Genomic DNA, 144,179 nt, shown 5'->3' with positions numbered 1-144,179 from the left:
TCAATTTTGAAAATCGAAGTGAATTGGATCAAAACGGAAAAATTGAAATTAAAAAATAACCCAATCAAATTGAAGAAAATCAAAATCAAAATCAAAATTAATTTAATGCATGAGTTTTTCATTATATATATATATATATATATATATATATATATATATATATATATATATATATAGATAGTTATAGTTGATCACTATATATATATATATGTGTGTGAATGTGATGGGACACATTTAAATTTAAGATGATTAAAATAATTTTATCATAAATTTTTTGTGATTTATATCAAAAACTTAGGAGTAAATATTGTATTGTCAAAAGTAATAAATTTCACAATATGATAGTTTTTTTTATTTTATAAGAAAATGATTCAATCACGTTATTTTTTTTAAATAATAATCATACAAATTTTAATTATTACCTAAGAAACAAAATTTTAGACTATATTGTGACAAATTGAAGTTTTCTAGGAAAACATAAAGGAATAAAACTTTATGTAAATTATATTTTATTGATATGATGGCTCTTAAAATTTATTAATTCTGTCAATCTAACACATTATATTTTTAGTAATTCGGATTTTCAAATAGCCAACGAGTCTAATCATACTTAATGGTTCATAATGAGATTCTTTTAGTCAATTCAACTACTATAATACCGACTCAATAAAAAGAAAAAAAATCTTGATTAAAAATCAGTAATTTTGGCAGGATTGTTAAACATAACAATCCCTATAATTATGCACTATAAATAGAAATATAATTTTATAATTATATTAACTAATAATATCCATATAATTACATAGTTGATTTACCATAAATAATTATTAACTATGTCTTATATAAAGAGATTCGATTATCTATGAAAGTATGTTCTTCTCCCTAATCAATATGATACATTATTTTCTCTTATCAGCTCTAACTTGAGCATCAAAGAGTCCTTACCGAGTTTATATCCACTAAAATAGTGACCCATTTATTTTCTATTTTGCAGATACATACTCCAAGAAATTTTCATTGACCTAAAATAAATAAATAAATTTAAAATATATTAACAATTTAAATACAAAATTCAGATGAAAGGACTATTTTGTCAACAAAATAAAATCTCACATGTACTTAATTATTTTAAAAAGAAAAATGAAGTTGAGTATATTATAATTATTTTTGCTATGCAGTTATCGGTAAATTGGTCAAATTTAGACAGAATTATAAATTCATTAATTGAAAATTTCTAAAAAGCTAAATTATTTTAAATTAAAAATAAATAAATTAAATTATAAATTTTGATAAACTTCATGGATTAATTTCTTTTTCTTCAATTATATTTCCTTTATAAAAAAAAATTCCTTCTTTTTCGTCTATCCTTGCTTGTTCACATGCATCATCCTCAATTTTCAATATCATAATATCAAAAGTCAAATTCCTACCATTCTTTATTTTTCGAACTACTTTGGTAAACTTTGTTCTCAAATATTCATTATTGGTACAATCTTATTATTCAAATCCGTGTCCCCCGCAATTAATTCATGATTTAATGCCTCTCCGAATTCTTTCTTTTTTTTTTTTTTCGGTAAATACATTTTAAATCTATGTATATAATTTATAAATTCCATAAAATAAAAATGGGTATGATAAACATATATATCTAAAATTAAAATGATTAAAATAAGTTATCATAATTTGTTCATGATTTATAGCAAAAACTTACGATTAAATATTATATTGACTAAATTAATAAATTTCACAATTTGATGATTTTTCTTTATATAATTTTATTATAAAATATCCAATTACATTAAATTTTTTTTCGTAATGCCAATCACACTAATTTTAATTACTACTTCAGAAATAAAATTTTAGGCTATGTAGTGATTAATTAAAGTTTTATAGAAAATATAAAGGAAAAGAAATCATGTCACTATATATCTTTTATTTACATGATAACTCATTTTTATATTATACAATTTATTAATTCAGTCAATGGAATACATAAAATATAATATACATATATAAATAAAAAATTATCAAATTCATTAATGTGTTTAACATAATGTTAACCTGTAAAATTTTACTATAAATGATGGAAAAATAAAATAAAATAATTTTAGCACTTTGAATTTTAAATGTTTCTTACACACTAACACATCTTTAATAGGTTTATAAATTATAAATATAGATGCAAAATATGTTTATATTACAATAAAATGTTTTAGCAAATTATTCTAAATAACTTAACACACTAAATATAAATGATATCTTAATAAGAAAATCATATTTATTATATTCTAGACACAATATATTTATATAATATATATAATTATTTAAATAAAATATTTAATAGTTTTCATATATAAAAATTATTAACTATTTAAATATAAAATTTAACTAGATGGAATTTTTTTTTTTAATCAAACAAAATCTTAGGAACTTATAAATTGTTTCGAATTAAAATTAAAGTTAACAGTATTTTGATATTTTTACTATAATAAACAATAAATTAGCAAAAAATTTTCACAATTAATTTGATTGCAGAACGAAACCTAATGCATTAAATTATTTAAAATTGAAATAAATAAATCAAGTGATGGATTTTGACAAACTTTATGGACTAACTTTTTTTTTTTTTTTTTCTTCATTTAGCTTTCCTTCTTTCTCTTCTAACCTTGCTATGTCACATTTATCTTCATCAATTTTCAATGTCAATAACATCAAAAATCAAATTCCTACCATTCTTTATTTTTTGAACTAGTTTCTTTGGTAAATTTTTCTTTCAAAGATTGATACAATTTATGTCCCCTACAATTTATTCATGATGATAATGACTCTATGATTTCTAGCCCTTCCTATTTCATCCAAGAACAAATCGACTGTTTTGTGTCTCTCTTAATGTGATAAAATATTTGTATCATATTGTAGATGCATTTTTCAAATCCATGTTTAAAATTTATAAACCCTATTAAATATATGTGGCTATAATGGCATACAATTACAATTAAGATGACTAAAATAATACTACCATAATTTTTTTCATGATTTATGACAAAAATTTACGATTAAATATTATATTGACTAAATTATTTCCTAATATGATATTTTTTTCATATTTCACTTTAGACTAGCTTCATTTTTCTTGATTTTGCTTGTTTTCATTCTCTTCTATTGTAGGCATGCCACATGTATCTTCCTCAATTTCAAAGTCAATATATAATCTAAAAAATCAAATTCTACCATTCTTTATTTTTTGAACAACTTTATTTGGTAAACTTTGTTTCCCAATATTCTTTATTGCTATTAATGTTGTTGTCATAAAGATAATTCAAATCTGGTCCCCACAATTTGTTCTTGACTGCACCTAAACCATTACCCACCTATTTTTGGTCAAATTATTTTGCGATATTATTATGATAGATAAAAAATTTTCAGCTTAATCATAAAATTTTTATAAATTTATATTGTAACTTTTTAATATGTTATATAATTAAATTAAAATAAAATATAACGGGAATAAAAATACATATTTTAATTTATATTTACTTTATAATATAATAATAAGTATAAAAAATTGTTAAAAAGTAATTATTATTAAAGGTGTTGTGCACCGCGGAAGCATGTAAACTGCAAAGAAATAAAGTAAATACACAAAATACCAATATTTACGTGGTTCACCATTTCAATGTAGGGCTACATTCACGGGTATGCCATCTTCCACTATCATTAATAAATAAATCATCATTACAAGCTCATAACTAAACTACCCATCAACCCAATTACACCCAAGAGATCCCACAGTACATAAAACTACTCATAGTAAATATATTAGTTAGTCCCTCTCAGTCTCCTCTAGACATAACCCAATATATTTACTATTACAACACTATACCACAAAGGGTGCCTTCAACTATATGGGCAAGAGCCCTCTCACCAATAGACAAGAATTCCTTCCTCTTGAATTCTATGTCCTTAATCCACCTTAGGCCGAAGCCTCTCTCCACTGCAATGGGTAAATGCCCCTCATTAATGGGCAGAGCCAAATTCTCAGCAATTGGTAAAGCCCTTCTTTACAATGGGTGACAGTCTTACTTCATGGGCTGAAAGCCACTCTCTTCAATGGGCAAAAGCTAAATAACCGTCTGCATCATTCTCCTATTTATAGTGTTAATTCCCTCAATCCTTATCTGATTAGGAGTCCTACTCAATTTAAGAATAATACTAAAATAAGAGTTCTACTCATTATAGGAAATATTCCTCCATCCTATTGAGAAATATTTCTCCCACTCAAATTAGGAAAAGATCTCTCTCCAAATCCCATTAGGATTTTGAGTCATAATTCTAACAATCTTTAGATTGACTCAAAATCCATCAACCATTGCATACCTCAAATTCTTGGATATCATCAAATCATCAAATCTCCATGCTTGAGCTTGAACCCTTCAAATCATCAATTCTTTAATCTTCATATTGGGTGTAACTTGCTTCTTTCTTTAAAAAATTTTCACATCATCTTCTTGATTTTGCATCAAGAGCTCCACCTCAATTTCAACTCTCCACCACCACCATTATTGCATGTGTGAATTTCTACATGTTGCAGCAGCTCCACCTTCAACCAAACTCATCAAGATCATCTCGTGCTCTGATACCAATTTGTTGTGTACTGTAGAAGCGTGTAAACTGTAAAGAAATAAAGTAAACACACAAAACACCAATATTTATGTGGTTCACCCTCTCAACATAGCACTACATTCACGGGCATGCCATCTTCCACTATCATCAATAAATAAATCATCATTATAAACTCATAGCTATACTACCCATCAATCCAATTACACCCAAGAGATTCCACAGTACATCAAACTGCTCATAGTAAATATATTAGTTAGTCCCTCTCAGTCTCCTTTAGACATAACCCAATATATTTACTATTATAACGCTGCACCACAAAGGGTGCCTTCAACTATATGGGCAAGAGCCCTCTCACCAATAGACAAGAATTCCTTCCTCTTGAATTCTATGTCCTTACTCCACCTTAGGCCGAAGCCTCTCTCCACTGCAATGGGTCAGCAATTGGCAAAGCCCTTCTTTACAATGGGTGACAGTCTCACTTCATGGGCTGAAAGCCACTCTCTTCAATGGGCAAAAGCTAAATAACCTTTTGCATCATTCTCCTTTTATAGTGTTAATTCTCTCAATCCTTATCTGATTAGGAGTCCTACTCAATTTAGGAATAATACTAAAATAAGAGTTCTACTCATTATAGGAAATATTCCTCTATCCTATTGAGAAATATTTCTCCCACTCAAATTAGGAAAAGATCTCTCTCCAAATCCCATTAGGATTTTGAGTCATAATTCTAACAATCTTTAGATTGACTCAAAATCCATCAACCATTGCATACCTCAAATTCTTGGATATCATCAAATCATCAAATCTCCATGCTTGAGCTTGAACCTTTCAAATCATCAATTCTTTAATCTTCATCTTGGGTGTAACTTGCTTCTTTCTTTAAAAAATTTTCACATCATCTTCTTGATTTTGCATCAAGAGCTCCACCTCAATTTCAACTCTCCACCACCACCATTATTGCATGTGCGAATTTCTACATGTTGCAGCAGCTCCACCTTCAACCAAACTCATCAAGTTCATCTCGTGCTCTGATACCAATTTGTTGTGTATCGCGGAAGCGTGTAAACTGCAAAGAAATAAAGTAAATACACAAAACACCAATATTTACGTGGTTCACCCTCTCAACATAACACTACATTCACGGGCATGCCATCTTCCACTATCATCAATAAATAAATCATCATTACAAACTCATAGCTATACTACCCACCAATTGAATTACACCCAAGAGATCCACAGTACATCAAACTGCTCATAGTAAATATATTAGTTAGTCCCTCTCAGTCTCCTCTATACATAACCCAATATATTTACTATTACAACGCTACACCACAAAGAGTGCCTTCAACTATATGGGCAAGAGCCGTCTCACCAATAGACAAGAATTCCTTCCTGCATGCAAACTACACAGAAAGCATCAATATTTACGTGGTTCACCCTCTCAACATAGGGCTACATCCATGGGCATGCCATCTTACACTATCATCAAATAAATCATCATTACAAGCTCATAGCTATATTACCCATCAACCCAATTACACCCAAGAGATCCCACAGTACATCAAACTGCTCATAATAAATATATTAGTTAGTCCCTTTCAGTCTCCTCTAGATATAACCCAATATATTTACTATTACAACACTACACCACAAAGAGTGCCTTCAACTATATTTGCAAGAGCCCTCTCACCAATAGATTAGAATTCCTTCCTCTTGAATTCTATGTTCTTACTCCACCTTAAGCCGAAGCCTCTATCCACTGCAAAAAGCAAATGCCCCTCATTAATGGGCAGAGCCAAATCCTCAGCAATTGGCAAAGCCCTTCTCTATAATGTGTGACAGCCTCACTTCATGGGCTGAAAGCCACTCTCTTCAATGGGCAAAAACAAAATAACCTTTTGCATCGTTCTCCTATTATAGTGTTAATTCCCTCAATTCTAATCTGATTAAGAGTCTTACTCAATTTAGGAATAACCCTAAAATAAGAGTTCTACTCATTATAAAAAATATTCCTCCATCCTATTGAGAAATATTTCTCCCACTCAAATTAGGAAAAGATTTCTCTCCAAATCTCATTAGGATTTTGAGTCATAATTCTAAGAAAATGTTTTCTAGTAAAATATTAATTTAAATTGATTAATATAAATTATATTAAATTTATTAAATAGAAATCTAGTTACCTTTTTCAAAAGAGGAAGAAAGTAAATAAGGGCTCATTTCTAGTTGCCTTTGTCAAAAGAGGAGGAAAGTAAATAAAGGCTCGTTTACTATTGAAAATAAATTTTTATTTTTTATTTTTCATTAAAGATAAGGAAAAACATGTTTACCTGGAACTAATAGAAAATAGTTTTTTAATTCAAAAATTAAAATTTATTAATATCTTTCATAATTAGAAAAGAGATTATTAGTTAAATATATTTAAATCTTATTTTATTTTTAATTTTTTTAATTTGTGTGATTCATTTATTTTATTATAATAATTAATTTTTTTTATCATTATAAATAAATATTTTAAATGATTATTTTATTTTATTTTATTTTATGGTGTATTTAGATGTAATAAAATTAGAGAAATTTATTACAATTTTTCAGAAATTTAAAATTTGAGTTTGCATTTTTATGGAATTTTATTTCGATAATTTATTTTAAATTATTTTAATATATGGCAAATTTTAAATAATTTTATGCTTTAAAATTATTTCAGATCTTTGAAAATTCTTTAAGCATTTTTGAGATTCAGTTTAGGTCCTGAGATAGAGTGAGAAAGTTTAAAAAAAAGGTCTAAAAATAATTGAAAAACAAGAGCGTGGACAGTGATTTGAAAAATCATGGATCAAACAGGCAGGTTGAAGAATTTGGAAACAATCATGCTAATGCAATTTTGATTGAGGAAATTGACAAATTTCTATTCTGACAAAAAAAGAAAAAAAGAAAAAGCCTTAATTAAGCTTGGACATATTCGCAATAGTAGCTTTGGTTTCAGTTCACGAAGAGGCTCTTGCCATATTTTTAATCCTTGTGGGGAATACTTCCCTGAACAGAATTTCTTAGGCTTCCACCTTAAATAGAGGTGTGAAAATAAGAACGATCAATTATTTACAGTTGCACAAGTTATTGTTTCCAGCAATAGCACTCTGCAAGAATCTTTGCTGAATATTAAATCATTTTCGCAATAAGAAATACCAATGTATCTATTTTCCCTCATCCCCAATAGATCACTACAAATGCTGACACAGGATTGTAAATCAAGATCATGTTATCGATCTTGAGGTATGTCATTCCCACCCTAGCTATACCAGAGCAAATTATCATCCTCAGCTGAGAAGAACCACTAACTACCGGACATTCCATTTGTATGTAGGAATTTATGTCAAACATTCCACATTGTAACACTATATTTTATCTAGGCAAGGCATAAGATTGCTTCAGATCCTTTGTAGTGACAATGTGAAGTAATCAAAAAGTACCTACGTCATCAAAGTTTCAATAGCAGCAAGAATAGAACTTGTACGAGCATAAACTTCACGCTGAACCAGTGAGTGAGGTCCACACCAGACAGACTTATGGTTGTTAGGGAAGAGAGTTCTGCAAAGACTGAGAAGCAATGGATTTTCAGAATGAAACTTCTCAAACATTATAGCCTTCTGCGTCTTTCTTGTGATTCCTGTAACCATGTAAAATTATGGATTCAGTATACCAAACGAGAAGTTATGCTATGCCTGCTGTAAAATTGGGGGAAAAGAATATCAAATTATCAATTTTAGCTAATACTTTTAATTTTATCAATTTTACACATGCCTCGTACGCCCAACCTATAGTAAACAATTTCTATACCAACACCGCTGGTGAAAAAACCCCTAAAATTACAACATAAAATGCAGCCATTGTGTCAACCTAAACAGTCCCAACAAAACAGACCTTATCAAGTGTAGCCAATCTTTCCACTAGATCCAAGTGTAAGTTTGAGTTCTTTCTCCAGAATGATTGCACCAAAATTTTCAATGCTTATTATTGAAATTTGATGTCCATATTTGCAATTATTCATGCTTGAATTTGCATCCCTCTGTAATAGGAAATTGAATCCAACTGTAGGAAACTCATCTTTAAAATAAAATGTAAATTAACTGCAAGCTTGGAAAAGATAAAAATGAGAGAATGGCGAATTACTGATTTGGGAATTTCACACAGCCTAAGCCTAATTTTGCAGGGAGACCAAAATGCACGTACGTACTGCTTCTATGAAAATTAAAGCAGGACTTGTCAGGGCACCAGGCATCTAATGCCAATTGACCGCCATTACATACTTAAGACACTTGAGGGAATCTACCTGTGGTTTTCTTTTTTTTTCTTATTTAAGGAATAGATCTAAATGCAGCAGAAATATTATGTCACAAAAATGCGAGTGAGAATCAATAAATGAAAGGAGAATATCCACTATATATATATTATATATCAAATAAGTTGGTCAAGCAACAAATATCTATCAATATGAACAGATTAATTAGAGGAAATTGAGGTTCAATTTGATAAAATTTAGGCTTTATAAATACAACTAGTCATTTTATCGTGCATTACGCAACTTATTTATTTTTTATTTTAATATATAATTTAATATTTATTTTTATAAAATTTATATTTTACAACCATGCTATAAATTTTTGTTAATGATAGCATTTTTAATTAATTATTAAATACAACTAAAATTTTTATTAAAATATTAAATAATTATATCCTATTAAAATTAAATTAAATTTTTATTTTTAAAATAATTATCAATTTTTTTTAAATATTCTTTCAAAAAAATGTAACAATACAATATTTTTAGAGTATAATTGCATTTAAAAAAAAACCATATATATATTATTAAAAATAGTTTGTCCATAATAACTATAATAATAAATATGCTCAAAAACTTTTTAAATATTATAGTAATATCCAAGAAATAATAATAATAATAATAATAATAATAATAATAATAATAATAATAATAATAATAATAATAATAATAATATGCCAAATAATTTTTTAATTTATGATTTGTATTTTTTTTTTTTTTGAGGTCTTAAGTTTGTCCTTTTAAAATTGAATTTTTTACACTTACCAACATTGCAAATGTTCATTGCTTAATTTTTCCTATATAATATTTTGTATTTTTTAAAAAAAACAATATTTGCTTTTTTATATAAATCATTGGAAAGTTATACAATTAATTGTATATCTCTTTATTCTAATCATCTGATTTTAAATTCTATATCTTTTATAAATATATATATATATATATATATTTTTAAATATATTCTATAATTATGCATGCAACGAAAAAGATTTGATTTGAAAAATAAAATATAATAAATAATTTTAAAATAATTACACATATTTAAAAAAAAATAAAACAATTAAAGTATCGATAGAAACAAGTAAAAAGGTGAGAGATTTTAATAAGATAGATACTCAATATTCAAAGAAAAAGGAATGAGGAATGAATTTATTTTCTAGTATTAATAAATAAATTATTTAATTGTAATCGATATAAATACTATTTAATTTTAAATTTTAAATTTTGATAAATGATTTGTATTATATTTTAAATTAATTTATGTATACCAATCAAAAGATAAAAACAAAATAAGGAAAAAAGCAAAAATAAAAATGTTACAACTTTAAAGGAAGTAAAATATATAAAAATAAAAAGGAAAATGAGGATTTAAATTTTAAAATTAAATAGGATAAATTAAATTTTAAAATAATCAATATTTATACCAGATAAATATTATGATAAATCATTAAGCCATGTGGATTACAAAATATGATACATGGTAAGTTTTCAAATGAATAGTTTTTAAGTACATTAATAAGCCAAATGACTTAATTTTATAAGGCCATTTTTCTGCTTTAGCTTTAATATATATACATATATATTGATATGGGGGCAGCATATTGTGTAATGTCTAACCTTGGAGCAGTTAAGAAACAAGTGTGCTAACAGAGAATATAGAAATTAAGAATGCTAAAATAGCATATAAGAAATAGATTTACCTGTTGTCATTTTGAGTTTGGTTAGCATAGGCAACAAGGAAGAGATAGAGATTTTGAATTTGATAGAGGAGGTGTGGTTCCTCTCCCTTATGATTCAAAAAGTCATTTTGGTCTTCATCCACATCATTTTGTTCCAATCTTTGAACGCCTTCCTCATTAATCTTAAGTTGTTATATTGGATGGACCGCACGCTTAATTTTCCCCTCCTTGTCATGGTCAGTAGAGAAGTGAAATAAGGCATTTTGGTCCTCATCCTCCTCAAAGTGAACTAGACAATCAATAGGTATCTAGTTCTGACCATATTTCTTAAAATATAAATGAGATTATGTATACGCAGATCAGACTGGCTTTCGCAACAGAAACATCAGAATACAATTGAGTTTGAAAGAAAAGGAGATACCTCTTGAGTGTCTCTGCCCAACCATCTCAACAAATTGTCCACTTCCATTAACCTGAAGTTATGATTAAGGGAAAATGATGACTTCCACAAAGCATTTAATGTTAGAAATGTTAAGAAACGAAGATTAAGGCACTTTCAACAGAAGATAGAAGACTGTGCTAGTTCTACCTGATCTTCTACCTGATCTTCGCTCTGCATCACGGAATGCTGCACCTAGCTTATTATTGCCATTTGGAGTGCTTGCCCATACATCATATTTAATGCTCTTATGATTGTCATCTTCAATTGTAAGATTTGATAACACAGAACTTTGCGTTTGCGAACTCATTTTCAAAATCTGGTAGGTTATACTGATCCCTTTGCATAGTAATTCCCAATTCTTCCTTGACAGAGCAGCCATATTCCATGTTTGATCTACTAACTTTAGTTATGCTCTAAAGAAGCAGCGACAAAACATATAAAAAATAAATAAATAATACAACATTCATATTAGAAAAACGTAGAGAGGACTCAGAAAGAGTTAGCCAAAATAAAATATATATATATAAAAAAATAATACAACAATCATAATATCTCCTTTTATGGAGTGGCAAAACAAATATTACAAACATGGCATCATATCTATCCAGGAGTATCAACATAAACATTAGCATATTGAAGGCATGCTTGTTTGAGAGAGAGAGAGCTAAACTCAGGCAAAGAGCGGCCAATAATATATCCTTAGTCACAAAGCAACATAGCCTTACTAGCTAACTCAAAGACTCTTAACATCTATATCTATATATATTTATCTATATCTATATCTATATAAATGTATAATAGCGAAGAAAAATCCTAATTTCCTACTTCTACGTGATAATAATAATTTTTATGAATTGTAAATATATATTTTTTATTTTTTAGAAATTTTTAGTTTTTTTATTTTTTATTTTTCTGTATTTTGATTGGATCAATTAGCATATATTTTTTAATTTAAAAATTTTATATTTATTTATAATTAATTATAATATTGAATATCTAACCATATTAATTATATCATTAAATATTGAAAGTTCATTGTATATGATTATTTTTCTATTTTGTGTTTTTAATATTTAAAATTAAATATTATTTTAAGAAAATATTTGATATTACATTAATTAATTATGATGAATTGTACAGTAGCAAATTTAACTTCGAATTATTAATATACAGATACATATATATCACAAATTGAATTATTGATTATAATTGGAAATTTGTTAGCCTTTCTAAAAATCTTTGAACTTTTTTTAATTGTCAAAAAATAAATCGATTAATTTTATTCAATTTACACATAAAACTATATCATTTTGATAATTTTAATAAGTTTAGTAAAAAGAATGTGGTAATATATATTATGGACTTAAACCCACATAGGTATTTGAAGAATCAAATTAATTCAATAAATCAAATTTCACCAAGACTTTTTTTAGAAGAAATTTCACTAGGATTTTAATGATAAAATTTTGTACCAAAATTAATTATTGTGTGGAAGCAAACCAACTATTTCTCGTCACACTAAATTTCCCTAATTAAGACATGTATAACTTAAATACAAACTGTTAGAGCTTTTGCCAGACAATTTACTAGCGGAACATAAAGTCCTGTCATGGAATATATAGATTTTTCAAACACTTAAACTCAACTAAACTTTTATCTCAAAAATTTTGGATCGATTATATGGATTCTCTTTCTCCACTCTAAACGATTTTGGGTTAAATCATATAAAAATATCATATTGTACTACTCTCCTCTAAGTCAATTTAGGTCTACTCCTTCTTTTCTTTCTATTATCTAACTTAATATACTTTACTTGTCTAACTGGAGCCTCCGTATATCTACTGACCAAACTACCTCAATCTCTCTTCTCTCAACTTATCCTCAATTGGCACCACACCTACTTTTTCTCTAATACTCACATTATCGATTTTATCTAATCTAATATGACTACTCATCCACCTTAAACATTCTCATCTATAGATTTCTCAAACACTTAATTAAAAAAAAAAATTAGATAAATCAATCAATAAATAAATTAATCAACCTATGTTAATACACTTAACAAGTCAGAACAATCAAAATACACAAATAAACATATAATTATCATATAATATACATATAATTTAAAAGAAAAGAAAAAAAATGATAGTTCTTCACAGAAGAGGCAGAGAAAGTGCTAAAATTAGAAAAAAAAAAAAAAAGAAAAAAAAAAACTAGGCGTTGACTAGCTATGCTTCTCAATCTTCTGCTTCAAAGAAAGATCTGAAATTGTACCAAAAAAGGGAATGCAGCTAAAGGGAGACTCATTGAAAAGGTGAAGGAGAAAAGGGTCAATGAGGTAAAAGCGAGAAGGGGTCACCATTGAATTTTATAATTTTTTTTCATTTATTTATAAAAAAGACAAATTTAAAATTTTATATAAATTTCAAAAATTTATTATCACATTAAATCTATAGATGCCTAATTTATTTTGTTTATAAAATTAACTTTATTTAAAAAAAAAACAAACTTTTAATTATAATCGGTATAAAGTCAATAAAAAAGGCAATTAAGATTAGAAAAGATCTTATGTAGATTAAAGTATGAATCTATACCCATAATTAAATAAATATTAATTATATCCTGTATAATTAATAATGCCTTAAAAATAATAATAATAATGTATTGTTACAATCATCAAAATATATATACATACACTAAAGTTGATTACAAACCATTTATGCATTACATGGTCCTATGTTCAAATCTCCTAGCACACTATTTTCGATTTTTTTTTTTAATTTTAAACGAGTTAATTAAATCATTTAAAACCCGAATGCGTAACCAATGAACCCTAATTTTCTAACATTTCAGATTTATTATCTAAATCAAATTGATTATTAGTTCTTTACCTAATTAAACCCATCCGATTCTTACAACAATAATGTTAACTAGAGTAATTATTTTTTTTATTATATATATACCAATTTATAAAAATTAAAAAAATAAATTATAAACTAAAAATTAAAATGAATAAAATACGCACGCATATCATCAAATTTCAAAATAATATGAATTAGTTGTATGGTAGAATTCACATGGAGCATCCCTTATGTAGGTATGAACTATTTTCTCAACAATAAATTAATATTTCATAGAAGAAATTCATTCCATGTAAATATTTTCTTATTTATATAAAAATATTAGTGATTATATTTACATTATCTTTTTAAGCCATAGACATTTTAATTAATGAATTATATTAAAAAAAACTTTTAATATATCATAAAATATATAAATATAGTCATGTCATTATAAAACTAATATAAATTATAATTTATATATTTTGTACATTTTTAATTATATTTTTAACCAATCAAATTGACATATTTTTTTTTTCAAATCAATAACAAAACAACACTAAATATCGAACCTACCTAGATAAGTTGTGAATTATATCAAAATTAAAATCTGAAATTGGCTCAAATTAATAATTTAAGGGTTTGAATCGGAATCAAACTGATTATAATTTATAGAGTGATGGGTTTTAATTTATAGAGTGATTATAATTTCTTCTTCTCAAACCAGGAACTCATCTCACCTGTCCGATCTTTCCATAATTAGACCCTTTTGTTTCCCTTCTTCTCCTTCCCGACCTTCACTTCACTGCTTTCTTTTCTTTCCTTCTCTGGAAAACCACTTTTCTACTCTACTGAAAAGCAGTTTTCCGGACCCATCAGATCGGGTCTCTCGGTTTCGTATCGGCCTCGATCCGTCGCTTCTAGGTCCGCTTCCGATTTCCCATTTTTCTTCGTTTTTAGTCCTCTGTTACTTCCTCTGTAGCATATGCGTATCAAAGGAAATGAAAAGTTTTAATTTTTTTTGCTCTCTATGAGCAGTTTGATTCGGTGACTTCTGTTTCTAATTTTCTATTTTGTAAATTGATTTCTATTTTATGTGGTTGAAGTTGCTAACGTGTGCCTGGTGGAGACTGGAGAGCGTGCAACCAGCGTTTTTGCTTTTGAAGATGAGATTTTTTTTTTGAATTTTATTATTAAAAGGAAAACAATAAAATTCAATTTTTATAAGAATAAATATTTTGTTTTATCGACAGTGGTTGAGTTTGGTTGTATTGATATTGTTATTAAAATTATTATTAAAAAAATTATTTTTTTAAATATATTAATTATAAAATATTAAAAAATAATTAAAAATTAAATTAAATTTATTTTAATTATAAAATAATAAATTAAATTTTTTAAATTATTTTTTTAATAATATTTAAAATAATATTTTTATTCAAAAAAAATAATTTCACCCATCAAAATACAATGCTAAATCGTAAGACTTTTGGTATAAAAGTACTAGTGCTTTAACTTTGACTAACACTTTTGCTATTTATTTTGTCTCTCTGTTTGCAGGTGTTAACTTGGGCTTTTATCGATCGACGATTGCCGCTGGAACAGAACTTGCTCTCTTATTGGGTTTCTTTTCCCCTTTCCCCCTCCTCCTCTTCTTCGCCCTCCTTCCCCACCCCCCCGCCCCCCCCCCCAAAACTTTTTAAATATAAAGCTATTATGGGTTCTATTTTTAATTTCATTTGTGTTACTTTTTTTTAACTGAAAATGGGAAAAAAAAAATCTGGGTTGTTCATTTTATATTGAAGATGGGTAATAATTATCATGGATGATCAAGATTTTCATTTTATGGAAAGTAAATTGTTTGGCTTGTTTGATTTATGCCCTTTTCGCCCCTTTCAGTCCTTCCTCTTGCTGCTAAAATTGCGTATTGGCTTTGTCCTGTGGAAAAAAAAAAAAAGAAAAATTCTGTATTGACTATTTAATGGTGTAGATATTGTTCGCAACTCCATGATTTGTGGGCTAATTGAATAAGTATTGTATTCTTAACTATATAATGCAGCTGAATCTCTTCCTACAGGATTGAAGTCGGAGTCCATTAGGAAATTGGCTAGGCGTGATGTGGTATGTCATATTAATCTATGTTGCTTTTGTTTTCTTCCTTGTGGATAATTGCTTGGAAAAATGGCGTTATGAAGGTGAAAAGGCTTGGTTTTAATTTATTGTGGATTCCTATCTTTCTTGTAGTTGTGCCAACTTTCACTTTGCGGTTTGGTGTATGGTATGCATTGGATTACTGAGAATTATAAAACACTAAAAGGTCAAGGAAATATGTTTTTGGTCATTATAACATAAGTTCAAGAATATGATCTATTTGTGTGAGTACCATGAGATCCATTCTTCTTGTTTAAAAGGATTGCTAGTGTTTTATTTAAATTTTTTGGATCTTAGATTTTTGTGGCTCTGTATGTGTATCTCTAGGCATCCACATTGCACAAATTTATTCTGTGCATGGTAGATGGTTATTTTAACAACAAACTTAATGCTTAGTAGAACAAGATTAGATGGTTATTTTAAGAACAGACTTACTTAATGCTTAGTTGAACAAGATTATCTTTTTATTATCTTATTTTCCTTTTTATGTCTTTGTTTTCAGGCTTCTGGAAAAGATGGATTACCATGTGGCTCAACATCATTCAGTTGCTTTTCACGGGATGCTACTTCTAATACCAAAGGTGAAGTAGATGGTAATTCTGGTATCAAAGGGGAGACTGACCAAGAGTCTGTTGGAGACCTTGGTATTTACAATCCACCGACTAGTAGTTACAATTATTACTACCCAGGTGGGATATTGAGATGGTTATATATTCTTCTTATATATAATCTTTTGGAGTTGTGATAAAGTCAATTAAATGGAATGCCATAATCTTAGTTAAAAGTACTCATATAATAGGTTTTCAGTAAAGTTGAGACTTGAGATGTCTGGTAATATATGTTGCATAGGATGATGTTAATCGGCCTTGTGATTAACTACTCATATTTCTTAGTTGACTTCCATATAGTCAGAATCATTTTTTAGGCTAATGGTGCAATCATTTGAAAAATGAAAAGATAATACTTTAGCACGTCTTCAAGCATGATAATTTTGAAAATATTAAGTTACTTTACTTTGCTTCAATTAAAGATTTTTTTTTTCAGTTTGATTTGCAGCTCTGAAGTTTATAATTTGAGAATTAGATTAATTTATGGTATATTATTTCTTAAACTTACTCTTTGTTGCAGAGTATAATGGATCCTTCACACAATTGGATGATCATGGTTATTTTCAAGCACATGGATCTCATATGGTATGTTCTTCTGACGTATACTTTCATTTCTATTTGCAAAAATTAGGCAAAACTATGTCTCGTTCTGCTTGGCTGATAAGGGTAGTTTTGTATAATTGTGTCTTGTTGATAATTGATACTAGTGTATCGGTTGATCACATCAGGGATGCAATCAGACAATGGATCACTAGTCTATTATTTACCTGGCTATAATCCATATGCTTCTGGGGCAGTGGTTGGGGTAGATGGGCAAAGTGTTGGTCAACAAGCATATTTTTCTTCACCTGGATACCTTCCACATCCTGTTTTCTATGGATCAGAAGCCATGCCTTGCTATTCATGGGATTCAGCATATTTTAGTGATGTCTCAAATGGCAATACTGGTTCTCAAAATGGAAAATATGGATCAGCTTCTACTTTTGCCAAGTCCAGTGGTTTTAACTATATGAAGTCTAACGACAATACTGCTGGCAAATCCTCTAAGTCTACTAATACACAAGCAATCAGACCTTTAAACAAGGTATGAAATATTCTTACTTTTTATGTCTATATCTTTAAACTTTCCCAAAAAGAATTGATTTTGAAGTTTGTTGTGCTTGTTGGTCATCACTAGTCTTCAGTTTTGAGTGTTTTTGCTGATTTAACTTTTTTTGTTACAGGTGTCTGCATTGGGTTCTGATTTCTCAGCAGGCCTCTCGAAAGGATACCATTCTGTAGGAAATTTGCCTCCTTTTTCTATCCAAAAACATGGTCCATTCCCGCATAATTGTCCTATGAACTATAGACAGAACGGAAGGATATGGAATGGAAATGATAGAAATAAATCTGGAGACAGATTCTATAAAAACAGTGATTTTGAAACCTCAAATGAACTAACTTCTGGTCCTAGGGGCTCTAACAAATTTCCTTCTCTGGAGACTGCTGTCAAGGAAGACTTGGGAATCACTGTACAAAGAGATCAGTATAACAAACCAGATTTTGAAACTAAGTACGCAGATGCTAAGTTCTATGTTATCAAATCTTACAATGAAGATGACATTCATAAGAGCATTAAATATGATGTATGGGCAAGCACTCCAAATGGAAATAAGAAGTTAGATGCAGCATTCCGTGAAGCAGAACAGAGATCTTGAAAATAATGGTAGGCGGCCTGTAACTTATAGCAGAGACACTCAAGAGGTATCTCCTTTGCTTTAGAACTCAATTGTCTTCTGATGTTTCTGTTGTGAAAGCCAGTCTGCTCTACATTTACATCTTCTAATTTGTTATATTATATTTTAAGAAATATGGCTAGAACTAAATACATATTGATTGTCGAAAATTGTGTTTACTTCATGGTAGTGCTGCTTTACAATGAATATTTGTTATACCTGACCTTGTCATGTTGGGAATGGAGCAGAAATATTTTTAAGTTCATGTTAACCTCAAAAAAAAAAAAAAAAAAAAAACAACTCTCTATTTTTGAAGTTCGTGGTTTTGAGAAAAGACCTGTTCTCTTACACAGCAGCTTCTATTTGTGGAAGTCTTCTGCAATATGCTGTGCATATGGTTCCCCTGCATTAAAAACTCAACTTAGCAGAGTATGTTGCCATTTTTCTGTTATTTTCAGTGGTTGTACCATACAATTTAGGCTTGATATTTCAATATATCTGGCAAAAGATGCTGCTAGAATAGAAACTTGTGCATGGTGGCCTCTGTTCTTGTTGAATATATTAAAGGTTGGATTGACACGATTTGTTATAATAATTTGCAGATTGGACTTTAGCAAGGTTTGGAAATGCTGAATATATTTGAGAGTTATTCAGCTAAGACCTCATAATGTTAGATGACTTCAATTTCTATGAAAATCGAGAGAAATCTCTACACACTAAAAAGAACAATAAGCCTGCAACTTTGCAAATGGAGATACAAGAAAATGGTGAGTTTCTGCAAGTTCACTCTCGAAAACTAGCCTTATAGTTTTGTCAACAATTCAGGTTTGACCATTGCATCTTCTGAGAAGATGCATTTATTCCCTAAAATTTGCTATTGTTAAAATCATGATCTTATTGTTATCAGTTTGGACTAGTAGCTGAATTCTATGAATTTTGCTGTGCAATGTTAGGGATCTTGCCTAGATACAACAACAACTAAACCTTAAGTCTTGCCTAGATACTTTAACTAAAATTGAATGACTATTTATATGTTCACATAACAACATATTATATTGTAATATTGTTCACATTACATATAACGAAGATACTATTTATCATTTCACCTGTTGTTTTTCCCCTGATTTGAGCTTAATTATTCTCCTGTATAGTCTTCCCTCTCTCAAATGGCAATAGAGCGGTAGATGATAGAGCTGCAAAAGATTGCAGTTATTTGTAAGAGTAAAGCAATTAAGAATGCTAAAAAGTAACGGCAAACTAGAAATGAGTTATACCTGTTGTGAAAGTGAGTGGGGTTTGGTTAAGAGGAAGCAGGAAGGGATAGAGAGAGATTTAGATCGAGTGAAGAAGAAGAAGAAGCTTCCTCCTCATTATTTATTCTTCTTCTCTTCGATTCGTCTTCCAATATTTGAAGAAGTGATTGGCATTCCTCGTCATCTTGATGCTTTTCATTTCTGCTTCTCCTTTTATCTCTACTATATATAGGATGGACCCCAGACTCCATAATTTTCTCCTCTTGCCAGTAAGGCATGCAGCAAAATGAGGCCTTAACCAAACACTCTTCATCAAAACGTGTCCTCAATCCATTGAATGAAAGCAACACGTGTGATGAGTCCGAAAGATACGGAGCTGCATAATAACCATTCCAATTCGCAACGTCCTTATTGCTAAATAAGTTGAACGCATTACGTTCCCGCCTATTTCCAGATTCACATATGAAATCCACTTCAAATCTAGGAAAATAAAAACCACCTCTGGGACGAAGAACAACGCAGAAAGAGAAGGCAATTACGTGACGAAGGTCAAGTTTGAAGGAAAGCGAGGTTCCTTTATTCTTATACCTCATCCTTTCTGGCACTTCACCTCCTGCCATCAATAATGTAACTTTCTGACCCAACAGGTGCGCTTCAAAAACATCCTCCATTACTTTCTTATTCAATTTGACGCAATTACTAAAATCAAGAAATTTGCAATCTTTAGATTCACTTTTATGTGCTTCTTCATTTTCATGTTCACTTCTATCTGCTTCTTCATTTTCATCTTCATGTTCTAAGAAATTGAAAGAAATTGATGCAGATTCCAGAGAGCGACAATCAGTTGCATTTAATAATTTTAAGCATGATGGAAGCCCTGGTAAACTTTTAAGTCTCTTGCAATCTTCTAAATTAAGCTCTTTCAACTTCGAAAGTTGTTTGATGCTTTCAGGAAGACTTTCTAAATTTGAGCAATTCTCGAGAAATAAATATTCAAGACATTTCAACTCGCCTATGCTGCTTGGAATAGTCACGAGACTTGGACATTCAGATAGATGAAGTTCTTCAAGACGTTTCAAATTGCCAATGCTGCTTGGAAGACTCTCGAGTGCTGTACACTCACCCAAGGACAATATGACAAGTTGAGACAGATGCTTAATTGATGAGGGCAGTTGTTCTATTCCAGTTCCGTCTAATTTTAGAATCCTTATATTACACGGAATCTCTGGACAATCTTTGACTTCATCGCAGTAAGTTAGATCAAGTTCAGTAAGCTTGGTCAGATTTTGAAGAGAGGGAATTTCAACCAAACTCGAACATTCTTCCAAATATAAAAACTCAAGATTTGGGGCAATACTAGACAGGTTCGGAATCCTGATCAGGTCATCAGAGTAGTTGAGGTCCATTATTTTCAAATTTCCAAGAGGCTGTAATTAAATAGAAAAATATCAATAAATTAGAAGATACAAATTAACTTCTATAAATGTATCTAAAATTTATAAACTGTACCTTATCTCCTCCATTCCACAGTTGTATGAGTTTGCTCTCACGCATACGAAGTTCTACAAGATTCTTTGGCCAAAAATTTAACGGCAAAGATTCCAGAGGATAATAATCCCAGTAAAGACATCTTAGTGCTTGTGCACAAAATTCAAAGTTCTTAGGAAGGAGCACTCTGTTCGACTTTGCATATACTTCGATGAATCTAAGATTGCACATCTTCGCAAAGGCCGTGGCACTTAGCTTCAAAATACCTCTCCCACTTGGACGAAATGATATGGCCTCAACATTTTCGGTTCCCTAGTAAAATAACAGCAAAAAGGATTATTGATTAATACTTAATTCGTCACGAGATCTACAATTCTTACAAAATTCAAATATGATAATGATCAAAGCTTCAGTGATTAATTTGGTCCTCACCGTTTCTGTTATCAATACATGATTAATATCTTCATAATTCCACAACCTGCTGCGCCTTCCAAGCTGTTTGCATTCCTCATTAACAATATCCTTGCCCATTTGCTCTAACAAGTCATGCATATCTACCGCACCGTTTGAAATAGTTATAAGAGATTTCTCAATTAGACGAGGTATTCCACTTTCTGGATAGAAACCACATGCTTTTAATTTTCTCTCAACCTCATCTTTATCTTCCCCTTTGAAGAAACATGCAATATCAAGAAATATTTCCTGTTCACTCTTTTCTAGCCCATCATAACTTGTTTTCAAAACATCTTGAATTTTCTTAAGAGATTTGCCTTCCAATTTTTCCAATTCACTTTCCCATTCTTTTATCGTCCTGCGAAATAAATGAGATCCCAAAACTTTAAGAGCAAGTGGATTGCCTCTAGCATAGATTGTCACCTTCTTTGATAGCTCCAAATATTTTTCCTTAGGAAGATTTTGGTTGAAGGCATGCAAGCTAAAGAGTTCCATACTTTGAGAATCAATTAACTTCTCAACCTCATATACGCCTTTCTCTGAAAAATCAGAATTAAGTACATGTGAATCTCTACTAGTTATGATGATTCTACTTCCCTCACCATACAAATCACACTCTCCTGCTAAATCTTTTAAATGGTTTCGATCCTCTACATCATCAAAAACAATCAACACCTTCTTACTCTTAAGCCTTCTCCTAGTAGAATCATTCAAACTGTCTACATGTTTGTCCCTTAATAATTGTGGAATGATTTTGACTCGCACTGAATTTGATGATTGCTTTGTCATTGTTTCCCTAACATTTTCAACGAAACAATGACCATCAAATTTATTCTTGTTTCGATGAAATACTTCTTGTGCAATAGTTGTTTTACCAATGCCTCCCATCCCCCAAATTCCTACAATCTGCTTCTCATTTAACAACTGTTCCACTTCTTCCACACGCAGTTTAATTCCAATCAAGTTGAGATCATAAGAATCATCACCTTTAGACATATCACTAAATTTGTTCAAAACATCATTGACAATTCCCTCAACTAATTTGGCCTCATATCTAGTCACATGTGAACAACAAACACTAGTAAGTAATGGTAGACTTACACTTCTAAGTAAACAGTAATATATAATTACTATGTTTTCCGTATAAGTCTGTCTATGTTTGAATTGGTGCTTTGTGTTAAGATTAATGTACTCGATTAAAAATTTCTAAATTTTGATTCCCTTCCCTTAAATTGAAAACTAGAAAAACTACAGAAAGAGTAATTAAAAAGTAATATACTTACTTGATTTCCTGTAAATCCCATCCGCAAAGTTGCTTATTTCCATCAAAGCACGCTTCCAGTATCCACCTTCTGTGAATTGCCTTTTCTCCATGCATAGCAAGTGCCTTCCGAAATTCCTGTCAGTCTTGAACCTCAGTGGGATCTACTTTGTAAAAAGCGGTAGGACTATTTGTCCTGATTCTTCCCTGCATTTAAGTATCTCAACAAGCTCATCCAAGCACCATGCAGAATGCATAATTTTCAGAGAAAATGACTATTGAGACACTGGATTCTTGGATTATTTTCAAGAGAGCTGGTGAGATCTCTTCTCCTTTACGAAGTTCTTCATCCAAGAAGGCATTGATTTGCTTTCCCTGCAAAGCTTCAAAGAGATGGGAGAGAATACCATAACGGGTATCTTTGCCTCTAAAACTAATAAAAACATTGTACTTGCAGGGAGGGGCTGATGAAGATGTAGAAGCCATGATAACTGAGTTTGAAGAAGGTAGAGAAAGCAAAATACTAGAGATGAATATTTGGGTAATCTAGTCTGATACAAGAAATTTGTGAACAAATGAAGAAGTAAAGGAAGAACTAAAAAAGAAAGAAGATGAAGATGACCAAAAACACCATAATATTCTTCTAGGAAGGAACATATTACTAATGGACAAAAAGGAATGACTAGCATTTAGTCAACGAAGTATGTGATAATTATGTAGAATCATTTCGTCAACATCAGAATCGCCTTCCAGGAAGGATCGTATAGCTTTATTTAGTCCACACAAAGTAAATGCAAAACAGTAGAGTAGAGTGGGTCTAATAATTCGTTGGGATTGAATTCCAAACTTACTCTTAGCGTGTGGGGTTTAGTAATAGGAACTATCAAAAGCTTTGCCCTTTATTTTCTTTTCTTCCTTGTAGAAAAATTTGGGGCCTGTTTTGTTGTTAGTGAAAGGAAAGGGAGAAGAAAATGGTTGCGGAAGATAAAAGGCAATTACCTTATTTTGTTGGAACAAAAATGCTTAAAGAGTATTTTGTGTTATTTTGTTTTCATTTAAATTAGCTAGAAAAGAGAGGAAAATAAGATTAATTTTTTTTTTAATTTTTTTCCTTTAATAATTATTTTTATTATAATTTATTTATTTATTTAATATGAGTATAATAATAAAAATAAAATAATTTTCTTTCTTTATTTATATTTTAAATAAGGAAAATAAACATACCACTTTTTTTCATTTCATTTTCCTATGAAAAAAATTTATAGTAATTTTAAAAGAAATTTATGAAGCGACAAAATTTACTTTTTCTGATATTTCTAAGTTTCAACAATCCATTTCTTTTATTTTAAGATACTGAAATAAAAAATCCACCCAAAAGAAAATAAAGAAATAATTTTTTTTATTTATATATAAATTTATTTAATAATTAAATAATAAAAATAAAAACAAAAATGAATGTCCAAATTATTTAGATACGCATGTTTTATATTACGCCCCAATTGTACCCTGATTTTATACTAAAAAAGTTTTATATCTTGATGTTAAAAATTAAATTTTAATTTCTTACCCAATAATAATAATAATAATAATCATAAATTCACACTTTACCCGAGTCTTCATGAATAATTTGATTTTAAAATTATAATTAGAATTAAAATAATAATAAAATTTTAATTTGAATATATTTTTTTAATATCAATGTATTCTATAAGAATTAAACTTCAATAGTAAAATTGCACAGCTTTTAGAATATAAAATATTAAATTTTTTTTCCCTAGAATGCCATGCATATAAATGCTTAAAATACAAAGCATTACAGGTCGAATTGCAGGGAAAGGTTGATGAAGGAACATATTATTTACTAACGAACAATTAAAGGAACGGCTAGCATTTTGTCAGCAAAGTAAATCCACAAAGCTGCAAACAAAGTCCTCATAAATTTGAATTCCAAACTTAATGTGGAAGGCAACGTTTAAGGGGTAATTTTTATAGTTGTATTTGAATTTTGCCCCATATTTTATTTTTGTTTTTTAATTTTAAATTTTTTATTAAAAAATTCTTAAATTTTAATTTTGTTTAAGAAAATTCCTCTAATATGTAATAGTGAATTTTTAAATTAAAATTTTACTCTAAACTATAGTATGATATCTATAAATATAGTTTCAGTACTTTTAATTGATGGATAAATTCTCTTATTTTAAAGAAAATAAATCATTATGATGGTATTGATATTTTTATAATAAAGTCCAAGTAATTTTTGAAATGGCTGATTTTTTTTTTTTTTTTTAGTTGAATGTGAAAGGATAAGGTGTAAAAAGATAATTTCATTTTTTCCATTTTAAAAAGCTACTATCTCAGGTTTATATAGCAAGTTAAAGGAATTTTAGTGAAACAAAATTAATCTTTAAGGATTTTTTATTAATAAATTAAAATTAAGAGACGAAAGTGAAATATAGAATAAAATTTAAGATGAATTATAAAAATTATCCAAGAAGGGTCTTGTGCAAGTGACTTAGAACAAGCTACAGAGAGCAAAATAATATTAGAGATGAATATTTGGGTAAACTAAATAGTCTGATGCAAGAAATTTATGAACAAATGAAGAAGTAAAGGAAGAATGAAAAAAAGAAAGAGAATGAAGATGGCCAGAAACACCATAATATTCTTCTAGGAAGGAACATATTTCTAATGGACAAACTCATGTGAATTGGAATTATATATTAACAAAATTACATGGAAAAAGGTGCAATTCTCGATTATTCGCCTTCCAGGAAGGATCGCTTAGGCACTGCTCTATTTAGTCAACACAAAGTAAATGGAAAGCAATAGCGCAGAGTGGGCCCCCCCCATATGGAGTCTTCACCAACTCCATATTTTATTAAGGTCAATTATTTTATTTTATTTTAAATTTCTGCCATTTGTTTTAGGTTTTAAAATTTAAATTTTAGGCTTTTAAAAAAATTAAAATTTTAAATTTCTTAATTTTAATATAATTAAAGAATTTAATTCAAATTTTCAGACAAAATATCATAAGACATATATAGCCTTAATAAAATTATATTTCTGACACAAAAATACTTACATATGCCTTCACTAAAGAATATGATGAAGACTATTAATTAATTTTGATTTCACACATTACAAAGAAAATATATAGTGATACCTATTATATAATCATTTAAATATAAAATATATTAACTATTTAAAAATAAAATTTAGTAGAAGGATTATTTTCTTAATAAAATAAAATATTAAAAATTTAGTTATTTTAAATTGAAAATAGATAGACTGATTTATAAAATTTAGCAAATTTCTTAAGGACTTTTTTTTTTATCAATTAATTAGTTTTCTTTCTTTCTCTTTTAAGTTCTATCCTTGCTTTGTCACATGTATCCTCCGCGACTGCACAGTTGTAAACCATATTTAATAAAATATTAACTTAAATTGAATAATATTAATTACATTAATTATATTAATTAGCAGTCTAATTATTTTTGTCAAAAGAAGGTGCATGTCTACTTGTAGAAAATTATTTTCTATATTTTATTTTCTTTTTTAAGAAAATTTAGATTTTTATTTTCCGTTTATTTAATTTTAGTTATGAAAGTTAGAGTATAAATTTAGTTAACAGTTAAAAATAATTTAAAGTTATTTTTTAAATCTTAATTAAATTTTTAAAAATTAAAAAAATATTTTTAGTTCTCTATTTAAAAAATTAGCAATAAATAATTAGTGGAGTATGTTGCCATTTTTCTGTTATTTAATATACAACTCAGATTTTATATTTTTATCCAATATATCTGGCAACAGATATATGCTGCTAGAATAGAAATTTTTGCCTAGAAGACTCTGTTCTAAATGTTGGACTGACACAATTGTTATAAAACACTAAAAGGTCAAGGAAATATGTTTTTGGTCATTATAACATAAGTTCAAGAATATGATCTATTTGTGTGAGTACCATGAGATCCATTCTTCTTGTTTAAAAGGATTGCTAGTGTTTTATTTAAATTTTTTGGATCTTAGATTTTTGTGGCTCTGTATGTGTATCTCTAGGCATCCACATTGCACAAATTTATTCTGTGCATGGTAGATGGTTATTTTAACAACAAACTTAATGCTTAGTAGAACAAGATTAGATGGTTATTTTAAGAACAAACTTACTTAATGCTTAGTAGAACAAGATTATCTTTTTATTATCTTATTTTCCTTTGTATGTCTTTGTTTTCAGGCTTCTGGAAAAGATGGATTACCATGTGGCTCAACATCATTCAGTTGCTTTTCACGGGATGCTACTTCTAATACCAAAGGTGAAGTGGATGGTAATTCTGGTATCAAAGGGGAGACTGACCAAGAGTCTGTTGGAGACCTCGGTATTTACAATCCACCAACTAGTAGTTACAATTATTACTACCCAGGTGGGATATTGAGACGGTTATATATTCTTCTTATATATAATCTTTTGGAGTTGTGATAAAGTCAATTAAATGGAATGCCATAATCTTAGTTAAAAGTACTCATATAATAGGTTTTCAGTAAAGTTGAGACTTGAGATGTCTGGTAATATACTCCTCAATGTATTGCATAGGATGATGTTAATCGGCCTTGTGATTAAGTACTCATATTTCTTAGTTGACTTCCATATAGTCAGAATCATTTTTTAGGCTAATGGTGCAATCATTTGAAAAATGAAAAGATAATACTTTAGTATGTCTTCAAGCATGATAATTTTGAAAATATTAAGTTACTTTACTTTGCTTCAATTAAAGATTTTTTTTTTTCAGTTTGATTTGCAGCTCTGAAGTTTATAATTTGAGAATTAGATTAATTTATTATCTCAATTTGTAATGGAGTTGTGAGGTAAAGAATCAAGCCAATCCAATGCTCTATCTTTCAAAGAGAATGGGAATAGCTTCAATCTTGCGGCATCATCAGACACTCCAGGTTGTTTTTGCATATCACAAATCATAGCAAACTTCTTCAGATGTGTGTGTGGATTTTCAGAAGGATGTCCCCCAAATTGAGAATTTTGAATCATTTGAAGAACTCCAAAATCCATCTTGTAACTATTTGCATCAATTCTTGGTCTTGCTATGCTCTCTCTCAAGTCATCAAAATGAGGAAAAGCATGATCCATCATACTTCCCCTAGGCACATTAGCATTTACAACTTCTTCACCTTGGGCTGCATTTTCATTGTTTCGATCATTTCCAGCATTACCACCACCAATTCTGATTCTTTCGTCAGCCATGTTTGCTTCTAATTCAGTTTCTCTCAAAGCTTCTTTTCTTCTTCTGGTTTCTTTCTTGTTGGCTTTACAAAACTTCTCAATTTCAGGATCAAACAATAAGGATGTGTCACTTGTGCTTCTAGCTCTTCTCATAAAAGATTAAAAGTACCTGAAAAAGAACAAACAAACACAAAAATGAAAAGATAACAAAGATAAAACTATAAACAACTAAAATAATCAAGAATTCAATCTTAAACAAACAACTCCCCGGCAATGGCGCCAAAAACTTGATGTGGCCCAACCGCAAGTGCACGGGTCGTACAAGTAATATAGAAAAGATATCGTTCCCACGAGTAGTTGTGTTAATGATTGAATTTTTGATATAAAAAGTTGACTAAATTGAACTATTTTTGAAATTAAAGTAATAAATTGATGGGTATTTGAGTATGAAATCTATATGTGCAAAATTAATTCTCTAATCAACTATGTAATGATTTAACTAAATTTGCATCAAATTAAAATAAGAAAATTCAAATATGGCAATATTCAAAATGGCAAGTAATTAAATTCGATTAGAAATTGACAATGATAAAAAGGTGATTCCGGAGTTCGGGATTTCATATTCAAGCTATTTCGGGATTTTTAAATTGGTTATCCAATCTTGTGGAACTTACGAGTTTTAAGGAGATTAATTCTTAAATCCTTTGAATACCCTTTCGAGTGAGACAAAGAGTGCCTTAATTAATCTAATCCTACTTTCGTGGAGTTAGAGTTAATTAAGACCCATTAGGTTCTTTAATTAATCTGTGAATCCTCTTAATCCTTAGCCTATTTCTAGGTCTAAGTTAATTAAGTCCAGTTTCTTGATTATCTATCACAAGGCCTTCTCCTTTCGGTGCCTCAACCATGGATTAAGAACATCACTTAAAGGGATCCTACACTAAGCATGTCATTAAGCACACAAGAAATGAATAAAACTCATTAAGACCACAAAATATGGATTACCCAATCAAAATCCACAAAATATCTCAAATATTACAACCCTTACTCTAGAATCAAAGTAAAACTACTCACTATCCATAATGTTTACAAGAAATTCTGAGTTTATATGAAAATTAAGCTTTAATCTAAGCTAAGAAACAAGAAACTAAACACTAGAAATGTAGGAAAAATGTAAGAAAGGAAAGGAATCTCCAAATCTGATTGGAAATGGTGTGGGAGGTGATTGTGACCCTTCAGCTACTGCCTCTCTTTTCCCTTTTTGTTCCTCTTCTTTTCCTCCTCCCCCTCTAAAATGGGAAATGGGGCTATTTATAGCATTTTTCTGACATGGAGCCCTAAAATGGTGTTTTTTAGGAGAATTTTCTGAGGGAATCTTCTGCCAGGTCATTAATGAAACCTTTGTGGGACTGCATAAGTGGACTGCATAAGTTATGCAGTCCCTTATGCAGTTTTCGGCTATTTCTGGTTCACTTATGCGAAACTGCATAACTTGGCGCATGGCTTATGCACATTTCCGTGAGATTGTGTCACACCCCGGCTTAGGGGGCCCCAGCTCAAGCCCCTCTATGGGTGGCCTTCTTGCCAGCGTACCCTTCTAGAGGCCGGACCTGCGACTCACAAGGTACTGTCTGCTTTGTGGAATTAATCCCTTCACCCTGCAGAGCTAGGATTCGAACCCTTATCACTCACGGATTTGCTTCGCCTCTCACCAATTGAGCTGCTCAATTGGTGAGGAGGCGGTGGTGATAAGTGATAAGGGTTCTATCCTAATCAGGTGAAGGTGTGATGTGACAGATTGCATAAGGGAGGCGTGAATATGCATAAGCTATGCACTCTCCTTATGCACAATTCGGCAGGTGTTGGAACAGTGTTTCCTCTCGTCATGCGGATCTGCATAGCTTATGCAGCAAGTTATGCGCAATTTGGTCAATGCATATTTCAACTTGAAAACTTGTTTTTGACATCTTTGGCTGTAGAAGTCACTCCTCAATGGCAAAATTTCTTTTCAGTCCTTTAAAAACACCATTTTTCCTACAAAAAAAAGTAAAAATTACAAATTAATCCAAAATTGACAATTATGAAAAACTAACTAAATAACTAATGAAATTAGCTAAAAGAGACTAATAATCAAATAAAATGGATATGAAATTAAACCTAAATGAATATGCAAAATGTATGCATCAAATACCCCCAAACTCAAGCTTTTGCTTGTCCTCAAGCAAACTTTAAAATGTGATGCAAAATTTTTAGGGGTGCCTTATCCAAAGAGCTATGAAAATTACCTATTAAAGTAACTTAACGCACCTTTAGCCATACCAGCAATCCATATACCCATCCTTCAAAATGCAAAGAATCTAATGCTTATCCAAGCTTTCACCGCTTAGCCATCAAGTCAATTATCAATCAAAATTCCCAAACCAACCAATCAAAAGAGAGAGTCATGCTCAAAAGGAATTCCAGGACAATCAATGGTCAAAGTGTCTCTATATAGAATGATGGAATTAAATGAATGAGTGGATAATTTTCCAATCCCATAGGCAAATTCCCTACTCCTATCTCCACTAATGTAGCAAATACTATCAAGAGATCAAAGGTCTTTTTAGGGATGTAATGGGGCCATGGGGTTCAAAATGAGGCTAAGAAGAAAGATGGGTAAAAAGGATTCAAAGCATGAGAATATTTTCAATCTTGACAACATAAGGTACACTTCTTATTTTATTATATTTTTTTCTTTTTCTCTTTTTTTTTTATATATATATATGGAGGAGAGAAACACACAATGAGAATTGTCAAGTGCTAGCATAATTTACAAAACACATAAAAATGGAGGGACATTTTGATACTTTAAACTTGTATCTTGCATTTTCTTTTGATGATTGACCCTAAAAATGCCACCCCCAAACTCATTTCTTTTAATACTTTGGGTGGATTTCTTTCATTTTGAATGACAATAGTGAAAAGCACATATACTAGCACTTTTACAAGATGAAAAGCACTTCTTCTCCCTTTTAATGTATATATTTTTTTTTTCTTTTTTTTTTATATATATATATTTTTTATCTCTCTATAAAGTGTACCTAATATTCAATTATCCTCATGAAAAGGGTTGGAGTGCTTGGTTTATTGGCTAGGTAGTAATAAGGATTTCAAGAAAAATTAGGGATAAAAAGGCTCAAAGGGGTTTGCAAGGGTCAATTTTAATTAGGAAAAAGGGCCAAAGGTTTAAAATGAGAAGGTTTAAATCAAAGAATGCCTAATCATCTCTCTTTTCAAGCACAAGCTGGTATTTCACCTTGAAAGGTTTAGAAAATTTATTCTAGGATTGGTGAGACATCATTTAACTACCTTATATCCAATAACTCCCTCTAAACACTCCAATCTCTAAAGGACTAGTTGGGTGGCTTTTTGGCTAAGAAGATATAGGCAAGGGATAGACACTTTAAAACCTTGCACCTCTTAGGAAACTTTCAATCCACAAACCCAACTAAAGGTAAGTCAAATCACTCTCATAGGCAACTTTTCAATACTCAAGGGATTTGGCAAAAGATTTTAATGCATGATGCATGATTCCTAAAAATGAGCAATGCATTAACTAAATGGAGAAAATCTAATTGTGTGCAATGTGTACAATTCTAAGTGGTGTATAATGTGTGTGTAAATGTGTAATGTGTGTATGTATGGATGTATATGTAGAATATTTACAATATATGTAAATGGAATGGGATGAGATGCTCCTATACTCAAAATGTGAAAAATGAAGCAAAAATCAAAATGTGCACCCCCAAACTCAAAATTAGACATTGTCCTCAATGTCTCAAGTAGTGTATTATCAAAAGTCAAATAGTAATTACCAGGAATTGTGAAATTTAAGAGCAAAAAGAAAGAGTTACCTGGTATAGAGCATATGAGAATTCAAGATATAAAGGGATGCATAAGAAGCTGCACAGGTTATGCAGAGTAAAGTGCTGTCCAGAACATGTGCATAAGTAGGGTGCATAAGCCGTGCGGTTCTGCATTAGTGGCAATAAGGGCATGTGCTATGCAGACATTTGCATAAGGGATGACACAGTGCGATTCTGCATAAGTGGCATAAAGGGCTGCACAGGCTATGCAAAATAATTGCAAAAGGGAATTCACAGCCTGTGCAGTATATTCAAAAGCTGCTGCATGATGATTAGCAAGGAAAAATGTGCAACCACCAGTAGAAGCATGCAAAAATATACAATGTATGGACAATTATGCACAAAAGGGCAGTAAAGGCAAGGAAAATCAATGAAAAACTAATGTAATGGCCATCCAATAGAACTTTAAGAAAAACAGAATTCAAAACAAACTAATTCAAAACAAACAAACAGAATTCAAAACATAATTGTTTCAACATATCTACAAAGAAAAATCCCTACAAGGTTGAACAAAAGTAAAACAGAAACTAATCTAATTCTATTGTTTTGCCCTTGTCCATAGATGTTGCTAGGGGGCTGGTTGCAACTGGCTGCTGTTGAAATGATGGTGCTAGAGGAGGTGATGGAGGTGGAGGTGGCATGCCCAGAAAGATCATGAACTGCTTCATCATCTCCTTTAATTCTTTCTGCTTATCCCTGGTTTCCATGACAAGGTCAAATAGTTGATCATGACGATCCTTGAGGGTATCAAGACCAGTGTCAAGCTTCCTATCCAGAAAGTATATATCATCACTAAGCCTTTTAAGATAGGTGAATAAGGCTTTAGTGTTAAAGGCAGGAGGGGCTGTGGATGAAGAAGGTTCAGCTGCAGGAGGTGTAGGTTGTGCAGAAGGCTTTGGGTGTCTGTGCGGGGTGAGAGGATGGGCGGGTTCAGTGAGAATCTTTGTTGGGACCGTGGGACAGATGGTCTCTCTGGTTGTGTAGTGGGTTCAGTTTCTGTTGCTGGTTGTGGAGTGTCAGAAGGTGGCAGGCTGAATCCTGTTTTGGATAGGTGTGTAGCATCAAAATATAAGGTGTCTACAAGTGCTGGTATTGGATGCTCTTCAGGATTAAAACCAAAATGCTTGGCTATGACAGTTATGAGCCCACCCAAGACAATGTCACCTATGGATTTGGTGGCAATATGCAACACATGCTCACAAAAGAAATAACCAGGAGAAACCTTGACCTTGTGAAAAGCACACCATAACATGAATAATTCAGATTTCCCAACGATTGTAACTAGTCCCTCTGCCCAAGATAGTGCTAGCAATCAGCCTATGAATAAACCTAAGTGCAGGGTCTAGTATTTGAAAGGTTTTTGATCTGCCAGCAGAAAAAGTCTGAGGTTGGTTTGTGATAATTCTCCAAAATTGAGCAGCATTCCAAATACCTTTGTTTGCTACCTCTACCCCTGTATATGGCACTCTAAATAGCCCATCAATTGCAAAACCAAGAATGCTATGAAATTGATCCAATGATAACTCTCTATTTTGCCCCAAACATCTAAATTTCATAGTTGGCTTAAAATCTACATCATGTAATTTCAGGGTGGCAGAGAATGAGGAAATAAATTCCAAAACTAAAGCTGGATAAACAATTTCTTGCTTGTGCACAAATTCCATCCAACCCATACCATCAAGATAGGCAACCACATTGTCAAATAAACCAAGTGATTAGAGAGAGTCTGCAGAAATATACCTAGTGGGTTGCACCCTCCTTTCCTTAAGTCTCTTAAAGGTTGCCTTGTGAGTTGTATCCTAAAGGGGCCAAGGTAATTTTGATACCTGGGATGCTACTGATGTTTGCTTTTTGCTGTAAGAGGGTGATTTGGCTTGTGTGGAGGCTGAAGTTTTTGGATTTTTGGGTGGAGGTTCTGACATTGGGGTGGTGGGTGGTTCTTTACGCTTTGAGAGAGGAGGTGCAGAAGCAATGGGTCGCGTAGATTTCGACCTAATTTTCCGCTTGTAGGTGGCTATGGAAGGTGGTGGAGGTGTTTCTTGTGAAGGGGAATCAGGGTTAGGAGGTCGCATTGACAGGGGCAAAACTTGGAGAGGGGAAGTTTGAGGGGAATGAGGAGGCGACTCCATTGGTTCCCGATGGTGAGGATGGAGGAGGTGAGGGAAGTAAGTGAAAAATGCAAGAAGAGATTAGGGTATATACGGCGAAAATAGGAGTGAAGAAGAAAGGGAGAGGAAAGGTTATGCCGGAATAAAGGTCGTGGGGGAGAAGGGAATGAACAGGGATATCGGGAAGTGGAGGTGGGAAAATAGTGCCGAAAACAAATTTTGATTTGAACAGGGCATGTGTTAAGGCTGCATAAGTGAAAAGTGAGTGTGCATAACTTATGCACTCTCTTATGCATGTTTCGGTGAGTGATAAAAATGTGTGAAAAACTGATTATGCAAGAGTGCATAGCTTATGCGCTAACTTATGCAAGTTTCGGCCTGTTTTGGATTTCAAAGAAATAGGTTATGCAGAAGTGCATAAGTCATGCACTCTCCTTATGCAGGTCTCGGCAAGATTTGGAATTCGGAAAATGTGGTCATGCAGTTGTGCATAAGTTATGCACTCTGCTTATGCACCTCTCGGCAAGTTTTGGTATTCAGAGTTTTTGGTCATGCGGAAGTGCATAAGCTATGCGCTCTCCTTATGCACCTCTCGGCAGGTTTTGGTTTTTGGGGAGTGTGGTCATGCAGAAGTGCATAAGTCATGCACTCTGCTTATGCACCTCTCGGCAGGTTTTGGGTTTTAGAGTTTTTGGTCATGCGGAAGTGCATAAGCTATGTGCTCTCCTTATGCAGATTTCGGCAGAGAGAGAAAATGCAGGATTTGAAGTCATGCAAAAGTGCATAAGTCATGCACACACTTATGCAAGTCTCGGCAAGTTTGAAATTTGACAAAAATGTGGCTATGCAGAGTTGCATAAGCTATGCACTCTCCTTATGCAGTTTGCAACAGGGATGAAAATGGCAAGAATTGTGGTTATGCAGGATTGCATAAGCTATGCAGTTGCTTATGCACAATTCAACAAGATTGAGATTACAATGGAAAATGATTTGCAAGTGTGAAAAATACCCTAGAATGAAGAAATATAATTCTATGAAGCATAAATCATGAGAAATTGTCATCAAAAACACATCAGTATATACAAAGTCCATCAAAATTGCATCACACAAGCTTGTAGAAGTAAATCCTGCATAAAAGGCCTTTGTGAACCATGCCATTTCAACTCAAATTCTGCAAATCAACCTTTAGCACATAAAACTCAATAAAATCTGCATAAAGTTGCATCTATCCACAAATGATGAACTCCCCAAGTTATGCCAAGAAAATGCAGTATGTCCACCTTGAATCCCACAACCCAAATAGGCTCAAAACTGCAAAAATGACTCCCTTACCACCATATTAACATTATAAGCACAAAAACTTAAAAGTTACACACCTAACCTCACCAAGAACATAAGTCATCTGCTGCAGACCCTTCCTTGCTGCAAAATGTCATTTTTTCTCTGCATAAACCAGATAGCAACCCTACACAGGTTATGCAGTAAAAATCAATCAATTTTGGGAGAGTTTGAAGGACAAAATTTTCAGGTTAAGAATCACTCCCTAGCAGTTCACCAACCTTCCTCCATTGAAATACATCTACAAGGGACAAGATTCAACAATGTCAAAAATTGAATTTGGGGAGATTTAAGATAAAAACAAAAGCAATGTAAATAAAAGTAAATCAGCAAAAGCAAAATAAAAGGAACTTGGGATGCCTCCCAAGAGGGCTAATTTATAGTCCTTAGCTGGACTCTTCATGAATTTCACTAAAAAGAGGTGAGGGATTGGAGAGCTTGTAACAGCTTGCTCCTTTTATTGGGTCTCCGGTTATGTAATGTTTCAATCTATGCCCATTGACCTTAAAATTCCCAGATTTTTCACTCCAAATTTCAATTGCTCCATAAGGGAAAACCTTAGAAACTCTATATGGACCAGTCCACCTTGATTTAAGTTTTCCAGGGAACAATTTCAATCTTGAGTTGAACAACAAAACTGAATCACCCTCTTTGAATTCCTTTTTCCTAAGATGCTTATCATGCCAAACTTTAGTTCTTTCTTTGTAAATGCGGGCACTTTCATAAGCATCCATCCTCAATTCTTCAAGCTCATTAAGTTGCAATAACCTTTTCTCACTAGCTTGCTTAAGATCAAAATTCAAGGTCTGAATGGCCCAATATGCTCTATGTTCTAGTTCCACAGGTAAATGACAAGACTTACCATACACCAACCTAAAGGGAGTAGTTCCTATAGGGGTTTTGTAAGCAGTCCTATATGCTCATAGAGCATCATCTAGTTTGACAGACCAATCTTTCTGAGAATTGCTCACTGTTTTCTCCAAAATATGCTTGAGCTCTCTGTTAGAAATTTCAACTTGTCCTGAAGTTTGAGGGTGGTATGGGGTAGCTATCTTGTGCACTACACCATACTTCCTCATTAAGCTCTCAAATTGCTTATTACAAAAATGTGAACCACCATCACTAATTATAGCCCTAGGAGCTCCAAATCTACTCAAGACAAATTTCTTTAAGAATTTCACTACCACTCTAGCATCATTAGTTGGAGTTGCAATAGCTTCCACCCACTTTGACACATAGTCAACCCCAACTAGGATGTATCTATTACCATATGAAGGAGGAAATGGCCCCATAAAATCTATTCCCCAAACATCGAATAATTCTACTTCAAGAATATCATTTAGGGGCATTTGATCTCTTTTTGACAAATTTCCACTCCTTTGACATTTATCACATTCTAACACAAATTTCCTCACATCCTTAAAAAGATTTGGCCAAAAGAAACCAGCTTGCAAAATTTTACTAGCTGTTTTGGAGATTCCAAAATGTCCTCCATAATCAGAAGCATGGCAATGATGCATAACACTCTGTGTCTCTTCATCAGGAATACATCTTCTTATTAAACCATCACAACATCTCCTAAAGAGTAAAGGATCATCCCATCTATAAAATTTTGCCTCATGCAAAAACTTTTTCTTTTGTTGCCATGTCATACCTAGAGGTAAAACTCCACAAGATAGATAATTCACAAAGTCTGCATACCATGGTAGTTTAGCAACAAGAGAGAAAAGTTGTTCATCCAAGAAAAACTCATCAATAGGGATTTCATCCATTTCTTCATCATCCAATTTCAACCTACTAAGATTATCAGCAACTACATTTTCAGCTCCCTTTTTATCTCTAATCTCCAAATCAAACTCTTGTAGCATCAGAATCCACCTAATGAGCCTAGGTTTAGCCTCCTTTTTACGGAGCAAATACCTGATGGCTGCATGATCTGAAAATATAACCACCTTTGAGTCAATAATGTAAGGTTTGAACTTTTCCAATGCAAAGACAATTGCTAAGAATTCCTTTTCAGTTGTTGCATAATTTGTTTGAGCCTCATCCAGTGTTCTACTAGCATAATAAATAGCATAAGCCTTTTTGTCCTTTCTTTGACCAAGAACAGCTCCAATTGCATAGTTGCTAGCATCACACATAATTTCAAAAGGTAGGCTCCAATCAGGAGGTTGCATGATTGGTGCAGTGATAAGAGCTTGCTTCAACCTGCAAAAGGCATCCAAACACTCTTGGTCAAATACAAATGGTATGTCATGACTTAGCAAATTAGACAAAGGTTTGGCTATTTTAGAAAAATCCTTGATAAAGCGTCTGTAGAACCCGGCATGTCCTAGAAAACTTCGAATTCCCTTGACATTGGTAGGAGGAGCCATCTTCTCTATCACTTCAACTTTGGCTTTATCAACCTCTATTCCTCTGTTAGACACCAAATGTCCAAGCACTATCCCTTCCTGAACCATGAAATGACACTTTTCCCAGTTTAACACAAGGTCAGTATCCGCACATCGCTGCAAAACTTTAGAAAGGTTAGCCAAGCATATGTCAAATGAAGATCCATACACAGAAAAGTCATCCATAAAAACCTCCATTATGTCTTCAATAAAATCTGAGAAGATTTCCATCATGCACCTTTGAAAAGTGGCTGGTGCATTACACAACCCAAATGGCATCCTCCTATAAGCAAAGGTTCCATATGGACAAGTAAAAGTGGTTTTCTCTTGATCATTTAGATGGATAGGGATTTGAAAAAAACCTGAGTATCGATCTAAATAGAAAAAATAAGAATGCCTAGCTAGTCTTTCTAACATCTGATCAATGAAGGGAAGTGGAAAATGATCTTTTCTAGTGGCAATATTTAATTTTCTGTAATCTATGCACATTCGCCAACTAGTCACTGTTCTGGTGGGAATTAATTCATTATTTTCATTTTTGACCACTGTCATTCCACCCTTTTTTGGGACAACATATACTGGGCTCACCCAAGTACTGTCTGAGATAGGATATATGATCCCTGCATCAAGCAACTTCAAAATTTCCTTTTTAACAACTTCTTTCATATTTGGGTTCAACCTCCTCTGATGTTCAATAGATGGCTTACAATTTTCTTCCAAACTGATTCTGTGCATGCAAAAGTGTGGGCTTATTCCCTTGATGTCATCTATGGTATATCCTAAAACTTTCCTAAATTGCCTTAACACTCTTAACAACTTATCAGCCTCTAAGGTACTTAAGTTTGCATTTACAATGACTGGATAACTGTTATTGGTGCCAAGAAATTCATACCTGAGCTGAGAAGGAAGTTGCTTAAGTTCTACCTTAGGTGCATCTTCTTCCTTGAATGATGGTTGCTTAGATTCTGCTTTTTCCTTTTGTGTGAGTTGAAAAACTGGAGCAGAAATGAATGGTGGACTTCCCTCTAAAAGTTGAGCATATGCAGCCACATGAGGGTTGTCATAGTCTATGCCTCCTCCATGAACCAAACAATTTTCAAGTGGATCTTCTGGATATTTCTTTCTGAAGTGTTCTTCAACCAGCTCATCAATGATATCAACTCTCAAACAAGTATCAGCTTCAATAGTGTTATTAATATTGAAAACCAATTGATCTTCACCAACTCTAAGAGTCAATTTTTCTCCCTTAACATCAATCAATGCTCCTGCTATAGCTAGAAAGGGTCTTCCCAAGATAATTGGGATATTAGATTCCTCTTCCATGTCCAAGATGACAAAATCAACAGGTATGTAGAACTTTCCAACCTTCAGAGGCACATTCTCCAAAATCCCTTTAGGATACTTAATTGATCTGTCAGCTAACTGAAGAGAAATGTGGGTTGGCTTAAGATCTCCCATATTGAGCTTCTCATAAATGGAGAGGGGCATAAGGCTAACACTAGCCCCTAAATCACATAAAGCTTTTGTAGAACATGATTCCCCAATGTGGCATGGAATTGAGAAACTCCCTGGATCCTTGAGCTTTGGAGGAAGTTTCCTTTGGAGGATAGCACTACATTCTTCTGTCAAAGCTACAGTTTCATGATCTTCAAGTTTCCTCTTGTTTGAGAGAATTTCTTTTAAGAATTTTGCATAAGAGGGCATTTGTGAAAGAGCATCAATAAAAGGCACATTTATGTATAGCTTCTTCAAAACCTCTAAGAACTTCCCGAATTGCTTATCAAGCTTGGCTTTGTGAAATCTTTGTGGAAAGGGAAGTTGTGGCTTGTAAGGCTCTGGAGGTATATACTTCTCTTCATTCTCTTCAATTTTCTCTTTACATTTTTCTGCACTCTCTTGTTTTTCACTCTCATCAGTTTCTTTCTCATTTTCTCTCTTCTCACTATTTTCACTCTTCTCATTTTTTTCACTCTTCTCATTATTTACAACTTTCCCACTTCTTAAAGTGATAGCTTGACACTGCTCTCTTGGGTTTTCTGGTTGACTTGGAAGTTTTCCAAAAGACTTGGTACCTGAGGAAGATGCTTGTTGTGCAATCTGATTTTCCAGCATTCTGTTATGTGTTTGCATCTGCTCTAGCCTTGCTTTCATCTCTCTCATCTCTTCATCATGCTTAGTTTGGTTAGCAAGAATCTGTTGTAATAAAGCTTCTGTAGTGGAACCTTGTTCTTGCTGTTTTGGTGGAGGATTCATATTTTTCTGCTGAAAATTAAGCAATGGTTGCCTATTTTGCTGATATGGGATTCCTTGTTGCTGTTGTGGTTGAAAATTCTGATTTGGAGCTTGATTTTGCTGATTTCCCCATGAAAAGTTGGGATGATTCCTCCAATTTGGATTATAAGTTTGAGAGTAAGAATTCCCCATTTGTTTGTTTCCATAATTACCAACATATGCTGCTTGCTCTCCATAGTCTACTCCACAGCTGGTAGTTCCCTCTGCATAAGCAACTTGTTGTGAACTTCCAGATGATGAAGATGAACTAACCAACATACTTAAGTCTTCCATCTTCTTAGCCAAGACATTTGTAAGTGCATCAAATTTTTCATTAATCATATTGAATGGATCAAGGTCATACATTCCAGCAGCTTGCCTTTTTTGAGTTGGAGCTGGTCCTCTTGGACTACTCCAAAGATGAGTATTCTTTGCAATATTCTCCAATAACTCATAAGCTTCTTCTTCATGCTTCATAATAAATTCTCCTCCTGTTTGAGCATCAATAATCCCTCTGATTGCAGGAGTAACATTGGTGTAAAAATTCTGGTTTATCATCCATTTTGGAATGGCATAATGTGGGCATTGTCTCTCTAATTCCTTCCATCTCATCCAGGATTCATAAAGAGTTTCATCTTCTCTTGGTCTGAAAGCTGTCATTTGATTTCTCAATTCTTGAGTTTTTCTAGGTGGAAAATATTGTGCAAGAAATGCATCAGTGAGTTGCTCCCAATTTGTAATGGAGTTGTGAGGTAAAGAATCAAGCCAATCCAATGCTCTATCTTTCAAAGAGAATGGGAATAGCTTCAATCTTGCTGCATCATCAGACACTCCAGGTTGTTTTTGCATATCACAAATCATAGCAAACTTCTTCAGATGTGTGTGTGGATTTTCAGAAGGATTTCCCCCAAATTGAGAATTTTGAATCATTTGAAGAACTCCAAAATCCATCTTGTAACTATTTGCATCAATTCTTGGTCTTGCTATGCTCTCTCTCAAGTCATCAAAACGAGGAAAAGCATGATCCATCATACTTCCCCTAGGTACATTAGCATTTACAACTTCTTCACCTTGGGCTGCATTTTCATTGTTTCGATCATTTCCAGCATTACCACCACCAATTCTGATTCTTTCACACCATGTTTGCTTCTAATTCAGTTTCTCTCAAAGCTTCTTTTCTTCTTCTGGTTTCTTTCTTGTTGGCTTTACAAAATTTCTCAATTTCAGGATCAAACAATAAGGATGTGTCACTTGTGCTTCTAGCTCTTCTCATAAAAGATTAAAAGTACCTGAAAAAGAACAAACAAACACAAAAATAAAAAGATAACAAAGATAAAACTATAAACAACTAAAATAATCAAGAATTCAATCTTAAACAAACAACTCCCCGGCAACGGCGCCAAAAACTTGATGTGGCCCAACCGCAAGTGCACGGGTCATACAAGTAATATAGAAAAGATATCGTTCCCACGAGGAGTTGTGTTAATGATTGAATTTTTGATATAAAAAGTTGACTAAATTGAACTATTTTTGAAATTAAAGTAATAAATTGATGGGTATTTGAGTATGAAATCTATATGTGCAAAATTAATTCTCTAATCAACTATGTAATGATTTAACTAAATTTGCATCAAATTAAAATAAGAAAATTCAAATATGGAAATATTCAAAATGGCAAGTAATTAAATTCGATTAGAAATTAACAATGATAAAAAGGTGATTCCGGAGTTCGGGATTTCATATTCAAGCTATTTCGGGATTTTTAAATTGGTTATCCAATCTTGTGGAACTTACGGGTTTTAAGGAGATTAATTCTTAAATCCTTTGAATACCCTTTCGAGTGAGACAAAGAGTGCCTTAATTAATCTAATCCTACTTTCGTGGAGTTAGAGTTAATTAAGACCCATTAGGTTCTTTAATTAATCTGTGAATCCTCTTAATCCTTAGCCTATTTCTATGTCTACGTTAATTAAGTCCAGTTTCTTGATTATCTATCACAAGGCCTTCTCCTTTCGGTGCCTCAACCATGGATTATGAACATCACTTAATGGGATCCTACACTAAGCATGTCATTAAGCACACAAGAAATGAATAAAACTCATTAAGACCACAAAATATGGATTACCCAATCAAAATTCACAAAATATCTCAAATATTACAACCCTTACTCCAGAATCAAAGTAAAACTACTCACTATCCATAATGTTTACAAGAAATTCTGAGTTTATATGAAAATTAAGCTTTAATCTAAGCTAAGAAACAAGAAACTAAACACTAGAAATGTAGGAAAAATGTAAGAAAGGAAAGGAATCTCCAAATCTGATTGGAAATGGTGTGGGAGGTGATTGTGACCCTTCAGCTACTGCCTCTCTTTTCCCTTTTTGTTCCTCTTCTTTTCCTCCTCCCCCTCTAAAATGGGAAATGGGGCTATTTATAGCATTTTTCTGACATGGAGCCCTAAAATGGTGTGTTTTAGGAGGAATTTTCTGAGGGAATCTTCTGCCAGCTCATTAATAAAACCTTTGTGGGACTGCATAAGTGGACTGCATAAGTTATGCAGTCCCTTATGCAGTTTTCGACTATTTCTGGTTCACTTATGCGAAACTGCATGACTTGGCGCATGGGTTATGCACATTTCCGTGAGATTGCATAAGGGAGGCGCGAATCTGCATAAGCTATGCACTCTCCTTATGCACAATTCGGCAGGTATTGGAACAGTGTTTCCTCTCCTCATGCGGATCTGCATAGCTTATGCGGCAAGTTATGCGCAATTTGGTCAATGCATATTTCAACTTGAAAACTTGTTTTTGACATCTTTGGCTGTAGAAGTCACTCCTCAATGGCAAAATTTCTTTTCAGTCCTTTAAAAACACCATTTTTCCTACAAAACAAAGTAAAAATTACAAATTAATCCAAAATTGACAATTATGAAAAACTAACTAAATAACTAATGAAATTAGCTAAAAGAGACTAATAATCAAATAGAATGGATATGAAATTAAACCTAAATGAATATGCAAAATGTATGCATCACTTATCCTCAGGTTTGTCTTCATCATCTTCCTCATGTTTTTTTTTTTTTTTTTTTTTTTTTTTTCAGTGCTTATAAATGAATTTTGATGTCCAATTTTGCTCCTGTAACAGGAAATTTAATCCAATGGTAGGAAGCTCATCTTTAAAATAAAATGTATATTAACTACTGATTTGGAAACGTCACACAACCTAATTCTTCGGAAAGGCCAAAATGCATGTATTTCTTCTATGAAAGTTTATTGTAGATTGAGAATGAATATTGTCCTGCTTCTCAGGGCACAAAGCATCCAATGGCAATTGATTGCCATCACATACTTAAGATACTTGAGTGAATCTAACTGCTTTTTTTTTTTTATAGAAAAAAGAAATTGAATATTTCTAAATGCAGCAGAAATATTATGTCACAAAAATGAGAGTGAAAATCAATGAATGAAAGGATAATATCCATCTAACATATGGCATGCATAAGTGGGGAAGTAAAATGAGGCCCCCTCTGCTTCTCTTTTTATTTCTACTATATAACGGATGGACCCCACACTCCACAATTTTCGCAAACACAGTGGGGAAGTAAAATGAGGCCCTAACGAAACACTCTTCATCAAAACGTGTCCTCAATCCATTCATACATGAATGTACGACGTCCCTGCCTATTTCCAGATTCATACATGAAATCCACTCTACATTCAATTCTTTTAATGAAAAAATTACAAAATGTGGTATCAGCAACAACGCAGAAAGAGAAGGCAATTAAGTGATGAAGGTCAAGTTTGAATGAAAGCGAGGACCCTTTACTCTTATATCTCATCCTTTCTGGCACTGCACCTCCTGCCATACATAATCTAACTTTCTGACCCAACAAATGCGTTTCAAAAACATCCTCGATTACTTTCTTATTCAAATTGACGCAATTACTAAAATCAAGAAATTTGCAATCTTCCAATTCAATTTCATATGCTTCTTCACTTTTATCTGCTTCTTCATTAAAATTAAAATTGTTTCGAATTAAAATTAAAGTTAACAGTATTTTGATATTTTTACTATAATAAACAATAAATTAGCAAAAAATTTTCACAATTAATTTGATTGCAGAACGAAACCTAATGCATTAAATTATTTAAAATTGAAATAAATAAATCAAGTGATGGATTTTGACAAACTTTATGGACTAACTTTTTTTTTTTTTTCTTCATTTAGCTTTCCTTCTTTCTCTTCTAACCTTGCTATGTCACATTTATCTTCATCAATTTTCAATGTCAATAACATCAAAAATCAAATTCCTACCATTCTTTATTTTTTGAACTAGTTTCTTTGGTAAATTTTGCTTTCAAAGATTGATACAATTTATGTCCCCTACAATTTATTCATGATGATAATGACTCTATGATTTCTAGCCCTTCCTATTTCATCCAAGAACAAATCGACTGTTTTGGTGTCTCTCTTAATGTGATAAAATATTTGTATCATATTGTAGATGCATTTTTCAAATCCATGTTTAAAATTTATGAACCCTATTAAATATATGTGGCTATTAGGGCTGAGCAGAATTCGGTTCAAACCGAAAAACCGAACCGAGTCAATTCGATTCAATCGGTTCGGTTTTAAAATTTAATCAGTTCGGTTCGGTTTTAATTTATAAAAATTTCAGTTATTTCGGTTCGGTTCGTTTTTGAAGAGAAAAAAATCGGTTAAACCGAACCGAACCGAATAGTGATTTATATAGTCAAATCGAACCGAATCGATTTTTGAATTAATTTATTTTTATGGAAAATTTATGAATTATATTTAATTTTATATATATTAATTGTTTAATTTCATTGATTAATGGTTATTAGGTTCAAACCAAAGTTAAAATTAGACCAAATAACTTGAAAATCAAGTCTAAATTAAAAAATCAATAAAAAATCAAACTGATCGGTTTAAACCGAACCGAACCGAAATAAAGCGGTTGGTTCAATTCGGTTTTTCAACAATTTCGGTTCGGTTCGGTTTCTAAGATTGACGGTTCGGTTTTTATAATTTAATTCGGTTCGGTTCGGTTTGAACCGATTGCTCACCCCTAGTGGTTATAATGGCATACAATTACAATTAAGATGACTAAAATAATACTATCATAATTTTTTTCATGATTTCTGACAAAAATTTACGATTAAATATTATGTTGACTAAATTATTTCCTAATATGATAATTTTTTCATATTTCACTTTAGACTAGCTTCTTTTTTCTTGATTTTGCTTGTCTTCATTCTCTTCTATTGTAGGCATGCCACATGTATCTTCCTCAATTTCAAAGTCAATATATAATCCAAAAAATCAAATTCCTACCATTCTTTATTTTTTGAACAACTTTATTTGGTAAACTTTGTTTTCCAATATTCTTTATTGCTATTAATGTTGTTGTCATAAAGATAATTCAAATCTGGGGAAGATAATTCAAATCTGGTCCCCTACAATTTATTCATGATGATAATGACTCTATGATTTCTAACCCTTCCTATTTCATCCAAGAACAAATCGACTGTTTTGGTGTCTCTCTTAATGTGATAAAATATTTGTATCATATTGTAGATGCATTTTTCAAATCCATGTTTAAAATTTATAAACCCTATTAAATATATGTGGCTATAATGGCATACAATTACAATTAAGATGACTAAAATAATACTATCATAATTTTTTTCATGATTTATGACAAAAATTTACGATTAAATATTATATTGACTAAATTATTTCCTAATATGATAATTTTTTTCATATTTCACTTTAGACTAGCTTCTTTTTTCTTGATTTTGCTTGTCTTCATTCTCTTCTATTGTAGGCATGCCACATGTATCTTCCTCAATTTCAAAGTCAATATATAATCTAAAAAATCAAATTCCTACCATTCTTTATTTTTTGAACAACTTTATTTGGTAAACTTTGTTTTCCAATATTCTTTATTGCTATTAATGTTGTTGTCATAAAGATAATTCAAATCTGGGGAAGATAATTCAAATCTGGTCCCCACAATTTATTCTTGACTGCACCCAAACCATTACCCACCTATTTTTGGTGAAATTATTTTGCGATATTATTATGACAGATAAAAAATTTTCAGCTTAATCATAAAATTTTTATAAATTTATATTGTAACTTTTTAATATGTTATATAATTAAATTAAATAAAATATAACGGGAATAAAAATACATATTTTAATTTATATTTACTTTATAATATAATAATAAGTATAAAAAATTGTTAAAATGTAATTATTATTAAAGGTGTTGTACACCACGGAAGCATGTAAACTGCAAAAAAATAAAGTAAACACACAAAATACCAATATTTACGTGGTTCACCCTTTCAACAAAGGGCTACATCCACGGACATGCCATCTTCCAATATCATTAATAAATAAATTATCATTACAAGCTCATAACTATACTACCCATCAACCCAATTACACCCAAGAGATCCCACAGTACATCAAACTACTCATAGTAAATATATTAGTTAGTCCCTCTCAGTCTCCTCTAGACATAACCCAATATATTTACTATTACAACACTACACCACAAAAGGGTGCCTTCAACTATATGGGCAAGAGCCCTCTCACCAATAGACAAGAATTCTTTCCTTTTGAATTCTATGTCCTTACTCCACCTTAGGCCGAAGCCTCTCTCCACTGCAATGGGTAAATGCCCCTCATTAATGGACAGAGCCAAATCCTCAGCAATTGGCAAATCCCTTCTTTACAATGGGTGACAGTCTCACTTCATGGGCTGAAAGCCACTCTCTTCAATGGGCAAAAGCTAAATAACCTTTTGCATCATTTTCCTATTTATAGTATTAATTTCCTCAATTCTTATCTGATTAGGAGTCCTACTCAATTTAGGAATAATACTAAAATAAGAGTTCTACTCATTATAGGAAATATTCCTCCATCCTATTGAGAAATATTTCTCCCACTCAAACTAGGAAAAGATCTCTCTCCAAATCCTATTAGGATTTCGAGTCATAATTCTAATAATCTTTAGATTGACTCAAAATCCATCAACCATTGCATACCTCAAATTCTTGGGTATCATCAAATCATCAAATCTCCATGCTTGAGCTTGAACCCTTCAAATCATCAATTCTTTAATCTTTATCTTGGGTGTAACTTGCTTCTTTCTTTAAAAAATTTTCACATCATCTTCTTGATTTTGCATCAAGAGCTCCACCTCAATTTTAACTCTCCACCACCACCATTATTGCATGTGCGAATTTCTACATGTTGTAGCATCTCCACCTTCAAGCAAACTCATCAAGATCATCTCGTGCTCTGATACCAATTTGTTGTGTACTGCAGAAGCGTGTAAACTGCAAAGAAATAAAGTAAACACACAAAACACCAATATTTACGTGATTCACCCTCTCAACATAGCACTACATTTATGGGCATGCCATCTTCCACTATCATCAATAAATAAATCATCATTACAAACTCATAGCTATACTACCCATCAATCCAATTACACCCAAGAGATCCCATAGTACATCAAACTGCTCATAGTAAATATATTAGTTAGTCCCTCTCAGTCTCCTCTATACATAACCAAATATATTTACTATTACAATGCTACACCACAAAGGGTGCCTTCAACTGTATGGGCAAGAACCCTCTCACCAATAGACAAGAATTCCTTCCTGCATGCAAACTATATAGAAAAACACCAATATTTACGTGGTTCACCCTCTCAACATAGGGCTACATCTATGGGCATGCTATCTTACTCTATCATTAATAAAAAAATCATCATTACAAGCTCATAGCTATATTACCCATCAACCCAATTACACCCAAGAGATCCTACAGTACATCAAACTGCTCATAATAAATATATTAATTAGTCCCTCTCAGTCTCCTCTAGATAAAACCCAATATATTTACTATTACAACACTACACCACAAAGAGTGCCTTCAACTATATTTGCAAGAGCCCTCTCACCAATAGATAAAAATTTCTTCCTCTTGAATTCTATGTTCTTACTCCACCTTAGGCTAAAGCCTCTATCCACTGCAAAAAGCAAATGCCCTTCATTAATGGGCAGAGCCAAATCCTCAGCAATTGGCAAAGCCGTTTTCTATAATGTGTGACAGCCTCACTTCATGGGCTGAAAGCCACTCTCTTCAATGGGCAAAAGCAAAATAACCTTTTACATCATTCTCCTATTTATAGTGTTAATTCCCTCAATTCTTATCTGATTAAAAGTCTTACTCAATTTAGGAATAACCCTAAAATAAGAGTTTTACTCATTATAGAAAATATTCCTCCATCCTATTGAGAAATATTTCTCCCATTCAAATTAGGAAAAGATTTCTCTCCAAATCCCATTAGCATTTTGAGTCATAATTCTAAGAAAATGTTTTCTAGTAAAATATTAATATAAATTATATTAAATTTATTAAATAGAAATCTAGTTACCTTTTTCAAAAGAGGAAGAAAGTAAATAAGGGCTCGTTTCTAGTTGCCTTTTTCAAAAGAGGAAGAAAGTAAATAAAGGCTCGTTTACTATTGAAAATATATTTTTGTTTTTTATTTTTCATTAAAGATAAGGAAAAACATGTTTACCTGGAACTAATAGAAAATAGTTTTTTAATTCAAAAATTAAAATTTATTAATATCTTTCATATTTAGAAAAGAGATTACTAGTTAAATATATTTAAATCTTATTTTATTTTTAATTTTTTTAATTTGTGTGATTCATTTATTTTATTATAATAATTAATTTTTTATCATTATAAATAAAAATTTGAAATGATTATTTAATATTAATTATAAAAAAGCTATAATATAATTTTAGCTAACAGTTGAAAAACAATTTAAAATTATTTTTTAAATCTTAAATAAATTTTAAAAAATGAGATAACTAACTTTATTTCTTTATTTTAAAAATTAGCAATAAATAATTAATAGTAAATAAGTAGTACATAACTTTTAATTTAGACTATGGTCTTATTAATTATGTGATAGACTCATCTAAGATTTTAGGTCCTTTATTTATTTATTTTTTAAATTTAATGGACATGTTTAGTATATAAAAGGCTCATATTTGAAATCTCTTTAATAATTTATTTTCAATTTCCTAAATTCGTTGGCTATTCTGTGGAGGGAACCAAAGCTGAGTAGATCCAAAGTAACCCTCTCCTCGGTGCCATTAGATCTACATCCGAAATACACCCATAAAAGCCTATTTGTAATCTTGCTCGAAGGCGGGAAGGGACAATCCACTCTCCGGGCAAGGGGAAAATTCCTTCCCTGCTCGAAAAGAGAGAGAAATGAAGGAGAGCTGTGAAAAACCAGTAAAGAAAAGTGAAGGGTCACTAGAAGACGGTACCTCAAGAGAAGAAGTGGAATTCCTCTTTCAGTTATTATAATTCATTGAGTATATCATTAAATGACTTAAATATAAAATGAGCTCATACACTTAATAAAAGAGTTAAATGCAGGTTGAATTCGAATGTTTTTTTTTTTTTTTTTTTTTTAATTTTATGTTGTATTTAGATGTAATAAAATTAGAGAAATTTATTACAATTTTTCAGAAATTTAAATTTTGAGTTTGCATTTTTATGGAATTTTAATTCGATAATTTATTTTAAATTATTTTAATATATGGCAAATTTTAAATAATTTTATGCTTTAAAATTATTTCAGATCTTTGAAAATTCTTTGAGCATTTTTGAGATTCAGTTTACGTCCTGAGATAGATTGAGAAAGTTAAAAAAAAAGGTCTAAAAATAATTGAAAAACAAGAGCGTGGACAGTGATTTGAAAAATCATGGATCAAACAGGCAGGTTGAAGAATTTTGAAACAATAATGCTAATGCAATTTTGATTGAGGAAGTTGACAAATGTCTATTCTGACAAAAAAAAAAAAAAAAAAAAAAAAAAGAAAAAGCCTTAATTAATCCTTGTGGGGAATACTTCCCTGAACAGAATTTCTTAGGCTTCCACCTTAAAATAGAGGTGTGAAAATAAGAAGGATCAATTATTTACAGTTGCACAAGTTATTGTTTCCAGAAATAGCACTCTGCAAGAATCTTTGCTCAATATTAAATCATTTTCGCAATAAGAAATACCAATGTATCTATTTTCCCTCATCCCCAATAGATCACTACAAATGCTGACACAGGATTGTCAATCAAGATCATGTTATCGATCTTGAGGTATGTCATTCCCACCCTAGCTACACCAGAGCAAATTATCATCCTCAGCTGAGAAGAACCACTAACTACCGGACATTCCATTTGTATGTAGGAATTTATGTCAAACATTCCACATTGTAACACTATATTTGATCTAGGCAAAGCATAAGATTGCTTCAGATCCTTTGTAGTGACAATGTGAAGTAATCAAAAACGTCATCAAAGTTTCAATAGCAGCAAGAATAGAACTTGTACGAGCATAAACTTCACGCTGAACCAGTGAGTGAGGTCCACACCAGACAGACTTATGGTTGTTAGGGAAGAGAGTTCTGCAAAGACTGAGAAGCAATGGATTTTCAGAATGAAACTTCTCAAACATTATAGCCTTCTGCGTCTTTCTTGTGATTCCTGTAACCATGTAAAAGTATGGATTCAGTATACCAAACGAGAAGTTATGCTATGCCTGCTGTAAAATTGGGGGAAAAGAATATCAAATTATCAATTTTAGCTAATACTTTTAATTTTATCAATTTTACACATGCCTCGTACGCCCAACCTATAGTAAACAATTTCTATACCAACACCGCTGGTGAAAAAACCCCTAAAATTACAACATAAAATGCAGCCATTGTGTCAACCTAAACAGTCCCAACAAAACAGACCTTATCAAGTGTAACCAATCTTTCCACTAGATCCAAGTGTAAGTTTGAGTTCTTTCTCCAGAATGATTGCACCAAAATTTTCAATGCTTATTATTGAAATTTGATGTCCATATTTGCAATTATTCATGCTTGAATTTGCATCCCTCTGTAATAGGAAATTGAATCCAACTGTAGGAAACTCATCTTTAAAATAAAATGTAAATTAACTGCAAGCTTGGAAAAGATAAAAATGAGAGAATGGCGAATTACTGATTTGGGAATTTCACACAGCCTAAGCCTAATTTTGCAGGGAGACCAAAATGCACGTACGTACTGCTTCTATGAAAATTAAAGCAGGACTTGTCAGGGCACCAGGCATCTAATGCCAATTGACCGCCATTACATACTTAAGACACTTGAGGGAATCTACCTGTGGTTTTCTTTTTTTTTCTTATTTAAGGAATAGATCTAAATGCAGCAGAAATATTATGTCACAAAAATGCGAGTGAGAATCAATAAATGAAAGGAGAATATCCACTATATATATATTATATATCAAATAAGTTGGTCAAGCAACAAATATCTATCAATATGAACAGATTAATTAGAGGAAATTGAGGTTCAATTTGATAAAATTTAGGCTTTATAAATACAACTAGTCATTTTATCGTGCATTACGCAACTTATTTATTTTTTATTTTAATATATAATTTAATATTTATTTTTATAAAATTTATATTTTACAACCATGCTATAAATTTTTGTTAATGATAGCATTTTTAATTAATTATTAAATACAACTAAAATTTTTATTAAAATATTAAATAATTATATCCTATTAAAATTAAATTAAATTTTTATTTTTAAAATAATTATCAATTTTTTTTAAATATTCTTTCAAAAAAATGTAACAATACAATATTTTTAGAGTATAATTGCATTTAAAAAAAAACCATATATATATTATTAAAAATAGTTTGTCCATAATAACTATAATAATAAATATGCTCAAAAACTTTTTAAATATTATAGTAATATCCAAGAAATAATAATAATAATAATAATAATAATAATAATAATAATAATAATAATAATAATAATAATAATATGCCAAATAATTTTTTAATTTATGATTTGTATTTTTTTTTTTTGAGGTCTTAAGTTTGTCCTTTTAAAATTGAATTTTTTACACTTGCCAACATTGCAAATGTTCATTGCTTAATTTTTCCTATATAATATTTTGTATTTTTTTTAAAAACAATATTTGCTTTTTTATATAAATCATTGGAAAGTTATACAATTAATTGTATATCTCTTTATTCTAATCATCTGATTTTAAATTCTATATCTTTTATAAAAATATATATTTTTTTAAAATATATTCTATAATTATGCATGCAACGAAAAAGATTTGATTTGAAAAATAAAACATAATAAATAATTTTAAAATAATTACACATATTTAAAAAAAATAAAACAATTAAAGTATCGGTAGAAACAAGTAAAAATGTGAGAGATTTTAATAAGATAGATACTCAATATTCAAAAGAAAAAGGAATGAGGAATGAATTTATTTTCTAGTATTAATAAATAAATTATTTAATTGTAATCGATATAAATACTATTTAATTTTAAATTTTAAATTTTGATAAATGATTTGTATTATATTTTAAATTAATTTATGTATACCAATCAAAAGATAAAAACAAAATAAGGAAAAAAGCAAAAATAAAAATGTTACAACTTTAAAGGAAGTAAAATATATAAAAATAAAAAGGAAAATGAGGATTTAAATTTTAAAATTAAATAGGATAAATTAAATTTTAAAATAATCAATATTTATACCAGATAAATATTATGATAAATCATTAAGCCATGTGGATTACAAAATATGATACATGGTAAGTTTTCAAATGAATAGTTTTTAAGTACATTAATAAGCCAAATGACTTAATTTTATAAGGCCATTTTTCTGCTTTAGCTTTAATATATATACATATATATTGATATGGGGGCAGCATATTGTGTAATGTCTAACCTTGGAGCAGTTAAGAAACAAGTGTGCTAACAGAGAATATAGAAATTAAGAATGCTAAAATAGCATATAAGAAATAGATTTACCTGTTGTCATTTTGAGTTTGGTTAGCATAGGCAACAAGGAAGAGATAGAGATTTTGAATTTGATAGAGGAGGTGTGGTTCCTCTCCCTTATGATTCAAAAAGTCATTTTGGTCTTCATCCACAACATTTTGTTCCAATCTTTGAACGCCTTCCTCATTAATCTCAAGTTGTTATATTGGATGGACCGCACGCTTAATTTTCCCCTCCTTGTCATTTTTGTGCTAGTTCTACCTGATCTTCGTTCTGCATCACGGAATGCTGCACCTAGCTTATTATTGCCATTTGGAGTGCTTGCCCATACATCATATTTAATGCTCTTATGATTGTCATCTTCAATTGTAAGATTTGATAACACAGAACTTTGCGTTTGCGAACTCATTTTCAAAATCTGGTAGGTTATACTGATCCCTTTGCATAGTAATTCCCAATTCTTCCTTGACAGAGCAGCCATACTCCATGTTTGATCTACTAACTTTAGTTATGCTCTAAAGAAGCAGCGACAAAACATATAAAAAAATAAATAAATAATACAACAATCATATTAGAAAAACGTAGAGAGGACTCAGAAAGAGTTAACCAAAATATATATATGAAAAGTAATACAACAATCATAATATCTCCTTTTATGGAGTGGCAAAACAAATATTACAAACACGGCATCATATCCATCCACGAGTATCAACATAAACATTAGCATATTGAAGGCATGCCTGTTTGAGAGAGAGAGCGCGCTAAACTCAGGCAAAGAGCAGCCAAAGACATATCCTTTATCACAAAGCAACATAGTCTTACTAGCTATTGTCAATGACTCTTTAACATCTATATCTATATATTTTTATCTATATTTATATAAATATATAATAGCCAACGAAAATCTGAATTTCCTACTTCTACATGGTAATTTTTATGAATTGTAATTTTTTTTTTCTATTTTTTAGAAATTTTGAGTTTTTTTATTTATCTGTATTTTGATTGGACCAATTAGTATATATTTTTTAATTCAAAAATTTTAATATTTATTTGTAATTAATTATGACATTGAATATCTAACCATATTAATTATATCATTAAATACTGAAAGTTCATTGTATATGATTATTTTTCTATTTTGTGTTTTTAATATTTAAAATTTAATCATTGTAAATATTATTTTAAGAAAATATTTAATATTACATTAATTAATTATGATTAATTGTGCAGTAGCAAATTTAACTTCAAATTATTAATATATAGACAGATATATATCACAAGTTGAATTATTGATTATAATTGGGAATTTAATAGCCTTTTAAAAATCTTTGAACTTTTTTTTTTTAATTTGAAAAAATAAATTGATTAATTTTTTAAATTTACACATAAAACTATATCATTTTGATAACTTCACTAAGACTATTTTTTGGAAGAAATTTCACTAAGATTTTAATGATAAAATTTTGTGTCACAATTAATTATTGTGTGAAAGCAAACCAACTATTTCTCTTGTCACACTAAATTTCCCTAATTAAGACATGTATAACTTAGATACAAACTGAAAGAGCTTTTACCTGACAATTTACTAACGGAACATAAAGTCCTATTATAGAATATATAGATTTCTCAAACACTTAATTAAAACAAATAAATCAGATAAATAAATAAATAAAGCAACCTATATTAAAACAGTAACAAGTCAGGTCGTTCATAGAACAATCAAAATACACCAATAAACATATTATTAGTCGTATAATATACATATAATTTAAAAGAAAAGAGAAAAAAAATATAATAGTTCTTTACAGAAGAGGCAGAGAAAAAATATACATATCATTGGCTAGTTATGCTTCTCAATCTTCTGCCTCAAAGAAAGATCTGAAATTGTACCAAAAAAAGGGAATGCAGCTAAAGAGAGACTCGTTGAAATGGTGAAGGAGAAAAGGGTCAATAAGGTAAAAGAGAGAAGGGGTCACCGTTGAATTTTATAATTTTTTTCATTTATTTATATAAAAGACAAATTTAAAATTTTATATAAATTTGAAAATTTTATTATCACATTAAATCTATAGATGCTTAATTTGTTTTGTTTATAAAAATTACTTGAATTTTTTTTAAATAAACTTTTAATTATAATCTGTATAAAATCAATAAAAAAGGCAATTAAGATCTTCCGTAGATTAAAGTATGAATCTATTCCCATAATTAAATAAATATTAATTATATCCTGTATAATTAATAATCTCTTAAAAATAATAATAATATATTGTTACAATCATCAAAATATATATACATACACTAAAGTTGATTACAAACCATTAATGCATTATATGGTCCTATGTTCAAATCTCCTAGCACACTATTTTCAATTTTTTTTATTTTATTTTAAATGAGTTAATTAAATCATTTAAAACACGAGTGAGTAACCAATGAACCCTAATTTTCTAACATTTCATGTTTATTATCTAAATCAAATTGATTATTAGTTCTTTTCCTAATTAAACCGATCCGATTCTTATAATAATAATGTTAATTATTTTTTAATTTTATATATATCAATTTATAATAATTAAAAAAATAAATTATAAACTAAAAATTAAAATGAATAATATGAAGTAGTTGTATGGTAGAATTCACATGGAGCATCCCCTATGTAGGCATGAACTATTTTCTCAACAATTAATTAATATTTCATACTAGAAATTCATTCCATGTAAATAGTTTCTTATTTATATAAAAATATTAGTGATTATATCTACATTATCTTTTTAAGCCACAAACATTTTAATTAAGGAATTATATTAAAAAAAACTTTTAATATATCATAAAATATATAAATATAGTCATCATGATATATAACTCAACTCAACTAAGCCTTTATCCCAAAAATTTGAGGTCGGCTATATGGATTCACTTTCTCTACTCTAAACGATTTTGGGTTAAATTCTCAGAAATTTGTAATGCTTCTAGGTAATGTTGTACTACTCTCCTCCAAGTCAATTTAGGTCTACCCCTTTTTTTCTTTCTATCCTCTAACCTAATATGCTCTACTTGTCTAACTAGAGCATCCGTTTGTCTACGCTTCACATGACGAAACCACGTCAATCTCCCTTCTCTCTACTTATCCTCAATTGGTACCACTCCTACCTTTTCTCTAATACTCTCATTACGGACTTTATCTACTCTAGTATGGCCACTCATCCACCTTAATATTCTCATCTCTACAACTCTTATTTTAGACGCATACGACTCCTTCAATGCCCAATACTCACTACCATATAACATAGCCGGTCGTATGGCTGTGCGGTAAAATTTTCCTTTCAACTTATTGGGAATCTTGCGATCACATAAAACTCCTGTGGCACGTCTCCACTTTAACCATTCGGCTTTAATCCTATGACTAACATCCTCCTTACATCCCCCATCTATTTGAAGGACTGAGTCGAGATATTTAAAGTGATTACTTTGGGACAGTACCACTCCATCCAAACTAACTCCTTCCCTATCACCAGTTTGGCCTTCACTGAACTTGCAATGCATGTATTCTGTCTTCATTCTACTTAACTTAAAGCCCTTTGACTCAAGAGTACTTCTCCAAAGCTCTAGCTTTCTATTGACTCCTTCTCGCGTCTCATCTATCAGAACAATATCATCCGTAAACATCATGCACCAAAGAATACTCTCTTGTATATGTTTCGTCAATTCATCTAAAACTAATGTAAAAAGGTAAGGGCTTATAGCTGATCCTTGGTGTAATCCAATTGAGATCAGAAAATCTCTTGTGTCACCTCCCACTATGCGCACAATAGTAGTTGCTCCTTCATACATATCTTTCAACACTTGTATATACCTAATAGATACCCTTTTTTGTTCTAACACACTCCATAGGACATCTCTTGGAACACTATCATAAGCCTTCTCTAAATCAATAAAAACCATGTATAGATCTTTCTTCACATCTCTATATTTCTTCATCAAGCTTATAATAAGAAAGATCGCTTCCATAGTTGAACGACCGGGCATGAAGCCAAATTGATTGAGAGAGAGAGAAGTATCATGACGTAGTCAATGCTCCACAACTCTCTCCCACAACTTCATAGTATGGCTCATAAGTTTAATTTCCCTATAGTTTGAGTAACTCTATATGTCTCCCTTATTTTTAAAAATAGGTACTAAAATACTCCTCCTCCATTAATCAAGCATTTTCTTTGAGTTTAGAATCTTATTAAATAATTTAGTTAACCATGCCACTCCCATATCTCCTAAATACTTTCATACTTCAATTAATATTCCATCGAGTCCATAGGCTTTACCCACTTTTATTCTCTTAAGTGCTTCCTTTACTTCTAAAGATCTAATCCTTCTAGTATAATTCACATTCTTTTCTATCGTTTTATAGTCTATATTCATGCTATTACCATTTTGATTATTATTAAAGAGATCATTAAACTAATTTCTTTATCTTTCTTTAATGTCCTTATCTTTCACCAACACTTTTCCTTCTTTATCCTTAATGCACTTAACTTGATTGAGATCTTGACATTTCCTTTTTCTCCTCCTTGCTAATCTATAAATATCTTTCTCCCCTTCTTTAGTTCCAAGTTTCTTATATAACTTTTCAAAGGCCTGTGCTCTTGCTTGACTAACTGCCTTTTTTGCCTCTTTCTTTGCTATATTGTACTGTTCATATGCCTTATTATTATCGCATTTAGGTAATTTCTTATACCATTCTCTTTTTCTCTTTACTGCCTTTTGTACTTCCTCATTCCACCACCATCTCTCTTTTGAGGGTGGTCCATGTCCTTTAGACTCTCCAAGTACTTTTCTAGCTACTTCTCTAATTTTTGATGCCATCTGTATCCACATATCATTGGCCTCCATATTAAGCTTCCATGCTTCGGACTCGAGAAGCTCATTTTTGAACTTCACTTGCTTTACTCCTTTGAACTCCCACCACTTTGTTCGAGCTACATTATTTCTTCTGACCTTACTTGAATTGTTCCGAAACTTGACATCCAAGACTACTAACCGATGTTGACTTGTTAAAGCCTCTCCTAGAATGACCTTGCAATCCTTGCATAGAGCTCTATTTGTCTTCCTAGTTAAGAGAAAGTCGATTTGACTTCTATGTTGTCCACTTTTGAAAGTCACTAAATGTGACTCTCTTTTTATAAAGTAGGTATTTGCTAGTATTAGGTCGTATGCCATAGCAAAATCCATGATGCTTTTTCCTTCCTCATTTCGACTGCCAAAACCAAAACCTCCATGAACATTCTCATAGCCTTGCCTATCACTTCCTACATGTCCATTCAAATCTCCACCAATGAAAATATTCTCTTCATTTGGTGTGCTTTGCATTAAATCATCCATATCTTCCCAAAACCTTTGTTTACTCTCACTATCTAGTCCTATTTGTGGGGCATAAGTACTAACTACATTTATTATTTTTCCTTCTAGTACTAGCTTTACTAGTATAATTTTATCTTCTACTCTTTTCACAGCTATTACAGCGTCTTTCAATGTCCTGTCTATGATTATGCCCACTCCGTTCTTATTTCTCTGCTTTCCGGTAAACCACAGTTTGTACCCTGCATTATCCACTTCTTTGTTTTTCTCTCCTACCCATTTAGTCTCCTGAATGCAAGCAATGTTCACCCTTCTCCTTTCCAAGGTATCCACAAGCTCCATTAATTTTCCTGTAAGTGATCCAACATTCCAAGTACCAACCCTGATCCTCCTCCTATCCTGTTCCTTCCTAATTGGTCTCATTTTATGATATCTTCTATTGTTTTCTATGTCTATCTTGTGTTCTGTTCCACTATTTGTTCTACTATTTATCCTATGGACTAACTTGTTTACCCACACCCATCCATGATGTGGGAACCCTTGCTCACTTAACACCACACCCGGGGGCTGGCATGGCGTGTCGCTTTCGGTGAACGCTCTACACCCTTGCATATTTCTCACTACACTCGGACTCTGATGTAGCGTGTCGTTAGTAGAGGACGCCTCAACGTTTATATCATTTGAATCCATATCATAAGGTGTGACGAAATTTTTAAGCTGGTTGTCACCTACCGTAACCCTCCTCCTTTATCCGGGCTTGGGACCGGCTAAGCGCAAACTACTTGAGCGGAGTTAGTCATCATGATATATAATTAATATAAATTATAATTTACATATTTTGTACATTTTTAATTATATTTTTAACCAATCAAATTGATATATGCAATTTTTTTTTTCAAATCAATAACAAAATAACACTAAATATTAAAGAACTTACCTAGATAAGTCTTGAATTATATTAAAATTGGCTCAAATTAATGATTTAAGGGTTTGAATTGGAATCAAATTGATAATAATTTATAGAGTGACGGATTTTAATTTTTTTCTCCTATTATAAAATTAAAATTAATGGTTCAAATAGATAATTTTAATCTTATTGAAATCAGATTTAAAAAGTACAAAAAGCAGTGAAGAGAAAGAGGGAATTTTATTAGAAATTACCTAAGTGTGATAATAATGAGGCATATAAATAATACAAGATAGCAAAGAAAGAGACAAAAAAAAAAAAATAGTTAGTCAAGCAAAAGCATAGGCCTAAAAATAATATTTATAATATATTATATTTTTTTAATATGAAAATATAGTATTATATTCTATATATTCTTTTTATGTATTAAAAATATATTATAATATTAAAAATATGAAAATAACCATATGATTGAACTAATTTCAAATGATTCCAGAACTTTAATTAATATTTGAAATTTTATTAAAAAGTTTAAAAAATAAAAAATTAATCTATAAATAAATAATAAAAAAATATAAAATAATTAATAAAAAATTATTAAAATAAAAAAATATGTATAAATTAAAATTACTAATAATCATGTAAATTGGCAAAAGCTATTCCTAATTTATGCATGAAAAACTCTAAGTTAGCAATTCGGGGCTAAGTGGCTGCTAGGTTGAGCTTTTGCTCTTTGGAGATTAATGGTTAATCCGTCCAACAGTCAAAATTTGGTGTTTGGCAACTTTCAATCCAATGTACAAGCTGACGTTGGTATTTTCCATCCCCAATTTTTTAAATTTATAATTTAAAAAATAAATTTTCATTAAGACTCCATTTGATTTACGAAAAATGATTTGTATAAGGAAAATATTTTTCATAAAAAATATTTTGTATTGTTTGGTTGTAATATTAAATTAATGATATTTATTTATTTCATGTATGTATAAGTGTGCTCACATTTTAATAAGATATTCAAAGTTTAAAAAATGAAAAATGACTTCTTCTTTTAAAAAATAAGTCATTTTCTTTAAAAATGACTTAATTTTTCTTTGATCAGAAAAATATATTTTATTAATTAATTTACTTAAATATGAAAAATATTTTTTTAAAAAATATTTTTTATGAAATAAACGTAGCTTAAAAACTGAAAATTCTCAACTTTTGAAAAATAAAAGGTTAGCTTTAAATTTCTCTAAATATGTTTTTTAATTATGTATTTAATTGGTAAAGGATAAATAAAAGGTTATTTAATTGGTAAAGGATAAAAATTAAAAATTTAATATTCAACTGAAATTAAATCAATGATAAATTTAAAAATTCTTACTAATGGGGATTATATATAAACATATAAATATGTATTTTCACTTCTATATGCATTCAATTAATAAATTTAATTTTCCTAAGAAAACTAATAAGTTTATTTCAATTAATAGAATAATCCAAACTTTAATGGAATAGGAGAAAATTATTTAATAAAAGAAATTAAGTGACATCTTTGAATGTAGGGTAAATTAATACCTTTTAATATAGGATAATGTTAAAATTTTATACAAAATTATCTTTTAAAAGGAAATTTGAGGGCAGCGCCCCATTGCCCCCCTACTAAATCTATTCCTTACTTCCACTGAGATTTAGTCGGTATATTATTAAATAAATATTAATTATATCTTATATAATTAATAATATATTGTCACAATTATGTATATATAAATAATTAAAAATATATAAAATATAAACTAAAAATTAAAATGAATAAAATACAGACGCATATCATCAAATTTCAAAATAATATGAAGTAAAATCACATGGAGCATCCCTCATGTAGGTATGAACTATTTTCTCAACAATTAATTAATATTTCATACTAGAAATTCATTACATATAAATATTTTCTTATTTATATAAAAATATTAATGATTATATTTACATTATCTTTTTAAACCATAGACATTTTAATTAATGAATTATATTAAAAAAACAACTTTTAATATATCATAAAATATATAAATATAGCCTTACCATTATAAATGATATATAATTAATGTAAATTATAATTTATATATTTTGTGCATTTTTAATTATATCTTTAACCGATCAAATTAATATCTAATTTTTTTTTTTCAAATCAATAACAAAATAACATTGAACTTACCTAGATAAATCTTGAATTATATCGAAATTGAAATATGAAATTGGCTCAAATTAATAATTTAAGAGTTTGAATTAGAATCAAACTGATTATAATTTATAGTGATGGGTTTTAATTTTTTTCTCTTATTATAAAATTGAAATTGATGGTTCGAATAGATAATTTAATCTTATTGAAATCAAATAAAAAAAAATTAATTTTATAAGGTGCAATGTGAATTAAAACATTTTTGAACTTGAAACTAAAATTAGAATCAAATCAAGATTAATTTTATTACCTAATTAAATCTTGAATTGCCGATTTCAACTCAAAATCAATCTGATTTGAATCAGTAACTAGCCAAAATATACCCATAAAATATAATTTTTTTTTAATTTTATTTCGTTATTTTTTAAAACTAATTATATTTCATTATTAAACATGTTGGAAAAAAGAGGAAAAAAAAAAATAAAACAACAACAAAGAGAATTTAATTTCCTAGCAAGGTTAGCACAAAACTGGACGCACTCCCAAAATATTGGCGCTTGCACAAAGCTGGACGCACTCCCAAAATATTGCCGCTTTCCCACCCTTTTTGTCTTTAAACCCTACATCCAACGGTCACTATTTCCTCTTCTCAAACCAGGAATTCATCTGACCTGTCCAATCCTTCCATAATTAGACCCTTTTGTTTCCCTCTTCTCCTTCTCGACCTTACTTTCACTGCTTCTTCTTTTTTCCTTCTCTGGAAAACCGCTGTTCTACTCTACTGAAAAGCGGTTTTCTGGACACATCAGATCGGGTCTCTCAGTTTCGTATCGGCCTCGATCCGTCGCTTCTAGGTCTGCTTCCGATTTCTGATTTTTCTTCGTTTTTAGTCCTCTGTTGCTTCCTCTGTAGCGTATGCGTATCAAAGGAAATGAAAAGTTTTAATTTTTTTGCTCTCTATGAGTAGTTTGATTCGGTGACTTCTTTTTTAATGTTCCATTTTGCAAATTGATATTCTATTTATGCGGACTTGAAGTCATGAAATTTCATTTTCTCTCGATTTCTCTCCAACCAAGCAGATTCCCCCCCCCCCCCCTCTTTAAAAACGAAAAAATCTTTAAAAGTTGTTTGTTTTCTGTAAGATATATATTGAATTTCCCACTTTTACTCAAAAAGATCTCTTTTTTTTTAAAAAAAAAAAGTTGAGATTTTGCATTTGATTTTTCTCTCTAGGGATTTTTTTTTATAATTTATATACAAAATTCCATTTTCTGTTTGATTTTTATCTCAAAAAAAAAAAACTATCAAAAGATAATAATAAAATAGAATTTTATGCTTTCCATTAATTAATTAATTAATTAATAATAAGAGGAATCTAAATCTCTTTTTTTCCCGTTCCGTGTAAGTTGTCAACGTGTGCCTGGTGGACACTAGATAGCGTGCAACCAGTGTTCTTGCTTTTGAAGATGAGATTTTTTTTTTAAATTTTATTATTAAAAGGAAAACAATAAAATTCAATTTTTATAAGAATAAATATTTTGTTTTATCGATAGGGGTTGAATTAGGTTGGGTTGATATTGCTACTAAAATTATTATTAAAAAAGTTATTTTTAAAATATATTAATTATAAAATATTAAAAAATAATTAAAAATTAAATTAAATTTATTTTAATTATAAAAATAATAAAATAATTTTTTTAAATTATTTTTTAATAATATTTAAAATAATATTTTTATTCAAAAAAAATAATTTCACCCATCAAAATACAATGCTAAATCGTAAGACTTTTGGTATAAAAGTACTGGTGCTTTGACTTTGACTAACACTTTTGCTATTTATTTTGTCTCTCTGTTTGCAGGTGTTAACTTGGGCTTTTATCGATCGACGATTGCCGCTGGAACAGAACTTGAGAAACGCATCCTCTCTTATTGGGTTTCTTTTCCCCTTTCCCCCTCCTTCCCCACCCCCAACACCCCGCGCCCCAAAAAAACTTTTTAAATATAAAGCTATTATGGGTTCTGTTTTTAATTTCATTTGTGTTACTTTTTTTTAACTGAAAATGGGAAAAAAAAATCTGGGTTGTGCATTTTATATTGAAGATGGGTAATAATTATCGTGGATGATTAAGATTTTGATTTTATGGAAAGTAAATTGTTTGGCTTGTTTGATTTATGCCCCCTTCGCCCCTTTTATTCCTTCCTCTTGCTGCTAAAATTGCGTATTGGCTTTGTCCTGTGGAAAAAAAAAAAAAAAAGAAAAATTCTGTATTGACTGTTTAATGGTGTAGATATTGTTGGCAACTCCATGATTTGTTGTCTAATTGAATAAGTATTGTATTCTTAACTATATAATGCAGCTGAATCTGTTCCTACAGGATTGAAGTCGGAGTCCATTAGGAAATTGGCTGGGCGTGATGTGGTATTTCATATTAATCTATGTTGCTTTTGTTTTCTTCCTTGTGGATAATTGCTTGGAAAAATGGCGTTATGAAGGTGAAAAGGCTTGGTTTTAATTTATTGTGGATTCCTATCTTTCTTGTAGTTGTGCCAACTTTCACTTTGCGGTTTGGTGTATGGTATGTATTGGATTACTGAGAATTATAAAACACTAAAAGGTCAAGGAAATATGTTTTTGGTCATTATAACATAAGTTCAAGAATATGATTTATTTGTGTGAGTACCATGAGATCCATTCTTCTTGTTTAAAAGGATTGCTAGTGTTTTATTTAAATTTTTTGGATCTTAGATTTTTGTGGCTCTGTATGTGTATCTCTAGGCATCCACATTGCACAAATTTATTCTGTGCATGGTAGATGGTTATTTTAACAACAAACTTACTTAATGCTTTGTAGAACAAGATTATCTTTTTATTATCTTATTTTCCTTTGTATGTCTTTGTTTTCAGGCTTCTGGAAAAGATGGATTACCATGAGGCTTAACATCATTCAGTTGCTTTTCACGGGATGCTACTTCTAATACCAAAGGTGAAGTAGATGGTAATTCTAGTATCAAAGGGGAGACTGACCAAGAGTTTGTTGGAGACCTCGGTATTTACAATCCACCGACTAGTAGTTACAATTATTACTACCCAAGTGGGATATTGAGACGGTTATATATTCTTCTTATATATAATCTTTTGGAGTTGTGATAAAGTCAATTAAATGGAATGCCATAATCTTAGTTAAAAGTACTCATATAATAGGTTTTCAGTAAAGTTGAGACTTGAGATGTCTGGTAATATACTCCTCAAAGTATTGCATAGGATGATGTTAATCGGCCTTGTCATTAAGTACTCATATTTCTTAGTTGACTTCCATATAGTCAGAATCATTTTTTAGGCTAATGGTGCAATCATGTGAAAAATGAAAAGATAATACTTTAGCACGTCTTCAAGCATGATAATTTTGAAAATATTAAGTTACTGTACTTTGCTTCAATTAAAGTTTTTTTTTTTTTTTTTTCAGTTTGATTTGCAGCTCTGAAGATTATAATTTGAGAATTAGATTAATTTATGGTATGTTATTTCTTAAACTTACTCTTTGTTGCAGAGTATAATGGATCCTTCACACAATTGGATGATCATGGTTATTTTCAAGCACATGGATCTCATATGGTATGTTCTTCTGACGTATACTTTCATTTCTATTTGCAAAAATTAGGCAAAACTATGTCTCGTTCTGCTTGGCTGATAAGGGTAGTTTTGTATAATTGTGTCTTGTTGATAATTGATACTTGTGTATCGGTTGATCACATCAGGGATGCAATCAGACAATGGATCACTAGTCTATTATTTACCTGCTATAATCCATATGCTTCTGGGGCAGTGGTTGGGGTAGATGGGCAAAGTGTTGGTCAACAAGCATATTTTTCTTCACCTTGATACCTTCCACATCCTGTTTTCTATGGATCAGAAGCCATGCCTTGCTATTCATGGGATTCAGCATATTTTAGTGATGTCTCAAATGGCAATACTGGTTCTCAAAATGGAAAATATGGATCAGCTTCTACTTTTGCCAAGTCCAGTGGTTTTAACTCTATGAAGTCTAATGACAATACTGCTGGCAAATCCTCTAAGTCTACAAATACACAAGCAATCAGACCTTTAAACAAGGTATGAAATATTCTTACTTTTTATGTCTATATCTTTAAACTTTCCCAAAAGAATTGATTTTGAAGTTTGTTGTGCTTGTTGGTCATCACTAGTCTTCAGTTTTGAGTGTTTTTGCTGATTTAACTTTTTTTGTTACAGGTGTCTGCATTGGGTTCTGATTTCTCAGCACGTCTCTCGAAAGGATACCATCCTGTAGGAAATTTGCCTCCTTTTTCTATCCAAAAACATGGTCCATTCCCGCATAATTGTCCTATGAACTATAGACAGAACGGAAGGATATGGAATGGAAATGATAGAAATAAATCTGGAGACAGATTCTATAAAAACAGTGATTTTGAAACCTCAAATGAACTAACTTCTGGTCCTAGGGGCTCTAACAAATTTCCTTCTCTGGAGACTGCTGTCAAGGAAGACTTGGGAATCACTGTACAAAGAGATCAGTATAACAAACCAGATTTTGAAACTAAGTACGCAGATGCTAAGTTCTATGTTATCAAATCTTACAATGAAGATGACATTCATAAGAGCATTAAATATGATGTATGGGCAAGCACTCCAAATGGCAATAAGAAGTTAGATGCAGCATTCGGTGAAGCAGAACAGAGATCTTGAAAATAATGGTAGGTGGCCTGTAACTTATAGCAGAGACACTCAAGAGGTATCTCCTTTGCTTTAGAACTCAATTGTCTTCTGATGTTTCTGTTGTGAAAGCCAGTCTGCTCTACATTTACATCTTCTAATTTGTTATATTATATTTTAAGAAATATGGCTAGAACTAAATACATATTGATTGTCGAAAATTGTGTTTACTTCATGGTAGTACTGCTTTACAATGAATATTTGTTATACCTGACCTTGTAATGTTGGTATTGGTGCATAAATATTTTTAATTTAATTTTAACAAAAAAAAAAAAAAAAAAAAAAAAAAAAACTACTCTCTATTTTTGAAGTTCGTGGTTTTGAGAAAAGACCTGTTCTCTTACACAACAGCTTCTATTTGTGGAAGTCTTCTGCAATATGCTGTGCATATGGTTCCCCTGCATTAAAAACTCAACTTAGCAGTGTATGTTGCCATTTTTCTGTTATTTTCAGTGGTTGTACTATACAATATAGGCTTGATATTTCAATATATCTGGCAAAAGATGCTGCTAGAATAGAAACTTGTGCATGGTGGCCTCTGTTCTTGTTGAATATATTAAAGGTTGGATTGACACGATTTGTTATAATAATTTGCAGATTGGACTTTAGCAAGGTTTGGAAATGCTGAATATATTTAAGAGTTATTCAGCTAAGACCTCATAATGTTAGATGACTTCAATTTCTATGAAAATCGAGAGAAATCTCTACACACTAAAAAGAACAATAAGCCTGCAACTTTGCAAATGGAGATACACGAAAATGGTGAGTTTCTGCAAGTTCACTCTCGAAAACTAGCCTTATAGTTTTGTCAACAATTCAGGTTTGACCATTGCATCTTCTGAGAAGATGCATTTATTCCCTAAAATTTGCTATTGTTAAAATCATGATCTTATTGTTATCAGTTTGGACTAGCAGCTGAATTCTATGAATTTTGCTGTGCAATGTTAGGGATCTTGCCTAGATACAACAACAACTAAACCTTAAGTCTTGCCTAGATACTTAACTAAAATTGAATGACTGCTGTGAATTGTATTAGTGCTCCATTTTAAATTTGCCGACTGCTATGGAAGTTAGCTGAATTCTGCTTAATGTTTGTTCATTTTTAGTTGCTAATTTTGCAACTCTATTTTTATCGTGCAGAAGCATATAAAAGCAGGAGATAGGAAATGTGATGATGATTTGACGATCAAGAAAACTACTAATCCCATGACTCTTATCAATCTAATGAAGAATCTCTCTCTCCACGGCTACAATCCAAAGAGTAATTATGTAAAGAAGCCAACAGAAAATTCAATTCCTGTTGTTCCTCTACCATAGGCATTTTAGAGGTTTTTTAGTTATTTACAATGTTTATTCTACTCTAATGTGATGTTGTTGTTCCTCGTCCTTATTTTATCATTTCTTTAGCTTTCCATTATGAGCCTGTTATAATTATAAAGGCTATTTGTTCTTCAGGTTAGAGAGTTGTAGTTTATTTGCAATGTGTATCTTAGTTGATTTGGAAGTGAAGTGGGGTTCAGTTTCAGTCAATCGTTAGATTTGGAAGCTAATGTTGTAATGTGGATGACAGAATAGATTATATGTTCACATAACAACATATTATATTGTAATATTGTTCACATTACATATAACGAAGATACTATTTATCATTTCACCTGTTGTTTTTCCCCTGATTTGAGCTTAATTATTCTCCTGTATGGTCTTCCCTCTCTCAAATGACAATAGAGCGGCAGATGATAGAGCTGCAAAAGAGTAAAGCAATTAAGAATGCTAAAATGTAACGGGAAACTAGAAATGAGTTATACCTGTTGTGAAAGTGAGTGGGGTTTGGTTAAGAGGAAGCAGGAAGACATAGAGAGAGATTTAGATCGAGTGAAGAAGAAGAAGAAGCCTCCTCCTCATTATTTATTCTTTTATCTCTACTATATATAGGATGGACCCCACACTCCATAATTTCCGGCCGATCCATGTAATAGTCAGTGTTGAAGCAAAATGAGGCCTCAACGAAACACTCTTCATCAAAACGTGTCCTCAATCCATTGAATGAAAGCAACACGTGTGATAAGTCCGAAAGATACGGATACGGACCTCCATAATAACCATTCCAATTCGCAACGTCCTTATCGCTAAATAAGTTGAACGCATTACGTTCCCGCCTATTTCCAGATTCACATGTGAAATCCACTTCAAATCCAGGAAAATCAACTTCACCATAGGGACGAAGAACAACGCAGAAAGAGAAGGCAATTACGTGACGAAGGTCAAGTTTGAAGGAAAGCGAGGATCCTTTATTCTTATACCTCATCCTTTCTGGCACTTCACCTCCTGCCATCAATAATGTAACTTTCTGACCCAACTTGTGCGCTTCAAAAACATCCTCCATTACTTTCTTATTCAATTTGACGCAATTACAAAAATCAAGAAATTTGCAATCTTCAGATTCACTTTTATATGCTTCTTCATTTTCATCTTCATGTTCTAAGAAATTGAAAGAAATTGATGCAGATTCTAGAGAGTGGCAATTAATTGCATGTAATAATTCTAAGCATGATGGAAGCCCTGGTAAACTTTTAAGTCTCTCGCAACTTTCTAAATCAAGCAGTTTCAACTTCGAAAGACATTTCAACTCGCCTATGCTGCTTGGAATAGTCACGAGTCTTGAACATTCAGATAGATAAAGTTCTTCAAGACGTTTCAAATTGCCAATGCTGCTTGGAAGACTCTCGAGTGCTGTACACCGATCCAAGGACAATATGACAAGTTGAGACAGATGCTTAATTGATGAGGGCAGTTGTTCTATTCCAGTTCCGTCTAATTTTAGAATCCTTATATTACACGGAATCTCTGGACAATCTTTGATTTTATTGGGTCCAGTTAGATCAAGTTCAGTAAGCTTGCTCAGATTTTGAAGAGAGGGAATTTCAACCAAACTCAAACAATCTTTCAAATATAAAAACTCGAGATTTGGGGCAATACTAGACAGGTTCAGAATCCTGATCAGGTCATGAGAGTAGTTGAGGTCCATTAATTTCAAATTTTCAAGAGGCTGTAATTAAATAGAAAAATATCAATAAATTAGAAGATACAAATTAACTTTATAAAATATAGCTAAAATATATAAATTGTACCTTATCTCCTCCATTCCACAGTTGTATGAGTTTGCTAGAAGTCATGTGAAGTTCTACAAGATTCTTTGGCCAAAAATTTAACGGCAAAGATTCCAGAGGATAATAATCCCAGTAAAGACATCTTAGTGCTTGTGCACAAAATTCAAAGTTCTTAGGAAGGAGCACTCTGTTCGGTATTGGATATACTTCGATGAATCTAAGATTGCACATCTTCGCAAAGGCCGTGGCACTTAGCTTCAAAGGCTTCTGAACCCGACGAAACGATATGGCCTCAACATTTTCGGTTCCCTAGTAAAATAACAGCAAAAAGGATTATTGATTAATACTTAATTCGTCACGAGATCTACAATTCTTACAAAATTCAAATATGATAATGATAAAAGCTTCATTGATTAATTTGGTCCTTACCGTCTCTGTTGTCAATACATAACTAATATCTTCATAATTCCACAACCTGTTGCGTCCGCCAGGCTGTTTGCATTCGTCATTAACAATATTCTTGCCCATTTGCTCTAGCAAGTCATGCATATCTACCCTATTGTTTGAAATAGTTATCAGAGACTTCTCACTTAGACGAGGTATTCCACTTTCTGGATAGAAACCAAATGCTTTTAATTTTCTCTCAACATAATCTTTATGTGCACCTTTGAAGAAACATGCAATATCAAGAAATATTTCCTGTTCATTCTTTTCTAGCCCATCATAACTTCTTTTCAAAACATCTTCAATTTTTTTAAGAGATTTGCCTTTCAATTTTTCCAATTCGCTTTCCCATTCTTCTATCGTCCTATGAAATAAATGAGATCCCAAAACTTTAAGAGCTAGTGGATTGCCTCCAGCATAGATTGTCGCCTTCTTTGATAGCTCCTTATATTCTTCCTTGGGACGATTTTGCTCGAAGGCATGTAAGCTAAAGAGTTCCAGACCTTGAGAATCAATTAACTTCTCAACCTCATATATGCCTTCTTTTGATAAACCAAGTGAATTTCTACTAGTTATGATGATTCTACTTCCCTCACCATACAAATGACACTCTCCTGCTAAATCTTTTAAATGGTTTCGATCCTCTATATCATCAAAAACAATCAATACCTTCATACTCTTGAGCCTTTTGCAAACATGATCATTCAAATCATCTATATGTTTGTCCCTTAATAATTCACAAATTATTTTTTTTCGTGCTGACTTTGATGATTTCTTTATCATTGTTTCCCTGACATTTTCAACAAAGTAATGACCATTAAATTGATTTTTGTTTCGACGAAATACTTCTAGTGCAATAGTTGTTTTACCAACGCCTCCGATCCCCAAAATTCCTACAACTTGCTTATCTTTTAACAAGCATTCCACTTTTTCCACACGCGATTTAATTCCAATCAATTTGGTATCATAAGAATCATCACTTTTAGACATATCACTAAATTTTTTCAACACATCATTGACGATTTTCTCTACTAATTCGGCCTCATACCTAGTCACATATAAACAACAAACACTGATAAGTAAGATAGACTCACACTTGTAAGTAAATACTAATATATATATATATATATATATATATATATATATATATATATATACACGCTAAGCCTTAAAATGACTTTACATGTGTGTGCTGCCTAGAAAAGGGCACATGAGGCACAACCTTTTTATTTTTGTTTTTATATTTTGTTATATCATAACTAGTTGTATCACATGAAAAATTAACTTTTTATCCAAAAATTTTAGAATTTCGACCATTAAAATACAAAAATATTAATAACTATTTAAAATTCATTTTCCTATTTTTTTAAAAAAAATTAAAATTTTTGAACTTCTACTGATCATAATATTTTTAAAAATTAATCATTTTTAAATTCATTTAAAATTATATTAATATATTCATATTTATATCTAAATAATTATTCGCTAAAAAATTATTTATAAAATTTAAGTAATTAATTTTAAAGACATTTCTTATTATATTTAAAATTGAAAAAATTTAAAAATAATATTTAAAATATTGCTACGTTTAAAAATAAGAAAAACTAATATATTAATCAATTTATTTATACGTTAGCACTTGAAATAAAATTATAATTAATTAAAAATTGTATTATTAACATTTTACAATATGATTATAAAAATAAAAAATATAGAAAAATACACATTAAATTATTTTATTAAATATATATTATTGATATAATTTTTTTTTAAAAATAATTCATTGTTTTTCTAAGTTAATAAAAATGAAATTAAAAACAATTTGTTCACTAAAAATTATTTATAAAATTCAGGCATTTATTTTAAAAATATTTTTTATTATATTTAAAATTTAAAAAATTTAATAATGGTGTTTTAAAAATTATCACCTGTCATCCAATTTTTCTTATTTTATTTATTATTTTACTTATATATGTCAGATAACTTAAAAATAACAAAAATTAAGATATTAATCAATTTATTTACTTATTAACACTTGAGATAAAATTATAATTAATTAAAAATTTTATTATTAACATTTTATAATATAATTATGAAAATATAAAAATATAAAAAAATATATTAAATTATATTATTAAATAAAAAAATAAACAATATGCTCAACATAAGGCAAAACGATTAGTATATAATTAATATGTTTTGATTTTAGAATAAGTTAACAAATATCGATTTTCATATTAGTGCTGCCTAATTCGAATTAGGTATTAAGATTAATGTAATCTATTAAAAGTTTCTATATTTTGATTCTCTTTCCTTAAAATGAAAAACTGAAAAAAAACTGCAGTAAAGAGTAATTAACTTACTTGATATTCTGTGAATCCCATCCTGATAAGTTGCTTACTTCCATCATAGCACGCTTCCAGTTGTCGACCTTTTGTGGACTGCCTTTTTCTCCATGCGTAGCAGTAGCAAATGCCTTCCCAAAATTCCCCGTAAGCTTTTGAACGTCAGTTGGATCTACCTTGTAAAAAACTGGTAGAACTATTTGTCCTGATTCTTCCTTGCATTTAATTATTTCAACAAGCTCATCCAAACACCATGGAGAATCTGCATAATTTTCAGAAAAAATGACTATTGAGACGCTTGATTCTCGAATTATTTTCAAGAGCTCTGGTGATATCATTTCCCCTTTATGAAGCTCTTCGTCCGTAAAAGTCTTGATTTGTTTGTCCTTCAAGGCTTTAGAGAGATGGGAGAGAATACCATAACGCGTATCGTCGCCTCTAAAACTAATAAAAACATCCCATTTCTTCCACTGATTGGGAGGAGTGGAAGAAGTAGAAGCCATTAGAAGGGATGAAAGAAGGGTCTTGTGCAACTGAGTTTGAACAAGGTATAGAGAGCAAAATAGTATTAGAGATGAATATATTGTGGGTGTGTGGTAAACTATTCTGAGACATGAAATTTATAAACAACAGATATTGAAATTAAGGGGAATAAAAAAAGGAAGGCGAGTGGAAACACCACATTGGCCTTCTACGAAGAAATCATTTAGCGTGAAAGAAATTATGAAGAGGTTAAGCAAAACAATAAGAAATCATTTCGTCCAAAGTACGTTTTCAATGGTCACTGTCTTATTTTTTGGTCTTTATGGCCGGCATTAATCTATTGCATTTTATCAAGTTATTGATTTAATTAAATTGGTACATATATAACTATTAAAAAAAATTGCGTATTAAAGACAATTGATGACTTGACTTGGACAAATGTTTTCAAGCAAAATTTAGGAACTCCTAAGAAAAATTCCTTTTTTTATTATTTTTATTGTCTAATTTTAAAAGAAATTTAAGAAACGAGAAAATTTAAAATATGAAATACCTAAAATTTATTTTTATTGTCTAATTCATTTTTTTTTCTTTTCTAGAATGCCATGCATATAATAAATACTTAAAATATAGAGCATTACATGTCAAATTGCAGGAAAAGGGTTGACGAAGCCAGCCATAATATATATATATATATATATATATATATAAAGCTACCATATCCTTCTTCTTGGAAGGAACATATTAATTACCAATAAACAATTAAAGGAACGGCTAGCACTTTGTCAGCAAAGTAAAAGCAGAAATTAAACTACAAACAAAACAAAGTCATCTGAAATTTCAATTCCAAACTCAATGTGGGAGGCAACGTTCAATCGTAAAAACTATCGAAAGCTTTTCCACCATCTATGCTCACATAAGCCAAGCTTTTAATTAAATTGCCTGCAATTCTCTATTATATCAATGTTCTTTTCTATATATATATATATATGATACCAAGTTGGTTTTTTATTTATTTACTTTTTTTTTTTTCATTGTTTGCATTTGGCAGACCACAGCGCTCTCAAGTTCTATTTTACAACGTAGTAAATCCTAAGGAAATAAAAATTTATAGATTATAAATTAACCGCAATAATATATATATAGCATTTTTTAAGTGCACTTGCAGAGCGTTAAAATTTTTAATAAAATATAAATGTATATAATTTCCTAAAATAATAGTAACAATAAATAGAAAATATAAAATATTATCTCCCTAATATAATTAACTAGCAAAATGCCGCGATTTTACACATTACTAATTATAATTTTAATATATAAAAATAAAATAATATTTTAAATTTATTGTTAATTGCATCATATTTTATTTTTTTATTACTTTTTATGTCGATTAAGCTTTTTATCTCTCAAATTTTTTTAATAAAAATTTTATAATTAAAATAAAAAATACAATAATATAATAGAAATATCGATTAAAATATAAAATTAATTAAATTATATAATTATTTTCATCACTTCAAAATATCAAAAAATTTTATATCCTCTAAAAATAATAAAAAATATAATATATTGAAATATTATTTTTATTTAGTAATATTAATATTATTCTAAAAGTAATATTAGTAATCTGAAAGCCATAAAAGTAGTGCAAAAGGAAAAAAATGAAAACAAAATTATATGTATGCACTATACAAAATTAAAAGTAAATAGAATAAATATATTTTCATATATTATAACTTACCTAACAATAATGGTTACTTATTATATCATTAAAAAGGTAATTATTTAACAATTTATAACTTATATATACATGATTATAGAATTATAAACTTAATAAATAATAGTAATTTAAAGCAATTGAATAACTAATTAACAAAAAATAGAGAAAATTTAATATAATTAAATTAATTATATCTTATAAATAAATTACCCCTTAGCATAATAATAATAACAATAATAATAACAACAACTAAGTTAACAATAAATACATTTATTAGTTGTAATATTAAACTTATAATATATGCCTCTATATATATATATATATAAGTGTTTCCACGTTAATAAGATTATCAAAATTTTAAAAATAACGTTCTCTTAAAAAAAGTCAATTTTCTTAAAAATAACTTAATTTTTCTTTTAATCTTAAAAATATTTTTCGTTGATATTTTTTTAATTATCCCAACACTAAAGAATATAAAAAATATTTTCCAGTGTAATTAACAAAAGCTTTCCCTTTATTTTCTACTCTTCCTCCCAGCAAAAAAGAAGGCAATTTCTTCCTTCATCTTGCTACATGTGCAAATTGTGGCAATCATACCCACCCCTCCAAGTTTTCTTACTTTCAGTATTGACCATATGATTAATTATATCTTTAAAAATTATAAATGGAAGAGCTTGTGGGTCTGAGCATGGAAATTAGCTAAAGCTTTGCCCTTTATTTTCCACTCTTCCTTGTAGAAAAACTCAATGCAACTTCTTCCATTATGCTCGTTCCAATTGCTTCTTCTTTGCTTGTACAGAGCTGCTCCCACCTCCGCTTATTTATTTTATTAGTCCAGCTTCAACTTGAGTGATAGATTCGATTAATAAATTTCAGCTTACAATTATTCTACTAATTTAAATTTTGAAGTTGATTCATTTATAAAATTTATAAATTAATTAATTTATGTATAATTATAATTAATTATCAGATAATTAATATAATTATAATTAATTTTCGAGTTGGTTGATTTATTTCCTCTTAACTTTTTGCCTTTTTTTTTCCCTCACACCCCCCTCAAAAAAAAAAAACTTATGAATAATTTGATTTTAAAATTATAATTAGAATTAAAATAATAATAAAATTTTAATTTGAATATTTTTTTTAATATCAATGTATTCTATATGAATTGAACTTTAATAGTAAAATTGCACAGTTTTTAAAATATAAATTTTCCCCCCTAGAATGCCATGCATATAAATACTTAAAATATAAAGCGTTGCATGTCAAATTGCAGGGAAAGGGTTGATGAAGAAGGAGAAGCCGGCCATGATAAGTGACAAAACAAAGGTGATGAGTGGAAACAGCTACCATATCCTTCTCCTTGGAAGGAACTTATTAATTACCAATGAACAATTAAAGGAACATATTTTTATTTTAAATAAAATTTAAATATTTTATGAAATTATTAAAATTTTCAAAATATAAATTATTAATAAAAAAATTTAAGTAGATTATTTTTTAAAATTTGTAAAATTAAATGGATTTAAATTTTTTTGGATAATAATAATCGGGTTTAAGATAGGTTCAGTTAGTTGATAATAAATTTTAATCAGATTTATGATGGGTTCAAGTTTTGAATATATTAATCAGGTTCAAAATGTGTGGGGTGATTTTTGCTAGTATCTTACCTATTGTCATCCCTAGCTCCAAAAAATAAATTATGTCTTTATTAGATGTATATTAAAATAAGATCAATAAAATAAAATCGTATTAAAGTAAATTGAAATTTATTAAAGACATAAAAAAGAGAAAGAGGTGATGTAAATTCACCGTAAGTGCACGGGTCATTCAGATACTATAGAAAATAGATATTGTTTCCTCAAAAAATTGTGTTATGAATTGAATTTATTTATGTAAAATGAACTATATTAAAATTGGGGTAATTATCGCATGTGGTTACTCAATTTTATAAGTGTTTTTATAAAAATCATTGAACTTCAATTTCTTTCATAAAAGTCACTGAATTTTAATTTCTTTCATGAAACTCACTGAACTTTAATTTGATTTCATAAAAGTCACTGTAACAAGAAATTAAAAGTTTTCATACTAATCTACTGACCTATCAACTATTTTATAAATAAAATTATCTAACTAATGGTTACTGGTAGAGAAAAAACGGAGAAAGATGAGGGGTTTGATAGTGAGGGGATAGCTGGATGCATTTACGTATCCTAATTTCATTTATAAAATAGTTGACAAGTTAATATAAATTTTAATTTTTGATCTAAGATCTTTTATAAAATAAAATTGAAAATTAGTGAATTTTATTAAATAAGTTAAAATTCAGTGATTTTTATAAAAACAATCATACAATTAAATATTTACGTATGATATTTACTTATTAAAATTGTAATATAATCAAACAAATAAGAAACCTGAATTTCAAGTTTAGAATATAAAAATGAAAAGTTAAATACAATAAATGACTAACTCAATAATTGATGACACCACCGAGCATGGTAGTCTGTTAGTTAACTTAATGAGATAGTATAGTCTCACTCCGATTTGACTTCCTACACTAATATAATGACTAAATATTGTCTTTATTTAAGAGTACAATGGGAGGTAGTTGTGGTTTGTTCAATGATTTATTTCATTGGGTGTCATATTGGGTTTAGTAGTAGATTCTTTCTTATGGGGTTGAGTTAAATCAAGGACATCATCAATAACTCCGAGTCTCGAATCTAAGGGATTATAATCATTATACACGGAGAGCCCTCATTTTTTATAAGTAAAAACAAAAAAAATCAATAATTAACTAAATAAAAAAATAAAAATATTAATAATAAAAATTAAAAAAATAAAATTTAATTAAGGACGTAAAAGTAAAACTTCAAGCAACTATTCCATAGTTACTCTTAGTTATGAATATTTTGATAAACGAAGTCTGACACAAGAAATTTAGAAATGACTTAAGTAAGTGAAGAAAGCAAAAAAGAAGATGAGTGAAAACACCAGGTTCGCCTTCCAGGAAGGATTGCATAACTCTATTTAGTCGACAAAAAGTAAATGCAAAACAGTAGAGTAGGGTGGTTCTAATAATTCATTGGGATTGAATTCCAAACTTACTGATTAGCGTGTGGGGTTCAGTCATAGGAACTTTAACAAGAGCTCTTTCCCTTTACTTTCCACTCTTCCAATCCACTGTGGCCTTTCTACTTCTTTCTTCTTTTGCCATGCAAATTGTACCAATCATATCCTACCACATGGAGTCTTCACCAACTCCATATTTTATGCCGGTCATTTCTTTTATTTTTTTAATTTTATTTTATTCTAAATATCAGTCATTTCTTTTAGCTTTAAATTTAAATTTTAGGTTTTTTTTCTTAAAAAATAACATTTTAAATGTCTATCTCCAAGAAAATAGTTTCAATTTAAAATTAAATAATTTCATTCAGAAATTTCAATTTTCAAATTCAACGTGAAAGGGGAAAAAAAATGAAAACACCATATTTACCTTCGAGGAAGGTACACATAGCTCTAAACAGAAGAAGAAGATGACATGAATGAAATTATATATATGTAGAGATTAAGCGAAAGATCGAATAAGTAATTATTTTCTCTAAAATATCTTTTCTTTTCAATGGTCTCTCTCTAATTTTTTGTTCTTTATGGCCAGCATTGTTCAGAAATTTCATGAAAAGTAATTTATGAAAAGTAATTTATATAAAAAAAATATTTTCAATAGAAATTATTTTTTTAAAAAATATTTTTTATCATTTAGTTGTAAAGTTAAACTTATGATATGTGCTTATATTATGTATATATAAGTGTTTTCATATTAATAAAATTGTCAAAATTTTGAAAATGGCGTTTACTTAAAAAAAAGTTATTTTCTTAAAATGGTTTAATTTTCCTTTTGATCTTAAAAATACTTTTCATTGATCTATTTTTTAATTATTCCAAACACTAAAAAATATAAAAAAAAAATATTTTCCAGCGTAATTAATTTAAGCTTTTCCCTTTATTTTCTACTCTTCCTCCCAGCAAAAAAGAATGCAATTTCTTCCTTAATCTTTGCCACATGTGCAAATATACCAATCCTACCCACCCTTCCATGTTTTCTTACTTTCATTATTGACCAGAAGATTAATTATAAATGGAAAAGCTTGTGGGTTCTGAGCATAGAAACTAGCAAAAGCTTTGCCCTTTATTCTCCAGTCTTCCTTGCAGAAAAACTCAATGCAACTTCTTCCATTATGCTCGTTCCAGTTTGCTTCTTCTTTGCTTATACAGAGCTGCCCCCACCTCCGCTTATTTATTTTATTAGTCCAGCTTCAACTTGATTGATAGATTCGATTAATAAATTTCAGCTTACAATTATTCTACTAATTTAAATTTTGAAGTTGATTCATTTATAAAATTTATAAATTAATATATTTATATATAATTATGATTAATTGTCAGATAGTTAATTTAATTATAAATAATATAACTATAAAATTAAAATATATAGCTAAAAAGCTTGTGACGTCCATTCTTCTTACTAGGAAACTGAATGCAACTTCTTCCAGTACATGCTTGATCCAGTTAATTTGTTTCATCTTTGCTTATACACAGCTGCTCCCATCTCGGCTTATTTATTTTGTAAGTCTAGCTTCAACTTGATTTGTAGATTCCATTAATAATAAAAGAGTTGAATTTGAGCTTAAAATTACTCTACATTTTCGAGTTGGTTGATTTATAAGAATGCTATGAACTGCCAAGCCATTGCAACAAATCTCACCTCAAAACTTATCCTGCAAATTGTAAACTACAATAAAATTAATGGCAAATCTAACCTATGCATTAAAATACATTAATTTTTATGCCAAAATTTCCTGTGCTAAGGAATAGTAGAAATATTGTGGCGATTTTGTTATTTCCTCTAACGTTTTGCCTTTTTTTTTTTTCTCGCTCACCCCCAAAACAAAAAAAAAAAACAAAAATAAATGACGCCGTTTTATTCATCCTACCTCCCTCCCCCCCCCCCCCCTGCACACCGTACGCCTTCCCCATTCCCTTCTCGGTAGGGATGAGCAATCAGTTCAAATCGAATCGAATCAAATCGAATCGAATTAAATTATAAAAATCAAACCGTCAATTTTAGAAATCAAACCGAATCGTTTTATTTCGGTTCGATTCGGTTAAACCGATCGGTTTGATTTTTTATTGATTTTTTAATTTAGACTTGATTTTCAAGTTATTTGGTCTAATTTTAACTTTGGTTTGAACCTAATAACCATTAATCAATGAAATTAAACAATTAATATATATAAAATTAAATATAATTCATAAATTTTCCATAAAAATAAATTAATTCAAAAATCGATTCGGTTCGATTTGACTATATAAATCACTATTCGGTTCGGTTCGATTTAACCGATTTTTTTCTCTTCAAAATCGAACCGAACCGAAATAACCAAAATTTTTATAAATTAAAACCGAACCGAACCGGTTAAATTTTAAAACCGAACCGATTGAACCGAATTGACTCAGTTCGGTTCGATTTTTCGGTTTGAACCGAATTCTGCTCAGCCCTACTTCTTCGTGCATTCTGCAGGGAAATCGACACCGTTTCAGACTTAGATGTGTCGTTTCCCTCTTCGTTCTACCTTCTTGCCTCACTTCTTCTTTCTTTCGTTTTGGATTTTTTCGTTGGGGCAGAGCATCTTCTTCTCCACGCTTTTGCTTCTTCAAGTGGGTTTGCTTCCTTCTTGATTTGATGAGTAATAGTTTATTTATTGTTCTTCTTCATTTCATTTATTATTTATTTGTTTTGATTATCGATTCTCACATGCCTAATAGTGAATTCACTGTTCTTCTTCTACGCATTGTCTTGGTAATCATTTTATCTTGCACGCTTTTGTACTATGTTTGTATGTTTATGTAATTGATTTGTACTATTTGTTTTGTATTTCTACATTTAATCTTGCTATTCAAGTGGCTTTAGTTCTTCTTTTCTCAGTGTTTTTGTTTCGTGTTCCTGTCATTGGGTTTTTGCTTGTTTCCCTTCAATTCTCAGTATGTTTCTTTTTTTTTTTTTTTGGTTATAGTTGTTAGTTTATACCTTTTGTTGATTCCTTTTTTATGATTTTTACTTGCTTATTTGATTTTGCTAAAGCTGTGAAGCCAATGTTGTTCTGTCATTCTACCCATTTAATATTGGAATGCAAAACTTAAATATGAAGGACTTTGCAATGTCTTTTTGTTTTTTTGATAGACATGCACGGGAAGCATTTTGATGGCTGGCTGTTAGTCCATTCACCAAGCTTCCTCATCTTTATAATGTGCATATGATGGAGCAGTATAAGGAAGCACCATTTGGTGAACTTAAGTCCTGTTTTTGCTTTTGCAAATGCAAATGCATCAAATGATCAGTAGCAGATTAGGCGCAGAATCTTTAATTCTGCACATGATTTGTCACAATTGATCATCTCCTTCTTTCTCACATAATTGTCCTGTTTCTATGAACCATATTTCATTATTCGCCTACGTACCAATGTACCGCTTGCAGAAAGAATCATATCAGGAACTAATATGTGTATCTTGCTGAGATGGGGGAAAATTTTTTCCATGAAAAGCATGACTAGAATTAAAATTCTTATAAATAATAAATTCGCAAAGTACCAACGCCAGTAGTGTATTTTATAGAATGCTTATAATGATCCAGTTGCAAAAAGGGGTTGGTTCTTAATTATATTAGAAATGTTTATATACGCACCATAGTTGCAGCCACTAACTACTCTCCAGCTAACAAACTTGGGAAGGGTGGCTTTGGTTCAGCATATAAGGTGCTGTAACATCAGAATATTTATTGGCTTTACAGGGTTATATCTCTGTTTGTTGAAAGATGTATGTTATTCTGATAGTGATCTTGCTATTGTTGCCTAGATTCATATCTACTACAATTTTTTCTTTTTTTAATTTCTAAACCTGTTATCTCATTGCCTTAGTAGCGTGACACAAATCTCCCCCTTCTAATTGGATAAGCTGACCAGTGAGATGTGTTGGTGATGCTGGTGGCGCAGCTTGACCAGTGCAATATTCCTTTCTCTTTATGTAGGCACCACCAGCATCTCAGCCTAATTTCATCTCATGGTCCATTTTCCTTTTAAATGAAAAAAAAAAAATCCTGTTTGTCTCAAAACCAACGAACAATTTCAATTTAATTCTGATTCAATTCTTTTTTGATAAGCAAAACATATTTATTAAAAGGAAATCTAAAATAGGAACAAAAAGGGCTGAAAAACCAGCCACATAAATGTGGAAAATTGACATCAAAAAACCTAAATTACACACTAAACCAGCTCAAAACAAGTATGCAGATAGAGGTGCCAAGACGAACAAATGCAGATGCATACCCCACTGAAATATATATGCACATATGTTTCAAATTCTGCAAATAATTGATGGCAAACTAACGTAGCAAACACATATGCTTCAAATTCCAAATGAAGATCCAAAGGCTAAATCTAAGCAAATAGGCTCTAGATAAATGCTCAGAACCCACGCTGACTGCAGATGCTAAAGACTTACGCTGACTGCAGATGCCAAATAAAACAATCTCCTATCAGCCACAAAAATTAACAGCCCCCTGCTAACCGAACTCTAGATTACCCCAGTCACCCACCAAAAATATTGACTCTTGCAATCAAAGCCACTACTGAAACCCAATCAGAACTGCTTATGAAAGTAGAACAGTCCGCCTAGCACAAATTTCACCGCAGTAGCCAAAACCCACTAATGGAGAACTAGACAGATGCACAGCACTTTCAAAAGAAAAGAGCAATTATCCACCATCGAATAAGAAAGCAATAATCCACCATCGAATAAGAAAACGAGCTACTTTATGGATACAAACAAAGTCAATATTCAATGCTAAATCCCCTTAATTTGCTAAATTGTTAATGATACACTACTGATCCAAAAGATATGACCAACTGAAGAAGATAAAACTAATATACTATTGAATTATAAATTTCGCTCCAACAACATCCCACCTCTGGAGACGTCCACTTTAGAGAAACAACATACGAGAAGGATTGGTCAAAAACCACAAACACCACACGATTAGTCGCGCCACAAACAATAGCACTCATAATCGCAACAACGCTAAAGATACGAGCAAAATCAGCGTTAAATGTTGTAAAGGAGCATATCTGCAGCAATTTGTTTGGCCATATGACTCACAACGGCGTCATCATCTTCATCAAAGACCAAACCCAGTTTTTCCCCCAATTTAGCGTCGCAACAGCTTCTTGGAGTGGAGAAATGGTGTACGATTTCACTATTTTAGAACATAGCAATTTGTTCACCCGTCTTATCTCATTATCAGTTGCTAAGAAAGGCTTAGTGGGCTCACTTCTGCCCCGACCCAACTTCAGGCATAAGCCCCATATATCCTTAATTGGCCTATTTTTCTTCCCCAGCTTAACAATATGGTTTATCTCAAGTTGTGACAAAGGTAGATTACCGTCGATGCTTTGGCTATCAACCAAGTTCTCTATAACTGGCTCTGTGCTTAACCCATTTGATGCTTCGTCATCAGATGCACAATGAATAACGAGTTGGTCATGCTCATGCAAAGTGGATGCTGTTGGCCTATCGTTTAGTTAAGGGTTAGACTCTAATTCATTCTCTGTGCTCCCAATAGGTTCAAATGAGCCTTGAGGTGGAGCAGCAGGTGGGTTTGTAGCGCTTGAGGATTCCAGCTCTTCAATATTCAACTGTTCACTATAACAAGGTGGGTTTTGGTTGTTAATAATTACTAGCTCAAGGTTGGATGCAGGTTCATAAGTGTCTTCAGACATGTGAGCAATATTTGTTTTTCCAAGAGTTCCCTGAAATTGAATGCTCATGAGTGCTTTCCATTAACAGGGGATATGGGAACCGACAAAGATTATTATTGTGGCGCGATTCCTCAGTTATTTCTTCATGCGAGACACCCAAATTAGCAGAATCAAGGAAATTATCTGCTGAGGTAAGACCTTTTGGTGTACCCAATGCATTCTCCGATGAAACGACTAGTGCCGAGCTGAACTTCTTTCAGCTTGTCCCTGTCGTTTCGGTAGCTGATGATGAATCTGCCTTCTTGCTAACCCAACTAGAATTCTCAGAGATGAATGGTTCTTCAACTAAAACAATATGGTACCGAGTTTTATCAATATCAACAGCCACAATTTTGTTATTGTGATCCAACGAGCTAGCAAGAATGATTAATCCAACTGAATCAATTTTTTATTTAGCGAGCGTAGGACCATCGATTAAGACTACATCCCCCACTTAGTTCCCAATCCAAGTAAAAATTTCCTTCGTCCAAACATGTAAAGGAATGCCATATGCCTTAGACAAGCTAGGCGCTTAGAAGGTGTGGAAGTAACCTGCCAAGGATGTATGTCAATGAACAACTGCTGCAACCATGAAGGGTCTACACTAAGGAAATGTTCCATGAGTTTCTTCGACTCAAAGGTTAGTAGGACAGTACTACCACCCATAGCAAGGACCTTTACAGTAAAAACTCCATCTGCACAGAAGTATTCCTCGAGGTTTGGAACGTTGTTGATGTTCAGTGCTGTCGCAACCACATATCAAGATAACCAATCCATATTCTCACTATTAGGGGTGAAGCGTCCTCCTAAAATGAAGTCTTTCTGGTCAGTGAGAGGGGGCATACCTGAGCATATGTCAAATCCCTTGACTTCCTTGTCCATGCCTGAAGGTTCTGCATGGTTGGCGTCATTGGGTCTTATGTTTTGCATGCTCACCTCTTTCTGCTCAGGCTGGTCGTGCCTATTTCTGTGCACAGCTTTGTTTCTCCAATCGCCTCTGTTTTTTCTGGGATCTCTATGGTCATTTGTTGTAGCTATTGTTTACTGCCTCTTGTTATTACGGGATGCAAAAGCTACGAGATTGTAGCTACTAATCCAGATATTATTGAGGTCCTTGAGAAGTGTACTTAAGGATTCCATTGAGCGAACTCTGGCAAACCCAAACCTTTTGCCCCTTCGATTTAACTTGTGTGGAACACAGATCTCCACAATCTCACCAAATTTAGAGAAAGAATTCCACAAGGCCCCAAGCATCCCATTCCGGGGGGAAGTTTTCTAAGTAAGCTGTCGGCAGATGGCGATTATGCATGGGTGCTCGGCCATTTTGGTTGGGGGGATAAAAGGAAGGGTGGGAAGGAAAAGAAAGGTTTTTGGAGAGGTTTTGGGCCATTTTTTTATGATGCTTCATCTGCTTCTGCCACTAGTTTTTGGCTGTTTGCACTGCAACTCTTTGCGGTTCGAATTGCAATAAATTTAACCAATTTTAATCCAATTTAAATCAATATGGTTTCAATTTTATTTAAACCCACCTTAAAATAAAAAGTAGTCAAAACATAATAAAATCTTTATGTAAATATAATTTTCAAACTTCCAAATAAAATTGACACCTCTACTTTTTTATTTTTTAATCAAACCCACACGCCTACTATTGAAATCTTAATTAATATCATACTAAGTAAACCACTTTACATACTTTATTAAAAATTAAAGCTGCCATCACTGACAGCATACAGTGCCAAGCAGCCGAATGCTATCAGCAATATGGTTGCAAGAGTAGTCCAAGCAGCTTCGCATAAGGATAAACAGAGAAAAATACATCCACCATACTTCTTCAAGGGAACCTCCTCCTTATTATTCTCTGTTCTTTTTGAGAGAGTCTTCATTTGTGGAAGGTAATGAAGATATTTGCAGATTAAAAATGGCATAATAAGTGTGAATATCACAGTATGTAAAGCGATAGTTTTACTTTGAGGATGATTGAAGATGACTTTGAGCATTTTGCAGTTGATCCTCCCACATATGCTTCTATCATGGCACCAACATAACTTGGCAAGTAAAATATAAAAATTAATAACTAAGTCAGAGGGGCTTATCAACTTCTATTATTATCTATATGATTCTTATAATTAATTTTTTTTTTATAATCAATAGATTTCTCATCCGACAAATTATCGACGTATTTTTCCCAGTTCTATGGTTATAAAAAATATTATTTATCCTTTCACCTGTTTTCTTTCCCCTGATTTGAGTTTATTCTCCTGTATAGCTATTCCCTCTCTTTCTCAAATGGCGATATTTAATATGCAGCAGGAGATGGTTTGATGTCTGAGCTTCGAGTATTTAAGAACCAAACACGGAGATGATAGAGCTACAAAAGATTGCAAGTATTTGTAAGAGTAAAGCAATTATGAATGCTAAAAAGTAACAGCAAACTAGAAATTACTTATAACTGTTGTGAAATTGTGTAGGCTTTGGTTAAGAGGAAGCAGCAAGAGATAAAAAGAGATTTAGATTGAGTGAAGAAGAAGAAGCCTCCTCTTCCTTTTCTTCTTCCTCATTATTTGTTCTTCTTCTCTTAATGTTGTCTTCCAATATTTGAAGAAGTAGTTTGTCACACCCAAGTTCTACTAAACATAACTAATATAACCTAAAACCAATATTTTAATATTTCTCCTATAAATTAACTATTTGAACACATAATAATAATAATAATAATATTATTATTATTATTATTATTATTATTATTATTATTATTATTAAAAACAAAAAATAAAGTTACTTACTTTGGATCGCACCCAAATGCTACTTATGTACCACTGTTACAAAATGAATGATCAAGTCCATGTAACTCTAAAATAACACTTCAAGCATGCATAATTTTGTGTCATAAAAATTTTAATGAAAAAAAATACATAAATAAATAAGACAACAATTTAGCATAAATTGACATTTCTCAAATAATAATAATAATAATAACTATAATAATAATCATAATAACAATTACTCCAATAAGCACCACAAGGCAACAACATGAACACAATTTAAAAGTCAAAGTCTCTCAAGGGCCTCTAAAATAAATAATATAATTCATATCCTCTTCATTAATCTCCACTCCAAGTCCAACAACTAAATTAAATAGTATTTATGAACAGCAATAGAGTTTAGGACATGCCAAACTTAATCCATGAGAGTAAACAATTGAACAAGGGTTTACAAAATTCATAATTAAATTTTATGATAATAAATATAAAATTTACCTTATTTCTTATTACTTGAAAAACCTAAGTGAATAAGATGATTAAAGAAGTTACATAGTATTTTATGCATTTTTCTATCAATTCATTTCATGTTACATTATCTAAAATTTCTGACTATTTAAGGCTAACGCCGTTTCAAATTAATCATATGTAACTGAAGTTTTAAATTTAATACAAAACTTGAAATCTGATGTTTCTCTGACTCAATAACAACTTATTTTAAAAATATAAAAAAAAAAACCATATTAAAATTTCTAGAATTCAAGTCTTAATTACCATTTTCATTAAATTTCCTAAATTCCTAAACCTTACCATTTGGACTTTGATTTAACATATTAAATATAATTGTTTCTTCTCAATAAAATCAACAAATACAATATTCTTTAGTTTCATATTTACATAGTTTTATACTTTCAAAAAATTACTTCTATCTAGTACTAATCTCATTTTCACAAGCAAATTATATAGTTTCAATTGGGAAATTCAGAATCACAATAGACAAAATACGAAGCCTATTAACTCAATATTTCAAAAGCAAAATTTATAGAAGCTAAATAGTCACGACTCAATTTATGGGCCGGACCGGTACTATGACTTGGGTCAGATAAGGCACACAAAACCTGTAGTAAGCCTAGTTATTCTCTAGCTCAACCTTAAAGCCCATATACAAGCCAATTTTTAAGAAATCAACTGGACAAAGTCCGGCCATATACTGGACTACCTAACAGGGAGTTTTTAGCTCACTCAACCTGTGATCACAATATAAATATATACATGGGGAGCTCAGCTCACCCTCACAATCCATAGTCAATTAATTTAATCAAATGGAAGCTCAGCTCCCTCATCCAAAATATATATCCATCCCATTCAACTATACATGCATAATATTAGGTTTACAATTTCAAATAATAAACTTTCATAGTTCTCAAATCAAATAAGATACTCCTAGTACATGAAAAATTTTAGAGTTCAAATTAACAACATAAAATAATGATGTAGTAGCTAATGGACCTGCGAGGAAGGAAGCAGGTCAAACTAAAGAAAAGAAAAGCCCTCCTATAACCTGGAAAAATGGGGTGAACAGGAGTGAGCGTTCGAGTCATAGAGTAAGATATTGATTTTGCATATAATTTTTATAACTATCTAAGTCTAGTGCATCGCTAAGAATGAAATACAACATCTTCACACAATTCAAACAAATCAAGTCATAATCACACCAAAGGCAATTTGAAGCACTCACACACCCATGTGTCAAATCTATACTCACACACATATATATGAGAGTTGATCTCCTATACAGCTCTCTTAGTTTCAACATCTGTTAGTGAGATCAACTCAAAACTAGACTTTCTCTTAATATCCAAATGCGGAGGCCAGCAAGATCAACTCAAGCTGTGCCTACCTTGATTTATCTATAATAAGGATCGGGTCCTAGTGAGTCAAGCTCCAGCTACGTCTACCTGTCCTACCCATATCCATGTATACATCACATGCGCATTAACTCACACACGCAGCTCTAGATTGTCATAAAGCAACAACCACAGCAATGTCACCAAATATAAATGCAATATAAGGCATGCCTAGCAAATAACTATGTACATATATCTATAAGTGATGCATGAACATGCCTTTAATACATAATAATATTAAAATTATAAGTAAAATCAATATTAACTCACAGTACTTCAAAAGTCACTGCGGCAGCTGGACGGAAGAGGAAGGTTGGCCCGACTTACCTAAACAATTACATTAAAAACTGATTAATATTTACTTAAAATAAAACTTTAAAAGAGTCAAAGACAGCTTAGGTTTTGCTGAAAATTTAGCAGAGTTTTTCCTATACCTAGGACCTTCCCAATCTGCAAAAGGGCTCAAATAACACTTCTAAAGCATATACTTCAATCCATATCCCATCAATATCATATGGCCCCTCTTGGGCCCTCCAAAACAAGCAATACTCATAAAATTGAAAAATTATATTTTAGTCCTTAAAAATAATATTTTATAAAAATCATTCAAACGAGCTTTAAAATTTCTAAAATTTTGCCATGTGGTCCTTAACAATATTATAAAGCTAATGCAAAAGAAATTATAATTTTCTAGCTACCCATAAATATTTTATGAATTTTTATTCTAAATCTAGCACTAGGTAAATGAAGAAACACAATGTTTGATTTTACCTATGCGAATTTCAATGCTTGGAATGCGTTCGGAGAGTCTGCAAGTGATGCAGAGGATCATAATTCTAATCTGATTCTAAAATAGCTCTGGCAACCTATTTTTCCAGCCTGAAATTGCAGATCTAGGCGCCGGTCGAATTTTCACGAAACAAAGGTACTTACGCGAAACCTATACTACCAGGGGTTAGAATATAATTTTTACAAAATTAAATAAGCTTATTTAAAGCCCAAAAAAATACTGCAAAGTCTGTGAGATCCATCGGATTTTCGGCATCGGAAAATTTTAAAATTTATATTGCCTCGAAGCTCTTGTCGAGTGGAGCACGCTGATACTCTCAGAATTTTCATGGGGTTCCCTGTTTGGGAAAAATTTAGCTCAAAAATCGAAATGGACTAAACTTTCTGATCTAAAATTGGACAAATCGTTAGATGAAAAATTATGATATTGGTGTCTATGGAAAGCTCTCGAGGTGTAAATAAGATTTGGGATAAGACCCGGTCCAATTGGTGGCCAAATTAGTCGAATTTTAGCTGGAAAGGTGAAGAGTCACACAGCGCTCGTGAGGGAGAAAAGGGGTGTGTTTTTCGGCGATCAGGTGGCGACCGACGGTGGGAAGGGTCCTAGGTGATGCGCCTGCATCCAAGGAAGGGAGGGCAGGTGGTGGCCGGTGGTGGGGGGGAGAGAGGAGAGAGAAAATGAAGAGGGAATGAGAGGTGTCAGGGTGCACAGGGGAGAGGGAGAAAAGGGTGTGTACCAATTCGATTCGATTAGTCTGACTTGGTTTGGTCTAATCTGGTTTGGTCTGATCTGATTCCATCGGTTCGATTCATAGTGTCCGAAATTGAATTTTTAATCTGCCCTGGGATAAAAAAATGAGGCTTGAAAATTTCGAAAAAATTACAAAAAACTCAAAAAAATTCATAGAGTCTAAATATATTTTTAATTTTTCTACATGGTCTTTAAATTAATTTTTAAAAATTAATGAAATCTATTGTTTTAAGAAAATCAAACCTAATTTTTAAAATTCAGAAAATTTCAAATCAAAATTTCATAATATTTAATATAATAAAATATTAATATTTACATATAAAATAATTATTTAAAAATTAAGGGTGCTACATAAATATAGATTTATCATCAATCCTCTACCAACCCTTTTCAATTAATTAAAATTTCCCATTTCTTCCGAGTATTTATACATTATGCATTTTCAGTCTCATGCCTATAAACTCAAGTATATTCTATCTTCATGCCCATTTACTAAAATTCACTAAAAAAAAAAAAACTCATCTATATATATATATATATATATATATATATATATATATATATATATATATATATATATATTTTAGCATACATAAAATTCTCATAGAAAAATGTAATAGATATATAAAAATTCCAATTTCTATACCTACATGTTTTACATAATGTGCATACACCAATATTACCTTCCAACTTGAATAAACTCATTTCCTTTTAAAAACTCATTATTATGGAAACTATTCTCTCAAATAATAATAATAATAGTAATAATAATAATATCAACAATAAAAATTCATAAAAATTTGCTGATAAAAATTTATATATTTCTAGCACTTAAACATCCAAAACCATATTTTTGAATTGATTAAATTTCAATAAAAAAATATAAAATAAACTAATAAACTTAAAAAATTCATAGAAAATAGTATATACCTTATTTGAGAATATCCAAAAATTAAGGATACTCATAAACATCAACATAATCTAAAGATAAATGTTAAAAATAGAATTTTTGCTTGAAGTCTACTTTCTCTCCCTAACCAAAACTATTGTTTCTCTTTCTAAAACTTACAATCTCTCACCTTAAACTCTCATTTTCTACCCAAAATTTAGTTGATTCTCTATGCAAATGAAGTTCAGAACTTCCCTTTCTCTCTTTCTTTTCCTCCTTTTTTTTCTCCTTTTTTTTCCTTCTCTCCTTTTCTTTTCTTTCCTTCCCCTGCTTCTCTTTCCCCCTTTTTCTTATATCTCTGCTGGAGGCTAGAAAAAATCCAGCCCATGTGTTGAAAACGAGTAACGGGGAAGCTGCCAAGTGTCAACCAATTTACAATTTGGTCCTTTAACTTTTAAAAATTATGATTTCACCCTAAAACTAGAAAAATGTTACTTTTAAGTCCATAAAAATGCTTTCTACCCATATACATTTTGAATAAAAATTTTCAAGTCAAAACACTTCTAAATAAAAATTTTATTAAAGATAATATATAAATATCCTTTATATTCTTAAATATCAAAAAAATTTAATCATATATATTTTATATGAAACATCTATTAAATTTCATTAATTTATAAATCTTAATCACCTTATAGTAATATAATAGATCAAAATAATAATAATAATAATAATAATAAGGTTGGTGTTCTTATCATACTGTTGTTCTTCATTTCTGATTCTCTTTTAATTTCTACTATATATCGGATGGACTCCACACCCAATAATTTTCTCCATGTCATCATGAACGGAGAAGCGAAATGAGGCATTAACGAAACACTCTTCATCGACATGTGTTCTGTATCCATTGATCGAAAGCAACACGTGTTCTGATCAGTACCAAAAGTAGAGAGCATCATCATCATCCTCATCATCATCCACATATTCCCCTTGGTAATATAGAAAGAATTTATTGCATCCCTGCCTATTTCCAGATTCATCAATTAATGAAATCCACTCTACACTCAATGTTTTTAGGGTCACCATAATAACGTGTGGAATGAATAACAACGCAGAAAGAGATGGCAGTTAAGTGACGAAGGCCAAGTCTTCATTTTTATCTTCATGTTCTAAGAAAAGGAAAGAAGTTGAACCTAATTTAAACATAGTTGATTTAGTATCTATTAGTATCTTACAAGATTTTAAAGATAATAATATTTAAGACTGTTGTATTTCAATTTTAAAATAGTAATCTAATCTTGACTAGTGGTTGAGATTTAAATAAAATTTTATTCTATTTAGTTGGACTTTAATACTATATAAATAGCACAATTAATTAGTATTTAAGTCAATTGAGTTGTGCAAATAGTTTTTTCCTCTTCTTTATTCTTCTGCATTTATTTTTGTTCCAACAGATTCCAAAGAGGTGTATTCTGGTAAACATTTATGACTTGCAATCTCTTAAATCAAGCCGTTTCGACTTCGAAAGTTGTTTGATGCTTTCTAGAAGACTTGTTAAATTTGAGCATTCATCAAGACCAAGTTCTTTAAGACATTTCAACTAGCCGATGCTGCTTGGAATAGTCACGAGGCTTGAACATTCATAGAGATAAAGCTCTTCGCGATGTTTCAAATTGCCAATGCTGCTTGGAAGACTCTCGAGTTCTGTACACTCATTCAAGGACAATTTGACAAGTTGAGACAGATGCTCAATTGATGAGGGCAATTGTTTTAGTGCAGTTCCATCTAAAGTTAGAATCCTTATATTGCAAGGAATCTCTAGACAATCTTTGAAGAGAGGGAATTTCAACCAAACTCCAACATTCATTCAAATATAAAACCCAAGATTTGGGGACCAGAATCTCGATTAGCTCATTAGAGTCTTCGAGAGGTCCATTAATTTCAAATTTCCAAGAAGCTGTAATAAAATATAAAAATATCAATAAATTAGAAGATACAAATTGAATTTATAAAATGTAGTTAAAATTTATGAACTATACCTTATCTACATTCAACAATTGTATGAGATTGCTTCAATGCAAGTGAAGTTCTACAAGATTCTTTGGGCAAAAATTTAATGACAAATATTTCGAAGGATATCTATACCAAGAAAGATATCTTAGCTTTTGTGGAAGAAATTCAAAGTCGTTAAGAAGGAGCACTTGCTCACTTAAAGACTTATTCCAAACTTCGAGTTTGAGGAATCTAAGATTGCACATCTTTATGAAGGCCATGTAACGTAGCTCCAAATAATAACTCCAAAGCCTACCAAGCAATATGCCTTCAACTTTTTCGGTTCCCTGATAAAATTACATCAAAAAGGATTATTGATTAATACTTAATTGTTCATGAGAGCTACAATTCATACAAAATTTAAATATGATAGTGAAAAAAGCTTCATTGATTAATTTGGTCCTTAATGTTTCTATTGTCAATACATGATTAATATCTTCATAACTCCACAACCTGCTGCCTCCTCCAGGCTGTTCGCATTCTTCAATAACAATATCCTTGCCCATTTGCTCTAGCAAGTCATGCATACGAATCTGATTGACTGATGAAATAGATATGAGAGACTTCTTAATTAGATGAGGTATTCCACTTTTTGGATAGAAACCAAATGCTGCTAATGTTCTCTCAACCCGATCTTTATTTTCCCCTTTGAAGAAACATGCAATATCAAGAAATATTTTCTTTTCATTCTCTATAGCCCATCATAATTTGTCTTAAGAACATCTTGAATTTTCTTAAGAGATTCAGCTTTTAATTTTTCCAATTCACTTTTCCATTCTTCTATCGTCATATCAAAAAAATGAGATCCCAAAACTTTAAGAGCTAATGGTGTCACACCCGTCTCCTCTAACCAAGACATGGCAAACAAAAATTGTACGCAACTAACAGTTTCCCTTTGAAAATTCTCAAACTAAACGTAAAGACCTTCAATAGGATATAGATTCATCAAATAATCAATTGCACTAAAGTAAATCAACCTCTATTAAGGTTACTAACAAATTTTATTTTTGGTATTAACTAGTGAAAGATCAAAATTCACCACCAAACATATTGCTAGTCACATATTGTACATATATATATATATATAAATATATATAGTATAATACACAAGTTGTTGATACTTATTTTGGACCGCACCCGAAAGTTGTCTACGCACCTCCTGTGGAGGATCAGGTCTACGTAGCTCTTACATGATTAAAATAGAACCATAACTAATAAAAAAAAATTTTTGACAGCACTGCAATATCAATTGGAACCTATCTTTCCTTCAAAAAACTTTAAGAAAACATGACTCTCTAGATATCATAAATATCAACAATTACATTTGTAATAATATCCGGTTCAAACTTCCACTATTATATTTCCTCTCCTTTCAACCATAATTTCAAATTTCATAAATGTGGATGTGAATAGAAATAAAGTTAAAAACTTCATTAAACCATTTCCATTTCAACTTAACAATTATTTAGAGTCCAAACTAAATCATCCACATAATCAAATATAACTATATCACAATCATCTATAATTTCAATTCCAGTTGTAACATTATAATAAACCAGTAACTTTAACCAATAAATGGCAGCACCAGCAAGTTTATAAAAATGTATGTATATTTAACCGCCACAATGAAAAAAAAAATACAAGTATAAAGAGTGGATGGACTCCAAAACTCCCAATCAAGTATATAGAGCTACTTTGGTAGGAGTAGAAACTGAATACTAATAGAAGATCATTCGAAGAAACCTGTCATGATAATAATCTCTACCGTGAATATAATGTACACAGCCAAATGTAATGGAACTATACACAGTAATGAAAAATATCATGTAGTCATGATTTATAGAATGACAATTATAATGTGTTTTGTTCTCATTCATTTTGTTTCTTTCAATTAAAAACTGACCATTCTTAAAATTTCAATTTATGTGACACTTATTAGGATGCTTTACAATAATACTTAACAATATAGCACAAACAACAGGAGAATATCTGATGAAATAATGGCTCTCTACACTTATTTATTCATTCAACTTGTTTCTTGCTACTTCAATATAAACATCGGTAACTTTTCTACAGGACAATAGAGCATTGGTTTTAAACAAGCCCTTTCAAAAGATCATGAAAAAGCTTTGCAACAGATAGAATTCAGAGTAGTCTGGAATATACTCTATGGTCGTTTACCCAAGGTTAAACAAAGAAGTGCTCACTTTAATGGCACTTGCTTTTATAATTTAAGGTCCCATGCAAGTCTTGAAATTTGTCATCTTGATAATAATTTTTTTTTTCCGTAAAGCAAGTTTACATATTTTGGCGTTAAGAGTAGAATATTCAATTGGCAATAACATGTTAGGATATACTTTTTAACCGTAATTAACCAAACCCAATACAGTGTCATCCAAGGAATAAGAAATAACTAGCGTAGCCAACATCAATTTAGAATCTAAGATGATTTAAACAAATGAAATCAAATAAATCAGAATTTCCTAAATGGCTTGTGAGCAGTTACCTGGCAATGCTGTGCGTGTCCTCCACTCATCAATATCAAAATCAATTATTTAGAGATGGAGAAAGAAAGTTAAGGTCCCGGTGACCTTTATTGCAGCCCTTCCGCATCTAAATGTAAATGCTGATTTACTAAATCAATGGCAAGAAGCTCCGGGTCTCAAATCCTTCAATCTTTCTCTTCTTCGATTTCTTACTGAAACTAAGAGTTGAAGGGGTCATTTGGCATACCAAAGAGGTGGAGGAGGGTCAAATTTTCTACAGTACCAAAAAAATTCTAATTTGGTGAGGGATAGCAATGGCTCTTCCTCTCGTTCCATTGGGTTTTCTGATTCCAGGTGAAAGAAAATAACACTATAAAGCTTAATCAAAGAAGGGGAGGGGAGGGGTTTGAGGTTGGGGTGAGCATTATTCGATTCAAACGGAATAAACCAACCCAAACTGCCTTAATTTGGTAATTCGGTTCAATTTTTAAAATAATTCAGTTCGGTTCGGTTTTATATTATAAAAATTTCATTTATTTCGGTTCGGTTAGATTTTGAAGAAAAAAAATCGATTAAACTGAATCGAACTGAATAGTTTTATTGATTTTTGAGTTGATTTATTTTTATGGGGACTTTATGAATTATATGTAATTATATATATATATATATATATATATATATATATATTATTTAATTTCATTGATTAATGGTTATTAAGTTCAAACCAAGGTAAAAATCAAACTAAACAATTTGAAAATCAAGTCAAAATTTAAAAATAATAAAAAATCAAGACCGATTAGTTTGAACCGAACCGAAAGAGAGCAGTTTGATTCGATTCAATTTTTAATCCATTTTAGTTCGGTTCAATTTCTTAAATATACAATTCGATTTTCATGATTTGATTTGGTTCAATTTGATACGGTTTGATTTGAACCGAATGCTCACCCCTAATTTGAGGTGCTAGCTGGTCTTGGACTCCAAAAATTTACCCAAAGATAATTTCTTTTTTACAACTCTCCCCTGCCCCTCTCACCCGATCTCCTCTTCCCCTCATCCTTTCTATGTACATTTTTTTTCCCTCCTTTATCCCCCTTTCGACTATAGACTATTCTTTTTTATTTTTTCTTTCTTTATTCATTTTTGAGGATCCCCAAATCAATCCTTCCTTTCCTCTTTTATTTCTATTAGGTTCTAGAGAAATTCCATATTAGTCCTCATTACCTTTTTCCCCATTTTGTCCCCTTTCTTTTTTTTTTTTCCCGGATACATCCATTAAAATATCTCCAAAAACACATTATTATTATTATTATTATTATTATTATTATTTGGAAACTGGGTGTTACAAATGGATTGCCTCTGGCATAGCTTGTTGTTTGATAGCTTCATGTATCCTTCCTCGGGAAGATTTTGCTTGATGGCATGCAAGCTAAAGAGTTCCAGACCTTGAGAATCAATTAAACTCTCAACCTCGTATATGCCTTCCTTTGAACCAACATATTTAATTACTTGCCTATCTCTACGAGTTACAATGATTCTACTTCCATCACCATATAAATCACACTTTCCTGCTAAAGTTTTTAAATGGTTAAAATCATCTACATCATCAAAAACAATGAATACCTTCATGCTTTAGAGCCTTCTCCTAGTAGAAGAAGACAAATCTAATTTGCCTTCTTGTAAACTTTTGTTCCTTAATAATTGACGAATGATTTTGTCTCGCACATCATTTGATGATTCCTTTGTCATTGTTTCCCTAACATTTTCTACAAAGTAATAACCATCAAATTTATTCCTATTTTGATGAAATACTTCTTGCGCAATAGTTGCTTTACCGATGCCTCTTATCCTCCAAATTCCTACAACTTGCTTATCATTTAATAACAGTTCCATTTTTCCACATGCGATTTAATTCTAATAAAGTCTCGATCATTAGAATCATCAATTTTAGACATATGACTAAATTTCTTCAAAACATTATTGACAATTTCCTCAATTAATTTGGATTCACACCTAGTCACATATGAACAACAAACACTAATAAGTAATGACAAACTCACACTTTTATGTAAATAGTTGTATATAAGTAATATATTTTGATTTTAGAATAAGATAACAAATATCGATTTCCATATTAGTGCTACTTATAATATATAGATGAGTACTCTATATTAAAATTAATGTACTCTATTAAATGCTTTTATATTTTGATTCCCTTTCCTTAAATTGAAACTTAAAAGAGTAATTAAAAAAGTAATTAACTTACTTATTCTGTGAATTCCATCTTAATAAGTTGCTTGCTTCTATCAAAGCATGCTTTCATTTCTCCACCTTTTGTAATAAACGGTCTTTACGTAGTTCTTCAACAATAGCATTGCCAAATGCTGTCGCGAAATTCCCTATCAACTCTTGAACATCGGTTGGATCTACATGGTTAAAAATTGGTAGGACTATTTGTCCTAAAGTTTCCTTGCATTCAAGTGTCTTAACAAGCTCATCCAACTACCATGGAGAACCTGCATAATTTTCAGGGACAATAACTACTGAGACACTTGATTTTTTGATTATTTTCAAGAGCTCTAGCGAGATAGCTTCTCCTTTGTGGAGGTTTTCATCCATAAAGTCCTTGATTTGATTATCCTCCAAGGCTTTAGAGAGATGGGAGAGAAAATTATCATGGATATCTTTGCCTCTAAAACTAATAAAAACCCATGTTTTTCCACTGATTGGGAGGAGTGGAAGAAGTAGAAGCCATGATCAGTGAAAAGAAAGCTTTTGTAAAACTGAGTTTGAAGAAGGTAGAGAGAGAAAAATAGCATTAGAGATGAATATTTTGTGAGTGTATGTGTAAACTATTATGAGACATGAATTTGTAAACATTAGAGTTAAAAATGAACAAGCAAACGAAGAAAGAAAAGAAAGAAGACGAAGATGACTGGAAACACCATATTCTTCTTCTAGGAAGGAACATACTATTAATGGAAAAAAGGAACATATTAATTCCTTACTTAATGTGGAAGGCAACTGGGGCTTAAAGAAAGTAGTTGCAATTATTTAAAATTAAATAATTTCATTCAGAAATTTCAATTTCCAAACTTAATGTGGAAGGCAACTAAGAAGCTTGAAACTAACAAAAGCTTTGCCCTTTATGCGCTTGTTTCTTTGCTTATACGGAGCTGCACATAGCTCTGCTTATTTATTAAGTCGAGCTCCATCAACTTGATTTGTAGATTCGATTAATAAAAGAGTTAAAATTTAAGCTTAAAATTATTTCAACAATGTACGACTTATTTTAAATGATTTTTATATTTTAAAATTATTTCAGACCTCTGGGATTTTTTTTTTTAAATTGAGATTTAATTACTTATAGGACATATAGAAAATGTAAAAAAAAATTAGAAAAAGCAGTTGAGAAACAAGAGAGGGGACAGTAAGCTAAAAAATACAAACCAAATGCAGCCTTGTTTTGCCTGCTTCGAATTACGCTTCTTTTTCTTTTCTTTTTTTTTTTTCTCCTCCTTCTTTTGTTCTTCTTTGGTTCACTCCACGCCGACTTTAGAGTTTTTCCATTGCCACTACCAATCTCCTCCATTCTCTGAAGTGAATCTATAGAAACTTAAATCACTGGAAGTGGTTGAGTATAATAGTGTTTAGGAAAATAATTGAATTAAATTTCTATACAATTATTTTAGTTTTGGCCTTGATTTTTATTTCTTTCAAAATAATTTTTTTTGTAAGTTAAAAAATTAATTTCTTTCACTTATCATATTTTCAAACACAAGAATTAACAAAAAAGAAATTAACTGAATTGAATTATTGCAAATTTCTAGTTTCCAAATGGATAATCGCTCTCTAATTTCTAATCCTTCCTATTTCACCCAAAAACAAACAGACTGTTACTTCATGACCGCACAATCATAAACCATTGCCTGTCTTCTTATTGGAGTTGCATACTTTTTAGTTTGTATTTTGCAAAAGGTTACGACGTTTACTTAGATAACTCAAGTTTATTCTGCCAATTATGGTCGTGTAACGATGTTATCAATCAAATTTCAATTAACTTTTTTTGTAAATTTATATTTTAACTTTTTATAAAAAAGTTATATAATTAATTAAAAAATCAAAATATAACGAGAATGAAAATACATATTTTTATATTATATTATCATAAGTATAATAAATATTTTGATTAAAAATATTATTATTAAAGGTTTTTTTTAGTAAAATATTAATTTAAACTGATTAATATAAATTATATTAAATTTATTAATTAGCAATCTAGTTACATTTGTCAAAAAAGGAACATAGTAAGTTGTGAAAAAAAATTTTTGTTTTTATTTCTTTGAGAAAAATTTCAATTTTTATTTTTTTATGAAAAATAAGAAAAACGTGTTTTTCATAATATAAAAAATAAATTATTATAAAATATATTTAAAAAAACTTATTTTACTTTTTTAATTAATATGTGTTATTTATTTATTTTATAATGATAGTCAATTTTTTATCATTATAAATAAATAGTTTTTAAATAATTATTCAATTTTAGTTATGAAAATTTATAGTATAATTTTAATTAACAGTTTATAAAGTTATTTTTTAAATTTTAATTAAATTTTCTGTTAAAAAAATCTTAATTAAATTTTTAAAAAAATTAGAAAACTAACTGGAGTTCTCTATTTTAAATATTAGCGGAAGACGTTGCCATTTTTGTTTACGTTTTAAGCCTCACGAAAAACATAAGCCGCTTTAAAGCCTTCTTCTATCAGAAATCAGATGGTTGCTAGGCTAATAAGTAATAAGCATTCAAGATTCTTTCTTAAACAAGTTCCTCCATTGATTCTAGCTGATGTAGTTGCCATGAAGCTCTGCGAAATTTTGCCAAGAAGATGACTTTCAGCATTTTGCTGTTGGAGTTGTATGATCCTATCATGGCATCAACATGACTTGGTAATTAAAATATAAAATTAAATTAATATATAAGTCAGATAATTTTACCTCTTATAACCAAATTATTGATGTATTTTTCACACTTCTATTGATATACAAAAATATTATTCAACTTTTCACCTCCTGTTGATGTATGATTTAAAGCACTTTCTCAAATGGCGATTAATATGGAGCAGCATGTATTTAAGAACCAAATAAGGTGATGATAGAGCTGCAAAAGATTGCAAGTATTCATGAGAGTAAAGCAATTATATATGAATGCTAAAACAACAAATAAGAAATTAGTTCTACCTGTTGTGATAGTGAGTAGGTTTTGGTTGGACGCTGAGAATTATCAAGAGGAACCAGGAAGAGATAGTGAGAGATTTAGATTGAGTGAAGAAGAAGAAGAAGCCTCCTCTTGCTTTTCTTCCTCCTCATAATTTATTCTTCTTCTCTTAATATTTGAAGAGGTCGTTTGTGTTCCTTGTCATCCAAATGCTCTTCATTTCTGCTTCTCTTTTTATTTCTACTATATATAGGATGAACCCCACACTCAGTAATTAACTCCACGGCATCTGCAATGGAGAACTGAAATGAGGCCTCAATGAAACACTCTTCATCAACATAGCCGAATTTATTATCACTGAAAGAAAGCAATACGTGTTCTGGTGAATCCTTAAAATCCAAATCATCATCCTCATCCAAACCCCCATAGTAATATAAAAACAAATCACGGCTATGGCTGTATCCAGATTCATCTATGAAATCCACTCTGCATTTAATGCTGTCTGGATTACGATAATATTCTGTGGGATGAAGAACAACGCAGAAAGAAAAGGCAATTAAGTGACGACGGTTAAGTCTGAATGAAAGCGAGGATCCACTTTTATTCTTATAACTCATCCCTTCTGGCACTTCACCTCCTTCAATATATAATATAACTTTCTGACCCAAAAGATGTGCTTTCAATGCATCCTCCATAACTTTATTCTTATCCAGATTAACGCAATTACCAAAATCAAGAAATTTGCAATCTTTAAAAAAATCTTCTCTTTCACATATATCCGCATCTTCATTTTCATCTGCTGCTTCACTTTCATCTGCTTCTTCACTTTCATCTTCATGTTCTAAGAAAAGGAAAGAAGTTGATGCAGATTCCAGAGAGATGCAATCTGTTGCATGTAAGTATTCTAAGCATGATGGAAGCTCTGGTAAGCATTTTAGACTCTCGCAATCTCTTAAATTAAGTCGTTTCAACTTCAGAAGTTGTTTGGTGCTTTCTGGAAGACTTGTCAAATTTGAGCATTCATCGAGACAAAGTTCTTCAAGACATTTCAACTCACCTATGCTGCTAGGAAGACTCACGAGGCTTGAACATTCATAGAGAGAGAGTTCTTCAAGATGTTTCAATTTGCAAATGCTGCTTGGAAGACTCACTACTTCTATACACTCATTCAAGGACAATTTGACAAGCTGAGATAGATGCTCAATTGATGAGGGCAGTTGTTCTATTGCAGTTCCATCTAAAGTTAGAATCCTTATATTACAAGGAATCTCTGGAGAATCTGTGACCTCAAGGCACCAACATAGATTTAGTACGGTAAGCTTGCTCAGATTTTGAAGAGAGGGAATTTCAACCAAACTCGAACATGCTTCCAAATATAAAAACTCGAGATTTGGGGCAACACTAGACAAGTTTGGAATCCTGGTCAGGTAAATAGAGTTGCTGAGGTCCATTAATTTCAAATTTCCAAGAGGCTGTAGTTAAATAGAAAAATATCAATAAATTAGAAGACACAAATCAACTTTATAAAATGTAGCTAAAATTTATGAACGGTACCTTATCTTCATTCCACAGTTGTCTGAGGTTGCTAAAAGGCATATGAAGCTGTACAAGATTCTTTGGCCAAAACTCTAATGGCAAAGACTCTAGAGGATAATTAATCAAGTAAAGATATCTTAGCTTTTGTGGAAGAAATTCCAAGCTGTTAGGAAGGAGCACTTCGCCTACTGTGGAATCATCCGTGACTTTTAGGAATCTAAGATTGCACATCTTCATGAAGGCCGTGGAACTTACCTCCAATTTACTGTTGTTTTGCATGTTAAGTAATATGGCTTCAACATTTTGAGTTCCCTAATAAAAAATAACAGCAAAAAGGATTATTGATTAATACTTCGTCATGAGAGCTAACATTCTTATAAAATTCAAATATGAAAATGGAAGAAGCCTCATTGATTAATTTGGCCATTACCGTATCCGTCGTTAATACATGACTAATATCTTCATAATTCCACAACCTGCTGCGTCCTCCAGGCTGTTCACATTCCTCATTGACAATATCCTTGCCCATTTGCTCTATCAAGTCATGCATATATACGACATCAAAAGTGATACGTATGAGAGATTTATTAATTAGGCGACGTATTGGACCTTCTGGAGAGAAACCGCATGCTTTTAACATTTTCTGAACATCATCTTTTGGGTTCCATTTGAAGAAACATACAATATCAAGAAATATTTTCTTTTCATTCCTCTCTAGCCCATCATAACTTATTCTCAAAACATCTTGAATATTCTTAAGAGATTGACCTTTCAAATTTTCCAATTCACTCTTCCATTCTTCTATCTCCATACCAAATAAATGAGATCCCAAGACTATAAGAGCTAATGGATTGCCTCCAGCATAGGTTATCACTTTCTTTGATAGCTCCACAAATCCCTCCTTGGGATTATTTTGTTTGAAAGCATGCAAGCTAAAGAGTTCAAGATCTTCAGAGTTACATAATTGCTCAACCTCATATATGCATTCACTTGAACAAACATTTTTAAGTACTTGCAAGTCTCTACTAGTTACAATGATTCTACTTCCCTCACCGTATGAATCCCATTTTTTTGCTAAACTTTTTAAATGGATCGGATCATTTACATCATCATAAACAATGAATATCTTCCTTCTGCTATTTAATGCGTCTTCACATAATGGTTGCTTGTCAACAAAGTGATAAGCATCAAATTTATTCTTGTTTCGATGAAATACTTCTTTTGCAATTGTGGTTTTACCAATGCCTCCCATCCCCCAAATTCCTACAACTTGCTTATCATTCAACAACCGTTTTACTTTTTCCACACGCGATTCAATTCCAATCAAGTTGCGATCATAAGAATCATCACTTTTAGACATATGACTAAGTTTCTTCAAAACATCATTGACAATTTCCTCAACCAATTTGGACTCATACCTAGTTATATACAAACAACAAACACAAGTAAGTAATGATAAACTCACACTTCTAAGTAAATAGTAATATTATCACTGAACTGAAAGGGTAGAGATGAATGAATGAGCTAGATTCAAGAGTCCATAAAATATGAAGATTGGGCTTGCTAATTAGGTTTAGACCAACCATTGTTAAAATACAAGAACTAACTATTTGGTTAATGCCCTTGACCTTATAAACCCATCGAATTCTTTTATGTTTTAGACGTGGGACTCTTCATACTCCCCTTTACGTGGTCAAGCAGCAACTGAGGTAGTTACTACTTGAAATACTCCCCCTGAAACCTAAACTTTGAATGCAATGGCATAACCAAGAAACTGGACTGAACGAAGCTGGGCTTAACTAAATTGAAAGGGTGGAGGAAAATGAATGTGCTAGAGTTAAGAGTATATAAAGTATGAAGATTGAACTTGCCAAGGCTTGGATTAACCAGTACTAAAAGGTTAGAACTAACTAATAAATTAGTTAGCCTTTGATCTTTGTAAACCCATTAGAATTTTTTTCTCTACCGGACTCTTAACAAATATATAATTAATATGTTCTGATTGTAGAATAAGGTAGCAAATATCGATTTTCTACATTAGCAGTGCCTATTTTTGGATTAGTGCTCTATATTAAGATTAATGTGCTCTATTAAAAGTGTATACTGTTTTCTTAAATTGAAGCTTAGAAAACTACAGTAAAGAGTAATTTAAAAATGTAATTAACATACTTATCTCGTGAATCCCATCCTGATAAGTTGCTTACTTCCATTAAAGCATGCTTCCATTTGTCCACCTTTTGTAAACTGCCTTTAACTTGTTCTCCACGCTTAGCAATATCAAATGCCTCCTTAAATTTTCCTCTCGGCTCTTGAACGTCAGTTGGATCTACTTCATAAAAAACTGGTCGGACCATTTGTCCTAAAGTTTCCTTGCATTCGAGTATCTTCACAAGCTCATCCAAGCACCATGGAGAATCTGCATAATTTTCAGAAAAAATGACTATTGAGAGACTTGACTCCTGGATTATTTTCAAGAGAGCTGGTGAGATATCTTCTCCTTTATCAAGGTTTTCATCCAAGAAGGCGTTGATTTGTTTTCGCTCCAAAGCAACAAAGAGATGGGACAGAAAACGCTTACGGATATCTTTGCCTCTAAAACTAATAAAAACATCATATTTGCAGGGAGGTGCTGATGAAGAACTAGAAGCCATGATAAGTGATAAAAAAAGGATATTGTGCAACTGAGTTTGAAGAAGGCAGAGAGAGCAAATTACTAAAGATGAATATTTTGTGAGTGTGTGTGTAAACTATTCTGAGACATGAAATTTATAAATGAACAAGTAAACGAAGAAAGCAAGAAACAAGAGGAAAACACCTTATGTGCCTTCTCATAGAAGGAATGCATAGCTATATTTTGTCAACAAAGTAAATGCTCTTTATGTCATATAAGATCGAATCTTTTCCTCTTTATCAATAGTCTCTCTCTAATCTTTATGTCAAATTACCGACTTAATTAAACTACGTTCAACTAATTAAACTCATTTATCAAGATTGAAATATTGGATTAGTTGTTATTTTAATTAGAGTTATTATCCTTATTTACTTTAATTAATTGGGATTGAAATATGAGATAATCAGAAATTTCATTTTCCAAACTTAATCAGGAAGGCACTTGGCTGGGGCTCTGTGTGTATGGGGCTCAACCACATGAAGTCTGGACCACCTCCATACTTTGAGGTCACTTGTTTTATTTTTTAACAAGGCACATAGCGAAGCGAAAAATGAACTATTGGGCGGTTAGGAATAGCTTTTACTTTTTTAAGTTTTTCATCTGAATTTAGAGCTAAAGCACAAAGATGGCCACTCAATTTTGGAGATTATTTTATTTCAATTATGTAATTTCAATTTATTACAAAAATATCACCCAATTTTAATTTTTATTCAGAAATAGTCATTATGACCTGTTAACCGGTTGTCAAAAGAAAATTACATTTTTGTCCTCTTTCTACTCACTCTCTTTAAATTTCTATCCCTTCTTTATTTCTTTAAACAAAATAAAAAGTAATTTTATAATATAAAAATTGATATAGTAAACTTTTATAGCACAATTAATAGAAAAAATTTTGTGTATTTTCTCGAGATATAAGAAATAATTTTATTATTCAACATGCTAATAAAATAATTATATTAATTATTATTTTTTATATGAATACAATATAATTTTTAATGAAATAACTATATTAATTATTATTTTTATATTAATACAATAAAGAATTTTGAGAAAAATGGGCCTGAAAGTTCTACCTCCTTCATTGACACAAGCACAATATATATATACACAAGAGCTATAGCTCACCAAATCTCCTAAACAAGGTAAACTCCTAAAACTGTACAATAAGAAATCTCGTAAACAAGGTAAACTATCAAGACTTTACGAAACAAATTATTCGCAAAACTTCCTAAACCAATCAGCTGCCAAGATCTTTCCTGCTTGATCCAATACCTTTCCTCAAGTTGGAGCATGAAGATCCTGAATGCCCAACTTGCGAAGAAGAAAATCAATTTGATTCTTTCCCAAAGCCTTCGTAAAGATATCAGCAGGTTGCATAGAAGTATGAACATACTCCATTTGAATGTTTCCATTTTGTATCTCATTACGAATAAAGTGACAGTCTACTTCAATGTGTTTTGTACGTTCATGGTAGACTGGATTAGCTGCTATGTGCAAAGCTGCTTGACTGTCACAATATAAATGCATAGGCTCAAAATGTTCAACACCAAGAGAAGTCAATAATCCTTTCAACCTGTTGAGTTCACAAGCCGATCTATACTCAGCATCAGCGAAAGAGCGAAACACTGTCTGTTGCTTCTTGGTTTTCCATGAGATAAGCAAATTTCCCAAGAGAACAAAATAACCAGTTAAAGACCGTCATGTCAAAGGACAACTGGCCCAATCTGAGTCACAATAAGCATACAATTTTTTATCACAATTGGCATGAAATAAAATACCTTGACCTGGATTTCTTTTAAAATCATGCACAACTCTCAAAGCTGCTTCCCAATGTTCCTTCTTCTATTGCTACATAAACTGTGCAAGTATATGCACACAATAAGATAGTTCAGGGTGAGTAATTGTCAGATAAATAAGCCGTTATACCAGATAGCTATACTGACCGAGATCGTCCATATCAGCACCTTTTACAAGTGCCAGCTTGTGATTTTGTTCAAGTGGACTTTTAGTCGACTTAGCCCCTAGTAAACTAGCCTAAAAAATGATATCCAATGCATATTTACGATGACACAAGAAGATACCATCTGAATTCCATGCCACCCCTATCCCCAAGAAATATTTCAGCTTGCTCAAGTCTTTCATATGAAAACATTGATTTAAATAATCCTTGAACTTTTGCACAGCCATTTCATCACTACTAGAAATAATGAGATCATCAACATAGACAAGAATATTCAATCGAACAGGCCCATCTCAAAAAGTAAACAGAGAGTAATCTGAACAGGATTGCTTAAATCCTCAAGTTTTCAAGGATGGTGCCAATTTGGCAAACCAACGCCTAGGTGCCTGTCACAAACCATATAAAGACTTTGAAGTCTACATACCTTCCTTGGTGTCTGGGAAACAAAACCAAATGGCATCTTCATGTAAACCTCTTCATCCAAGTCACCATGTAAGAAAGCATTTTGTACATCCATTTGATGTAATTCCCAATACTTTGCAGTTGTAACAGCAAGAAAGGTGTGCATAGTAACCATCTTTATTGTGGGGGCAAACGTCTCATGATAATCAATGCCTTCAACTTGATTATTTCCAAGTATCACCAAGCATGCCTTGCACCATTCAATGCTTCCATCAAAATTGTACTTAATCTTATAGATCCACTTACTCCCAATTGCTTTCTTCCCAGGTGGTAAGTCTTCTGTTGTCCATGTACCATTGTCCTCTAGAGCCTGTATCTCCTTTCTCATTGCCTCTCTCCAACATTCATCCTTAACGGCCTCAGCATATGTACTAGGTTCTTGTCCTGCAGTAATATTTGCCAAAAAGGACTGGTGTTGCAAAGAGAATTTACCATAATTCACATAATGTTCTATAGGATAAGGAGTACCTGAGAAATTTGATTGGAACGATGAACATGCAGAGGGGCTTAATCGGATGGTATGAGTCACATAGTCCTTCAAACGAATAGAAGGTTTCTTAACCTTTTGTCCCCTACCAAGTTGCTCCTCTAGGACATCATTCCTTCCACACCATTGCCCCCCTGTCTCCTACATCAATGCTTGCATCAATGGCAGTTGTTTCCTCAATATCACGATTCACCTCGTGTTCTCTACCCGTGCTTTGAGCATGCTCCTTTCCCATGTCATTTTCGAATCCTCAACATCACCACTCCAATTCACAATTCTATTTTTAGCCAAGTCAGCACCTATAATATTCTCATTGGCATATGGAAATTCTGTTTCAACAAAAATTACATCCCTGGAAACAAAGTATTCACAATTTTCCAAGTCATACAATCGCCAACCTTTCTTCCCAAATGGATATCCAACAAAAATACACCTTCGACTCCTACTAGCAAATTTATCATTATCTGGATTTAGATTATGTGTACAGCATAGACATCCAAAAGTCCGAATGTGTTTATAAGAAGGCACCTGTCCAAAAAGAACCTCACATGTCATTTTACCATTTAATAGCACAGATGGTGTTATGTTAATCAAATATCCAGCTATAATAACACATTCACCCCAAAATTCAATAGGAAATGTGCTTGGAAACGCAATGCTCTTGCCACATTAAGAATATGACGATGCTTTCTTTCCATATGCCCATTCTGCTGAGGCGTCCTGAAGCATGAAGTTTGATGTAAAATGCCATGTTCATCAAAATATTCTTTCAAACACATAAATTCACTTCCGTTGTTGCTTCTAATAATTTTCACAACTTTCTTAAATTTTCTTTGAATCATTACAATGAATCTTTTAAGAACACAAGAAACTTCATTTTTTCCATTCAACAAGTATATCCACACAGCACGAGAATAATCATTAACAATTGTCAAAAAATAAATGGCCCTATGTGAAGCTGGAACTCTATAAGGTCCCCATAAATCACAATGTATCAAATCAAAACATTCTTTAGCTTTATTATCACTAGCAATGAATACTTATCTAGTTTGTTTTGCTCTAAAACAAACATCATAAGCCTTATTATCATTCCTACCAGGACTATTAACTTCAAAAATTAACTCTACCACCTTAAAAGAAGGATGGCCCATTCTCCTGTGCCAAAGCTCAAAAGAGGCAACACTAGTTATCTTGTAAGCATGAACTGAAGCCACTCCTTTGAGAAAGTAAAGCCCCTCACATTGTTCACTCGCTCTAATCAGGTTTCTCGAATTTTGGCCCTATATAGCACAAATTTTATTAGTGATTTGAACCACCAAATTCAAATCATTAAGAAGCTGAGATACAGAAATCATATTGCATTTCAAATTAGGCACAAAAAGAATATGTTGCAACTTCAATTCTCCTCCAAAAAACACAGTTCCCTCTTTCAACGCAATGGACTCCTCTCCATTAGGTAAGCCAACTGGACACGGCACAATGTCATGCAATTCACTCAAACATGCATATGTGCCAATCATATGGTGTGAAGCTCCTGTGTCAATAATCCAAGGCAAAATCCTTTGCTTACCCATCAACCTCTCATCCTTGTGCAAACTCAACATGCCAAGCAATGTAGCCCACTGCTCATCATTTAGCCCACTAAGTCCTTTTCTATTAGAGTCAGTCAGAACATCTTACCCACTATCAGCTCCTGGTGTTTGAGTTGTGTTAGCCTAAGGAGTTCTTACTGTTATACTCATTTCATATAGGCATTTTAGGGTAGTTTTGCATCCATTTTGCCCTTATATTTTAGTAGATTTTATGTTTTTAGCTTTATTTTAGCTTATTTGTTAACTTTAGATACTTTATATTTGATTTTAGTAATTTTGTTGTTTTTGATAGGATTTTGTGGCAAATCGAAGATCAATGAGTGCAATAGGAAATAATTTGAAGAGATTTGAAGTTCTTTAAGCATGGAGGAAAGTTGAAGAAATCAAGCCTTGAAAGAGCAAACTAGCCGAAATTTGCTTGAGACTTTGCTTAAGGTCATGCTTAGGGTAAAGCGGCAGTGCTTAAGGTGCAGCACAAGTCAAGCATGAGCAGAAGAGTCCATTTTACTCTAAATCTGCCGAGATTTGCTGAAGGTCTGCTTAACCTTAAGCAGACAGTGCGACCAGAGGCTAAATTTGCTAAGAAGCTGCTCAGGGTTAGGCCGAACCCTAAGCAGAATGCCCAGAACGTGAATAGTGCTGCTGACTTGGATAATTTTACACCTCATTTCCTATCCACTCCTTGTCTTTTATTTTACTTTTAGGGCAACTTTTAGGGACCATATAAATTCATCATTTCCTTATTTTTGCCATAAGAGGAAGGGAAGGAAAAACAAAAAGAAAAGAAAATTTAATAGAAAGAGAGAGAGGAGCCGCCATTCTCTCTAGGAAGAGGAGCTGCTGCACGAGTTTGGAGCTCCAGAAACCAGAGACCTTGGTTCTTCCACCTGGGTTTTCCTATTTCAGTCCTTTTATCATGTTTTTCTTTATTCTTCCATCTATATTTCTTGTAAATACCATTATGAGTGAGTAATTTCTTTAGATTTCAGAGTTGGGAAATATGTTTTAGATTAATTTGTGGATTTGGACTGGGTATTTCCTTATTTTATATGAATACGAGTTTTGTTTCCTTCCTTGTGTGCTTGATTTACTTGCCTAATGTTGGTACCCATTGGGTATTGTGTTAATCTTTGATTGAAGGACCGAAAGGTGAAAGTCATTGATGGGTAATCATGGATTGGAACTTAAAATCACCTAGATTTAGAAATAAACCAGGACTTTAAGAGGAATTAATTATTGGTTACAAAACTTAATGGGTTTTAAAGTAATCAAATACATACGAAAGTAGGTTTGGTTATTTTAGAATACACTTTGATTTGCTTGAAAAAGATATCAAAGGGATTTAGAATCAATTTCCTTCAAACTCTATTTTTCCCTAAAAATTGGAATGCCCAAGACAAATCCCAATTAATTTATGCATAAACCCCCAACTCTGGAATCACTTTTACCATAATTAGACTTTTGCTTAAATTACCCATTGTTAATTTTAGTTTAATTGCGAGCTAGAATTAGAATTTATTTGTTTGCTCTTTACCCATTTCAATTGGATTAATCAATTTACCTTGCTCATTTACATTTACCATTTATTCATTAATCATTAGCCCAAATAATCGCTTCATTCATAGTTTAGTAATCAAACAGCAAATCCTCGTGGGAACGATACTTGATTCATCACTTTATTACTTGAGACGACCCGTATACTTGCGGATTCGCCACACCAAGTTTTTGGCGCCGTTGCCGGGGATTTGATTTTTGTTTGATATTGAACAATTGTTTGTTTGGTTAATTTGGGCACTTTATTTTATTTTCTTTTTACCATTTTACTTTGAGAATTTGTTTATTTTTGTTTTTCAGGTGCTTTATTTTATGAGAAGGACAAAAAGTGAAGAAATCAATCTATTCTTTGACCCAGAAATAGAGAAGACAGCAAAAGCTTTAAGAGCAGAATCTAAGAGGAGAAAAGCTGAAATTAAAGCTCAACAACAATAAGAAAGAGCACAAGAGCAAGAACAATTACAAGAAGAAATGGCTGACAACAACAACAACAACAATAACAACCGCTCTGTGAAGGATCATGCCTATCCTAACATTGGAGATTTCATGCCAAGTATCACAAGACCAAGGGTAGAAGCTAATAATTTTGAACTGAAGCCTGCACTCTGTCAAATGGTACAACAAGCACAATTTGGAGGAAATCCAAGTGAAAGTCCACATGTGCATCTGGCACACTTTCTTGAGATCAGTGATATGTTGAAGATAAATGGAGTTTCTGATGATGCAATTCCTTTTTCTCTGAAGGACCGAGCTAGAGAGTGGTTACATTCTTTGCCACCGGGTTCTATCACAACATGGGATGAACTTTCTCAAGCATTTTTGGCTCAATATTTTCCACCAAGCAAGACAGCTAAGCTAAGAAATGAGCTGACTTCTTTTAAACCTAGAGATGATGAGAGCTTGTATGAAGCATGGGAGAGGTACAAGGATTTGCAAAGGAGATGTCCACATCATGGGATTCCTAAGTGGATGCTTGTTCAACACTTTTACAATGGAGTTTCACCAGCTATTAGGAGTACAATTGATGCATCTTCTGGAGGTGACCTTATGGAGAAATCTGAAGATGAAGCTTTTTCTGCTCTTGATAAAATTGCTTATAACAACTACCAATGGAGTTGTGAGAGGAATGAGATCAAGAAACCAGCTGGTATGTTTGAGCTTGATGCCATGAATATGATTAATGCTAAGTTTGATGCTTTGACAAGGAAGATGGACAAGTTAAGTATGAAAGTAGATTCTTCATAGGAGGTTCTAGTAATTCACTAGAAATTGGAGTGCAAATGTCAATTGTGCACAGATTTTTCTGCACTTAATCAAGATTTTTCAAGTGAGCAAGTGGATTATGTGGGGAACTACAATCAAAGACCAGGTGGTAACCCATTTTCTGCAACTTATGATCCAGCATGGAGAAACCACCCAAATTTCTCTTGGGGAGGTAGACAAGGGCAAAATCAGAATTTTCAGCAACCTTCTGGATATCAACAAAATCAGAACTTTCAGAATAGAGGTCCTCCTCCTGGAATTTCTAAACCTCAAAATGCACTGCTCCACCTCTACCACAACAAGCACAACTAGACAAGACAATAGATTGGAATCTATGATTGAAACTCTACTTGTGAGCCATCAAAGTCAACAAGAAATGATTTCTCAATTATCATCTAAAGTGGATCAAATGGCAACACACAACAAGATGTTAGAGAATCAAATAGCTCAACAAGCTAGCTCTTCAAGTAACAAAGCATTTGGGAAGCTTCCTAGCCAACCAGAAAATTCAAGGGAGCATTGCAAGGCTATTACATTGAGAAGTGGAAAAATATTGAAGAATGGAGATAAAAAGATTGAAGAGGAAGTTGAAGAAAAGAAAAGCAGAGAAGGAGATGAACAAACTGAAGTTGAAGTTAGAATTGAAACTGAGAAAGAAAATTCAATTGAAGAAAAAGGAAGTAAGGAGAGGGAGAGCAAAGAGGAAGAACCTAAATATGTTGCACCTAAAGCCTACATGCCACCTTTACCATTCCCACAAAGGTTTCAGAAAGCAAAATTAGATAAACAATTTGGGAAGTTTTTGGAGGTATTGAAGTCTTTGCATGTGACTATTCCTTTCACTGATGCTTTAGCACAAATGCCTTCATATGCCAAATTTTTGAAGGAGATTTTATCTAACAAGAAGAAATTGGAGGAATTTGAGACTGTAGCTCTCACGGAAGAAAGCAGTGCTATTTTGCAAAATAAGCTTCCACCCAAACTGAAAGATCCTGGAAGTTTCTCCATACCATGTCACATTGGGGATATCAGTATAGATAAGGCTTTATGCGATCTTGGAGCCAGTGTTAGTCTGATGCCATTGTCTATCTATGAGAAAGTGAAGATTGGAGAAATGAAGCCTACTACCATATCACTACAGTTAGCAGATAGATCTATTAAATTTCCAATTGGAATAGTTGAGAATGTTCCTCTGAAAGTTGGGAAATTTTTCATACCAGTGGATTTTGTGGTATTGGAGATGGAGGAGGATGTACACATTCCTATTATTCTTGGTAGACCTTTCCTTGCTACTGCTGGAGCTGTGATTGATGTAAAAAATGGGAGGCTTACATTAGAAGTTGGGGAAGAGAAAGTTGAATTTAATTTGTTTCAAGCAATGAAAAAGAAAGATGATTCAAACTCATGCTTGAGAGTTGATGTGATAGATGAAGAGGTTAGAGAAGTGCTTAAAAAGCAACATCCTAAAGATCCCTTAGAAGCTTGTTTGGTTCATAACATCAAAAAAGGGGATGAGATTGAAGAAGCTGCAGAATATGCTACAATTTTGGAAGGAAATCCACCATTGCCTATGGCTGATATTGAAAAAATTGGGGACTTGAAGCAAGAAACAACTTCATCATCAAAGCTTGAGAAAAGTGAAGCACCGAAGGTAGAGTTGAAACCTCTTCCAACAAATCTCAGGTATGCTTTTCTAGGTCAAAATTCTACATATCCTGTGATTGTTAGTGCTAAATTGACTGATTGTGAGGTTGAAAAATTATTGAGAGTTCTTAGGAAGCATAGAAGGATAATTGGTTATACCATTGATGATATTAAAGGAATACATCCTTCTGTGTGCATGCATAGAATTTTATTGGAAAATGACCATAAAGCCTCTCGAGAATCACACAGGAGATTGAATCCAAACATGAAAGAGGTTGTGAAAAAGGAGATCTTGAAATTGCTTGATGCGGTATCATTTACCACATTTACAGATAATTGGGTAAGTCCAGTTCATGTTGTACCTAAGAAAGGGGGCATCACGGTGGTGAAAAATGAAAATGATGAACTAATACCTACAAGAACAGAATCGATGGAGAATGTGTATAGACTATAGGAAATTGAATAAGGCAACTAGAAAGGACCATTTTCCATTACCATTTATAGATCAAATGCTTGAGAGACTAGCTCATCATTCTTATTTTTGCTATTTGGATGGCTATTCAGGGTTCTTTCAGATCCCTATTCACCCAGATGATCAGGATAAAACTACCTTCACATGTCCTTATGGTACCTTTGCATATCGAAGGATGCCATTTGGACTATGTAATGCCCCTGCTACATTTCAACGATGTATGATGTCCATATTTTCTGACATGATTGAGGAAATTATGGAAGTGTTCATGGATGATTTTTCTGTGTATGGTAAATCTTTTGATGAATGCTTATCTAACTTGTCTAAGGTTTTGCAGAGATGTGAAGAGTTCAATTTAGTTTTGAATTGGGAAAAGTGCCACTTTATGGTACAAGAAGGAATTGTTTTGGGACATCTTGTGTCAAACAGGGGTATTGAGGTGGATAAATCAAAGATAGAAATTATTGAGAAAATGCCACCCCCAACATCTGTGAAGGGAGTGAGGAGTTTCTTGGGGCATGCTGGATTTTATAGGAGATTCATCAAGGATTTCTCTAAGATTTCTAAACCTCTTACCAATTTATTGAGTAAAGATGTGGAATTTAATTTTGATACTAATTGTATGAATGCTTTTTGCAGGATAAAGGAAGCTTTGATATCTGCTCCTATTATGCAGCCACCCGATTGGTCATTACCTTTTGAGTTAATGTGCGATGCTAGTGATTATGCTATTGGGGCTGTTTTGGGACAAAGGAGAGATAAGAAGGTGTATGCAATATATTATGCAAGTAGGACCTTAGATGATGCTCAAATAAATTACTCTACTACAGAGAAAGAGTTTTTGGCGAGAGTATTTGCAGAGATAAATTCGTGTCCTATCTTGTGGGATCTAAGGTCATAGTATACACAGATCATGCAGCTATCAAGTATCTCCTTCAGAAAAAAGAGGCTAAACCTAGATTGATAAGGTGGGTGCTACTCCTTCAAGAGTTTGACTTGGAAATTAAAGATAAGAAAGGAGTAGAAAATGTGGTAGCGGATCATCTATCTAGATTGAGGCAAGAACAAGGAGACAATCTGGGAAAAGAACCCCCAATAGATGATTATTTTCCTGATGAGCAACTGTTAGTAATCATGAATGCAAAAACACCTTGGTATGCAGATTTTGTGAACTATCTAGTGTGTGGAATCCTTCCACCTGATTTAACATGGCAGCAAAAGAAGAAATTTCTTTTTGATGTGAAGGATTATGATTGGGAGGAACCATTTTTGTTCAAGAGATGTGGAGATGGGCTGATTAGAAGATGTTTAGCTGATGAGGAGATAGGGAATGTTATCAAAGATTGCCATTCTTCACTTTATGGGGGTCATATGAGTGTGACAAAGACTGCAGAAAAAGTTCTTCGAGCATGGTTCTTTTGGCCACACATGTTTAAGGATGTGAGGAAGTTTGTAAATGCATGTGATAGGTGTCAAAGGATGGGTAATATCTCAAAGAGAGATGAAATGCCCCTCCAAAATATATTGGAAGTGGAACTATTTGATGTGTGGGGCATTGATTTCATGGGACCTTTTCCATCGTCCTTGGGACACAAATACATTTTAGTTGGAGTAGATTATGTAAGCAAATGGGTTGAAGCTATACCATCTCCAACTAATGATGTAAGAGTTGTGATTAAATTCCTTAAAAAGTTCATTTTTACAAGATTTGGAACTCCACGTGCCATTATAAGTGATGGAGGTTCTCATTTTTGCAACCATCAATTTGAAAGATTATTGCAAAAATATGGTGTGAAGCATAAGGTTGCAACACCCTACCATCCACAAACTAGTGGTCAAGTGGAGATCTCCAATAGAGAGCTGAAAAGAATTCTTGAGAAAACAGTGAATTGTTCGAGGAAAGATTGGTCACTAAAGTTAGATGATGCTCTTTGGGCCTATAGAACAGCCTTTAAAACTCCTATCGGAACTACCCCATTTAGATTGGTTTATGGGAAGGCTTGTCATTTACCTTTGGAGTTGGAGCATAGAGCATATTGGGCCATAAAGACACTGAACTTTGACTTAAAAACTGCAGGAGAAAAAAGAATGCTGCAACTAAATGAACTTGAGGAGCTTAGATTGGATGCTTATGAAAATGCCAAGCTTTACAAGGAAAGAACTAAGAGATGGCATGATAAGCATATTAGGAGGAAAGAATTTCAAGAAGGTGATGTTGTTCTCCTATATAACTCTAGGTTAAGGTTATTTCCAGGAAAATTGAAGTCAAGATGGTCAGGGCCCTACATTGTTATAAAAGTATACCCCTATGGAGCTGTTGAGATAGGCAATGAGACCTCAGGGACTTTCAAAGTTAATGGGCGAGATTAAAACATTATATTGTTGGAGAACCCATAAAAGTTTGTAGAGGTTTCATGGCTTGGTTCTCCAGTCAGGGATACTTAGGAGAATTGGAGTGGAAGGTCAAGCTTAAGACCTTAAACAAGCGCTTCTTGGGAGGCAACCCAAGCGTATCCTTTTATAGTTAATTAATTTCCATTTAATTTCATTTCAGTTTTCACCCCCATTAATCTCAAAAGTGACATTTGTTTATCTTTTGTAGGTCATTCATGAAGATGGGGCAAGTTTACACTTGTGGCAAAAACAAAGAATTGAAGAGAAGCAAGTATAAGCAAAATTCTGCACTTTATGCAGTGCCTGTGAACAGTAACACCTTTAAACTTGTGCTAAATTGCTGATATTGCAATCTACTTGATAGCACATGTTTGATTTTGTGTTTTGTGTAAATTCTGTGAAATGCAACTTGAATGAGGATCAATTTTGATATTTAGGACTGATGAGAGCTTTATTGAAGTGCAAAAATAATGTTTGTTAAGTTTCACCTTTTAGTGTATATATAATTTTGTAGTCTGATAGGAATTTGCATGCTTTTGTTTGGAATTCGCTAATTTTTGAATTCTGCAGATTTTGGTTACTGTATATGCTACTGTTCATGCTGTTAAAAAGGTCAATTTCTACATCTTTTCTGCAATTCTTGGTTGATTGGAACTTGTCCAAAATGCTGCTGAAAATGTGCTTTTGGTATAAGTAAAGAAAGGAGACCATTTCATTAAATGTGTACAAAGGTAGTCAAAATAGATGCCTAAATTGAAAAAAATGCTTGCATGAGGTAAATGAAAATATATGGTGTTTGATGAGTGCTAAGAGATGATGAACTTAAATCACTCAATTTTATGGTATTTGTGTGTATTTGGTAATTGCTGAGGGTCATGATAGCATTCCATAGCTTTTGGACTGTTTTTGGTAAGCAAAACCACAATTTTTCTCAAAACCTGCCGAAACTTGCTGATGACATTGCTTGTCAAGCAGAGTCTTAAGCAAATTCTGTTGAACCTTATGCCTAACCCTAAGCATGGCCCAGAATACCACATATCTACCCCACATTTTAAAAGGCCCAGCACTTCCGCCAATTTTCCAAAAGCTTCACCCACACTCCCGATAAACATCATCGACTCCTTTCTCACGCCATTTCTTCCGGCAATTTTTACAGGAAGCTGAAAGGTTTCTTCCTTTCCATTAAAATGGTAAGAACTAAAATGTGGTCTTCCCACAAACCCAAACTCAGTGGACTTCGACATTCTGTCAAATCAAAAATGGGTATTCCATCCTCATTACCCACAAACCCTAACCCCAGCCCCAGTCCGCCATTACCTCAGTCACCGCCACCACAAACGCCGCCATTACCCCAATCGCCACCACCTCAGTCACCGCCACCACCCCCAAGCCAAATACCACCTCTCATTCCGCCGACCCCCCTCTCGCGCCTGTCCCGAGCCACAAATGAAACACCAATTCCCGACTCCCATTCCCCGAACCAGCGCTGAACTCAGGCCTACTCAAACGAAAACCCAACGCAAAACAAAAAACGCTGCAAGTAAACCTAACAAAACCCACATGAAAACTAAATGAGTACCCTCTGTTCCTTTCGACCTGAATTCTCCACCTCAGCCGTCCTCTGAACCAGTTAGCAAAAGGACCAGGTCTTCCTCACAAACTCCAGCACCAGTGACCCAAACACCAATAACTCAGTCTCCCTTACACTCTCCAGCACCTGCGTCATCTGCAGATACTATAGAGGAGGTAATTTCTCCATTACCTTGGGCTTTTAGGGATATGGATATGAAAAAGGTCTATGAGAAATTAGTTTCTAAAACTATTTTGGCAAACAAGTATATGGATGAGCAGATTTTGAAAGAATTAGGCATTTATGACTCTGTATTTGCCTATTTGAATGCTGTTAGCTGGACTGACTTTGCTAAAATTAGGGAACCAGTGTACAAGGATCTAACCCTCGAATTTTTGAGTTCCCTAAGGTTGAGTTTCAAACCAACAGTGCCTGAACATAAAGATATGATATATTTTCGATGTGCTGGAATTGATAGGGAATTAGACATGGCTGTTATGAGTGCAATTTTTGGTTTTCAGGATTCAGGATATAAAAACATGGAGTGGCAGCAAACTGTTTATGACCCTGTTCAATTCTGGAAGGATATTGCACCTTTTGGAGGTTATTATAGACAGAGGACTGCAAAAGCCTCTAGGATAGTTGACCATGTATTGAAATACCTCCATAGGTTCATTACTTACACTGTTTTAGGAAGGGGACACAGTAACAGTATTGTGGGTGCTGGGGATTTGTTTCTCTTGTGGTGCATGAAGGAGAGAAAACAAGTAAGCACAGCCCATTTCATAGCTACTCATTGGCACCAAATTGTCACAAAGCATACTAAAGGTAGTATTGTTTTTGGGGGGTATATAACTGCTATAGCAAACTCATTTAGCTTTGATGCTAGTCTATATAAATTGCTGCCAGTTTCTGGGGAATCATATATAGACAGCACAATGTTGCTGCATATGGATGTTTGTGAGAAAGTAGGCCATACCTATACTGCTACAGAAAGATCCTCGATACCACTGCATCGCAGACCCCACCACTTTTGCACCATCAAAACCACAACCAACATCTACCCCACAGTTTTCAGCAGACATTTTATCCATCTTAAGATCCTTGGAATCCAGAATAACAAGTTTCACTGTCCAACCATCTGTTCCCTCACCTGACACCACAGAAATTCTTGCTACCTTGAAGAGCTTAGAAATCAAAATTGAAACCATGGGTCAGGAGCAGGTTAACCAAAAGAAGAAGCTAGAAAAGAAACTTAAAAAGAGACTTTTATCTCTTAAAAGAAAGCAAGCAACATCAACTTCAAATGTCGGAGCTTTACAACAAACTGGCCCAATCCTACAACAATTTATATCATTGGGGCCAAGCCATGTTTCAAGAAATGAAAGACTTAACAGAAAACTTGGAAACTGCTTCTGAAGCTTCGGATCACAATGAACCTACTGCAGAACATGAAGCACACCCTGGTTTAGCAGCAAAGCCTTGATGAGAAAGCTTGATCGAGTAATAGTTCTAATTTCTGTTTTAGGTTTATTTTTTTTTTGTAATCTGTTTATTTTAATTTTCAAACTTTGGTCATGGTTGTAATACTTTGGTAATTAGTTTTTATGATTATACTTGCACTTCTTTCCTTTAGTTTACTTTACTTTATTTTATTTTATTTTCTGCTATGGACATAGATACTCTGTGAATGCTTTTTGGTTTAATTTTTGATTTAACTATTAGATTTTATTTCTTTACACTTTTCCATTTTCTTGCACATTATTTTTGCACTTTATCTTTTTCTTCAATCCTAATTTTGTTGACATTGATGAGTTGCACAAATTTTCTTTGAGCCACACCTGTTCCACATCAGTTGGAGGTAACAGCTTACCCTTACACCATTTAAGCTTATGGTATGTTGCCAATGCTTATGCTTTCGCTTTACCCTACGCAGCAGGATAAGCAACATCTTAAGCAGTGTAAATTCATACATTTGGGATACTTTTTCATATTTTTCTCTCTAAAGCTTCATTGTTAATATCAGTTTGAGCTAATTTTCAAATACTTGAGCTTATATTGATTTAATCCCCAATTGTATATATTTCATTAATTGATTAGTTCACACAATTTTGCCCATCTTTGCATTCATTTTAGACATTGAGGACAATGTTTCATTTGAGTTTGGGGGTGAGGGCAAAATTTCTAGAAAATTTTTAAAATTTTCATTCATTCATTTATTGCATTTCATTCATCCATATATAGATAATCCATACACTTATACATAAACCACACACATGTCTATACTCATACACATACATTTGCATACAGTTTTCATATAGATTACACTTAGTTTTAATTTGATTTATGCATTCATTTTAGGATCATGCATATCATAAAAACAAATTTTTACCTTATCCTTAGAGGATTGAGAATTGCTTTGAAGAGCAATTGAGCTTACTTTTAGAAGGGTTTGATGGATTGAAAGTTCTAGATAGGTGCAAAGTTATTAGATTCTTGCTTTAGTTTATATCTTCTTAGCCAAGGGCCACCCAATCAATTGCATTGACTTTGAGTGCTTAGAGAAAACTCTAAGGTGAGAAGTAGCTAATTGATGTCTCACCAATCCTAGAACAATCTTTCTAAACCTTTCAAGGCGAAATCATAGCATACACCTGAAAAAGAAATGATCTAGGCATTCTTTGAATTTTAAACCCATATTTTAGCCTTAGCCAACCTCACTTAAAAATTTCCCTTTGGAACCAATTTGAGCCTACATTTATCCCTCTTATTCCTTTGGAACCCACATTACTACCTAGCCATAAACTCAAACACTTACCTACCCTCCATGAGAATAATTCTTTGAGTGATAGATACACATAAAAAATAAAAAATAAAAAAAAAATATATATAACAATTAGTTGGGAGAAGTGGCTAAAGTAAAAAAAAAAAGCTAGCAAATTCAATTATGGTATGTAAAGTAATTCACCACTCAAGTACACAAAGAAATGAGTTTGGGGGTGAATTGAAAGGGACAATTATAATTCAAAGTCAATGTTTTTATGTAGTCCCTCTAAAAGCTTCAAAATTATATGCTAGCATTGGTGAATAGTTGTAAAGTTCCTTCTCCCATTTGATTCAAAAAATAAAAAAATAAAAATAAAAATAAAAAAAAATAAAAAATAAAAAAAAAATTTGTGTATCTTGATTTTTTTTAATAATTTGATTATTCTCATATTTTGTTACCCTTATCCCTTTCTTGTTAGCCACATTATCACCCCCTTAGCCCCATTACAACCCTTGAAAGTCCTTTTGATCTTTTGATGGTGATTTGCTACATTAGTGGAGATTGGAATAGGAAAATTGCCTATGGGATTGTGATATCATTAATCCATTCATTTACTTCCATCATTATTTGAGATACTTTAGCTTATGGATTACCCTATAGTCTATTTAGGCATGATTATTCTTTGTGATTGATCGGTTTGGGCTTGATGATATGGATAATTGACCCAAGGCTAAGCGGTGATAACTTTGGTAAGGATTGAATTCTTTGCACCTTGAAAGTGGGTATATGGTTTGTTGGTGGCTAAAGGTAAGCTTGAGAGTTTGGATAAGTAATTTTCATGAATTTAAGGTAAGGTACCCCAAATTGCATTATTTGTTTTTAATTTGCTTGAGGACAAGCAAAGGTTTGAGTTTGGGGGAATTTGTTATACTCATTTCATATAGGCATTTTAGGGTAGTTTTGCATCCACTTTGCCCTTATATTTTAGTAGATTTTATGTTTTTAGCTTTATTTTAGCTTATTTGTTAACTTTAGATACTTTATATTTGATTTTAGTAATTTTGTTGTTTTTTTGATAGGATTTTGTGGCAAATCGAAGATCAATGAGTGCAATAGGAAATAATTTGAAGAGATTTGAAGTTCTTTAAGCATGGAGGAAAGTTGAAGAAATCAAGCCTTGAAAGAGCAAACTAGCCGAAATTTGCTTGAGACTTTGCTTAAGGTCATGCTTAGGGTAAGCGGCGGTGCTTAAGGTGCGGCACAAGTCAAGCATGAGCAGAAGAGTCCATTTTACTCTAAATCTGCGGAGAGTTGCTGAAGGTCTGCTTAACCTTAAGCAGACAGTGCGACCAGAGGCTAAATTTGCTAAGAAGTCGCTCGAGGTTAGGCGAACCCTAAGCGAGAATGCCGTAACGTGAATAGTCTTCTTGACTTGGATAATTTTACACCTCATTTCCTATCCACTCCTTGTCTTTTATTTTACTTTTAGGGCAACTTTTAGGGACCATATAAATTCATCATTTCCTTATTTTTGCCATAAGAGGAAGGGAAGGAAAAACAAAAAGGAAAGAAAATTTAATAGAAAGAGAGAGAGGAGGCGCCATTCTCTCTAGGAAGAGGAGCTGCTGCACGAGTTTGGAGCTCCAGAAACCAGAGACCTTGGTTCTTCCACCTGGGTTTTCCTATTTCAGTCCTTTTATCATGTTTTTCTTTATTCTTCCATCTATATTTCTTGTAAATACCATTATGAGTGAGTAATTTCTTTAGATTTCAGAGTTGGGAAATATGTTTTAGATTAATTTGTGGATTTGGACTGGGTATTTCCTTATTTTATATGAATATGAGTTTTGATTCCTTCCTTGTGTGCTTGATTTACTTGCCTAATGTTGGTACCCATTGGGTATTGTGTTAATCTTTGATTGAAGGACCGAAAGGTGAAAGTCATTGATGGGTAATCATGGATTGGAACTTAAAATCACCTAGATTTAGAAATAAACTAGGACTTTAAGAGGAATTAATTATTGGTTACAAAACTTAATGGGTTTTAAAGTAATCAAATACATACGAAAGTAGGTTTGGTTATTTTAGAATACACTTTGATTTGCTTGAAAAAGATATCAAAGGGATTTAGAATCAATTTCCTTCAAACTCTATTTTTCCCTAAAAATTGGAATGCCCAAGACAAATCCCAATTAATTTATGCATAAACCCCCAACTCTGGAATCACTTTTACCATAATTAGACTTTTGCTTAAATTACCCATTGTTAATTTTAGTTTAATTGCGAGCTAGAATTAGAATTTATTTGTTTGCTCTTTACCCATTTCAATTGGATTAATCAATTTACCTTGCTCATTTACATTTACCATTTATTCATTAATCATTAGCCCAAATAATCGCTTCATTCATAGTTTAGTAATCAAACAGCAAATCCTCGTGGGAACGATACTTGATTCATCACTTTATTACTTGAGACGACCCGTATACTTGCGGATTCGCCACACCACTTACCTTGCCATGACCTCCACTGGTGCCACGTCTGTGCCCACCACCTCGTCCAGTCATGGTTGGGTGCAGTTTGTTGCCCCACCATTATGGATAACCTATCAGTTGAAATTAGTTTTTAGCATCATGTCCCTCTCATTTGCAATTTGAGCAAACCATAATTTTATCCTTTCCACCCCCCCCCCTGAATTTCGACCACCAGCCTGGATTGCAAAACTCATGGGATTGCCTCTTTCTTCCTTTATCCGCGTCATGGTTCGCACTCATTCCTGCTAAACAACCATAGCATAAACTCGATTCAGGTTCGGCAAGGGATCAATGCTCAAGATATTGGAACACACTATTCCATACCCTTCTTCTTCCAAGCCCATCAAAAATTGATGAACTCTCTCTTCTTCATGCTTCCTTTCCAATTCAGTGGTAAGATTGCATCTGCATCTAGTACAATTAAATACTGGTATCTTATCATAATTGTTCAATTCACCCCAAAACGTTTTGAGCTGACCATAATAGGTGTGTGACGCCCCTCACCCGTCTACAGTGTAGCCAAGAGAGGAGTGGCACATTCGGTGCCGGAGCACCCTATCTTGTCTTATCATATTCATTGTAAATTTTTAATATCATTTAAAAACAGGTATTTCATATGTGGAATTTTTTTTATAATAATTTATTTCTGTGGATACTTGGGCAGAGCCTCCTCTGTTTAATTGGCATCTGGCAGGTTCCACTAGTTACCCGTTAACAACAATTTCATATCTCTACATGTCATATCATGTCATTTCTGCTCATACAATTTCAAGTTCATTCATTCATCTAGAAATTCATATGCAGAAATTCATAACTTTATTTACAATCCAAAATATGTAATTACAATTTTTATTTGCATCACAAACTAGTAATTACATCATGATTATACACAATGAACCAAAATACTAGTTTATACATGGGCCCTACCAAAATACAAAAGACTGGTGAGGTGACTCTGGACTATATGCAGATCTGGTCAACTGCGGTCAAAATACTACTATAGCGGCTGCTGCTCTCTAGTACCTACGCGATGGAAAACTAACGCGCTAAGCATAACACTTAGTGGTGCATAATTTATAATAACAATAATTAAATAATTGAATTAATATCTGCAAATCATAATTTCTGGGTCTTTTACATTTTTATTGCTCTTTGAAAATAATTAACATTATCGGGATCTTTTATGATTACTTATTGTATTTTAAGTCTTAATTAATTTTTATCAGTGCCCAAGAAACCTATAACAAATTATAAAAGCTGGATGCACGAGTGTATACTGGTTAGACAACCATATGTCTGTCCAGTATATGTCTGTCAGGCGCAAGGCCAGTTGTTGGGCACGAGACCCGCTGTCAGGCTTGTAAAGCCAGAAATAAAGTAAGCACAATGGCCAATGAGTAGGCATGTAGCCTATAGAATAATCATATCAAACATATATTGTCAGTTCATGATTTGCTCTGTCAGCAGTACTGCTATCTGTAGTCCTTAATTGGTATACCAATCGATCCAACTATATACATATAAGCCTAGGCATACTTTGGGCAAGTTAGTACTATTAAGCACTTATAGTTTTATTATTTCATGCTATGTACCATTAAGGGTTCATAACATATTTTTATTTCACTTCATGTACTACCTATGCTTTATACCATTTCCATGTTATTATAATGGGAACATAGGTCCCAAGCACTTATTCGTATAACTTATGTATTTATTACTCTCATTATTTTATGTCATGTACTATACATATTTATAGTATTGTTATTTCATATATGATGGAAACATAGTTTTCAAGTGTATTTTCCTATGACTTATGTGTTTAGCGAACCATTTAGGTAAATTTATATTTTATGTATCAACTAATTTCATGTCACCTTGTAGTGGGAAAGTGGGTTCCACATACCTATTTCATGTAATTTAGCATGTAGAGACTTATTAGGGATAAGTTCTTACTAAAAACAATTTAATTCAAGAACCTTTCTTTAGGTTCAGTTTCACTGTTTTGACTTTACATATCACATTGAGCAATTACACATTATTACTTATTTTTTTAAACTGTACATATCACTTTATAGTGGGAAAATAGGTCCCACATACCCTTTTATGTGGTTTAGTGTTTAATGGCTTATTAGAGTTAAATTCCTACCATAAGATAATTTATCTCATGGACCTTTCTTTGATTTCAGTTTTTGTGCCTTACTTTTACCTATCCATATGATCAGTTTGTAGCCATTGTTTGGCCACACTTCCTTCATGGAAGTTGTTCTTCTATGTCTTATCTTTATTTTCCCTTTTGAATCATGTCAATTTGATTTTTAGAACTCAAGTTATGGTCAAATAACCATAATTGACTCATTCCCAGATTATGGTTCCTTAACTAGGCAACTTTTGGACTTAAATTTTACCTAATTAATGGAATATGTTGCAGTCACTTTTAGGCATGGTGATCTCCATAAAAATTGTTGCCCTATGTCTTATGATCATTAAGAAATTTATATCACAAATTTTCAAGTTTTGTGAAATTATTTATGGCCAATTAATTGACCTAGGTTCATATACCCTGTGCCAACAGGGGTTCAGTTCAGGATAGCAGTTGCAGGTCACTTTTTGAGATTCTTAAATTCATAATTTGAGGATGTTCCTAAAACAAATTTGTACGCCTGTTTCTTAGGTTTCTGGAAAGGTATGGCTCATCTCAATTGGATTTTTCTAGTGGGAGTTATGACTAAAAGACTGTTCTGGGGTCAAGTGAAGTTTGGTCAGATTGTAAGTTTTGATGTAGTGAGTTATTCTAACTGTTTGACCTAGTTCTCTTGTTTTCTGGGTTTTGGTCAAAACACCAATTTTGTAGGTCTGTGTCTTGTGGACATTTTGCCACTAGTTTCATTACATTTGAGTTCTTTTAAACCAAGTTATGGTCATTTTGCCAAAACTGGTAGGGTGAGGTTAGGTCCAGCAGTTTCTTGGTAACCTAGTTCTGGGCAGTTTTGTGACCCAATTTGGGCCAGAAATTTGGTTTGGTTTTTGGCATTTCTGGGTTCAGTGGTCTTCATGAAAATTGTAGCCCTATATCTAAGATTTCCAATGGTATCAAATTCAGGTCATTTGGACCAGTGTAGAGGGAGTTATGACCAAATGAACACGAACTGTTCATTTGGTCATTTTCTGGGTTTCAGTGTTTGGTCATCCGGGTTTGGGCAGAGAATTGGTCATGATTTTGACAGAATTTGAGCAGGGTTCCTTCTTGAAAAATGAAGGTTTGGATGTCCCAAAACACCTCTAATTAGCCTCATACCAATTGGGGCAACATAAAGGGAAATATGGCAATAAAAATCTACTGGATTCAACAACAACACAACCTGCAGAAAATTCACACTTCCAATTTCAATCTCCTCCTTCTTTCAAACTCCAAATAAGCATATATGGCACTTCTATAAGCATCAATCTCAACTCAATTAGGTCAAATTCATGCATTTACACAAGGTTCTCAATCATTTACACAAACACTAGTTTTCAAAGTTTCAAATTTACACAAACCCTACACAACCAACTCCCAACATTCCAACTCATCATCATTCTCATGGAACCATTTTTTCATTACTTAAAAGTAACAAACTTCAAGTTCCATGGCTGCCCAAAAATCAAGGGTTCTTTCTTTCAAATTTTCTTTTCATTTTCATGATATTTATACTTGGCTAAACATGCTTTTCATGTTTAATAAAGAGAAGAAGAGGGATTAGCACACTAACCTTACTTGAGCTTCCCTAACTTCAATTTTCTTGCTTCCAATGGGTGTCTATAGCTTCCTTAGGGTGTGGGGAGTATTTTTTTGTGAAGGGTGCTATGGGTTTTGGTGTGTGAAAGCTTAGGAAATCAAGCTTGGAAGCTTGACAAAAATGGAGGAATTGTGGAGCAAAGGTGCCGGCTCCAAGGGGAAAGAGAGAGAAGAGGGAGTGGAGGAAGAAAGGGGTTGGTGGGAGTTTGTCATCTCGTGGTATTTATATATTCTATTTTTGTGTACTCTATTTTTTTAAATTTCCCTAAGCCATTTTCTTTTCTTTTCTTTTCTTTTCTTTTCCTTTCTTTTCTTTTCTTTTCTCTTCTCATTTTCCTAATTTATTTCATAAATTTTAATTTATGTTAATTATTTTATTCTCTAAATTTTAATTTGACATTTAGGTCAAAATTCACCTCTAGGAGTGAAATGACCAAAATGCCCTTCATGGTGCTCATTGGGTTATTTTTATTATTTTATACCAATTAATAAATTTTCTAAATTTTATTTTATTTCTCAAAATTTTTCCTATATTTTTTTAATATTTATTTCATTAATTTATGCCTCCTCACTATAGTTTAAGTGTAGTTTCAGACATCTTGATTGTCCGAACATACATTAGTCGTCGGAACAGTAAAATGTATGGACTACCTACGGTGAGTGCGTTACAAGGTGACTATAGCTTGCCATCCTGCTTACAATTTGCCAAATCCGATCTCAGTTGCTGCACTCGTAGACCATTCCCAATAGAAAAATGTCGCCTAATATCCTCCTACAAATCTTTCACGTTCTCCATGTGAGATATGGTTGAACAAAGTGTGGGTTCAATGGTATTAAACACCCAAGAGACAAGCATAGAATTAACAGTCCACCAATCTTCAAGTTCCAGTGAATCACCCACTGGTTGTTTGACGGTTCCATCAATGAAATCATATTTCTTTTTCATCCGCAATGCACTCCGCATAGCTCATGCCCATTCATCATAATTTTCACCCTTCAACTGAACTTGGGTGATTATATTACTCGGGTTGTCATTTGAAGTCAGTGTATAGGGGTTCGATGTTTTCTTGTTTGAACAGAGCTCTCCTCATCTTTTTTCACATCAACCATGGCTTTGATACCTTAAAGAATTCTGAGAAAAATGAGGCTGAAAGTTCTACCGCCTTCGTTGACACAAGCACAATAAATATATACACAAGAGTTACAACCCACCAAATCTCCTAAACAAGGTAAACTCCTAAAAATGTACAACAAGAAATCTCCTAAACAAGGTAAACTATCAAGACTTTACAAAAAAAAAAAAAAAAAAAAAAAAATATATATATATATATATATATATATATATATATATATATATATATATATATATATATATATATATATATATATATATATATATATATTCACAAAACTTCTTGAACCAATCAGCTGCCAAGATCTTTGCTACTTGATCCAATATACAATATAATTGTTAATAAAATAAAACACTACGAACTTAATTATTTAAATTGAAAATAAAGTTAGGAGTATTACAATTATTTTTGCTATAATTAATAATAAATTTACCAAATTTAGACGAAATGAGTAATTTGTTGAATATGAGAGATTAAATTATTTTAAATTAAAAGTAAACAAACTAAATTATGAATTTTGATAAATTTGAAGGTCCAAATTCTTTAATTAAGACAATTCATTAATTGTTGAGCCACTTTATTTGGAAAACGTTTTTTTTTATTATTATTATTGCTACTATCATATAGATATCTCAAATCGGTGTCCCCCACAATTTATTCATTATGATAATGGCTCTCCAATTTCTAATCATTTCTATTTCATCCAGAAACAAATTGACTGCTACTTCATGACTGCACATTCATAAAGCATTACCCACCTCCTTGGAGTTGCATTTTTTTGTTGGTAAGTATATTTTGGTACACTATAATTTGCACGCTTTATTAATTGGAACTTAAGGTTTTTTTTTCTCTTTGTGTTTAAGAGTCTATGTTATTATACTGTTAGTATTTAATGATACAATTATTAAATGACGTCAATATATACTAACGTGATAAATCTCCTTGTACTTTTAAAGTTATTGTAACAAGTGGACCTCATCTATTTGGTTGTATAACTATGTTATTCATTCAGTAAGGAAGAATGGAAAAAAAAAGAAAATAGATATGCTGACATTTATCCCCCTTTTGTGAGTAAATCAGTAGATAGATTGGTATATACAGCCAAATAAATAGAGAACACTTATCACACCAACTTAAGAGCACAATAAAACTTGCCACGTTAATATACATTTACACTGTTTAGCAATTTAGCAATTTTGTTCTTAAATACTAATGGTGTAATATTGTACATATATAACTTATGCTTTTATTTATAAATTGCGCAAATCACATAATCCAAAAATGTATTTATCCCTTCTTTTTTTTTATTTGTATTTTGCAAAAGGCTACTACATTTACCAAGATAACAAAGTTTATTACGCCAATCATGGTCGTGGAACTATGTTAGTTGTGGTTATAAATAATTAAATTTCAATTAACTTTTTTGTAAACTTATATTTTAACTTTTTAATATGTTATATAATTAATTTAAGAATAAAATATAATGAGAATGAAAATACATATTTTTATATTACATTATAATAAGTATAAAAATTATTATTAAAGGTTTTTAGTAATAAATTAGTTTATATTAATTAATATAAATTATATTAAATTTGTTAATTAGGAATCTAGTTACTTTTGTCGAAAGAGTAACAGAGTAAACAAACATCTATTTACTTGTAAAAAATATATATATTTTTAATTTTTTAATGAAAATTTCAGTTTTATTTTTTATAAAAAATAAGGAAAAATATATTCTTCAAAACTAAAAAAATAAATTATTATAAAATATATTTAAAACTTATTTTACTTTTGATTTTTTTTAATATGTCTTATTCATTTATTTTATGATGATAATTAATTTTTTACCATTATAAATAAATATTTTTTAAAATAATTATTCAATTTTATTTATAAAATATTAGAGTATAAATTTAATTAACAGTAAAAAAAATTAAAGTTATTTTTTAAAATCTTAATTAAATTTAAAAAAAAAATCAGAAAACCAATTTTAATCCGCTATTTAAAAGTTAGCTATAAAATGGTGTTGATTCGAGGGGATCAGTGTTGATTCGAGGATCATGAAAACTAATAATCCCATGACTCTTATCAATCTAAGTATCTAACGAAGAATTTCTCTTGCTCTCTCTTTCTCTTCACGGCTACAACCCAAAGAATAATTCTGTAATGAAGCCAATAGAAAATTCAGTCCTGCTGTTGTTCCCGCACCATAGGCATTTTAGAGCTTTTTTAGTTATTTGCAATGCTATAATCTACTAAGAGGGTTTTCCTCTCATGTGATGTTCTTTTTCTTTTTATTTCCTCCTATTCCTTAATTTGTTTGTTTCTTTTTCTTTTGAAGGAATTTGGGTCCGAGTTACCCATGTGAGTCATCAGGATAAGTAGCTTTTACTGATGAAAGAAAAGAATTTTATGTAAAATTATTGTTGCATGAAAATGTTAAAAAGCCAAACACATAACTGCATGGACAGTTTTGTGCATTACCACGTGTGTATATGTATCAATTTGGAAAGCTATCTCTATTCTTCATTGTCATGTAGGATTTTTCTTATTTATATCCAATGCACCATAGACTCAAAATATATGATATATGGTAGAATTCACCAATGATATGAATACCACATATTTTTATTTTGAGTCCATGATGGATTGGATCTAAGTAAGAATTTCCCATGTTGCATATGATAGGTTTCCTGAAAGGGGAAACTACACTTTTTTTACAAGTTTCAAAGTCACAGCAACACAGAAGAGAAGAGAATTGACTTTTGGGTTGATTTGTTTGGCTTTCAAAACACTCTCATTTTCAAGCATTCTTGGAGCATTAATTTCTGCAAGTTGGTAAGGTAAGTTTAGGCTACTACTTTATGGCTTAATTCATTTCCTGTGTTTTTGTATTGAATCCTGAAACATTAGCAATCTTCGATGTAAATAAGAAATATACATGCAATTGACAGAATGAGAATCAGAGAGGAAAAGAAGAAGAGAAAGCTGAATCCAGAGACAGAATTTCATTCCTTAGCCAAAGTCGTGTTACAGAAAACAAGATTATATATATATATATATATATATATATATATATATATATATATATATATATATATATATATATATATAAGCCAGTCTCCAAAATAAGTTTACCTTAAGCTGACAAGTGGCAATCTATTATATTTTTCTTTATTTGCCAATTTTACCCCTATTCTATTATCATAATTATTTAATATATGACTTTTTAGTTTCTTAAAGTTTAACATTTTTATTATTAATGATAATATTAATATGTATATATTTAATAAAATTTATTAATCTTAGTATTAATAATTAATATCTAATTAATATATAATGACCTTTGGGTTTACTAAAACAAAATTAACCTTTGGTTGTACTAATATATGTTCGTTTACTGGTTCCTGGAGGATCTATTCAACACGTTGCTGCTGCTTTGTGCTTCAGGCAGCAGTGTCAGAGAAGACCAAGGTGTTACCTCTCTTTCTCTTGCTCAGAGGAAATCTATTCAGATTTTGGTACCGGCAAGCACAATTGGAAATCCGTGTGTTGGCAAGCACAATTGTGTGGGGTTGTGATACATAATGAAATGGGATTTTAGATAGAAAGTTCTTGCCGACATTTTTGTCTTCTCCTTGATATGTAACTATATATATCAATTCAATTTGTTTTGTTACACTGCTTGATTTTGGAATGGATTTAGGTGGTTACATATTTGATGATTTACATAAATAACAGCTTAGGGAGTTAAATTTGTGTATTTATCTATGTATTGTTGGTAGCCTTGTAACCTTGTTTTTGTTTAGAACAAGTAATTGAGTTACTTGCTCTATTAGTAGTTTTAAAGTATAATTTTGTTCCTTTTGAAATCTAGCTATATTATTTAGAATTTTTTTTTATGTCTTGGACAAGGCATTAATTTTAATTTTAAGTGTTATGTCAATGAATTTGTAAAACAATTTTGAGGATATTTGAGAATGGAATTAAGAATGTAAGACTTGCTCTTTTAGTTGACCATTGAATGGACTTAGTTTTAGAATGTGGATATGTTATTATTGAGAGCTACGTGGACCTGATCCTCCATTTTGTAATGGAGGTATGTAGGCAGCCTTCGGATGTGCTCCAAAATAGATTAATTTTAATTTTCTTTTTTTTCAAATTTCCTTTCTATTTCTTTAAATTTTGGATCTAGTTATGAATTTACCGTGTTAGTTATTTATGTATCTTAAGAGAGTTAAGATACTGCATTATAAATTAAATACATTTTCCATGTTAGTTATATAACTTGATATGGTGGATTGGGTGTGACAAAGTACCTGAGGAGTTTGATTGGAACGATGAACATGCCGAGGGTCTTAATCAGATGGTATCAATCATGTAGTCCTTCAAATAAACAGAAGGTTGCTTAACCCTTTGTCCCCTACCAAGTTGCTCCTCTAGGACATCATTTCCTTCCACACCGTTGCCCCCCCTGTCTCCTACATCAACACTTGCGTCAATAGCAGTTTTTTCCTCAACATCATGATTCACCTCGTGTTCTCTACCCGTGCTTTGAGCATGCTTCTTTCCCATGTCATTCTCCGAATCCTCAACATCACCACTCCAATCTGTAAGTTTATTTTCAGCCAAGTCAGCACCTGTAATATTCTAAATTGGCATGTGGAAATTCCATTTCAACAAACACTACATCCCTGGAAACAAAGTATTCACAATTTTCCAAGTTATACAATCACCACCCTTTCTTTCCAAATGGGCATCCAACAAAAATACACTTTCAACTCCTACTTGCAAATTTATTTTTATCCTGATTTAGATTATGTGCATAGCATAGACATCCAAAAGTCTGAATATGTTTATAAGAAGGCACCTATCCAAAAAGAACCTCATATGGCGTTTTACCATTTAATAGCACAGATGGTGTTCTGTTAATCAAATATCCAGCTATAAGAACACATTCACCCCAAAATTCAATCAGTAAATGTGCTTGGAAACGCAATGCTCTCGCCATATTAAGAATATGACGATGCTTTCTTTCCACATGCCCATTCTGTTGAGGCATCCCGAAACATGAAGTTTAGTGCAAAATGCCATGTTCATCAAAATGTTCTGTCAAATGCATAAATTCACTTCCGTTGTTGTTTTTAATAATTTTTACATCTTTCTTAAATTGTCTTTGAATCATTACAATGAATCTTTTAAGAACACAAGCAACTTCATTTTTTCCATTCAACAAGTATATCCACACCGCATGAGAATAATCATTAACAATTGTCAAAAAATAAATCACCCCACATGAAGCTGGAACTCTATAAGATCCCTATAAATCACAATGTATCAAATCAAACCATTCTTTGGCTTTATTATCACTAGAAATGAATACTTCTCTGGTTTGTTTAGCTCTAAAACAAACATCACAAGCCTTATTATCATTCCTACCAGAACTGTCAACTTTAGAAATTAACTCTACCACCTTAGAAGAAGGATGACCCATTCTCCTGTGCCAAAGCTCAAAAGACGTGACACCAGTTATCTTGCAAGCATGAACCAAAGCCACTCCTTTGAGAAAGTAAAGCCCCTTACATTGTTCACCCGCTCCAATCAGCTTCCTCGAATTTTGATCCTGTATAGCATAAATTTTGTTAGTGATTTGAACCACCAAATTTGAATCATTAAGAAGCTGAGATACAGAAATAAATTTGCACTTCAAATTAGGCACAAAAAGAACATGTTGCAACTTCAATTCTCCTCTAAGAAACACAGTTTCCTCTTTCAACGCCATGGTCTCCTCTCCATTAGGTAAGCCAACTAGACATGGCACAATGTCACACAATTCACTCAAACATGCATATGTGCTAGTCATATGGTGGGAAGCTCCTATGTCAAATAATCCAAGGCAAAATCCTTTGCTTACCCGTCAACCTCTCATTCTTGTGTGAACTCAACATGCCAAGCAATGTAGCCCACTACTCATCATTTAGCCCACTAAGTCCTTTTCTATCAAAGTCAATCAGAACATCTCGCCCACCATCAGCTCCTAGTATTTGAGTTGTGTTAGCCCGAGGAGTTCCTACCTTGTCACAACCTCCACTAGTGCCACATCTGCGGCCACCACCTCGTCTAGTCATGGTTGTGCGCGGTCTGTTGCCCCACCATTCTGGATAACCTGTCAACTAAAAATAGGTTTTAGCATTATATCCCTCTCATTTGTAATTTGGGCAAACCATAATTTTATCCATTCCATCCCTTCCTGAATTTTAACTACTAGCCTGGATTGCAAAACTCATGGGATTGCCTCTTTCTTCCTTTGTCTGCATCATGGTTCGCACTTGTTCCTTCTAGACAACCATAACATAAACTTGATTCAGGTTCGGCAAGGGACCAGTGCATATTGGAACGCACTGTTCTACACCCATCTTCATCCAAGCCCATAAAAAATTAATGAACTCTCTCTTCTTCACACTTCCTTTCCAATTCAGTCGTAAGATTGCATCTGCATCCAATACAATTACATACTGGTATCTTATCATAATTGGTAAATTCATCCCAAAGTGTTTTGGGCCAACTATAATTGGTGACTATAGCCTGCCCATCCTACTTACAATTCGCCAGATCTGATCTTAGTTGCTGCACTCGTGGACCATTCCTAATAGAAAAATGCTGCCTAACATCCTGCCATAAATCTTTCACATTCTCCATGTGAGTTATGGTCGAACAAAGTGTGGGTTCAATGGTATTAAACACCCAAGAGACGAGCATAGAATTAACAATCCACCAATCTTTAAGTTCCAGCGAATCATTCGCTGGTTGTTTGACAGTTCCATCAATGAAACCATATTTCCTTTTGGCCCGCAATGCAGTCTGCATAGCTCATGCCCATTCATCATAATTTTTCTCCCTTCAACGGAACTTAGGTGATTATATTACATGGGTTGTCATTTGAAGTCAATGTATAGGGGTTCGATGTTTTCTTGTTTGAATCAGAGCTCTCCTCATCTTTTTTCACATCAACCATGGCTCTGATACCATAAAGAATTCTGAGAAAAATGGGGTTGAAAGTTCTACCTCCTTCATTGACACAAGCACAATATATATATATACACATGAGTTACAGCTCACCAAATCTCCTAAACAAGCTAAACTCCTAAAACTATACAAGAAATCTCCTAAACAAGGTAAACTATCAAGACTTTACGAAAAAAAATATTTGCAAGACTTCCTAAACCAATCAGCTGCCAAGATCTTTGCTGCTTGATCCAATATACAATATAATTGTTAATAAAATAAAACACTAGGAACTTAATTATTTAAATTGAAAATAAAGTTAAGAGCATTACAATTATTTTTGCTATAATTAACAATAAATTTACTAAATTTAGACTAAATGTGTAATTTGTTGAATATGAGGGATTAAATTATTTTAAATTAAAAGCAAACGAACTAAATTATGAATTTTGATAAATTTCAAGGTCCAATTTCTTTAATTAAGACAATTCATTAATTTTTGAACCACTTTATTTGGAAAACGTTTTTTTCTTTTTATTGTTATTATTGCTACTATCATATAGATATCTCAAATCGGTGTCCCCCACAATTTATTCATTATGAAAATGGCTCTCCAATTTCTAATCATTTCTATTTCACCCAGAAACAAATTGACTGCTACTTCATGACTGCACATTCATAAAGCATTACCCACCTCCATGGAGTTGCATATTTTTTTGGTTAGTATATTTTAGTACACTATAATTTGTGCGCTTTATTAATTGGAACTTAAGGTCTTTTTTTTTTTTTTTTTTTTTGTATTTAAGAGTCTGTGTTATTATACTATTAGTATTTAAGGATACACTTGTTAAATGGCATCAATATATGCTGACATGGTAAATCTCCTTATACTTTTAAAGCTGTTGCAACAAGCAGACCTCATCTATTTAGTTGTATAACTATGTCATTCATTCATTAAGGAAGAATGGAAAAAAAAAAAAAAAAAAAAAAAGATATGCTGACATTTATCCCTCTCTTGTGAGTAAATCAATAGACAAATTAGTATATACAACCAAACAAGTGGAGAATACTTATCACACTAACTTAAGAGCACAATGAAACTTGCCACGTTAATATATATTTACATTGTTTAGCAATTTTATTCTTAAATATTAATAGTGTAATTATATATATATATATATATATATATATATATATATATTATGCTTTTATTTATAAAACACGCAAATCACATCATCCAAAAATGTATTTATCCCTTCTTTTTTTTATTTGTATTTTGCAAAAGGCTACTACATTTACCAAGATAACCAGGCTTATTACGCCAATCATGGTCGTGGAGCTATGTTAGTTGTGCCAACTGACACAATAAGAATCAGAGAGGAAAAGAAGAAGAGAAAGCTGCATCCAGAGACGGAATTTCATTCATTAGCCAAAGTCTTGTTACAGAAAGCAAGATTATCTATATAATTTATATCTATATAAAAATATAATAAAGCCGGTCTCCAAAATAAGTTCACCTTAAGCTGACAAGTGGCAATCTATTATATTTTTCTTCATTTGCCAATTTTACCCCTATTCTATTATTATCATTATTTAATATATGACTTTTTAATTTCTTAAAGTTTGACATTTTTACTATTTTTATTATTAACAATAATATTAATATGTATATATTTGATAAAATTTATTAATCTTAGTATTAATAATTAATATCTAATTAATATATAATGACCTTTGGGTTTACTAAAACAAAATTGACCTTTGGTTATACTAAAATATATTATTAAAAACTCATGAGTTATAAATATCGATGGTGAGAGGGAAAAGAAAGGAAAACAGAAAAGAAAAAATCTATTAAGATAAGGTACAGTTGATTAAGGAAAAAGCTATTATTATATGAAGATGCTGGAGATGAAGAGGAAGATGTTGATACAGAGGATTTTCCAGAGGAGGTGAATCCAGCGGAAAATTTGAAACTACAAAGGCAAGCAAGAGGTCATTAAAATAAATCCTGTAGAAGAAAAGAATCCAAAGTCCAATGATGAAGTGGTCAATTGTCTTGAAAAGAAGAAGAGCGAGCGGTTAATAAAGGAAGCTGCTACAGCTGGTAAGCTTGGTGTTTGCTACTTTAAGTCCAATTCCTCCCCACATGGATCTTGTGAAGCTTCATTAGATTCTTTCCCATTATGGAGAAATACAGAGCGTCAACCTTTCACCTGAAGATCCTACTGCTCGAGTAGATTGCAAAAGAACTGGTGGATTTCGAGGTCAATAATTACCTGAAAGGTAGGTTGAATTTACCAATAAGAGTGTTGCCAAAAGGGATGCTAATATGTTAAATGGTGAACAAATAGGTGGCAAAATGAGTTGACAATTATATTATGACCTTTGGAATATCAAGTACTTAGTAAATTCAAGTGGGAACAGAAGAAGTCAATTATAAGAGTGCTGTACGGAAGTAGAAATTAGCTCTAGAAATTTTGCTGCAAAGAGGGAGCGTGAATTTTATCTCAATAAAGTGGATCAATCTCGTGCTTTGAGTTCTATAGAAGAACGACTAAAAAAGAAACAAAATATCCATCAAGAGTCAGGAGGTCAACTCTCAGTTAGTGAGCAAGCACCAAAGGTCATCCGTCAATTCCAACAGATAAATCCAGTTGCAGATAAAGTGGAAGAAAACAAATCTTAACTCTCAAAAAACATTCTGGCCGGGTATTTGGTGGTTTATAGTAATAGGTTTTGAAGATGTCAAGTATGTTTAATCAACATGAGGAGCGTATGAGCATACTTTGTGATGCTTTACGTTTCTGTGAGTCTGGTTCTTTGACATTTTGACGCATTAACACTTAACAGAGTATCTTACAATTTTGTTACTAATTTAATAATATTGCTAGTGATTATTAGTGGTGTAACACCCCAATTTTTGAAGAAATATTACATTTGGTTATTATTTGAATGGAAATAAAATTTATAAACTTTTGAGGAGAAAATTTTAATTTGAATTTGGACTTGAAAGAAAATTTTTAAAAGTTTTGGGGTGGAAAATAGGATTTTTGAAAAGTTGAAGGACTAAAATGAAATTTATTTGAAAAAGGACAGCTGGTACAACTCTCCAGCTAGGGGAAAAAAAAAAAGAAGGATAAAGAACAAGGCTCTGGAAAGAGGAAGAAAAAAGGGGGGAGAAAGGAAAAAAAAAAAGAAAGAAAGGAAGAAGGAGAAGAAGAGAAGGGAAAAGGGAGATGGTGCAAGATTGTTTTTTTTTTTTTTTTTAGTTTCTCTAGCAAGAAAGAACACCAACAAGGGGAAAAGAAAGATTTTGTTCTAGGATACAAGAAAATAAAAAAAGAAAAGGGAGAAAGAAGGTGAATAGTAGAATAGTAGCAGAAACAGAGGTTGTGCAGGGCAGCAGATTTGTCTTCAGTTTATGTGAGTTTGGTTCATCTTTTACTGTTGATTTTTGGATATATTGAAGGTTTATATGTGTAGAAGTTATTGTTAAAATTTGGTAATTTTTCAACCATTGAATTTGGAGAAATAAATTGTTGAATGTAGGCTGTCTGCAATTAGAATTCTGAATTTTGACTACTGAAATTTGAGAAAAATAAATAGTTAGAATGCTTAGAAAATTATGAAATTTGGTACAGATGATCATTAGGATGTTAAGGCTGCTGTGTTAAAATTTGGTGAATTTTAGACTTGTGGTTTATGAGATATAAATTATTTTGTATGAGTTATCTGATTAAGAATTATTTTTGAAAAATTCAGATTTTGAAGGGTTGGATGACTATGTTGATATCTCATGATGTAGAGAAAATTTGATATAAAATTTTTACTAATGTTGTATATGGATGTCTTGAATATATGGTTAAAATTTGAAATTTATCTGACGGTTGAATCATTATATATAAATTTGAATGTACAAGTTGTTGGATTGGGTATTAATGGTTGGGTTAAATTGAATAAGTGATTTTGATGGAATTAAAATTATTTTGACATAGGATATAAAGTTGTTAAATTTTTTTGTGATTGTGGAATATTTTTGAGAAAGAATTATATATGTTTAGATGGATTTTTATTGCTATGGACGCCTTATAGAACATTTTTTATTGAGATAGTATTGAGAATAATATTTATATGGAGATATAAGTTGGGAATATGGATATATTGATATAATTATTGAATTGTGGATTTGAGTTTGTGATAGGGAATTTAATTTAATTTTAAGAAGAAATGTTGTTGAATTTTCATTAGATAGTTAATATGGAAAGTGAAGCTTGTGGTAGTTTTCGATTATTAAATTGTTATGATTTAGGAGGAGCTTTTGAATTATGATTTATATGGATGGAAAAGTGAAATATGTGAGTTAGTACCTTATAATACAGGTGAGTAGTATTTTATAATATATAGCATGAATTTGCTTCTTAATTGATTCTTGTTCCCTCAAAAGTTGTGATTTACTTCTGATATCATTTGCTATTTTCTGATAATTTGATTTCCCATTTTGATTCAATTTGACTCTATTATATAATTGTTCATTATTATTCAAATCTTATTTCATGCATATTAGCACGTCTAGAAAGAGAGTTAAGAGATTATGAGAATGGAAATGGTAAAGAGATTACTAGAACATTATGGAGTGCTAGCAGCAAAATTTAGCAAATATGATTTAATATTTTAGAATTATGAGAAATATTGTGAGATTATGGATTAGCATGATGATTGATTGATTATTTAGCTACTTTGGGTAGCAATGAATTTTTATTCAGCATAATTATGTTATTGGAGATGTGAGTTTGATGGTGTATGATTTTGACAACTATGATCTACCTTAGTATCACTATGAGATATTGAATTATATTTAGCATATTTGCTCTTGCTAGAAGGATGCCAGTAGTTTAATTATTGCAGTAGGAAAAGGCTGCCCATAGAGAGGTGGAGCCGCCACTGCGAGGTTAACACAGTATGGATATGATTTTGACATCTATTTTGATAACATGGAATATCGTTGTATGTCAAGAGCCAAATTATGGATATTTTTACATATGTGAAGAATGATTGGAGACTAGAAAGAATTTATTTGAAGAGTAATATGGAGATCTTAGAACTTGCATAACATGATGTTGAAATTTATTATCTATTTTATTCAACTTGTTCTAAAAATTTTATTATTGAACTTATTCATTTAGCTTCTCATTCCCTAGTTCCTTCTGTTGCATGATTTGTATTGTAAATGCTAACTGATTGGGCTTTTCCCCATAAGCTCACCTCTCCCAACTCACCAGTTTTGTAGGTAATGTAAGATGAATGTTGATTATCAATTTGAGGTTTTAGATGCTCCAACTGGCTAGACTCCATGGTCTTGAAAAGCAAAGGATGAATGATTTTCAATAGGGATATGGGTGTTACAAGTGGAACTGGGAGATTGCAGTATATCACCCTACCTAAGGATCACCATGGACATGACTAGGATTATTATTTACAATCAACATACTGTAGAACTTTTAAGGAAGATTATAATGTATTTAATTTCCATTGTATTTTACTTTTTCAAAGAACCTTTTTCTTCAATTTATATGTCAGTTTAGTGGAAGAGGGCAGACTTTACTACTAAAGCCATTGTGCTTGGATATGATGCCGCGTATCCGCAAGTATACGGATCGTCTCTAGTAATAAAGTGATGAATCAAGTATCGTTCCCACGAGGATTTGCCATTTGAGTACCAAACTATGAATGAAGCTATTATTTGGGCTAATGATTAATGAATAAATGGTAAATGTAAATAAGGTAAATTAATTAATCTAATAGGAATGGGTAAAGAGCAAACAAATAAATTTTAAATCTAGTTTGCAATTAAACTAAATTAATAATGGGTAATTTAAATCAAAGTCTAATTATGTTAAAAGTAATTTCAGAGTTGGGGGTTTATGCATAAATTAATTGGGATTTATCTTGGGCATTCCAATTTTAAGGGAAAAATAGAGTTTGAAGGAAATTGATTCTAAATTCCTTTGATATCTTTTTCAAGCAAACCAAAGTGTGTTCTAAAATAACCAAACCTACTTTCGTATATTATTTGATTACTTTAAAACCCATTAAGTTTTGTAACCAATAATTAATTCCTCTCAAAATCCTAGCTTATTTCTAAATCTAGGTGATTTTAAGTTCCAATCCTTGATTATCTATCAATGACTTTCACCTTTCGATCCTTCAATCAAAGATTAACACAATACCCAATGGGTACCAACATTAGGTAAGTAAATCAAGCACACAAGGAAGGAATCAAAACTCATATTTATGTAAAATAAGGAAATACCCAGTCCAAATCCACAAATTAATCTAAATCATATTTCCCAACTCTGAAATCCAAAGAGTTTACTCACTCATAATGGTATTTACAAGAAAGATTGATGGAAAAGTAAAGAAAAACATGATAAGAGGACTAAAATAGAAAAAACCAGGTAGAAGAACCCAAAACTCTGGTTTCTGGAGCTCCAAATGATAGTTGCAGTAGCTCCTCTCCAAGAGAAATGGCGTCTCCTGCTCTCTCTATTTATATTTTCTTTCCTTTTTGTTTCTCCCCTTTCCTCTTGTGGCAAAAACTAGGAAATGATGAATTTATATGGTCCCAAAAAGTTGCCCTAAAAGTGAATAGGAGCCAAGGAGTGGATAGGAAATGAGGTGTAAAATTTTCCAAGTCAGCAGCATTATTCACGTTCTGGCAATCTGCTTAGGGTACTGCTTAACCCTAAGCAGCTTCTTCAGTAAATTTCAGCCTCTAGTTGCACTGTCTGTTTAAGGTTAAGCAGACCCTCAGCAAATCTCGGCAGGTTGGAATAAAATGGGTTTTTCTGCTCATGCTTGACTTCCAGCTTGACTTGTACTGCACCTTAAGCACTGCCGCTTTACCCTAAGCAGGATCTTAAGCAATTCTCGGCAGGTTATAGAGCAAAAGCTTGAATATGTAGGATTTAAGTCGTGCTTGACTTTCAGCTTGAACAGGCTTAAGGTTAAGCTTATATAACATACCCCAAGCAACATCATAAGCAAAGTCTTAAGCAAATTTCAGCTAACTTGCTCTTTCAACGCTTGATTTCTTCAACTTTCCTCCATGCTTAAAGAATTCCAAATTTCTTCAAATCACTTCCTAATGCACTCATTGATCTTCAATTTGTCGCAAAATCCTATAAAAAACAACAAAATTACAAAAATCAAATATAAAGTATCTAAATTTAACAAATAAGCTAAAATAAAGCTAAAAATATAAAATTTACTAAAATATAAGGGCAAAATGGATGCAAAACTATCCTAAAATGCCTATTGAAATGAGTGTAACAAATTCCCCCAAACTCAAACCTTTGCTTGTCCTCAAGCAAATTAAGACAATTAATGCAATTTGGGGTACCTTACCTTAAATTTATGAAAATTACTTATCCAAACTCTCAAGCTTACTTTTAACCACCAACAAACCATATACCCACTTTCAAGGTACAAAGAATTTAATCCTCACCAAAGTTATCACCGCTTAGCCTTGGGTCAATTATCCATATCATCAAGCCTAAACCAATTAATCACAAAGAATAATCATGCCTGAATAGACTATAGGGTAATCCATAAACTAAAGTGTCTCAAATAATGATGGAAGTAAATGAATGGATTAATAATATCCCAATCCCATAGGCAATTATCCTATTCTAATCTCCACTAATGTAGCAAAAACACCATTAAAAGATCAAAAGGACTTTCAAGGGTTGTAATAGGGCTAAGGGAGTGATAATGTGGCTAACAAGGAAAGGATAAAGGTAACAAAATATGAGAATAATCAAATTAAAAGATCAAGACACACAATTTTTTTTTCTCTTTTTTTCTCTTTTTTTTTTTTTTTGAATCAAATGGGAGAAGGAACTTTACAACTATTCACGATTGCTAGCATATAATTTTGAAGCTTTTAGAGGAACTACATAAATAACATTGACTCTGAATTACAATTGTCCCTTTCAATTCACCCCCAAACTCATTTCTTTGTGTACTTGGGTGGTGAATTACTTTACATACCATAATTGAATTTGCTAGCCTTTTTACTTTAGTCACTTCTCCCAACTAATAATAATAATAATTATTATTATTATTATTATTATTATTATTATTATTATTAAATTTTTTTTTTTAATTTTTAAATGTATCTATCACTCAAAGAATTATTCTCATGGAGGGTAGGTAAGTGTTTGGGTTTATGGCTAGGCATTAATGTGGGTTCCAAAGAAATAAGAAGGATAAATATAGGCTCAAATTGATTCCAAAGGGAAATTTTTGAAGTGAGGTTGGCTAAGGCTAAAATATGGGTTTAAAATTCAAAGAATGCCTAGATCATTTCTTTTTCAAGTGATTTCGCCTTGAAAGGTTTAGAAAGATTGTTCTAGGATTGGTGAGACATCAATTAGCTACTTCTCACCCTAGAGTTTTCTCTAGGCACTCAAAGTCAATGCAATTGATTGGGTGGCCCTTAGCTAAGAAGATATAAACTAAAGCAAGAATCTAATAATTTTGCACCTATCTAGAACTTTCAATCCATCAAACCCTTCTAAAAATAAGCTCAATTGCTCTTCAAAGCAATTCTCAATCCTCTAAGGATAAGGTAAAAATTTATTTTTATGATATGCATGATCCTAAAATGAATGCATAAATCAAATTAAAACTAAGTGTAATCTATATGAAAACTATATGCAAATGTATGTGTATGAATATAGACATGTGTGTGGTGTATGTATAAGTGTATGGATTATCTATATATGAATGAATGAAATGCAATAAATGAATGAATGAAAATTTTAAAGAAAATTTTAAAAATTTTGCAAAAATTTTGCCCTCACCCCCAAACTCAAATGAAACATTATCCTCGATGTCTAAAATGAATGCAAAGATGGGCAAAATTGTGTGAACTAATCAATTAATGAAATATATACAAATGGGGATTAAATCAATATAAGCTCAAGAATTCCAAAATTAGCTCAAAGTGATATTAACAATGAAGCTTTAGAGAGAAAAATGTAAAAAAGTATCCCAAATGTATGAATTTACACTGCTTAAGATGTTGCTTAACCTGTTGCATAGGGTAAGCAAAAGCATAAGCATTGGCATAAGCATTGGTAACTTAAGATGTTGCTTAACCTGTTGTGTAGGGTAAGCAAAAGCATAAGCATTGGCATAAGCATTGGTAACATACCATAAGCATAAATAGTAGAAGGGTAAGTTGTTACCTCAAAATGATGTTAAACATATGCAGCTCAAAGTAAATTGTGCAACTCATCAATATCAACAAAATTAGGACTGAATAAAAGATAAAGTACAAAGATAATGTGCAAGAAGATGAAAAAGTATAATGAA

General features: G+C 31.8%; 9 protein-coding genes, 2 long non-coding RNA genes, 2 other non-coding genes and 1 pseudogene across 15 annotated transcripts; 4 read left to right on the top strand and 10 right to left on the bottom strand.

The window, feature by feature from the left end:
• Positions 1-7,779: 7,779 nt before the first annotated feature.
• LOC110644452 (uncharacterized) lies at positions 7,780-11,597 on the bottom strand. 2 transcript variants are annotated; one of them, XR_009143754.1, is made up of 5 exons: positions 11,240-11,597; positions 11,060-11,111; positions 10,660-10,865; positions 8,542-8,686; positions 7,780-8,287 (listed from the first exon to the last, which is right to left on the bottom strand). It is a non-coding gene; the product is annotated as an uncharacterized LOC110644452 (long non-coding RNA). The 2 variants fall into 2 exon arrangements; XR_009143755.1 differs by lacking the exon at positions 8,542-8,686 and having other exon boundaries at positions 11,240-11,594.
• A 3,793-nt stretch (positions 11,598-15,390) lies between these two features.
• Positions 15,391-18,376, top strand: LOC131172709 (YTH domain-containing protein ECT4-like). The gene is made up of 7 exons (XM_058134224.1): positions 15,391-15,400; positions 15,481-15,543; positions 15,980-16,041; positions 16,574-16,760; positions 17,200-17,235; positions 17,387-17,763; positions 17,903-18,376. The coding sequence occupies exons 1-7, from the start codon at positions 15,391-15,393 to the stop codon at positions 18,374-18,376; spliced, it is 1,209 nt and encodes a 402-aa protein (XP_057990207.1).
• A 1,115-nt stretch (positions 18,377-19,491) lies between these two features.
• On the bottom strand, positions 19,492-22,730 carry LOC131172708 (disease resistance protein RPV1-like). Its single transcript, XM_058134223.1, has 4 exons — positions 21,568-22,730; positions 21,157-21,447; positions 19,887-21,074; positions 19,492-19,587 (listed from the first exon to the last, which is right to left on the bottom strand). The coding sequence occupies exons 1-4, from the start codon at positions 22,582-22,584 to the stop codon at positions 19,492-19,494; spliced, it is 2,592 nt and encodes an 863-aa protein (XP_057990206.1). The 5' UTR covers positions 22,585-22,730.
• A 17,932-nt stretch (positions 22,731-40,662) lies between these two features.
• Positions 40,663-40,769, top strand: LOC131173626 (small nucleolar RNA R71). Its single transcript, XR_009143939.1, has one exon. It is a non-coding gene; the product is annotated as a small nucleolar RNA R71 (small nucleolar RNA).
• A 24,583-nt stretch (positions 40,770-65,352) lies between these two features.
• LOC131172707 (YTH domain-containing protein ECT4-like) lies at positions 65,353-66,159 on the top strand. Its single transcript, XM_058134222.1, has 2 exons — positions 65,353-65,547; positions 65,686-66,159. Exons 1-2 carry the CDS (start codon positions 65,353-65,355, stop codon positions 66,157-66,159), a joined length of 669 nt encoding a protein of 222 aa, XP_057990205.1.
• Positions 66,160-68,017: 1,858 nt separating this feature from the next.
• Positions 68,018-69,211, bottom strand: LOC131172706 (disease resistance protein RML1A-like). Its single transcript, XM_058134221.1, has one exon. The coding sequence runs from the start codon at positions 69,209-69,211 to the stop codon at positions 68,018-68,020; it is 1,194 nt and encodes a 397-aa protein (XP_057990204.1).
• LOC131173448 (disease resistance protein RUN1-like) lies at positions 69,136-72,648 on the bottom strand. Its single transcript, XM_058135816.1, has 2 exons — positions 72,101-72,648; positions 69,136-70,785 (listed from the first exon to the last, which is right to left on the bottom strand). The coding sequence occupies exons 1-2, from the start codon at positions 72,583-72,585 to the stop codon at positions 69,627-69,629; spliced, it is 1,644 nt and encodes a 547-aa protein (XP_057991799.1). The 5' UTR covers positions 72,586-72,648; the 3' UTR covers positions 69,136-69,626.
• A 12,395-nt stretch (positions 72,649-85,043) lies between these two features.
• LOC131173450 (uncharacterized) lies at positions 85,044-85,709 on the bottom strand. Its single transcript, XR_009143756.1, has 3 exons — positions 85,578-85,709; positions 85,360-85,502; positions 85,044-85,179 (listed from the first exon to the last, which is right to left on the bottom strand). It is a non-coding gene; the product is annotated as an uncharacterized LOC131173450 (long non-coding RNA).
• Positions 85,710-91,162: 5,453 nt separating this feature from the next.
• LOC131172705 (disease resistance protein RRS1B-like) lies at positions 91,163-96,657 on the bottom strand. Its single transcript, XM_058134220.1, has 5 exons — positions 96,438-96,657; positions 96,210-96,332; positions 92,707-92,972; positions 92,375-92,568; positions 91,163-91,253 (listed from the first exon to the last, which is right to left on the bottom strand). The coding sequence occupies exons 1-5, from the start codon at positions 96,655-96,657 to the stop codon at positions 91,163-91,165; spliced, it is 894 nt and encodes a 297-aa protein (XP_057990203.1).
• A 2,897-nt stretch (positions 96,658-99,554) lies between these two features.
• Positions 99,555-103,798, bottom strand: LOC131173447 (probable WRKY transcription factor 19). 2 transcript variants are annotated; one of them, XM_058135815.1, is made up of 6 exons: positions 103,685-103,798; positions 101,946-102,049; positions 101,534-101,827; positions 100,003-101,451; positions 99,832-99,922; positions 99,555-99,687 (listed from the first exon to the last, which is right to left on the bottom strand). In XM_058135815.1, exons 2-4 carry the CDS (start codon positions 102,042-102,044, stop codon positions 100,135-100,137), a joined length of 1,710 nt encoding a protein of 569 aa, XP_057991798.1. In that variant the 5' UTR covers positions 102,045-102,049; positions 103,685-103,798; the 3' UTR covers positions 99,555-99,687; positions 99,832-99,922; positions 100,003-100,134. The 2 variants fall into 2 exon arrangements, with proteins under 2 accessions (XP_057991798.1, XP_057991797.1); XM_058135814.1 differs by lacking the exon at positions 99,555-99,687 and having other exon boundaries at positions 99,746-99,922.
• LOC131172704 (TMV resistance protein N-like) lies at positions 102,069-102,879 on the bottom strand (the record flags this gene model as incomplete). The annotated part of the gene is made up of 1 exon (XM_058134219.1): positions 102,069-102,879. A coding segment is annotated over exon 1 (807 nt), but the record flags the coding sequence as incomplete, so codon positions are not given.
• LOC131173449 (disease resistance protein RUN1-like) lies at positions 103,639-104,414 on the bottom strand. Its single transcript, XM_058135817.1, has one exon. The coding sequence runs from the start codon at positions 104,164-104,166 to the stop codon at positions 103,639-103,641; it is 528 nt and encodes a 175-aa protein (XP_057991800.1). The 5' UTR covers positions 104,167-104,414.
• A 6,679-nt stretch (positions 104,415-111,093) lies between these two features.
• On the bottom strand, positions 111,094-111,200 carry LOC131173737 (small nucleolar RNA R71). The gene has a single exon (XR_009144051.1). It is a non-coding gene; the product is annotated as a small nucleolar RNA R71 (small nucleolar RNA).
• Positions 111,201-136,125: 24,925 nt separating this feature from the next.
• Positions 136,126-137,541, top strand: LOC110646268 (pre-rRNA-processing protein ESF2-like; annotated as a pseudogene).
• Positions 137,542-144,179: the final 6,638 nt, after the last annotated feature.

The sequence above is a fragment of the Hevea brasiliensis genome, chromosome 14, assembly GCF_030052815.1.
Source record: "Hevea brasiliensis isolate MT/VB/25A 57/8 chromosome 14, ASM3005281v1, whole genome shotgun sequence".
Lineage (NCBI taxonomy): Eukaryota > Viridiplantae > Streptophyta > Magnoliopsida > Malpighiales > Euphorbiaceae > Hevea > Hevea brasiliensis.
This window is presented reverse-complemented; position numbering and strand designations above follow the sequence as displayed.

Bases quoted from the DNA above. Each gene is read 5' to 3' on its own strand.
- LOC131173448 (XM_058135816.1), bottom strand. From the start codon at position 72,585: ATGGCTTCTACTTCTTCCACTCCTCCCAATCAGTGGAAGAAATGGGAT. The intron at 70,786-72,100 runs GTAAGTTAATTA...ATATGTGACTAG, and splicing joins TGGGATTCACAGAATATCAA to GTATGAGGCCGAATTAGTAG.
- LOC131173449 (XM_058135817.1), bottom strand. From the start codon at position 104,166: ATGGCTTCTAGTTCTTCATCAGCACCTCCCTGCAAATATGATGTTTTT.
- LOC131172709 (XM_058134224.1), top strand. The intron at 15,544-15,979 runs GTTTCTTTTCCC...TATATAATGCAG, and splicing joins AGAACTTGCTCTCTTATTGG to CTGAATCTCTTCCTACAGGA. The intron at 17,236-17,386 runs GTTATTTTCAAG...AATTGATACTAG, and splicing joins CACACAATTGGATGATCATG to TGTATCGGTTGATCACATCA.
- LOC131172706 (XM_058134221.1), bottom strand. From the start codon at position 69,211: ATGGACCTCAACTACTCTCATGACCTGATCAGGATTCTGAACCTGTCT.
- LOC131173447 (XM_058135815.1), bottom strand. From the start codon at position 102,044: ATGGGCAAGGATATTGTCAATGAGGAATGTGAACAGCCTGGAGGACGC. The intron at 101,828-101,945 runs GTAATGGCCAAA...ATTTTTTATTAG, and splicing joins ATGTATTAACGACGGATACG to GGAACTCAAAATGTTGAAGC. The intron at 101,452-101,533 runs GTACCGTTCATA...ATTTAACTACAG, and splicing joins AACTGTGGAATGAAGATAAG to CCTCTTGGAAATTTGAAATT.
- LOC131172708 (XM_058134223.1), bottom strand. From the start codon at position 22,584: ATGTCTAAAGGTGATGATTCTTATGATCTCAACTTGATTGGAATTAAA. The intron at 21,448-21,567 runs GTGAGGACCAAA...TTATTTTACTAG, and splicing joins ATGTATTGATAACAGAAACG to GGAACCGAAAATGTTGAGGC. The intron at 21,075-21,156 runs GTACAGTTTATA...ATTTAATTACAG, and splicing joins TGTGGAATGGAGGAGATAAG to CCTCTTGGAAATTTGAAAAT.
- LOC131172705 (XM_058134220.1), bottom strand. From the start codon at position 96,657: ATGGAACTGTTATTAAATGATAAGCAAGTTGTAGGAATTTGGAGGATA. The intron at 92,973-96,209 runs GTCTGGAACTCT...GATGGGCTATAG, and splicing joins GAGTTTAATTGATTCTCAAG to AGAATGAAAAGAAAATATTT. The intron at 92,569-92,706 runs GTATTGACAATA...TAATTTTATCAG, and splicing joins GTTATGAAGATATTAATCAT to GGAACCGAAAAAGTTGAAGG.
- LOC131172707 (XM_058134222.1), top strand. From the start codon at position 65,353: ATGCCTTGCTATTCATGGGATTCAGCATATTTTAGTGATGTCTCAAAT. The intron at 65,548-65,685 runs GTATGAAATATT...TTTTTGTTACAG, and splicing joins CAATCAGACCTTTAAACAAG to GTGTCTGCATTGGGTTCTGA.